We start from the raw sequence: 143,810 nt of genomic DNA, 5'->3' as shown, positions 1-143,810 counted from the left end.
TTAAGTATTTTATCAACCATGAGAGCAAATTAATTAATTCTCTTAATGACTTCAAAGTTCTTTTATGATAATAGGAGCATTGGGGCACAAATATCAAAATATACATTCATGCAATTTTTGATACATCTTAGAGCTCTTTTAAAGACTTTCTTTTATTTCTTTAAAAAATAAGCACAATTTGATACATAAAATAATGAATTTGCACAAAATTGAAGTTCCAAAAAGCAAGCCAATTAGAGCTCATTAGTGAAGTTTTTTTAAAAAAAAGATTTTCTAAGAGATACTCAAGAAAATTTAACACATTATTCTCCTCCTTTTTCATTAAATTAGAGGCTCTTAAGATTTGCAATTTGGTTCAAGAGTGATGCATGAGATATACTAACCAAATAACACGCCTCAAGGTGTATCATAAAGATTTTCAGATTTAAATTTCAGATGATACATATTGGAGAGTATTAGAATCACTTTTCATTTAGTATTCTTTCTCTCTCCTTTAGTTATAGATTTATGCGATTAAGTTCCATAAGACCTCTCCTTCTGAAATTTTCTTTCTCCCCCTCAATTGATCATTCCATTTAAGAGTTTAGAATCCTAAGATAATGTTCAATAAAATTGTCAATCTCAAAAATATATTTTCTATAAGTTTCAGCTTATTTTCATAAGACTCAAGGTTTGAGATAAGACAACCTTTAGGATAAGATACTGAATATCTAAAGCTCCCCCTCAAAAGATGCATACTTCTTTAATCATTCTTTTCTTTTGTTGAATTTCAGATTTTAATGACAAACGTGAATAGAACTGAAATTCTATGATATCGAGAATGGAGAGTGATCAAGAATTATTCAAAATTTATAGCAATCACCCTTTTTAATCTATCAAGAACAAGTTATGCTTCCTCTTAATCTTTGAGAAAATGTACTGAAATATTAATCAGAAAATGATTCATTTGACGCTCAGTTTCTTTCAACAGCATTTACATTTTCTTTCTTTTAGAGTCATTTGAGTGAGGTGAAATATTTCTAGCTTTTAGATCATTTACTCTATATATATTCTGATGGAAATCTTTAAGAATGTAGGCGAGAAAAAACATATAGATGATCATTGAGGTATATATATTTTTAGAACTCAATTTCTTAATCATAGTTTTTCAGCGATGTATACATGAAGCTCAATAAATTTTTAAATATTAAAATAAAGTCATATATTTTAAAAATATTTACTTGCAATCAAGATCATCGTAAGACACACCATTTGAATCAAAATTAGTATACTTTGAAGATAAGAAATGATGTGTTTCGGATGCGTATCGGAGCAATCAAAATAAATTCTGTTTATCTTACATTAACATTTTATTTAGTAATCATATGGAGTTTAAGCTTTTATACAAAATCAAATTCTGAATTTCATAAAGATTTTCAATAGAGCCCTTTTAAGTCATAATTTGAGATATGTATCTTTCACATTGTGGCTCATCTTAAATTATTACAATTGAAAAATACATATTTCAATAACATTAAAGCACTTTCAGAATCTTTGTGTTTAATTTTGAGTTTTGATACAAAATAAAGGATATTTTAACAAGTATTAGGACATTATGTATTAAAGTTAGGCGAGTAGAAAGATAGATCAAAATCAATTTATTTTTCCTAAATAGAGATATATTCTTCTCTTCTCCTTTCTACAATGATTGTGAATGAATCTATTTTATTTAGCTTTCAGATTTTAACAATGATTGTGAATGACAAATCTGAAATTTCTTTTCAATAGGATCAAACAAAAGATGTTATGTAGCAATTCAAACATTCAATCAAATTGTCCAAGTATGAAGCATTACAAAATATTGAGAACCCATAAATCAAGACATCATACCATATGCAAAACATCTCATGTGTTAAATCATGCATTAAAATATTAAGAACAAGCATGTCAAGGATCCAAGTCAATACTTTTCAAATAAACTCCCCCTATTTAAATATAATCTTGCAATGATTTCATCCTTAAAGTGTGTTTTCAAGTGATTAAGAAATTTGACTTAATTCTACTTTCATTTTCTTTGTTTTTCATTTATAATTTTCTTATGCTCTATACTCTATTTGCTCCCTATCCGGTGGAGTTGGGAAGGGGCACGAGGTACTACCACTAGCCTCCCTCTTGTGCCGTCCCTAATATGCCCTACACCGAATAGTTGGGTCAAATAGTGCCGGGTACTACCACTAGCCTCCCCATTGGCACCATCCCTATGATGAGCAATATAGAAAGGTTAAAATGTTCACTTCAAACTCTCCCTGTTTAAGTGTAATTAATTATGAATTTTATCACTTCCAAATATGCCGAATATATTATGCTTGTTTTGCTTTTTCTTAAGATTAGAGTGCTTGCTTTTGCTTAGATTTTTCATCTCTTGAGTAATATCCATTTTCTTTTCTTTATCTCTCTCTCTCTCTCTCTTCATTATTCTCAAGTAATTTACATGAAAGAGCAGAATAATGAAATAATCTTATGTATCATATAGATGTATATCATGCAAACAATATTTTCATTGTGCTCAAGGATTCATAACTTCTCACAAGTTATTTTAAATCAAAATTTTATGCATAAACTTGTGTATTTCATGATTATGACATAGGCAAAGATATATTATAGTTTGGGCAAACCATGAAACAATTTCTAAAAGTATAAGTCAATCAATATATGTATATATAGACATGATATCAAAAATTAATAATTAAAGACCTTAATCATGCCATAATAAGATTTAAGTTATTGACTTTGCTCAATGAATTTATGAGAGAAGTATCTAGAATTACCAATTCATTCTGCATTCTTCAGTCAAATACCTACTAGATTTCTTATGTATGAACTTTTGGCTGAAGAATGTCCTCTCTCTTATTTGCATGTGAATGTTTATTGTATCTTACATGGAGATATCCTTCAAGTTGAGATCTCTCATTTTCTTGTTAAAGGATCCTGCATTATTAACAAACTCCTTTTCTTTCTTGAAGGAAAGTCATTAGTTTCTTCAAGATACAAAACATTCATCCAACATATTTATTTTTTTTTTAAACTAGATGACTCAATATAAGATATGACAATAGTTGAATATTGAGTCATTTTACTCAAGAGATTGCCTAAATATAAGCAAGCACATATCACTTGAACTAAAGAGATAGTTTCATTAACCAAGATGGTTCAAGAACAAGCATGTGAGGCAATAGGAAGATTTATCAAGGTCAAATCAATTTCTCAAAAATGATTTAGTTTAGATTTTATTTGCTTAAGATAATTATCAATAAGATGTGTTAACTAAGTTTTAATCAACTTATCTTAAACGTTTGCTTCTATCAAAATTCAGATTATGACGTATTTGTTATCAATAAAATATGATTAATTAAAGTTAGATTGAAGTCTTGCCCAAGGTCACATAATGAGCATACAGTCTGGTCTACTAGCTGTATGATAAAATAATTATTCTATCATGCTTCAATACAGCTTTAAACAATAGATCTACTTTGCTCATCCTTTACAAATTCTACAAGATGGGGTCATAGACATACCTTCTTCATGCCAATCTTCTATCAGAGTTTTCTTGTGGACTAATGTTGGTCAATGAAGATTCCCTTTCTTGTTTATCTTAATTTAGAGTTTGAGAGAAGATGTTCATCATACATATTTCAAACTCACCTTACATGAGCTAAGTAAAATCTTCATATAAATCTCCATTAGTAGAGCCAAGAATGATGTCATTAATGTATACTTTGAGCAAGTAAGATATCACACATTTTTGATGCAAAGAATTATCACTATTACTTTATATCAAAAAGGTTGCTTAAGCTTTTATATCATGCTTTTGATGCTTGTTTCAAATCATATATTGCTTTATCATATTTGTAATGAGTGTTTTCAAATATGGTGGTTATTTAACATATATCTTCTTTAATAAAATAAGCATATAGGAGTCCATTCTACACACTCATTTGATAGAATATAAAGCTCATAAAGCAAGCAAATGATAATGATGATCTTTACTTCTAATCATGCAAGAATCAAGATCTATTTCATCTTCTAAGCAAACAATTTTTCTTCATTAAGTGCATTTCTGAAAAACTCAATTTGGTTATAATTATTAACATGTTTTCAGATTGTTATATATAAAAGATTAGCCATATACATATATAATTTAATTTTAGTATCTTGATAATAAATCATTAATCTCATAAGGAACAAAATGAATTAATATTTCTACAACTCGAATCTTTTCATTGAATGTTCTATATGCATTGCTTGATAAATGATATCCAAGAATAGAAATATCTTTATCAGATTTGGCATTATTTTCATAAGACCATATCAAGCATAGTATGTACGACTGAAAAATATGAGAAATATGCAATTGTTCATTTTCTATTTTTCAGAAGATCAAAAGAAGTTTTCATCAAAAATAGATCTAATAGAAGTCATATGTATGACAAGCAGTGATGATAGCCTAAAAAAAAATCATTTAAGTAGATGACTATCATACACAATTGTCTTTTTCATTTCTTCAAGAATTCTATTAATCCTATTTTACTTAAGGTGTCCTTGGTGCTGAAATAATTAATTTCTGTATAAACTTTATCAGGATTTTGGTTTTCAACACTGTGCCATGATACTCTTTATCTTCACAGTTTGAAAACCTTTATCATTTGAAACACTTTTACATGATTTAGCAAATACAGAAAGTATTTTAATTTTATTTGCCAAGAACAAATCCAATGTAAGCTTTTGAAAACTTAGTGATGGAAACAACATCTTTAGATTTGGAAATGATTTTTGTTTGTTTCCTTAGTTAGTATGCATAGCAAAACTTTTACCTTTCAGAAGATGATCTAAGTAAGCCAATGGCAAGGTCTTTTGAGATTAAGTACATACTAGCATGAGTTGATTTTATATGCCAAAGATGGTTTCTTTAATCTTGGTATTCATAGTGCATATACACATTATCATATCTATGATCAATAAATAATAATGCCATGGATAAAAACTCTCAATCAAGCATATAGAGAATTCATAGAGTTATTCTTAATAAATTGATTAATCTTTTAGCAACTTATCCAATAGTGAGTAAAGTATACTATAAAATGAAGTGATTTGATTATATTTTCAAAAGTATTTTCTATATCACAAAATTGGTCAATACTTGCAATTCATATTTCAATCAAATACTAAAGCAAAAATAATGATGAAATGCAAGGTTTACTGATTTCATTATTATTATTATATTTTTTTTATTATTATTTAAAATTACTTTTCATAAGTATGTTTTAAGTTTCATTTTTTTGATATGTGTCTAGAACACCCATTTGTATGAAAGTTCTATTTGTTCCATGGGTATCTTGGCACACCTATGTCTACATCCTCATATTTTTATTTTGGGTACCCAAGCTTGCTTGGGTCCTTGAGAGTTAGGACATATGGTTCCTTTTGAAATCCAAATCTGTTTAACAGTAATAACTTTACCATTTGATTTAATTGTACTAGAACTATAGGTAAGGTTGTTATGCCCATTCTTTTCGTTTTTGAAATAAGTTATCTTATTTAATGGTTTGTTTGGTGAATTAATAACCTTTTTCTCTAGAGATTTATTGTTAAGTAAAGAAGTCAAGCCAAGTTTTGATTTATCATAAGTAACATATTGGCTTTCAAACATCATTTTTAATCGTTCTGAACTTACGGTGAATTTGTTAATAAAAGATTTTAATTGATTAATTTCTTTACTTAAGTTTTGATTTTCTTTAATTAAGCTATGATTTTTCTGAATCAATTCTTCTGAAAATGACCTTAAGCTTTCATTTTCAGAATTTAGTTTCTTAAGATTTTTATTCTTTACAGTTAATTTTCTACATTCACTATACAACTCATGAAAAGCATTTAATAATTCATCATAAGAGAATTCTTCTTGAAAATCATTTGAGGTAAGAGTAGATTCAGATTTTACCTTGTCTTCTTGTGCCATAAAGCACAAGTCAGTTACCTCTTGTAGTTTCTTGGAGCTAATATCATCATTGTTGCTCCTAACCTTTATTTTTTGGCTTGACTCTTTCTTGGTCAAGGCTTTCTTCCTTTTTATCTCTTTCTTTCTTTCTTCTTGCTTCCTCTTTTTTCTTGTCTTTAGGAAGCTGATTTGCCTCGGAGTCGACTCGGACCTTATTGGAGTCGACTCGGCTAGCTTGGGAGTCGACTCGGAACTACTTGGAGTCGACTCGTTCACAGGGTCTTCAAGACTGTGTCTCTGCCTTTCAGACTGTTCTTCTCTAGGAGTCGACTCGGACAAACTGGGAGTCGACTCGGCTACTGTGGAGGATTCTGCAATCTCATTGTTAGTACGCAATTGAAGCACATGTGAGCTAATCTGAGATTTATCATAAATAGTTTCTAAAGTATCCCAGATCTTCTTAGCAGATAAGCATGCAGAAATTTCATTAAACTTCGTTTCATGAATAGCACAATATAATATGTTCATAGCATTAGCATTCAATTGTGCTAAGTCCTTTTCATTAATAGTTTGAGAGAGTGTATGAAGGTCATTTATTATGATTTTCCATAAATAATAGTTTTGTGATTGAATAAAAATGCGCATGCGTGCTTTCCAATATGTGTAGTCTATGCCATTAAACAGTGGAGGCCTATCAATTAACTGTCCCTCTCCTAGAAAACTATCTATTTGAGTTGTCATGATCTTTGGCTCTTGATCGTGAGATCAATAATTAATCTTGAGCACCTGCTCTGATACCACTTGTTGCCCAAGGTGACAACCCAAGAGGGGGGGGTGAATTGGGTCTTTTAAAAACTTTTAAACGACTTCTAATCTTTTAGATTAATTATGCTAAGTTGTATGGATGCTTAGTGAAGCTTAACCTTAGCAAGAGTATGATTCTAATCTAATCAACTATTAAGCAGTGGGTTCAATAAAAGATTAGTCTAATTTTGCCCTAGTATGCTATTCAATTTAATGATTGAGTAAATTGATTATGCTTGCAACTAAAGGATGCACGAAGAAGAGTTAAGCAAGCTTAATATCTAAGTAAGTGAGTGAGGAGGTCAGTCAACAAAGAGCATCACAAACACAACAAAAATATAGTGGTTCGGTGCATCCCAGCACCTACATCCACTCCCCAAGACCTCTTGGGAATTTCACTATAATCCTATAGATTACAGCCGGTTGTTTTACAAGCTCACAACCGAACTTGTTGTTTTACGAGGTCACAACGAACTCGGTCGGTTTTCCCAGGCTCACCGACTAGAACCAACCCCGATTGTTTTCTCGGGCTCACAATCAAACCCTTACACGTTGGTTTTACCCTCGGCTCACCAACAAACCTAAACCCCGTTGGTTTTCCCTTTGGCTCACCAACAAACCTTACACCGTTGGTTTTCCCTTTGGCTCACCAACAAACCTTTAACTCCTTGATTCAATCCCTTGATTGAATCAAGTTACAAGATATTAAAACAAAGAATAAAAACAAATCAAAGCTTCTTAAACAAGCAAATATAACAATATAAACAAATAGAGTAAAGAGAAGCCCTCAAACGAGTTTTGAAGATGGAGGAGCTCGACTTCTTCTTTACTTGACCCTCTTCTGATTTGGCATGAAGTAGAGGATCACCGCGGCAGCACACGGATGGAGAGGAAGCTTTGGGATACACTTGGAAGCTCTTCTTCTCTCTATTTCACTTTGAATGGCCCTTATTGTGCTTATGGGAGATTTCCCTTGGAATCTCTTTCCTAAATGTTTTCTCCCACTTCCATGAGTTCTCCCCTAGCTCTCTTCTTGTTTTTATAGCTTTAGATGGCGTGGAAACAAGAATATAGCCGTTAGAGACAAGAAAAAGAGCCGTTGGACACAGTCTGCATTTCCTGACAATGTTACCGTTGGGATCGGAGTCGACTCGCGCGATCAGGAGTCGGCTCGCCTGTTGCAGGAGTCGGCTCGTGCTTTACTGGAGACGACTCGGCCACTGTTCCAAATTTGAATTAAAGTGCATGCCTTGACTGGGAGTCGACTCGTCTTAACCCGGAGTCGACTCGCCAACTTCTGGAGCTGACTTGGCAATTTCGGAGTCGGCTCATCCACTGAAGTCCGTGGATCCAATTTTGAATTTTGTCCTCTCGAGTCGACTCGACTGTCCTGGGAGTCGACTCGAATCTCAGAGCCCGAACTCCCGATCCTCTGTCTTTTGGCTCATCCAGTCTTGGAGTCGACTCGAACTTCCTTGGAGTCGACTCGGCTCTCAGTTTCCGAAAGTTGGTCTTCTGCCTTTTGACGTGAAGCTTGTCTTGGAGTCGACTCGAGCTGTCTGGGAGTCGACTCGAATCTCAGAGGCAGTAACATGGTTTTCTGTCTGTCGATGGTCGCGGAGTCTCGGAGTCGACTCGTGCAATGCGGGAGTCGACTCGTATCTCAGAGTCCCAAAAATGCTCTCTGACTTTTTCTTTGTGTTCCGCTGAGAGTCGACTCTTGCTTTCTTTGGAGTCGACCTACCAACCATCGGAGTCGACTCGCGTTCCACTGGAGTCGACTCGAATCTCAGACCCGAAAAACTGCTCTCTGACTTTTCTGCCTGTGACTCCTAGGAGTCGACTCAAACTTCTCCGGAGTCGACTCGGTAAACATTGGAGTCGACTCGAAATCCTCAGGAGTCGACTCGAAGACTATTCTTTTGAATTTTTCCTTTGATTTTACTCCTCCAATTTGAATCCTTTGAACTTTAAGCTTGGGCCAATAAATTGTAGCTTTCTTCCAACTTGAGAGTTTTGGAGGCCTTCTTGTGTTCTCCCAACTTGCTATGTTCCTTGCAAAATAAATATCTTTCTCCTTGCAACATAAACATTAGTATCTATACTTCAAGGTTTTGTGATCATCAAAATCAATCTATGAATCAATCTTTGGGTCATCACAACCCCATCGTGCCACACGATGACCAATCCTCAAAAAAACCCCCCAGCCTGATATATATGCGGCTGGGGGGGAAGGGGAGGGAAAGAAAGATTTTCCAGAGTATCATCTTACCTGCTACCTCTCCTTCTCCTTCTCCTTCGATCTCCCCTGACTTGATCGTCGGAGGGCCCCCACTACCCTGGAGGTGGTGCGAGGCTTGCTTGCAGGTTTCCCGGCGGAGGGCGGAGCGCAACCAAAGCAATTCAAAGGGAACCCCGTTCACACCGCTGTGCCAATCGTTCTCGGTTTGGACCCCCAGCAACACATACATACATACATATATACATATATATGTATATATGTTTGTATATATATGTATGTGTATATATGTAGGTATGTATATGGGCATTTGATGATAGGAAAAGGAAAAAAATATATACCACATGAACAATTGAACAGGAAGCATGGAAATTCACAAATAGAAAATCAGCAAAGGCAACTTGTGATGGGAAAAGGAAAACATTATTCTCAAGCAACCCTACATCCACAAATAGAACAATTGCCAAAGGTACAACGAAACATGTAACAATCATCTCCAGACTTATACCACATGAACAATTGAACAGGAAGCATGGAAATTCACAAATAGAAAATCAGCAAAGGCAACTTGTGATGGGAAAAGGAAAACATTATTCTCAAGCAACCCTACATCCACAAATAGAACAATTGCCAAAGGTACAACGAAACATGTAACAATCATCTCCAGACTTGCAATCTGATAGTGCTCAGACGGGTTCGTATTGGGTGGCCCCTCGGCCTTGGCCTTCTTTTGTGTTACGCAGCACGCATACAGCTTTCTGTGCTTATGGGAAAAAGGGGAAAAAAAATCAAAGTAGTTGAGCTTCTTGAGTTCAGTTCAGGTGGCATGACACTCTCATGTATCGCAGCATAATAAATATATTGTTTCCAAAAACTAAACAAAATAAAAATGAAAATATATTCTTACCATGTTGTTGTTGTTGCTCCTACTGGAATGAAGGGTGTACTCAGTCATGACCCAAGTTGTTGAGACCTCTTCTCCAGAAGCTTTCAGTCGACGAAATCTGAAATCCTGCTTGTACCCCACAATCTCGCTACTCTGATGGATGGTCTTTTGACCATCAGTAGATTTCCAGATACCTCTCCCGTCGACGGTGCGCCGATCTCGAGTTGGTCGACCCGACGCCTCTCTGTAGAAGCAATCTATGTAGTAGTACAGTCTCCCCAAACTGCCGGGCATGCGGACGTCTACAGGAGCCACATCGACCAAGAGTTGGGCGTTTGCGAATCAAATGAATACTGGGGTGAATGCTAGCTCTGTATGGAATTTACCTGGGGGTTGCTCCACCTGAAAATATCTGAGGTCCTCTTCCACAATGAATCCACAGTGAAGAGGTTGGCCAACGTCGACATAAAAGCGGAGGTAGGACAGTATCTCTTGATCAGTAGGCAGGAAGCGAAAACCAAGGGGAAGGACCTCCATCTTTGCTTACCTGCAGGAGCTTCCAGGACTATAAATAATGAGGGGTAGAACCCGGTCGCCACCACTTTTCCTCTTCCCAGGGAGGGTGACAGAGAACAACACTTGTGTCCCTCGTCTTTGTCTATGGATTGGGGTCGGCTCTCTGGCTAGCGGGCGCGCCCCCTCTAACACCACCCTTTCCTCTCCTCAAGGACCCGGGTGTCATCTCTTGCCGCCCCCAACCCCTTCCCCTCCCGACCCCCACCCCAACTCCCAACCTCCAAAGGAGGAGGCAAGACCCTTAAGTACCTCAAAAAATACGATGGTGGTCACATTGGGCCATCGTAGGGAGCGATTGATCCAGTTCGCAATCCTTACCATTGCCGGCCCGATCTACTACATGGTAATCTTCTTGACTGCATCGATACTCTGGTTCTGCTGCCCCGCAATCTTCTTCACTAGCTTTTCTTGTAGGTGGGAGCACGCGTGGCTGCTCATCAGGTGTATCTTATCACTATGTTGAGTGCGCCAAGAACCTCAAGACCGAGGGGGGGCACGCCGCCAATGGTAGTGGTTACTGGCAGCGCTTCGGCAGAGAAATAGCAGATAAAAATAAGGTGACAAATTACACATGAATTGCTATCTTATTACTATCTTATGACTATCTTATTACAGCCTTATTACTGTCTTATTACTATCTTATTACTATCTTGTTCAAGTTTTTTTCCACGAGGAAATGACCCCTGGACGTGGGTCATGACAAAGTACACCCTTTATCCCAATAAGAACGATAAAAATAAGGTGAGAGGAGGAGTTCATGCATGACTTTTATAAATAGAACGTTGCCACTTGAATTAGTTTATGATGTACATTATAACAGCTCTTTTAATGGTTGATGCTGCCTTTTTCGTTTGGTTCCAATTGAGTGCAGAAGGGCCTCTGCGCAAACCAAGAGGAGGGAAGCTCAAGGCAGAAGACCGGTCTGACCACATTGCTAGTTATACAGATTTCTATCGATGTCTTGCCGTGGATGTCCTCCATTTATGTCACTTATATTGTTCTGATAATTAAGGTTAGAAAGCTTGATTGAAGTGGACATATAAATTATATTAACAAGATAATTAACTCCATATAAGGAAATCTATCTAAAAACAACAAGAATTACAGAAAATAGCACGCTAGTAGACATAGGACACTTTCAATTCAGATCACATTACCCGATATTCTACGTGCAACTGCATCTCAAGTAAAGTATAATGACCGGTCGATCCAACCGGACCGGATAAGGTTTGATCAGCTAAGAGGGGAGGGCTGGCCCTCCTCCAACATCGAATCAGGGGCACTTGATCCGTCCTAGAGTTATGTTCTAGGAGGCATGCAGTCATGTCAAAAGTTCGGCTCGAAAGATTGGTTTGGAATGCGACAGAAATGATAACAGTCCGAGTTTCAGTTTACATTAAATTAAATTATTTCCTACTAGTTCCACAGGGGAAGAAGGTTGATCCAATCTCTTGTAAATCTTCATCTTAATGACAAAAAGTGATATCAAGTAATTAGGTCACGTGGACGGAGTATCTCCCATCTTAGAACCGGACTAGGGACAAGTTTAGATCCAGGTGCTGCCCATCCAAGGATTTTGTCGTGTCCAGATACTAGCAGCCAAGATTTCAGTGCCTGTTGAACCTACAAGTTGTTCTCAAGCGTAATTGAACTCGTACTCCATGCAGCAGTCACCTTGTTTGAATCATGCGCTTAGGCTCAAGTCCTGTATAGGTAGCAATATTCAACAAGTTCCATTCCCTTTATACTTCGAAAACAATTCACAAATAATATATAACCAAAACAGATTCAATTCAACCAGAACATTGACACTGCCAAAAAGCAGCATGTTCTAGATGCACCACTTCCATTTGTTGTATTTTTCTTCTTCTTTTTCTTCTTCTTTTTCTCCTACTTTTTTTCAATTCAAATTTTAAATTTTAATAACTGCTGTAATTTTTTTTTTTATTTTGCTCGTCTAATTATTTTTGTACATATTATAAAGAAACTCCACCCAATCAAATGGGATTTTAGCTATTGTATTATATCCCTTCGAGCAGATACGGATCCCATGCTTTAGCTTTGGATCAAGTCGTGACATCATATTTTGTATCTATATTGTATTATTCTAAAAAAAAACATATTGATGTCTCAAATGCTGCACCCGTACTATTACTGTTGCACCTCTTTCTACGGAAAAAAAAAGTCAACACACAAAAAAAAGCACATTAAAAGCCGCGTGGGTCCAAGCTCATTTATGCGGAAGAGTCTTCTCTAAAGGTGACGTCATTTTTTCGCTCAATATCCCATACCTATCATCCCGTGGAGTACGAATAGCCATCGCCCGATTGACCCCTCCTCTCTCAAGGGGAAAAAGGCAGGAAAAGACAAATTAGTATAATTACAAACCGTGGAGACGTGCTCTAAAAAACTTAGGAAGAGGAGAAAATTATTTATCACAAGAACAATTGAACAGGAAGCATGGAAATCCATAGGAAATCAGCAAAGGCTACTTGCGATGGGAAAACGTAAAAAATATTCTCGAGTAATTGCTGCAGGAAATCCAAGCCGGGAGCAGCAACTACACATATTTATCATAGCAAAAGGAACAAGCGCACACCATGCTAAGGAGCTTGATAGATGCAGCCCATATGCTTATCTAGACACGTAGAAGGACAAAAAGAAGGAAAGGCAAAAAGTACATAAATTGTTCCAAAGATACAACGAAAGATATAACAATCGCCTCCAGGCTTGTAATCTGATAGAGCTCAAACAACTTCGTAATGGGTGGTCCCTCGGCCTTAGCCTTCTCTTGTGTTACGCAGCACGCATACAGCAATCTGTGCTTATGGGAAGAAGGGAAAAAAAATCAGCACTAACCTGCGGCATAAGTAGTTGAGCTTCTTGAGTTCAGTTCAAGCGGTATGACACTGTCTCATGTATCGCAGCATAATAAATACATTGTTCCCAAAAACTAAACAAAATAAAAATGAAAATATAGAACATAGAAAAATAAAAATGGAACCAGAGCAGTTACCATGTTGTTGTTGTTGCTCTTGTTGGAACGAAGGGTGTACTCAGTCATGACCCAAGTTGTTGAGACCTCTTCTCCAGGAGCTTCCAGTCGGCGAAATCTGAAATCCTGCTTGTACCCCACAATCTCGCTACTCTCGTAGATGGTCTTTTGTCCATCAGTAGATTTCCAGCGGCCCCTCCCGTCGACGGTGCGCCGATCTCGAGTCGGTCGACCACGCACCAGCCTGTAGAAGCACTGTGTGTAGTAGTACAGTCTCCCCAAACTGCGAACGTCTACAGGAGCCAAATCGACCAAGAGTTAGGCGTTTGCGAATCAAATGAATATTGGGGTGAATGCTGGCACTGAATGGAATTTACCTGGGGGTTGCTCCACCTAAAAATATCTGAGGTCCCCGTTCATAATGAATCCACCGTCAAGAGGCTGGCAAAACACGGCATGATAGCAGAGGTAGAACAGTATCTCTTGATCACTAGGCTGGAAGAGAGCACCAAGGGGAAGGCCCTCCATCTTTGCTTTCCTGCAGGAGCTTCCGGTTCTTTTTATGGATGGAAGGGGAGGAGGGGGAGCGTAGGCTTTATAAGAGCTTATTTGTAGTAGCAAGGGCTTTCCCCTTCCTTGGTGACGGACTCGCCATCTTTGCATCAAAAACATATATGACAAAACAAGGGCCTCCCCGTTCCTTGTTGAAGGGTAGCGAGGAGGAGTAGGCATTCCAATCTCCTCAAGGAAAGCGATCGAATGAGGATGACTAGATTGGATGAGGGGTTGTCATTTGAAATCTCCTTCCCACGTTCATCCAGAGCACCAAACTGCAGCCCTTCTCCTTGGGGAAGAGGGGACTTGGCCTCAACTGTGACGAAAGGATCAAAGAGGTGAGAACTCACTGAGGAGTGGGGAAGGCAAGGTCGGATATTCTGGGATGACATACTTCATCGATGATTTGTTTTTTCTTTTCTTTTTTTTTGCTACAGATCAATGATTTGTTTAACGGGGCCAGCCCAAGTCGAAGTATAGCCCATTGACCTGGTTGAGTTGGTGAGGAATGCATCTCAAGTTCCCTACCCGATGCCCATCCCCCATATATAATAACCATATCTTGAAACGAGGAGAGCTCCACGTATGTTGAACCCGGTCATCACCCCTTCCCCTCATCCCAGAGAGGGAGAGCGACTGGGAACAACGCTCGTTTCCCTCTTCTCATACAAAATCCATCCTCTTTGTCTAAGGAATGGGGTCGTCTCTCTGGCTAGCGAGCGCGCCCCCTCTAACACCACGCTTCCTCCTCCTCAAGGACCCGGGTGTCACCTCTTGCCGCCCCCAACCCCTCCCCCTCCCCACCCCCAACCCAACTCCCCAACTCCAAAGGAGGAGGCAAGACCCTTAATCCAAGTCATCACTGATGACCACTTCTAGCTACTGCTCTCCTCCTCGATAAACAGAGACTGTCAAAGGAAATACCTGCCCTGTCTCTAGCGACCCTCATTCCATCTCCCGGGGAGAGCAAAGCTCCTTCCTCACCGGATTTCCCTCTCCCCAGGGAGAGACAATCCCATAGGCTTCTATTAATATGGATCAAACCCAAGCCATGTCCATCACGATCCGTCCGTCAAGCATTGCAGGGATAGGCAAAGAAGCAGAGGATGTCCTTCGACGATCAAGAGCTTCTAAAGTACCTCAAAGAATACGATGGTGGTCACATTAGGCCGTCGTGGGGAGCAATTGATCCAGTTCGCAATCCTTACCATTTCAGCCCCGATCTACTACATGGTAATCTTCTTGACTACATCGATACTCTGTTTCTGCTGCCCCGCAATCTTCTTCACTAGCTTTTCTTGTAGCTGGGAGCACGCGTCGCAGCTCAGGTGTATCTTATTACTACGTTGAGTGCGCCGAGAACCCCAGGACCGACGAGCGAAAAGTCGAAGATCATAGTGGCTGCTGGCGGCGCGTCGGCGTAGAAACACCGTATAGACATGGGAGTAATGCTGTTATGTACAAGCAGATGTTCAAATTTATTCCACGAGATAAAGGCCCCAGGACTTGGGTCATGATTGAGTACACCCTTCATCCCAATAAGAGTGGCAAAAATAAGGTAGTAGAACGTTACCACATGAATTAGTTTATGATGCACATCCTAACAGCTCTTTTAATGGTTGATGCTGCCTTGTCGTCTGGTTCCAATTGAGTGCAGAAGGCCATCTGCGCAATCCAAGAAGAGGGAAGCTCCAGGCAGTAGACTGGTCTGACCACACTGCCAGTTATAAAGCTTTCTATCGATATCTTGCCGTGGATGTCCTCCATTTATGTTACTTACGTTGTTCTTCTTTAACATGTCATGCAAAACTTTGGGGTTCGATCGTTGGATCCGGTCCAAGATGTGGTTTAAGTTTATCCTTTTTCTTTTGTCTATGGTTGTGTATGCCCTTGGACTTCGTAATAATTAATATGTTTGCGGTTCTATCTTCTTTCATGCGGCAGCTATTGTGGTTGTATACTTAATTACAACGATTTTTGTCTATTTACCAGGCGTATCAGTTTGGGCTGGGTCGAGTAAGGCCCAAATCAAGCAGAGTTATAATAATAAATTGGTATTGACACGGAGCACGTTAGTCCAATAAAAAGTTCTACGAATTGAAGGGGAGGAGGAATACTAGAGCTAGAACTGTGTCTGGAGCAAAGGGGCGGCAAGACTCTCCCAAGTCCTAGTTGGTGGGGAGAGAGACATGAGGACCTCGCTTGCTCCTCCTAGTGGTCAGGGAATCATGGGGTGCAGGGAACACGACCACCTCTTTAGAATAAGGGAGATCAAGGAAAACACCAAAGATACAGTCCTCCTCCTTGGGAAAAGATGTGGTTTAGTCTGTTAGCTTAATTCCTCCCACAAGAGATCTTTGAATTTGAGATGCGGGTAACTGAATCCAAGACATAAGGAGAATGGATTTCGTATTAGATCATGGATGCCAGTGTTTTTATCCCTAATGAGAACGGGAGTCGGGATGGCAACAGGTCGGGTCGGGTAAACTAGATGGTGCGCGTCGGATTTGCTATGTTATATAACTCAAAGTATTGGACAATAGCGAAGTACATAAAAATAAATTAAATATGGTAGAAACAAGCATGTTAAGATGGATATGTAGTAAAATTGGAAATAATAAAATAAAAACGAATATTAGTTGAGTTGTATGAGTTGCACAATGAAGGATAATGTGACGGTAAAGTGACTGAGATGGTATTGCCATAAATAACAAACATTTGAGGAGGCTTTAAATGAGAATATTTGGCAAAAAGGATCTATACAACTAACCCAAAATAATTGGAAAAAGGCTACATAGTTTTGGCTATGGTTCAAGTTCAGGTGGATTTCTCCAAACACTAATGATTACAATTCTTAAAAACTTATTCTAAAGAAACGAAGTCCATGTTTGCATGGGTACTGGCACTGAGATTAATTCTAACTTAAGAGAAAAACTGTTACCTTGGTAAAGATGTTGGGTTTGAGCTTTGATACAATTACTTAAACAAAATATAAAATAATTACTACAAGAAAACCTTATAGTGTCTGTTTAGGATAGCAATTTTTGACCCAACTAGTTCATCTGAATTGATCCGATCTGGATCCGACTTGCCCATGATGTACGAGTTAGGTAGGGCTAGCCAATCTCATTCAAGTCAAGCCTCCTCCTTAGATATTTGATAGTTATGTCTATATGAATCATTTGACTTCATTTGACCTAGAACTAAAAGCAGAGATAAGCTACCATATACATAGTCTAAAAATTAGATAAAAAAATGTTGGTTAGTGATGTTGTTTCAGGCATTCCATACTTGCTGGTGGGTCAATAGGATCTAGCTTGGGTCATGCTCTATACCCTTTGATATGCAAGGTCAACCCTAACCATACTTGATTTGACATGCTGATTACCACTTTTATCTCTATAAGGTAGATTTGAGCTAGTTTGGTGTTTGAAATGCTAGCTCAAGATCAGTATATATTTAACTCTTCATCGAATGTAAATTTTTCATACAAAACGTGGCTCGCTTCTCGTTAGAATATTTATTCTAGAAAATTAAATACTAAGTATATAATAACTAAAAAAATAATTTTTACATATTTAATTAACCAAAAGGTGACACATTTTAGGATAATTTATATTTTATTGATCATTTATATTTACAAAAAAATTATATAAAATACCTATTATATTTTTAATAAAAAAATTATTTTATCTCATTCTATCTCAAAACTCATGGATATTTTTTTTTAAAAAAAACTCAACTATCTGTAGAGCTGCAAATGGGTCGGGTCGACCCGCGTAAGACCCGACCCGACCTGCGTAAGATCCGACCCGATGCGAATTTTAGGACCCGTGGGGCTGGGTCGGGTCCTAAATTTGGACCCGTTCTATTTTTCGGGTCGGGTTAGGTCCGCTCAATTTTGACTTGGATCCGGACCCAACTTGATCCATTTTTTTTTGGGTTACCCTAGTTTGCATATTTTTCTTGACATCTAATCATGATCAAAATTGTAGGCATGGATCTGACCCAACCCGACCCGAATGATCCGTCAGGTCAAAATTTGTAGGTATGGACCTAATCCGACCTGACTCGATTTTCAACCGTGTCGGGTCTGAGTCCAAAATTAGGACCCGAACAAGAAATCAGATTTAATCGGAGTCACTCAAGACACGATCCGACCCGACCCATTTACAGCCCTAACTATCTATCTGTCCATCAAAAAATAACCTTTCATATTTTATATAATTTTTTATATAACTATAAATTTTTTATTTTTTTAAAAAAAATTATTTTACTAGTTTTTATTATATTATATTATTTTATTTTTTTCCAAAGAAACCTTCCTCCTCTTTCCCGCGAACGAGTCCCAGAAAATGCACCTCGCACCGACGTAAGCCCATCAGACAAAACTGGCGTTGTATTTAACAAGTAACATAAAAAAATACTCTCACATGGGAAGTACTTGGGCCCAGGCCTGGATCATTAAATAAATGTAGTTCTAAGTGGGTTAGACGGGCCAACACGCTACCCGTTGGCTCTACCTCTTGGCGACCGAGCCCCCCGCATGCTCGCCTCCTCCGCCGTCGCGTCCCTTCCGCCCCTCGTCTCCGAAGAGAGTCCGTCCTCCTCCCGACCCTAGTGGAATTTACCGGTAATTCTCGGAAGTTGATCGAGGGATCGGAGATGGGTTCTCCCGAGAACACCAACTGGGTCTTCGATTGCCCTCTGATCGACGACATGTCCGTCGCCAGCGGCGATTTCCCGGCGCCCGGGACCGGATTCTACTGGAATTCCCAGGGAATCAACAGTTCCTCCAATTCCAGGTATGCCAGATTGCGTTCTTGATGGCTTCTTGATGCCGCCGATTAGATTCCTCTTCTTTTAGGGATTCTTGGATCGAGCTCTGGTCTTCTTTATAAACCAAAAATTCAACATTTTTCGTTGGTGATTATCCTTTATTTCATGGGATCTGGGGTTTTTTAATCCCAAATTGTTGTTTTCGATGCATAACGTTTACCGTATTACTTTCTACTAGCGGCCGGAGATTCTTTATAATTAGGGTTTTTTGTAATTGTAGATGTGACTCCAAGTTCTTGTGCTATCTTTGGTTCTCATGATTCTTGGAAAATGATATATCCAGTAACATTGGGTTTCTTGAGCATAAACGAATGTATGTATCACAATGAGATCTTCTCTAGTTTAAATTGATACAGGATCATGAGAGGATTGTTCCAAGTGGCTGTGTTTGAAGTTCAGATTGGCAATTCATTAACGGTTTTTCAGTTATTGTTGTCTGCGTTGCTTATGTAATTTGCCATACTTTATATGTTCTAATTATGCTGTTATAGCCGCTTTGCATTCTATCAATGGGCCATCCTGCATATAATTTATCTTGGTATTTCAACCTGGTAGAGAGCATAGTCCCATGAAACAATATCAATATACTGATGATACCTTGGACTTTTGTGGGTAGCGATGAATGTCCTTTTGCATTATTTTTTAAATGAATTATTGGTCAAGCTTAATTTAGAAGATTTCATAATTGGTGTCATGATGGATGATTTTTATGTTTTAATAGAAAGACGACATGGAACATGTCCTTTTGGTTTTCCTTTAGGTATTGCCAAGCTGACCTCTGATTGGATCACTTTGGTGTATGGATTAACTGGAGGTTGGCTAAGTATTAGAGAAATTTTCTTTCCTTTTCTTCTTTTTTTTAAATTATTTTCTTTCCCTTTTTTGGCTGTGGCTAGTATTCTTACGAAGTTTGCCGTGTATAGTTGCCTAATATGTATATCCATGTTCGATATTGTTTTGTTAGTAGCTAAGAAGCAGGCAAGGATTTATGTTGAATTTGCACAGGTGGGGGGATCTTGAAATAAAAGTGGGTATTGTTGACAGACTTGTGTAGGGATAAGAGGTCATATTGCTTCATATTAGGATGTTAAGACACTCGAGCTTGCTCTTTCAGAAAACTGCAGGTCGTTCATAACCTTTTTTGTTTGACGAGGTTTACAGATGATGGAGGGATGTGATATTACAATTTGCAAATGGAGCTTGGGTAGTCAACTTATTTAATTTATATCCAGCATTTAAAGATTTGAGCTGGAGATGAGACTTATAGTAACTAATGACTTTTGTGTTAGGGTTTGAGGGTACCATCTAGTGTTGAAAGTTAAGATGGATCTGGAAAACTTTTGCTTAAGTTTCTCTCTTTTCCTTGTTAGTTGTTACATACTTTTTCCCATTTTCTAATAAAAAGAGGCCTTGATTTGAGAATCTGAATCAAGAGGTGATAGTAGAGTTTTGAATTATGTCTTGCGATAACATGTTTGAGTTGGTAGATTGGTGTCCTTGGTCTATTTGGTTGCTACAAGTTGGAGGCAGTGCTTATGGTTGGATGGTTTCTGCAGCTTAACATAGTTTGCTTGTACAACCCTTTTAAAGCGTAGAGATCGAACATAGACTGAAGAGTGGGTATTAGGATCTGAATTAGGATTTGGAGAATAGCATAGGTGCTAGATTGATGTGTGCTGTGGGAAGTACCATCATTGAGTGCATTGTCCCTGATACCTTTGCTGTTATCCTAGCTGAAAGTCTTCCTTGATCTAACAATCTGCTAGCTCAAAAAAATAAATTGAATATTTTCCCTTGGAAAGTATCCTAAAGTCAATATCAGTTCTTGCATCTGTTGGTCTTTGAGACTAGAGACTCTGGGTAACTAATTTCTGAATTCCTGCGTGTTTTTTATTGCATAGTAACTTGGGCTATTTGACAATATTGCAATGGACATATACGTAAGCAAAAAAAGTTGGATTAGAACCCTAGGGTCTCTTGGAATACCCTAGTAAGATTTTCTATAGGGAAAATGTTGGATATCATAAAATATTCATAAATCCTTGTATTAACAGTAGCTCTTCTGTTATGAGTTCATCTATGTTGTCATTGTCGCTCATTTTGCTATGATCACATTTTCGTATTATCCGAGCTTCAAGTGTTACATGTTTTTCTCCTTATCAAATAAAACTGCACTTTTCATTTTGGAAATATTGTGTCTTATTTGAAGATATTGTTTTTCCTATGCTGAATTTCATACATTTAGTATGTTTTTCTTTGTTACCATATTTTCATTTTAGTGTTCTTAGGATCATCATATTTCTGTGACATGTGACTTTTTTTGGTTGGTCAGTGTGGAAATTAGTGGCTCCTTTGTAGATTCTGCTGGCATCAAAGAGTCAGACTCCAAGAAACGGTTTGATTTATGCACTATGAGCTCATAATGTCGACTTCAAATGTTTTTAAGCTATTTGTTTGTTTGGTCTGAAGCTGCTAAGCATTTCTGAGTTACAGTGTTAGGTCAGAATCTTCCTGTCAACCTGGCTCCAAAGCCTGCAGGGAAAAAATGAGACGAGATAAGTTGAATAATAAGTATATATTCTGCCCTATACATATCTTATGATGTGTTTTGGATGTTTGATTTTTTCTTCAAAATTCGTTTTATTGCGAGCTTTCTTAACTTCGGCTTGATGTTAAGGTTCTTGGAGTTGGGATCCATTTTGGAGCCAGGAAAACCACCGAAGATGGACAAAGCGGCTATCTTAAGCGATGCTGTCCGCATGGTGACTCAATTACGCAGTGAAGCACAAAAGCTGAAAGATTCAAATGAGGATCTCCAGGAGAAGATCAAAGAATTGAAGGTCCATTTTAATTTATCTTTCATCTACTTCTGTATATCTATGATCAATGTGTTTGAACTATAATTTTTTTGAGAAAACTAGTCGGATATTTTTTTTTGTGTTACAAATATATTCACGTCCATTATACTGCATGAACCTAAAGTCTTTGATTGTATTATATAGTCTTTTACTCTGCATGCATTTCATACCATGATATTTGGCTCCTGCATGTGATTTCTTTATTATTATATGTAGCTAGATAGGCTGTGACGAGATAGTACATGCTTAAGATTGATGGTATCTGAGCTTGGGATTTAAATTGTGTCATGCACTTTGAATACCTGTCTCTGAGATTGGTTTATCCTTTTTCAATGTCTGCATTTATTTGAATGATCATGTAATTCATTATTCTTTATTATTTTGCCATTGACAAGGATAATATTATTGACCGACTGTTGAATTTTGTGATCAAGGTGAAGTGATTTTGTTGAAGCGTTTTGACATTAGATGGTATTGCAAGAGTTTATATGTTGTCTTGAAGGCTATTTAATGTCCTGTGCTGCACTTGCCCTCATCTTTAAGACTAGACATGATCAATTTTTCTCATTTTAACTAGTTTTAGTGATCAAAGGATGATTTTTTTTACTACTGTTCATAATCAGATGACATAGGAGTTAAATTGGGGCACCTTTGTTTTGGTTGAATCTCACGTTCATATCTGTTCAGTTTTTGATCTCAATATCAAGATAGATGGAATGTAATTAATTGTTTGTATTGACTGTGCTCTTTGTGACAATCTGTTTCGTTATCATTGCCCAGATTTTTACTTACTTAGTTCCCCCTTATATTTTTAATGAAGTTTTTCAACATTTAAGTGTTAGTTTTAATTCTACAACAAAAGTGTGAGTTTAAGCCTATGGAGTTGTTGGAGAGTAAACGAGATCTAGAACTTAACGTAGATTTCTTTGTGCAAAACTAGTAAGGATTGACATTAAAAAAGTTTTAGAACAAGGAAGTTTTGGTTTGAAAATGCTGTAGATTGGACCAAAAGGATAAAGTATTGGAGAACTGATTAAAATCTTGCAGGCGCAAACAAAATTTAAGAGGATCCCAATTACTCGAGAGACTTGTTGCATGGGTTATGAAAGAAGAGAGGAATACCTGAGATAAATTCGATAGATGTTATGAAAAAGGATTTGATAAAGCTTGTATTAGCGTTTGAGATGATATGGGGATTTGCAGCAAAGATTCAGGGGAGGCCATGTTAACTTGTAGGACTTGGATTTTTAGTGGAGGTTGTTTAAGAGGAAATAGGAAAAGACCCCAGAGAAACTTGATCAGATTTTGTGGATGGAAGAAGCTTGTATTTGACAGAGGTTGTATGACATGATAATAATGAATGATAATCAGATTATATAGGCATTCAAAACAGATGTTGAAGGCTTGTTTATTGTTGTGCCCAGTCTTTTGTAGTATATTTCAGCCAGCAAGCCTTATCTATCAATAAGTTTGTACTTGTGTATGTCTGTATTCATGTATGCATATCACTTAATTTTGGGTCTAGCAGAGTCATACTATTGATTGGAGAGTCAAATTGGTGCCCTTAAATGAAGCAGTTAGAATTTTAGCTAAAAACTATCATTGGATACCAAGGTATAGTTTTGATGACTTTTGGTATCTTATTTTTCAGTGAGATTATTTTAAACGTCCAAACGGTAGTACATTTGTAATGTTGTCTTGCCGTTATACTTGTTGTCCCTAAACCCGATGTAATTTTCCATAGGGTTTTGAATAGGATGGTCACGTGTCTAGCAGGCAATGGAACCAAAAGAATTTTGGCTTGGGATCTTCAGCTTCAGTAGTTTTAGAATTGATGAAGGGTGCCATGGATATAGTGGAACTGCCAGCAAGAGGTGAATGTTCACTATGAGGATTGTAACAACTCAGAACGTCATCCAAAAAGGCTAACCGGAAGGTACTTTTTGGATTCCTTGGGCCAAAAAAAGATGCTGCTGCGAACATCTGCATGGAGTGCAACCACGCTTGCATGCGGTCTACTGACTGTCAGCACGTTATGCGATCAAGATCAGATGGTTGATAGTAAGGAAAGTCTGTCAATTACAATAGACACATGGAGGACCAGGAAAAAGTTTCAGGAAAATGTTTGAATGGTTGCACAGGTTCACTTATTAGGCTTATAAGAGCTGCCGGTGGAAGGTGTTGGAGAGGGGGGGAGAGAGAGAGAGAGAGAGAGGTGGCCCTTCAAAAAAAGAATAATGAAGCCAAGACTAACTTTAGACTCGCAATGAACCCGATAAATGTGAAGAATAATGAAGACCAAAGATATTTAAGAAGAGTGAACCAAATGTATCAAGAATATAAAAATAAAATAATTCTGATTAAAGGAAAAGGGGAACCTGATACTAACTTGAGATTCACAAAATTTGAAGAATCAGATATAACAACTCAATTAAAAGACCTAAAATACCATGACTAAACCCAGATTAAATACATTGAATTGTCAAAAATAAGCAAGTAATTTAAGACGGGATTGAATGCAAACATGAAGACAGCATGCCCTGAAACTAAACCATGTAAAATAATGTAAAGAAAATGGAGTGATAAAAGTGGGAACCCAAGTATAAATTAAAATTCAGAGAATCTAACCCATATAATGAAGTAGTCAGCAAATGAACTTAACAACAATCAAATATTTGGAGAAAAATAAAATTAAAAATAAAAGAAACGAGAAAAGGAAAGAATATTGAAAGCAACACATACAAAGCTTCATGCATCTAGAACAATAAATCTGGCCCTGAGGAAACCCACAGATGCAATATATAGAGATAGAGACAGTTCAAACCATGGAAGGGATACACTTATGCGCATCTAGGCTTCATCGATTCATCCCGAACTGCCTGATTTGAGGCATATCGAATTGAATCCTGGTTCGGGGTTTTCAAATTGGTCCCAGGGTAAAAACTGCGACGAACCGCCTGGTTTTTGAGCAATTTTGGTTAGTCATGGGGATGAACTGAGCCGAACCAGTTCCTATCATTTATAATTTCTCTTGCAACCGTACCGCCCTTTGTTGCCTCATTTAGTCACGCCTGATGCTGCGCCAACCCGTGCTCCACTTGGTAGTACCCCCATCCCCACCTCCTGTCCCCCCACCTGCTACATTTTCGATTGAGCTTGTGGAGCTCCCATGATGCCTCCAACATTGCCGCCGGCATCCCTTTGTTTCCGCAAGTGACACTGCCAAACATGGCTAGGAAAGGCCAGGGGGTCAGCATAGACGTAATGGCAGTATTGATGCCTGACCGACATGGTGTCATTGCATGCTGTGTTTCAGTATGGTATGTACTAGTCGTGTACTGACCTGGTACTTGATTAGCATGAGACATGGTGCCGGTTCTGCGACCGTCGTGTGCAGCAATGGCTTTGCAAAAGATTAAGATATCATCTTGTGTCCTTTGGAAAATAATAACTTTAGATTATAAAATCTGAGACTAATTTATAGCATACTTGACCATTGGGTGTAAAATTGGGTGCTCTCTTTGTTTTGCTGGGTATGAATTTGGTTTACATGAGATGATCATGGAAATAAAGATTTTTGCAATTGACTTAATTTTTTGAATTTGTTTTGGTTGAAATTGATGACTGTATTTAGTAGTTCTGTTATTATGTTATAAACTTATAAATTATGGAACATGGCTTTAGGTTTTGAAAGGTTACGGTTGGTTAATTTATTGCTATCTGATTGCTTCCATGCTTAGTTGTGGTATAATTGTATTTGGGAGGTTTATCAAGAAATCCCCTTATCCATGCTTTGTTGTTAGTCACCAATTCAACAAGAGTGTAGATAATAATTTAATGATCAATATCATTACCTCCGATAACTGATAGCATCATTAGTTTGCAATCCATGAGTGTGCATCCGTGCAATGTTAACAATAAATTGTAGAATGTGTGAATGATCGAATAATTAATGATTATTTTGATTGCTGGAGAATAATCCAGAATTTGTTTTTGGCCAATGAAGAAATCCTGGATAATATTGAGACGAACAAAATAATTTAGACATATTTGTTGCTGTAGCTTAAAGCTAAGGCTAAACTGGTATTTAATCTTATTATACTGCAGGCTGAGAAGAATGAGCTTCGTGATGAGAAACAGAGGCTGAAGGCAGAGAAAGAGAACCTAGAGCAGCAAATAAAGATCCTAAATGCTCGAGCAAGCTATGTAGCACACCCTCCTGTAATTCCAGCAGCTTTTGCTGCACAAGGGCAAACAGCAGCGCACAAACTGATGATGCCTGTCATTGGCTACCCTGGATTCCCTATGTGGCAATTCATGCCGCCTGCGGATGTTGATACCTCACAGGATGCTGAATCATGTCCCCCAGTTGCTTAAGATCATTGATTACTACTTTGATCAACTAATTTCTCCATCAACTGCTTTACTTTGGCTTGTGTAAGACGGTGTTGTTTCATTTCCATTTTAGGCTTAGCTTCTCAGTAGTATAACCATGAATTGATGTTTTAAGTAAATTGGGACTGTCCAGTGGAATAACTGTAAATTATAATAAAAAAATCTAGCTTCCCATTAGTATCAAATGGAACCATGCAGATTCTCACACCTACGGCAAGATGTGTGAATATTGGAGAATATGGACTGGTTTTGATTCAGTACAGAAAATTATCTCCTATTTTTTTATGAGTATCATCAATCGGACCAGTGTTCTTAGTGTATCTATATAAATGAAATATGCCTCAAAAGGAATGATTCAGCAATGTGGCGTTGAAATTGTTCATCAATTTTCAATTGGCTTGAAAGCCTGAAATCAGTTCTGCTCGTTGCACCTGCCTGTACGGTTGATCAGTGATGATCAAGGTAAAAATACTGCTGCAAGTTATCAAGTGCTCTGTAAACTCAAATGAGAATGTGTCACAAATTGGTGATAAAACATCAGAGCAGCTGCTTAACTACAACTCTAATTAAAATAAGGATAAAAAATGATTATTCAATGTTCATGGGAGCACGTATGGGAGAGTATATTTGAAGTCTAAAGTATGAGCAGTATATTGCTACGCTTCAATATTGAAGATTTTTATATCTTATTTTTTGATTGAAGCTTTCCTAAAGAATTTTATGCCAATTCATGACTCTGCCTGAAATGACAATATTACTATTGGTCAAGCAACGTGTGTTATTTGGGGAATGTATACTTCTTTTCTTCCATTCAGCTTTCACTTCATAAATTTGGCTTTCCCGCATTGGTTTCATTTTGCACCATATAAAAGCATCAAGGAGGTTTTCACAAACTGGCATCTATATCCATATCCATATCCATCCAATTTAGTCATACCCATCCAGTTCCAGTTATTAATTTTACGCAAGGATTGGCATTACACAACCCATATTAAATCAATGGATTGGTAAGTGATCCGTTGCTATTAAGCATGTGAATTTCAATTGATCCTTGTGCAGAATTGGTTGCTCTTTAGCTGAGTAGAATGTGCATGCGCTGTTTTATTGTTTTTCTTTTACATAACACGTTCATGGTTATACTTCATGATACGCAATTATATGACACCCTTAAAAAAAGGTAAAAGAATATATGGCACCGAAGAGGTTCTAGAAACTCATCCATTCACGATACAATGTGAAAAATAATATTAAAAGTTCCCAAGATTTGCGCATTATGGTGCTGTACTTCGAAATGAAGTTCTTTATATTATAAGTTTTCGCTTGAGCTCCTGTGAGAAATTTACTTTATACATGACGCGTCGTAGGGATAATGTCGAGCTTGATCACGCTTTAATTTCATAAGATTTGGCTTTCTTGTATTAAATTATATTTCATCTTATGCATTCATTATACACAAGCGAGATTCCCACAAACAGGCCTTTTACAACCATTGGATTTAGTTAAATTAATCCATCTCCATTCTTCATAGTTTTATATCCATAAATAAATCTTCAGCGAAGAGCGGCGTCCGGCCGTTCTCGAACTGGTGGTCTTCTCGCGAGTAGCTGTGGACTGAAAACCCTCCCTCGCTGGGCTAGACCCAGCTCACACAGTTGTAATCTGAATGTCTTTCCGCTTGGGCCAAGATGTAAAACGATGCCCATTCGTTCTCTTTTTTCCTTCTTGTCCAAATGGTCGATAACCGTGTGGGACTAGGTGACGAACAGCAAGCTAGTATCTGTTGGCACTTAAACGATCAACAACAACTGATTTAATATTTATACAGGAACATCTTTCGGAAGTCTAAACATTAACGTACACAAGTCATTATAACAACAACAGCTAATACTGAAGCATCTTTCCAACCACCACGATCGAGCACCTTTCCAACAACCACATCCGAGCTACTAGAGCTCACTAACAAAAGTCATAAGAACAGCTAAGAACAGCTGCAACTAATATAAAGCATATTTCTGCCACAAGATAACACCCGCATCGATCTGAGCCACGATGTCTCACGTAAACAACCGGGGCAATAGAAATTGCTGCAGAAAAGGAACTACTACAATCGGAACCCACTGGAAAGAGGAAACTACTACAATTAGAACCTACTGCATGCAGAGAGGAAATTAACTAAGAAATCCCATATGGCCAGTGGTGATTTGAGAGCTCAAGATGATCTCCATCATTAATCTGATCCTTTGGAAGCGGATAACCAACCCCTGTACGTGAAGTACCAACTGTAGACCGGCTCCTCTAGTCACTCGGCCATACAGGGTATGAAGTGTATCACCTCTCGGTCCTCTCTTGACGTGATGACCAGATTCAAGGTCATGGGGGATGACTTCAAATAAAGACACCAACAGGTCCACCCTAGGGTTGATCGATCGATCTCGACCACCTCAACTTCCTTCTGTGGACTGATTGCATAGTCTATCAATCGATCGCTATCCTCCACAATCTCAAGCGACCTTTATAACCTAAGCCTTTTCTTTTAAACTTTATAATTATAGATGGAGGTTATGCCATTAATGGCTTGTTTGATGACACTTGCTAGGGACCGAAATCAGAACCAACTACTACTTGACCCGACACAGTGTGGGTGGGGTAAAGAACGGGACCACTAGACCTGATTGACCTTATGAGTTCTCTCTTATTTGGACTGGAACCTGAACCAGTTATTAAAAGTAAAGTCCTAATCAAAATTTATACTCAAATCCCTCCTAAAGTCAAGAGTCTGCATGCGGAGGTAGTGGATCCAACTCAACGTGCATGATTTCACCTCTCGACTTCATAACTTCTTTACAAAATAACATTAATTTATAATAATAGCTATTCTTTACTTTTCCGAGCAATTTATTTTATTTAAAATGCTAATCCGTTGAAAAGCTGACAGCTGTTCTCTTTTATCTGGATTGAGTAATTTGCATCCAAGAATTTATAAAGGACGTATTTTTGAGAGAGAAGATCGAGAGATTAATGTTGGGGACAAGAAAGTTAATTCTGCGAAGGGCTGTTTCAGAGGACCTGACCCACTATTTACTTTCTCAGGTAACAATTAATAAATTTTGATGTTTATTATTGAAGAATAGAGATCCAAGGAGAAACAGTAGCAAATATCTATGTCAGAAAAATAAATGGAAAAATACAGAGCAAGTGGCTCAAGAAAATAACACTCGGTTCAAATACAAACTCCTCTCTAGCTTGTGCTCAGACAGCCCAAACCAAGAGCATCCCCAACCCGAACCCCATTGCGACCTTTGCATGACGACCAAGGCCATTAGCTGCGGACCCGGGTGGTGGTGCCGGTGAAGTGGTCACAGGTAAATCTGAAGCTGATGGCTCGGACGACGGAGAGATGGTCGCCGGCGAGCTTGCAGGAGCTTCGGATGGTGCAGCCTTGGAAGGCTTAGAAGATGTTGGGGCTTCAGGCTTTGACATTGGTGGGGAAGACTTGGCGAGGGGTGGAGAAGCAGCGGCCGTTGGTGGGAAAGACTTGGAGAGGGGTGGAGAAGCAGCGGCCTTTGGTGGGAAAGACTTGGAGAGGGGTGGAGAAGCCGCGGCCTTTGGTGGGAAAGACTTGGCGAGGGGTGGAGAAGCAGCGGCCGTTGGTGGAGTTGCCGTCACGGCAGCAACCACGTCGATCTCGACCTTCATTCCTTGGCTGCAGTGCCCTGGTATCCCGCAGATGAAGTATCTCTTCCCCGGCGATGAAAGCTTGACGACGGTGCTCCCGCCTGTGTAGCTGTTCGTTGGTTTGCTTGTCGCGCATGCATCGTAGTCTGCCTTCGACACCTCAAGCACGTCATGAGCTGATGCATAGTTGAAAGCTGCATACCCAAAGAACAAGAAGAAATTGACGACGGTGGATGTGAGTGGGAAGCATGAAGTTGTAGTTATTCGCTAAGTAGCAATTCTCTTATAATTTCTACGTGCCAGTTGAGTGACCAGAAGTCAGTCAGCACTTTGGTTTGGACCCAGCAAACTGGCTACAATCCAGATGTTTTACCCTTCCACATGGTGTTAGGTTTTGAGTGGGTTTGAATCTTGGACGAATCTTGGGTTTGAATCCAAAAGACTTCCGAAACAAAGAATGTATGTGTGTGCGTGTGCATATATATATATATATATTCACTTGTATACATGTATGTACTAGAGCCGATCATGAACTGAACCTCAGGCTTAAACTCTATTTATTTTAAGTTAGATTTTCCCATTGAGTCTATTTAAAATTTGACATTTTGTGTCTAATCTTGGCTATGATCACCTCTAGTGTTTACATATATAATGGATATCATGAATTGGTATTGAGTGGGTTGTTGTATAGGACCAGTGCTTGCAAGAGAGATCTGCTTTGAGCCCTAAAAGACTAGTGGATGCCAGATAAGCTCAGGGCAACTAGGAGCAATCTATAAACTGGCAACTGAATTTCAAAAAAGAGTGTACCAATGCAGTCTTGAATGAAAAGGCTTGTGTTTATTTGTGACATGAAAATGACAAGCCAACGAGCCAATTTGAATGATTACATTTTGTCTCTCAAAAAGAAAAAGAAAAAGGAGAAGAAGAATGATGACAATCCATTGCAGAAACTATGGATTATGCAAATGAAAAATTTGGATGTAGGTGTAACTTACTCAGGGTGTCCCCAACGTTGAACTTCTGGGCAGCAGCCCATGCTGCCAAGTTGGTGCTCAGATCCCACCCACCATTTTGGCCTCCGACTGTGAAGCTTCCACCAATTGCCACCTGAACAAGAGCTGCTATTGTCGCAACACCTATAAATGTTCTCAATGTCACCATCTTTGCCTAAGAGGATACAGAACGAAATGAAAGGAAAGTATGTATGATTTGGAGTTCTCTCGCAGCCAGTTGAGAACATATATAGAGTCTGCAAGCAGAGACCTCGCACAAGGTTTAGCCGTAAAAATATAATGGAAAACGCGTCGTGACAAGTGGATTTCGCCAAGAGTTGTTGAGTTGAATTTGGTAGGCCTCTAAATCCAATTTGCGCGAGGCTGCGTCGTTGGTAAACTTGAAAGCTGTGAAGCCATGTGGTTGGTGCGAGCTTTTGGGTAGGGGACAACTCCTTTCTGATTGGAAGTTGCGAAAAAGTCTTTGCACAGCTGGTAACTTGGTCCATGTTTTTGAGAAATGATTATGTCGATGTGCCAAATACTTTATGAGCGTTCGATGAACAGCATTGATTGAAAACAAATTTCTATTCATGCATCCAATGCGAAGTAGAGATTAATTAGTGTTGTCAATCACATAGGCATCACATTGTATATTGCTGCGACCAATATTTCTTCTAATTTTGTATATATTTTATTTTATGACTCCCAAAGATGCATTTTTATACGATTGGTGTCATAAATTCTTCTTACGAAAAAAATAGAAATTAGTTTGTTTTAATTAATGATGTTTCCCAGGATTCACACTGCCCTAAATATTCTACTACTAGTATTGGGATTCCATAAGTGGTATTAATATTTGTACGGTATAAGGTTGTACTTAAACTAATATAGAGTTCTAATTTCATGGAGAGCATCACTTCTTATAAAACTATATTTAACATGCCAAAGAAGCTGATGTAAAATTTCCATGAAACTTCAGACCTTAAAGATGTGAAGACGGTTGACCCTGGGCTTCAAATGGCTTGTAATTCATTTATACATGGAAAGGTTTTAGTGGAATCCATATAGATCAATAAGAACACAAGAGAGAGGCAGCGAGCATTAACAAACAAGGATCGTTCTCACTCATATCAACTGCCTTGAGAAAAAAGATTCCATTCAATAGTCTCCAATAGGAATTTCAAGTTTATTACCTCCTCTGAAGGTTGAAAACCTATCTGAAGTTCTGAACATGGACCCAATAATTCTACCGTAGACAAAAATTGATTAGGTGATATCCAGTCTTGGTCCCTACCAAACTTAAATAGAGTGGGTGCAGGTTCACATGCTACCCTTCAGGACCTCAGAAAGCGTGGTCCCTCTCAACCAATCCACAATGTCTGCCCGGTGGAACATAACTACATCTATAATAATTGGAGACTAACTTCCATCAATTTTTTTTTTCTCGCAATCTTATTGGGAAGATGTAGTCTTGCAATTATTATAGCCATCTAGGCCTGCTGCATGAATCCAATCCCTGAATCCAAAATTTATTTGGTGTTCTATTCATGTGTAGGTGTCTTTCTGCCTGCAAACTATTATCATAAGACCTCTGACCTTTTGTGTATCAAATTTGATTCGATGATATGAGGAAAGAAGCATTAGCTCGTTAAGAAGTCATTTATCATGCTATACCACGCATTACTATGACCGATATCCTGGTCACACCAGAATAGTGCATGAGTAGGTTGATTAAAAATCCTGTTAATGATGGTGGAGTGAGTCTATTTTGGAGGAGATTAGTTAATTCTGCTTGTTATGCTAGATACGGATTTGATCCTCTTCTGCTTGTTAATTCTGCTTGTTATTCTAGATACAGATTAGTTATTCTAGTTTGGAAGCATAATGCCTTAATTGCTTCCTTTTGGTGGAGTAGAGAGCAATCATGGAGAGAGTTAAATGTTTTTGGTCCTCTTACTGCCCCAGAGACAGATCAGATGGATTAATTGCTTGCTGGATTTACTCTGCTCTGTTTATCCGACCAACTTTGTCGATGTGCCGGTGTAGGGAGACCTTGCAGTGATGGGCTGTACAGTGTAGACTTTGTCTATAAGTTCATCAATGGTGGGGGTGTTCGTTGCCGATTATATTAGACAATTTGGAAGGCTGCAGTACTCGAGAAGGTTAAAGTATTCTTGTGGCTGGCCCTTAAGAACCAGCTTCATACAAGTGAAATACTGGCACAGAAAGGATGCAAAAAGAAACATTCATAAGCGATCGCGATGAAGGATAAAAAAATAATTTCAAAATTTTATTTTATTTTTAATTAAAATAAATATAGTTTTTTAATGGTGTTAGAAGAACTGTTATATCAGGAGTATTTGTGCAAAATTAGTATTTTATGAGGGTATAGAAATAAATTTAAATTTGTAGAAGGTATTTATATAAATTTGAATTATTAGAAGGGTATTTATGTAAAAAAACACAATCAAGATACTGTAATTTTTTTTTGATCCATTAAGGTAGAAGGTGATCATAAATTCGAGAAACCTCCATGGCCACTAGATTGCCCTTTAAGCCAACCGGCTGAAATTCTTCCCATGAGTGTTTTACTTTTGAAAAACAAAGGGTGGTCCTTGTAAAATAATCCAAACCATGCAAGACAAGTCGAAAGGAACCATGTAACATTATGAACATTGGGACCATTAAGGTGGTCCTTGAAAGAGGTTGGTCTTTTGTTGTATGTCGCAATTGTAAAACAGAACAAAAGGAGGGTAACATCATTTCAGAATCAGTACCTAACAAAGAATCCAGCTCATATACACTGCCTCTTAAGAAGGAAAAATGATGAAAATAAACCTGTGAAAAATGGGACCATCACTTCGTTTTCAAAACAAGATGGTTGTTGGATTCAAAATGACAATGGGAATAACAATGTTCTCTCTATATTCTTTCTGAGCATAATGGATGCAACTACTTGCCTCAACTCAGTTTGTCGCCATCCCCACTGCAACATCATATATATGTAACATCATAAGTTCAGATGTTCCTAGCTTATATTTGGCCATTGAAAAAAATATCATATAGCATAATCATAAGCTCTTAGAATTTTCAGAACTTTGTCATTGAAACTGAACAATATTTGTTGGTAAACCTGAGGAGGCATAAGAGATATAATAAGGGTTTTAGCTTCTCATGTCGACCTGTGCTTGGGCTACCTGTGGTTCGCCAAACCAAAAAAAAAAAAAAAAAATTCATTTCTATATATGATTTTATATTCAATTTTATTTTATTTTTATAAAAATAAATATGTAATTCTTTTTGGTTAGAAATTCTGAAAAAAGTGGAATAGTTGCAGATATTGTTTCATAGGATAACTGAAATGCATGAAATCAGCTGGTCAATCACACTTTATTGGTAGATTTGGGTTGAGACGAGGATCTTCCAAATGTTTCTAAAGAAGAAATCCTCGGTCAACCCAGTTCTTCACAAATACTCCATACCTTCAGCCGAGGAAGAATCTGTACTCTGACAAAACACTGCTAGCCATTGCTTATGAATTATTTAGCCCCAGCGATGCATTTTAGCTCCAATTGAGGATTATTATTGTAACAACCCAGGACCTCATCCAAAATGTTTAACCGAAAGTTATTATTTGGGTTCTTTGATCCTGTATAAGTACCCAAGATTTATCTAACAAATAACCGATGTGGAACTAAACACACGCTCACACGGGTCCTCACATATTCCCTTTGTTCAAGTCCTGACGTCCTCGTCAGGCTAAGGATTCAAATCCATTCAAATCCAATCACAAACACCATGATCTGCTCGTAGTTAGCCTCAATGGATCCGTGTTGCAGTGTCCTCTAGTCCACATAGATTATGAGCCAGATTCTCTCTGATACCATTCGTAACAACTTAGGACCTCACCCAAAATGGCTAGCCAGAAGTTATTATTTGGGTTCCTTGATCCTGTATAAGTACCCAACATCTACCTAGCAAATAATCGATGGAGGACTAAATACACACCTGCACGGGTCCTTACAAATATGCTCTAATCTCTAAATCGATCTTCTCGTTTGTGCACTTTGTATCTATGGATTGTAAAATTTTTTTTTCATTCTTCAGTAAAGCTAGGGGAAGCGACTTAGTTCCCCCATCATTATTCAGGAAAAAAGATAGGACAAATAAATAAATGAAGAAATATAATCTTTTGGTAGTTTCAGATGAATATAAACTCTCTCAATAGTTGAATAAAGTTAACCCTTCTCGCTGAGTAGATTTATGCAGGTTAAGGTGGTTATGTATCTAGTACCAAAATGAAATCATGTTGGTTAACGATGAATATAGTTTTGGTATTTGGTCCAAGCTAAGATTTTATAGACATCAAACAGATGTTTGCTTGAGCATAATTTTACTAGAGTTTTTTTTTTTTTTTTGCTAAGATAGGTAATTCATACAATACATGTACGAATACACTCTAAAAAATCAGAAAACAGAATATTGCGGAGCTTCCGAGGCAGCTCCTCATCCCCAGCCCACAAGGTTGTGGGATACATGCGCCTCAAACCATAGCACTTAGGGCGTCCCCTATACTGCAAGAGGCGTTGGACCTTGATTGATTTGTGAAGGAGAACAAGAACTAAGCAAAATTTGGCTCTTCTTCAACAATGGCGATGTGCCCTAGAATTCTTAGGGATGATGGCATGAGAGAAAGAGAGAAACGAGATTAGGATTTCATGGAGAAAGAGTTTCCAATGATTTCATTCCACTCGTACACAAGTTACAAGAGTATATATATATGGGGTCAAACATGACCCAAATCCAAAAACTCCCCTAGGCTAAACCACATAAGAAAGCGCTCAACCCAAGCCCATGTACACCCATGACTTGCATGCTCTCTCTCCCTTGAGCCTAAACCTAGCCCAAATAATATTTAGCCACCTTAAGACTCAAAAAACCTAAGCCTTAAGCAAGTAGGAGACCAATTTCCGTCCCTACTTAAATCTGTCATAGGCCTAGAGTTGACTCTGGCACAGCTTGAGTCGACTCTCACTCTCTCTGTATCATCGGCCCCGACCTAGGGTCGACTCCTGCAATCCATGAGTCGACCCCTTAACAGCACGAGTCGACTCCTCCTCACCTGGAGTCGACTCTCTTAGGCTTTCCAGAGAGCTGTTTTTCTGCCTGATTTCAGGGGTCGACCCCAGATTAGCATGAGTCAACCCCTCTGCTGTTTTTACTGCAGTTTCTTACATTTTCCTGCTTTGGATGCGCCACACTTGTGCCAACAAAGGTGCTACCGGCATCGTTGACCACATAGGCGGACATCCAATCTGCAGCCTCGTTGGTTTTTCTACATACATGCTTAGCCTGGATGGCCCCTCCATCCCTCATCATCATGCAGATGTCTTGAAGCAATGGATGACCGCAGTCGGCAGCCCTTGGACCCCCTGGATCCAGCTGATGACCGTGACCGAGTCACCCTACAAGATGACTAAACTAGTTAGTAGCATTCATCGAACATATCGAAGGCCCACCCAGGCAGCCCTCAGCTCCGTACCGGGGACCAGAGTTCAAAGACAAATTCCGTGAGAAAAGGCGTGCGCACACGCACGCAGAGAGAGAGAGAGAGAGAGAGAGAGAGAGAGAGAGAGGTAGGTTAATATCTTTCTTTCTTTCTTTCTTGGTAATATTTTCCTCTTTTTCCAGAGAGGATGGAACGTTCATACTGCTTTGTTTCAAAGAGATTAAAATTAAGCAAGCGGCTCTCTCCAGATAAGGGACAGATGAGGCACAAAGGCCCAAATTCAGAGGACTAATATCAGATTACAAGTCCATCTTCCTCTTCTACATTAGAGACAAATGGGCTCTATTATACGCTTGTGGAGCTCTCTCTTCTTAAGAAGCCGAACACCATTTGCTTATAACATGCAGAGGCTTATAGAAAGCTTAACAAGGTGGTTTGAAGCCCATGTAGCTCCCGGTAGTGTATTGTCTCCAAACATCAATTGCTCCAAAGCAAGTGATCGAAACCGTGCTTAGAGCCATCACCATGCTAACCATAAACACAATGAGAGACACCCTACCTGACTTTTCTATGGCTTTCTCTATGATAGCCAACCCAATAGCCGAAGCCACAAAAGAAACCGCCGCATAAATTGAAGCTTGAGGGATCCCCTTCATGCCCAGGATGACATACTGAACCATGGACATCGAAGCTGAGAACAGAACAATGAAAGTGGTTGTTGCTGCCGTAATCTGCAAATCAAGAGTTAAAGCAAACGTATTAATAACGCAAGATACACTATAGATGGAAGTCAAATGCAACAAGACTTTGCTATAATAGAGTCAAATTTAATCGCTCAGGAAGTTGAAAGTGTTATAAATATATGTAAAAGCTCGATAAGTTGATACGATGAGCAGTCCATGATTCTGAGAGTTATAAAGTAGCCTAATATTCTAAATTCATAGCAACTCTGGCCTGCTGTTGAGGCTAAATGTTTTGTTCTTTTAAACATAATTTATGCTAAAGCTCCATGGTATTTGTAGCTGATTATGAATCAAGCGATGAAAGAAGAAAAATATCATTTAAGTTGTAGCCGACTGTTTTTGCTTGTAGAGATCACAAAAGGATTATTGGACTTGAAATATGTTCGATAGCGAGTATAAGAGCAAACCAAGCTTGGGATTGGATAATTATATATCCTCTGGCCAATTATTAGGTTAAATCATGACTAGGAGAAGAATAGATTTACAAGCAGTAAAACAAATAAGAAGTTTCATCTTGTTTTCCCAAAATGTATGAGAAGGCTTTTTCTTAAAAAATCCAGGTTATGAATTTGAGTAACATAAGGGAAAAGAGAATTACCTGGGGAGGTATTCCGATCTGAAGAAGCACAGGGTTTATGAGCAATCCTCCACCAATGCCAAAAAGGCCACCTAAAACCCCTGTGAAGAGGGCAGCTGATGGAAAAACAAACATGGGCAAGGCTTCAATCTTGGTTTCCACTGCAATGTCCTATATAACAAAGTCGTTTCATGCCACATCAAATCTGACAGACAGAGAAGCACCACAGCTAATATGTATCTATTAACCAACCTTGCCATCTATTTCTTGTTGACTTTGAGGTTGTAACCTTTTCTTTTTCTTGTCATACAGAATATATGCTGTAAAACCAACGGCAAAAGGAACTTGGGATGATGTGATGAGCCAATATGCAACTCCACATGGTTTTATGTTCGTAACACCCTGACGAGAAAATATGATCAAATGAAGTTAGTGGTTGCTCGTTACAAAGATGTAAATGACTGAGATAATTGAAGAATCAATCAACTCATTGGCAGTCTCTTCTTGCTTCAAATCCATTTACAGGGGGAAGTTTGAGAATCCAGTATGATTGTCGCTTTTGGCAACCAACAATGCAACAACTGAGAGTGAGTGACATCCACAAGCACTTGGTAGTTCCTTCAAGTGGTCGTACATGGATGCATGAACCTTATAATTTTACATGTCTACGGTCATTTTTAAGTGTTTTTTCTTCAAATGTTTCTAGCATAAAATGATTTTCGGATCACAAGGATAGGATTGGTATTATGTACCCCATGGTTTGACATCTGAGGTAGGTTGGTTATTAACAGTCACTGGAAGCACATCATCAGGTGCACGATGAAGGCAGATGGTTTGGTTGTTCTACTATATTTCTTCATGTATTGATGTTAATTTGCAGAGCATACTAATTCACCTAGATGTCAGCACAGCATGCGAGGTAAACAGGAATATTGAGTCGTGGATTTGGAAATGAAGCTCTAATCAAAGATCCAGATAACTGGAAAAGATGTTGCAAAAAGTCTGGTCCTTGTGACAGAAAAGTAGTGATTGTTCCCTTCAGGAAAAAAGAAGAAGCAAAAGTAGTGGTTGTTGTGGAAAGGAGAAATAAGAGTAACCAGAATTGGTTTGAAGGAGAAGCAGCCTACAGCCTCACCTTCAGTTACAGAAACCATCACATGATAAGTACATAATCTTTACGACAGCAACAACAACAAAGTGGAAAGCAAGGCACAAACATATTTACTTGAACAATTTTAGACAATGATGAGATTTGTCCCTAAGAAGATCCAAAGTTTAATGGATTTTAACGGGGATATGGTTATTTCTATACATTGCTAAGGTAGGAGATATATCATTAATGAATACTAATAGTATAATTGATCTGATTAAAGAGAAAGAAAAAAATTTTCAATCCGTTCGACTCGAATCTCTCCCAAAAAAAAATTAGAAAAAGATACAAAAAATTTGCAAAAGTAGGGTTTACGTCTCTTTTTCTTTCATTAATGATGATAAAAGCAAGTACATAGCGTCTACTTATAATAGTAAGGCTCGTCCTTACACAACTTGGGTCGAATTTTTTTTTAGTTTTAGTAGGACTTATTTTTCTAAGATAGATATGACCACTCAAGATAAACTCAAGTAAGCTAAAATTCTACGTAAGGTAAATCTTGACTTCTATATCAACTTTGTTCTCTATCACTTCATTTCATTCTTTTTGAATTGAAAGATGTGCTTGGTCAAAATCTTTTCTGAAAAGAAAATTTTCAATTTGATGAGCCTATTTCAAAATCCAAATGTTAGATCGTTTGGATTTGATCGCTAGATGTGCGCTGCAACCTTTAAGATGAGTGATGCATCGTAAATCTTAAAAAACTATCATCTTTTTTTTTTATATAGAAAAAAGATCATTTTAATCCAAGTTATGACTTCTGAAAATTTGGCTTACAATTCAGCTTCATAATGTAGTAGATCTCGCTCTTAAATCCTATCCAGTTTTATACACGATAGCCAAAGTGATTCACATCGAGTCTAATGATCCTTCTAGATCAATAATATTTTCTAATAACTCAACAATCCTTCCATTTTCTTATCTTGTTGTTCGAGTAAAGTTTTCAAGGACAATTCAAGCCAAAAGAAATAATAAATACATAATTGTTTAACAGTATCTTTTAATGTTTAAAGCCTGTGGACTTTAATATCTACCCAGCCAGCAACAAAAGTGAAAAAAATCCAAGCCGACAGAAACTCATCACATGCGAGCGCACTTAAACCGAACCATCTTTGTCATGGCCTGGACGAGCTCTGTTACTGGATGAACTTGATTGGGCCAGTGTCCATGTCCTATGAGGTCATGTCGGCTATATTATTAGACCCACTTGCCGTGATCACACTAACCCCATCTTTACCCACATATTCCCCACCGGACTAAAATATATAGATTAGATTTGTAAAGAATTACACATGGTAGACATTCGAAGGCATTATATTCAACAAAATAGCTGCTATTTTGTAACAACGAGCAAAATAACAAGACGAGCCACCAGAGCTAGATTTACGTCATTATCTGAATCAAAGAACAAGACCTCCTTTTAGTTCAGCAAGCACAAAGCTATGCCTTAATCTCCCGTGCTGATGCCACGAGCCTCAAGTGCTAAATGCAGTAGCAGGATCACTGTTGTAGTTAGCTTATAGTCGCCTGCTTAGGCTAAAGAATAGAGGGGGGGGGGGGGGGGGGGGGGGAGCAATCGACTCTTTGAATGTTCTATATGGGTTCAAGTTTTTTTTTTTTTTGATGGAAAGGAGTTCAAGGAGCTATGAGCTCCATAAGACATCCAATTGATTGATAGAAAAGTATGTGCATCAGTGATTAAGAAAAAGAGAGACAGAGAGTTTAGAAAAAAAGAAAGTACATGATCTGTGCATGAAAAAAACAGTAAACTGCAGCAGTGAAAATAGAAATCCCTGAACTAAAGTGGGAAGTCATTTGGCGTAAAGAGTGCATTGTTCCGGGAAAAAAAAGAGAGAATATGTGAAGTCGATTGGTGGTTTAAGCGGTGGATTGAAAACCTCAGTGGCATGATAATTTGTAGCAGAACCACCTAGGTAATTTCTCCTTCACATGGAAACAAACGGAGTGCAAACAAAGAGGAGAATAAAGGAATCTTACCTTCCCGTCCTCATCTCCTAGGAGGACATGTAGCACAAAGAAACAGAACCAGACCATGAGCAAGACCACCAGATCCTTCCAAGGAACTCTCAGCCCACCCACTTCTCCCCCACCCAAGAGAGGCACCTCCATCCCCTTGTCATCCACTTCATTCCCACCCCTCTCAATCCTAAAAGCCTCACCTCTCCTCACCTCCTCTGTCTCTAATTTCCAGCACTTGAACCCAGCACTGCAGGTCTTATATGTGGAGCTTGCAAGGAAGGCGGCAAAAAGGGCAGTGATTAGCCACTCTGGGAACATAAGGTTGCAAACCACCCCAATACTCACCCCTAAGAGCATGCATGGCTCCGAGAGCAGACAAATCTCATAGTTGATCAAGGACTTGCCTCCAGAACCTGGGCTTGTGAAGAAGATATTATACATCACATTGGATAATGACCCTGCCGTGACCATGAAGGCTGAGTAGCTGGTGGATGACTTGAGGTCTAGGCCAGCCACAAGGTTCAGGATGGGGAGGTAGAGGGAGCCACCACCAACCCCTCCTGCACTCGAAACAGAGGCAGCTATGAAGCAGAGGATCCATGCAATAATTGCACGGAACTCTGCCCTTGACTCTTCCTTTTGGAGATCCAATTGCTGCTTCCCCCGGCGAGATAACTGGGGGAGGAGGTGCTCTAGGCCATGGGGCTGTGACAGGGGTTGGGTCCCTTGGCTGGCGGAGAGGTGAGCTATGGCGAGGATGGTGAGTGGGAGGAGCATCCGTTTGAGAAAATCCAGGAAATTCCTCATTGCCTCGGGGAGTTTTTGGTGGTCTAAGTCAAAGGGAAGGACATTTCTCCGGATTGTGGCCTTTATCTCCACATTTTTTCTGGCGGAGGATTTCGCTAATTGTTTTTTTTTTTTCTCTCCTTCGCGCGCGGGCTTGTTACTCCGCCCCCAAAAAGAATATTCGATGCGGATAGAAATGACTGTGTGTTGGACATCCTATCCGATTTTACTCATATCCTTTCCATCCGTAGGCCTGGCTCGGTTACCTCTATAGGCTCCGGCACGAATTTTCCGTGTGAATACGTCACACTTAGCACCGCCGAGGCTACTTGTCACGCCCCGAACCCAGCACCCGGGTCCGGTACGCGACCGGCCGCATGAGCCCTAGAGCAGTGCCCTAAAGATCATGCAAGGCCTATGATTAACAAATATTCCAATAAATCCACAACTAATTTAATAATTCAAATAGACAAATCCGACATGTCCAAATAAACAAATTGGTTCAATTACAAAGTCTTCAAATGTTCATCGACATAAAAGAAGGATAAACAAACTAACTAACTAATAACTCGGGTACTCGCACTCGGCGCCCATCCCATCCAAATCTATGCATCCTGCAACTCTGGTAAAGAAAAAGAAGAAAAAGGGGTGAGCTTTACAGCCCAGTAAGAATCCCTACACTTCCAAACCAACACAATAATAATATGAATTTGAAAGCCACGATAAATCGATGCACATTTCATGAAATCATAAACCGACTATCAAAAGGCTCAAATAATCAATATAAGTATGCACGTCAAATATCAATGAAAGTCCAACCACGCAAGAATAATATAGCATACGATAGCTCATAAATCTTCATTAATGTTTTCAATGCTTTTTCTTTCCATTCTATATTAACTTGATCCGGATCAATTATCTTTCCGACTTTGGGCCAAATCCCGGTCACGTTTCCAGCCCGTGACAGGGCAAACCAATAGTGTCACACTTAGAGCCTGTGACGGGCAAACCCATAATAACGAGACGGCCCAAAGTCAATGTTCATTTAATCAATTTCACATCCACACATCCATTCCAAACCGACCGGTATTAGTGAAGGCGCAACTCTATTTCCTTAAACCCCACCAAAGACAGCGCCACGAGTCGACTCCGACCAAGGCCTCGCCCAACCCCGGACTCTGACCTGGCCTCGCCATGGGTTCAGGGACCCTCGGTATGACCCACCTACTAACCAGGCCATCGCCGTTGGCAGGCGGCAGGACATGCTGACAGTGACCCTCCCTGTGCTGCTCAGGGACCCCGCGGGTATGGCCCGCACAGCGGCCGAGTATGTCCAACATTCCCCCCCCCCCAACGCGATGCCTGGGTTTCGAACTCGAGACCTCTGGCTCTGATACCAATTGTCAGGATCAAGCGCTACCATTACACCAAAACCGACCGGTGTTAGTCCATACCACCACATCCATAAATTCAATTATGCAGGTATAAGTTATACACATACAAGCATCCATCACACTACCAACCACAAGCCAACACGATCAAAATATAATTAAATATAAAACTATTTTGCTTTGTCTGGATCATAGCATATCAAACATATATAGTGCAAAAATATGTATATCATGTAGGATTGGCGTACAAGGATTCTTACAGAAATTTATGGACCGACTCAAATACGGATCCGAATCACAACCTGCGCGCTGGGATGCTGTCCCCTGATCAAAATCTCCTGGCACCACCGACTCTTCCTCTACAACATCAATTATAAATCACAACTAAATTATTTAATATTTAAATATTCTAAACCATAATTCACATCTACTATGGGGTCCATCACCAGGTCTCCAAACATCTCAATCCCTCCAAATCTAGGGCAGTCGGAGTGGCCCGACTCCCACCCTTGTACCACCGGCCTATGTCGTCGCCGGCCGTGGCCGCTGCCACGCCGGCGATGATGGCCGGTCCCGGTGAAGAAACCAAAAGAAAGGGATGATCCCTCTCTTTTCAGGGTTGGGAATACATCTCCCTTCCTCAAATCTTTTTGATTCAAGGGCAACAATCGCCACCTGCCCAACCCTCAGCCACCACTGGTCGGACCGTCGCCGGCCGCTACTGTTGCTGTCACCGGCGATGGTGGCCGACCAAGAGAGGAAGAGAAGAAAAGTTCTTCTCCTTCTTCTTCTTCTTCCCCCAAAACCGACACTGTCCCCTCCCCCTTCCTCCATTTCTTCCATGGAAAGGCCACCGTGATGGTGGCTCGGCTTCCCCCCCACCCGACGGCAGCCACGGTGGCCCACGCCGCCGCCGCCGTCGTCGTCGCCGGTGGCCATCCGACGAGGGGAAGAGGAGGAGAGGATGGGATCCCGAGGAAGAGGACCTCGGATCCACCCTCCCTCATCACATACCCATCCTAGAAAACCTTCTCCGACCTTCATATGAACCCGACCAGCCCCACCGCCATGCATCTCGGCCATCCCGGCGGCCGGCGGCGGCCAAAAACTGGAAAGAAGAGGCCGAAACAGGGGTACCCTGTTTCGGCTCTTCTCCGACGATTCACCGGCCAAAAACCCCTCCAACGCCACCCAAAAAGAAGCATAAGGAAGGGAGCCCCACTTACCTCGGTCTGACGGCGTGCTCCGGCAACCTTTCCGGCGAGAAATCGGAGGAAGAAATCCGTGAGCAAACACGCACGGGTCCAAGATCTCTTCACCGATTTGTGGGGATCTTCTTGAAGGGAAGTGGCCTTCCTCCGCGGCCGGCCGGCTCTTGGTCGCCTCTCCCCGACGCTCACATCCCTCCGGCGAACCCTCTCCGACGCCGCCGCCCTCTCTCCCGTGCCCCTCTCTGTCACGATCGTGCCCTAGGCACGATCGTTTTTTTTTTTTTAAGGGGGATGGGCCCGGTCTTTTCGGGCCAGCCCATCCGCCCTCTTTTTTTTTTTTTTTTTTTTTTTGCTTTTCTGGGGTATTACATACTCTCCCCCTTAAAAAAAAATTTCGTCCTCGAAATTAACTTACTTGAAGCCTCAAGCTTTTAAAAAAAATATACATCCATCATATCATTCCTGAGATCTCAAATAGTCTCCCTCTTGGAGTACCACTCTTAAGATTTTGACATACAAAAATCACAACGTCTCAAAACTTGATCCTTTCTATTTACCGCACGTAGTAAGTTCTTTTGATCTCCTTCAAAAGAATTCCAAACTTCCAACCTTAGATTGAAATGCCATAATGATATCCCAAGAAATTAATTTCTCTTGATTCTACACAGAGATCATAATTGGCTTGACAGAAATAGGAGAAATCTTTAGTATCAAATGCTCTTAATATTCTGTAATCATTTTTCTTTTCTTTCTCCCACATCATTCCAACAAATAAGAGATCCATCGAATCAACAACATTCTCCTGAAACTAACTCAAGTATTTCATCATAATGCCTTTTACATCAAATATTAATGTCCTTAACCAATTTCAAAATAAATCAAACCACCACACTTCCGCTGCACACTCTGATTTAATTCATTAAATACTCTAAAGCCTTTAAATGATTTATGACCGATATACCGCTTTGCACTAGGAGTAAGAAAATCCAAATTTCAAAACTTTAGTTGAGTAGAACCTCCAGATCTCTCTGTCCTCAATTTATGTAGAGTATACTAACCATAACTAACCCCCAATCCTTTAGTCAAGTTTAAGGTCACTACGTGATCTCCACAACCTTTTTAGAATCCAAAAATATCTAGGTTTAATTTAAAGGGGTAATTCTTGTATTCCCTTAGCAATTTAATCAGAAAATCTACATTGATTTTCCTTCCAACAGAATTTACTTCAAATTCAATGGGTTAGAACTGTTGAGCCAATATCACTATGAGTAGGAATTAACACTATCAACCTCCAAATTCTTTTTCACCAAAATTCTTAATGTCTATGATCAATGCTACACATAATAACTCACATAAGCATCTCAAAATCGAAATTTCTACTTAATTTTGTATTTTACAATGACAAAGATTTCAAGTTAACACACCCAATAATCTCCAACAATTATAAGAAAAATTCAGTAGCCCAATCCAAATATGAGAATTCAAATAATTAGAATTCCTCCATCAATATGCATACTCTATGGCCTCAAAATAATCAAATACATCAATAGGAAATAGACCTATTTGCAATATCCAACATGCCAATATCAGATATAATCCACATGCATTTTCAACTTCGAAGAACGTTCCTTTCAATATTATGAAATCTTTTTAGCTCACTCCAATACTATGGAAGATCTACGTACAAATCTCACTCTAATAATTAGCAGCAAAACCAAATGTATGATCACATCAAAACCCACATCAAATTTGAACTTTCAAATCATTTAAATAATATCTGAACATGGTATACTTGATATGCCATTGTTGATCTACACTTATCTTAGGTCAAACCTCTCTTATCATAATCAAAGACAATTTATACTTCCTTCCGTATGCATCGAAAACCAAACCGATGCATACATTTTATCACAATGCCAAGTGATCTTACAGCTTAAGCACTGAATTTAATTGTCATGTCCAAAGTGATCATAACATTAAGCTATGATATATTTCTGTCACGATCCCTAGTGATCTTAAACATATGCTCAAATTCCAATTTTGTCACTATCCCCAATGGTCTTAAACGTCAAACTCTAATGCCATTAAGGCCACAGTCCCTAGTGGTCTTAAATCTTAGATTACAATATCATTTCTGTTACAATCTCATATGATTATAAACCAAGACTCTGATAGTTTTTCTATCATAATTCTCCACTGATACTCACCTGAACATAAACCCTAGGATACCTTAACCTTAAGCTCTGATACCACTCTGTCACGCCCCGAACCCAGCACCCGGGTCCGGTACGCGACCGGCCGCATGAGCCCTAGAGCAGTGCCCTAAAGATCATGCAAGGCCTATGATTAACAAATATTCCAATAAATCCACAACTAATTTAATAATTCAAATAGACAAATCCGACATGTCCAAATAAACAAATTGGTTCAATTACAAAGTCTTCAAATGTTCATCGACATAAAAGAAGGATAAACAAACTAACTAACTAATAACTCGGGTACTCGCACTCGGCGCCCATCCCATCCAAATCTATGCATCCTGCAACTCTGGTAAAGAAAAAGAAGAAAAAGGGGGTGAGCTTTACAGCCCAGTAAGAATCCCTACACTTCCGAACCAACACAATAATAATATGAATTTGAAAGCCACGATAAATCGATGCACATTTCATGAAATCATAAACCGACTATCAAAAGGCTCAAATAATCAATATAAGTATGCACGTCAAATATCAATGAAAGTCCAACCACGCAAGAATGATATAGCATACGATAGCTCATAAATCTTCATTAATGTTTTCAATGCTTTTTCTTTCCATTCTATATTAACTTGATCCGGATCAATTATCTTTTCGACTTTGGGCCAAATCCCGGTCACGTTTCCAGCCCGTGACAGGGCAAACCAATAGTGTCACACTTAGAGCCTGTGACGGGCAAACATTGTCACACTTAGAGCCTGTGACGGGCAAACCCATAATAACGAGACGGCCCAAAGTCAATGTTCATTTAATCAATTTCACATCCACACATCCATTCCAAACCGACTGGTATTAGTGAAGGCGCAACTCTATTTCCTTAAACCCCACCAAAGACAGCGCCACGAGTCGACTCCGACCAAGGCCTCGCCCAACCCCGGACTCTGACCTGGCCTCGCCATGGGTTCAGGGACCCTCGGTATGACCCACCTACTAACCAGGCCATCGCCGTTGGCAGGCGGCAGGACATGCTGACAGTGACCCTCCCTGTGCTGCTCAGGGACCCCGCGGGTATGGCCCGCACAGCGGCCGAGTATGTCCAACATTCCCCCCCCCAACGCGATGCCTGGGTTTCGAACTCGAGACCTCTGGCTCTGATACCAATTGTCAGGATCAAGCGCTACCATTACACCAAAACCGACCGGTGTTAGTCCATACCACCACATCCATAAATTCAATTATGCAGGTATAAGTTATACACATACAAGCATCCATCACACTACCAACCACAAGCCAACACGATCAAAATATAATTAAATATAAAACTATTTTGCTTTGTCTGGATCATAGCATATCAAAAATATATAGTGCAAAAATATGTATATCATGTAGGATTGGCGTACAAGGATTCTTACAGAAATTTATGGACCGACTCAAATACGGATCCGAATCACAACCTGCGCGCTGGGATGCTGTCCCCTGATCAAAATCTCCTGGCACCACCGACTCTTCCTCTACAACATCAATTATAAATCACAACTAAATTATTTAATATTTAAATATTCTAAACCATAATTCACATCTACTATGGGGTCCATCACCAGGTCTCCAAACATCTCAATCCCTCCAAATCTAGGGCAGTCGGAGTGGCCCGACTCCCACCCTTGTACCACCGGCCTATGTCGTCGCCGGCCGTGGCCGCTGCCACGCCGGCGATGATGGCCGGTCCCGGTGAAGAAACCAAAAGAAAGGGATGATCCCTCTCTTTTCAGGGTTGGGAATACATCTCCCTTCCTCAAATCTTTTTGATTCAAGGGCAACAATCGCCACCTGCCCAACCCTCAGCCACCACTGGTCGGACCGTCGCCGGCCGCTACTGTTGCTGTCACCGGCGATGGTGGCCGACCAAGAGAGGAAGAGAAGAAAAGTTCTTCTCCTTCTTCTTCTTCTTCCCCCAAAACCGACACTGTCCCCTCCCCCTTCCTCCATTTCTTCCATGGAAAGGCCACCGTGATGGTGGCTCGGCTTCCCCCCCACCCGACGGCAGCCACGGTGGCCCACGCCGCCGCCGCCGTCGTCGTCGCCGGTGGCCATCCGACGAGGGGAAGAGGAGGAGAGGATGGGATCCCGAGGAAGAGGACCTCGGATCCACCCTCCCTCATCACATATCCATCCTAGAAAACCTTCTCCGACCTTCATATGAACCCGACCAGCCCCACCGCCATGCATCTCGGCCATCCCGGCGGCCGGCGGCGGCCAAAAACTGGAAAGAAGAGGCCGAAACAGGGGTACCCTGTTTCGGCTCTTCTCCGACGATTCACCGGCCAAAAACCCCTCCAACGCCACCCAAAAAGAAGCATAAGGAAGGGAGCCCCACTTACCTCGGTCTGACGGCGTGCTCCGGCAACCTTTCCGGCGAGAAATCGGAGGAAGAAATCCGTGAGCAAACACGCACGGGTCCAAGATCTCTTCACCGATTTGTGGGGATCTTCTTGAAGGGAAGTGGCCTTCCTCCGCGGCCGGCCGGCTCTTGGTCGCCTCTCCCCGACGCTCACATCCCTCCGGCGAACCCTCTCCGACGCCGCCGCCCTCTCTCCCGTGCCCCTCTCTGTCACGATCGTGCCCTAGGCACGATCGTTTTTTTTTTTTTTAAGGGGGATGGGCCCGGTCTTTTCGGGCCAGCCCATCCGCCCTCTTTTTTTTTTTTTTTTTTTTGCTTTTCTGGGGTATTACACTACTAATGGACCAATAAACCCTCACAATCCATATGTCCGAGCAGAAAGTATCCGGTCAGCATAATTTAATCGACGTCTGCGTGTTTCGAACTCGGAACCATGGAATTGGAAGTAAGGTCTAGTTTCACTAAGCTACCACCTCAGTGGCTAATTGTTTTAAATTCCAACATACAAATAAGGGTGGAAGTTCCCATTTATAATGTGCAAGCACATAACGTTATCTCTGTTTTAGTAGTTCTAATCTATTACCTTTTTTTTTTATTCTCTCTTAATAATCCAAAAGATGTATTTTAATTTTTTTATGATAACCATAGCCTGAAAGGCTGGGTTGGTACATGAATCCAACCTTGCAATACAAGTAGCAATTATAAATATCAATTTTTTATTACATATTTTTATTTATAATTGTTGATAATTAGAAATGCAATAGCAAATGGTCAATGCCGCTTTGATGGGAAAGTTTGTTTTAAGTCTTCGTGGGCACCACACTAGAAGTATTAATGTCAAGCTGCGCGGCTTATGCTGCAAAGAAGCAACCAAAAAAAAAAAGAGAAAGAAGCCATAGCATACGACATGAAGAGGACTGTTTTGAATATTTTCCGGACAAGAAAAGGAGAGAAGTTTGAAAGCAACAGATGCTTAGGATCATAAGAAAGCATTATCTTTTTATCCTTCTCTAGTTAGGAGAGAAGTCTTTTTTCTAGATGTTCATCTTTTAGTTGATGTTATCGATATAAAGCATTGGAAGTTTTCCTTTATACCGATGCGGCCAAACTTAATAAACTTTTTTTTCCTAACTTCTCTCCTTTTTTTGTAGTTTGCTCTGTATGGGCTCGTTTGGTTCGCAGGAAAATGAGGGGGGAAAGTGTGGTCAACGGAAAAGTAATGAAATGCCTCTTGTTTGGTTGGAGTTTTCAAAGGAGAGAGATGGAAAAGTGGTATTCCCATGGGAATATGATTCCCACATTTCATGGGAAAGTCTTTCCCATGAGAAACATGGGAAAGTTACTTTCCCATGAGGTGGGAATCACTCCTTTTTTATTTTTTTCCAAAAAGACCCTTCAGCATTAAAGAAGCATTAAAGAGGCATTAAAGACTTAATTTTTATTAAGGGCATAATAGGAATTATACATAACTTTCCTAGAAAAGTGGATGGTCAACCAAACATAAGCACTTTGGAAATTAGTCACTTTCCCATGGTTAACCAAACATGTCAAAAGTACTTTCCTAGGTATCCTCTTCCTAGGAATCTGATTCCCAGGAATTATATTCCTAGGAGGGAAAATACTTTCCGCGAACCAAACGAGCCCTATGTGTTCGTGAGTTTACCCCAATACTGGTCCACCTTGTAGCCTACCAAATTAAAATATCCTTCAACAGAGCGATCTTCTTTGTAGCGTTAACAGAGGAGGTGTCAATCCAAACAAGAATTATTGAGGAGCCACCGCCCTCAATCCAGGCCTGCTGTGTGGGACTGTATTTTGCTGTCAACTTTCGTGATGCACCAGCATACATCAATTTCCCATTACCATCTTTAAAGTAGCTTTAATTCTTCTAACTGCACCATCTAAATTAATCTTTAATGCTCCAAATGGAGGGAGTAGGCAAGAGACTATGACAGTATGATTCAGCTAATGGCCCAGCACCTTGACCTAGTATTAAAGGAATAAGACAATCGTGAGGCCCCATGGTGATGAACCAATTCTATTGTAGTATTAATATGGAAGCAAGTTCTTTGTTTTAGGTTCCATGGTTAGCCCCCACACATATTTGACATTGTAAAACATTAAGTCAAGAAGTTCTTAGAAATGCTAAGCAATATCTGCAACTTGTCGAATTGGCTCAAAGACTACCAAATTCTGCTCCCTTGGCTTAATCTGGTACGCTCTCTCAAAACATTCACCAACCTTGACATACTTAAAGGTCGAGTTGGATTCGAGTTAGGCCCTTGATTTTGATAGGGGAGAGCGGATCTCCACTCGTCACAAAACTAAGTGCGAGAGCTAACTCATCGCTTGGTTTGCGATTTGATGAGTAGATCCATGAAAATGGCCATAAATGAAGGATTTAGCCCTGATTGTTCTCGGTCACTGAAAAAAACAATCTTATAAACAATGCACGCAGAGATGGTAGTGTGGTACTTGCAGAACAAGCATTTGATGAGACATAAGGTGAATTAATTTTCTGGCATTCAATGGTATCGAGAACCGAACGTACGCATGAAGTGCTGATGACTTTCTAGATTTTCTGTTAAAAAATAAAACGCAGCATAGCAGCATCTTTTCTCATTAATTTATGAAAGATAGTGGTACAAGTAATTTCTCAGTGCCAGGCGAACTACGGATTTTGTAATCGAGTAACACGTGGCTTCGAATTGAATGTAGGAATGCATTGTTTGGTGCGCTAATTAAGTTCCTCTGAAAGGTTCAAAATTTATGTAGCATTGCATTGTTAGGTGCTCTAATTAAGTTACTCTGGAAGGCTCAATCAAAAAAATACTGTACATCTCTAAATGGCCATCATCAGAAGGTGACGGATGGCGATGGCTGTCAAGCAACGGCCGCTACATATGCCCCCATAGACTGCTTTATTTGATGACTGTTAGATTTTTATTAAATAATGATTAAAAGTTTTCATACTTAAAATATATTATATATATATATATATATATGTTAATAAGGGAGTTTGGCTTGGTGGTTGGTGTGTTGTTTGGGTGGGGATGAGATAACAGGTTGGATTCCCATTCCCTCCTTTTTATTTCTATTACGTAAAGCTTGGTTTTCTTGTGCTCGTTGGGATGTTTCCTCCTTGTCCGAGCCGAGCTCGGTTCTCTTGTGCTCGTTGGGCCTGTGCTTGTCCGAGCCGAGGTTCTCTGCAGCCGAGCTGGGCATGTGCTTGTCCGAGCCGAGGTTCTCTGCAGCCGAGCTTGTCCGAGCCGAGGTTCTCTGCAGCCGAGCTGTGCCTGTGCTTGTCCGAGCGAAGGTTCTTTGCGCATGTGCTTGTGCTCGCTGGGCCCTGCCCCTGCTCGTCCGAGGTTCTGTGTGCCTGTGCTCGTCCGACCCACCTCAACTGAAGCGCGAAGAGCCGAGGCCGAGGTCGGACCACAGGTGTGATGAGCCCAGAGGAGCCGAGGTCGGACAACGGGTACGATGAGCCAAGAGGTGCGTGGGCCGTGCCTCGCACCCATAGCACGAGGAGCCACGTCGCTTCCTCGTTAGCACCTCTTCGCAACCAACCTCGCATCCGCTGGCCATACTCCCAGTGTTTTTTCAAACTTTCTTACCGGTTTTGACCGTTGGATCGGTTTTGGGTCGCGTCTGTCTTGAAGAAGTCTATAAATAGACCTCTTCGGATTAGACAGGATATATATAAAATTGAAAACAGAGAACTTCTATTCTCCCGGTTTTGCTGTTTTTCTTTCAATCAACGGGCTTGCTGCATACTGATTCTGGGTTCGAAGGCTTCTTTGATCCGTGCAAATCATTGAGGCAGAAGGAACAGTGCGAGAGGCTGTTGTATCTCAGGAGTAGAACGCCATCTAAGCCTAGTGCACTGTAAGGCGGCGAAATCTACTTCAAGGAAAGTGACCAACATACCACGCCTCAGCATCTCGGGTTCCATTTTTCCACTTTCTCTATTTATTTTCTGTAAGCCTATTTTTGCCTATTATTTGTTGAAGTAGAGTATTATAGATTTAAAATTTTCTGGGACAGTATTTTTTCCAACATTCTTGAAGTATATTTCTTCATACATATAATAGGCTAGTACTTAGAGTTACTCCAATGGCCAATGCAAGTGACCCGGTTCCTCCTGAAAAATTTAATGGAAATAACTTTAAACGTTGGAGACAGAAGATGGAAATCTTCTTAACCACACTTGGGTTATTTTCCATAATCTTTGACTCTCCTCCAAATGAGGAAGAGAATGAACCAGCTAGAACTTGTAATTTGGAGGAATTTAAGAAGAAAGACTACCTGTGTAGGGGAAGGATTCTGTCCTATCTTACTGATCCCCTTTTTGATGTCTACTGCACTTTTAAAACCTCCAAGGAGATTTGGGATGATCTTAATAAGAAATATGGTATCCAAGATGCCGGAATGGACAAGTATGCTGCTAGTCAATTCCTGTCTTATAAGATGGTTGACACCAAGCCTGTAGTTGATCAAGCCCATGAGTTAACAGTGATTTATCATGAATTAGGCTTAAGGAGAATGGGTATAACTGAGAGCCTTCAAGTTGCTTGTACCATTGACAAGCTCCCACCTTCTTGGAAAGACTTTGGGTTATCCCTGAAACATAAAACCGAGGATATGACAATGAAAACTCTATTGTCTGCCATTAGGATCCAAGAACAACACCTTGAGAAAGATAATGAGCAACTCATGAATCCTGAGCTTCTAACCAAGGTGAACTTTGTAGAAGGCCAAAATAAGACCCATAAGTTCAAGAACTCCAAATTTGAAAAAGGGTGGACCTAGAAACAAAAGAAAACCTATGAAGCCAAAACATCATATCAATAAGAATGATCGGAAGCCGATTTGCTACAATTGTGGGAAACTCGGTCATACGGCTCGAGTATGCCGGATGAAGAAGAAGAAGTATCAGAACTATGAACATGCGCCTTCTCAACCTGCAAATCCACAAACCAACATGGTGCTATCCAGTACTGATCCTACTAGTACTGATGATCGGTATGTAACTTTAAGTCCAGAATTAAATTTGGCAATTTGCTCTTCCGATTGGTTAGTGGATACAGGTGCGAATGTTCATATGTGTACTGATCATACCCTTTTTACTACTTATCAGGTCTGGAGCGGCCTAACAGTAACTGTTGCTGGAAATTGGACCCGGGGGCCGCCGCGAAGCCGGGGAAGGAGGAGCTCCGCTGCTACAGGGGGCGGACGGCGGTGCGCCGGCCGGCTGCGTCCTCCACCGTGGGGCGTGGGAGCATCCGAAGAGGGGTGGTGCGTCCAGTCCTGTCCTGTCCTGCCAAAAAAGCCGGTGGCCGGGCTCCCCGGCGCCGGCCCTCCGATGCCTAAGTCAGAGGGGGCCAGTATGTGGAGAGAGCAGGAAAGAGAGTATGTGGAGAAGACAAAGAGAATATTGTGTTCAATTGTGTCTGTGCTGTTTTCTTCCTTTTTCCCCCGGTCTAGGAGGGTTCTCTCCAGCTCCGGATTTTTCCTCTTGTTTTTGGTCCCCCCTCCCTTTTCCCCCCAGGTTTCCTTTTATAGGAGAATTTTTGTTACCTGGGAGGTGACAGGAGGTTTGTCCTGTTTTGTAATAATTGGGCACGATTTGGCCCATTAATGGCGTAATGGAGAACGGGACCGGATCAGACCGGAATCAGGAAGTTGTCACGGTCGATCGGACCTGTTGGAGTGGTTGAACCGCCGGCTGTGGTGGGCCTGGGGTCCGTGGATGGTAAGTGCATTTATTACCGAATGAACCGGCGGTCAGGGAGAGCCATACGTTCTGATGGTTCAGTGATCCGAAGATCGTCTTGGGCCGTGTTCATTAAATGACTGAGTGCATCAGAGACTTGAGAGAGTCTCGTGCATTAATGGCAGGTCGTGCCGAATACCTGCGAAGATCTTATGCCTTGATGGCTTGGAGATAGTGGCAGGTTATAGTGGAGTTGTCAGGTCCCTTAGAGGGTTAGGTGGAAATTGGATATTTGGCTAAGGCATGGGCTCGGCCTGCTGTGCTCGGCCTTCTGGTCTCGGCCTTCTGGTCTCGGCTCTCTGGTCTCGGCCTTTTGGTCTCGGCTCTCTGGTCTCGGCTCTCTAGTCTATGAGCTCGAGAGCGGAAGAGCCCGATCACTTAGGATGAGCTCGAGAGCGGAAGAGCTCGATCACTTAGGATGAGCTCGAGAGCGGAAGAGCTCGATCACTTAGGATGAGCTCGAGCTTGCTGATGGATTTGGGTGCTATAATTACATTTGTGGGGTGGTCCATTTTTCCACCAACACTACCCCCCGACTTCCGAGTCCGAGCTGCTTTTTGGCTCGGGCAAAGGAAGTAGTTCAGTCATCGATCGTCCTGGTGCTGTGAGCGTTCTTACACCAAGGCGACTGAAGACGCTTTCTCTGCTCGGAGTCCGTTCTTTGGGGACGTCGGCAGAGAAGAATCCAAGTAAAGATAAATGAGAATGTAAAGACATTAAATGAATGGGTACCTTGTACCGTGTGCGTCCTTGCGCCGAGGCGACTGAAGACGCTTCTCTGCTCGGACTCCGTTCTTTGGGGACGTCGGCAGAGAAATCCAAGAATAGGATAGACAATGTAGAGACATTAATGTAGAAACATTAAGTAAATGGGTACCTCTCATGCAGTTGGAGTTAAAGTGCTTCAGGTCGACTCAGCGGCCTTCTTTGGGTTGTGGTCGACTCAGCAGGGTGCCCCCACTCAGATCGGGGCGTGTTGTCGTAGGAGGCGTCGAATGGCGTTGAAAGGCGTCGAATGGCGTCGAAGTGTCGTCGAATGGCGTCGAATGGCGTCGAAGTGTCGTCGAATGGCGTCGAATGGCGTCGAAGTGGCGTCGAATGGCGTCGAATGGCGTTGGATGTCGTCGAAGTGTCGTCGAATGGCGTCGAATGGCGTCGAAGTGTCGTCGAATGGCGTCGAATGGCGTCGAATGGCGTTGGATGTCGTCGAAGTGTCGTCGAATGGCGTCGAATGGCGTCGAAGTGTCGTCGAATGGCGTCGAATGGCGTTGGATGTCGTCGAAGTGTCGTCGAATGGCGTCGAATGGCGTCGAATGGCGTCGAATGGCGTCGAAGTGGCGTCGAGTGGCGTCGAATGGCGTCGAAGTGTCGTCGAATGGCGTCGAAGTGTCGTCGAATGGCGTCGAATCGGCGTCCCGAGCTTAGCCAGAGCATCATTGGAGACGCATACAGGAGACGGACTTCGTCCGTTTAGCGATCGTGCGCCCTATTCGGGGCGACGTTTGGTCGTTTTTTGGATTCTCCGACCTGGAAATAGATAAAATATTGAAATTATTTGAAGCCAAAGTGGCGTCCTGTACCTTTTGGAGATATTTTGATTGATGACCCAAAGATTGATTCATAAATTGATTTTGATGATCACAAAACCTTGAAGTATAGATACTAATGCTTATGTTGCAAGGAGAAAGATATTTATTTTGCAAGGAACATAGCAAGTTGGGAGAACACAAGAAGGCCTCCAAAGCTCTCAAGTTGGAAGAAAGCTACAATTTATTGGCCCAAAGTTTAAAGTTCAAAGGATTCAAATTGGAGGAGTAAAATCAAAAGAAAAATTCAAAAGAACAGTCTTCGAGTCGACTCCAGTGGAATTCGAGTCGACTCCGGAGAAGTATGAGTCGACTCCGGAGAAGTATGAGTCGACTCCTAGGAGTCACAGGCAGAAAAGTCAGAGAGCAGTTTTCGGGTCTGAGATTCGAGTCGACTCCAGTGGAACGCGAGTCGACTCCGATGGTTGGTAGGTCGACTCCAAAGAAAGCAAGAGTCGACTCTCAGCGGAACACAAGGAAAAAGTCAGAGAGCATTTTTGGGACTCTGAGATTCGAGTCGACTCCCGCATTGCACGAGTCGACTCCGAGACTCCGCGACCATCAACAGACAGAAAACCAAGTTACTGCCTCTGAGATTCGAGTCGACTCCCAGACAGCTCGAGTCGACTCCAAGGCAGCGCTACACCAAGATGACAGAAGGCTGTGTTTCGCAAACTGAGAGCCGAGTCGACTCCAAGGAAGTTCGAGTCGACTCCAAGACTGGACAAGCCAAAAGACAAAGGATCGGGAGTTCGGGCTCTGAGATTCGAGTCGACTCCCAGGACAGTCGAGTCGACTCGAGAGGACAAAATTCAAAATTGGATCCACGGACTTCAGTGGATGAGCCGACTCCGAAATTGCCAAGTCAGCTCCAGAAGTTGGCGAGTCGACTCCAGGTTAAGACGAGTCGACTCCCAGTCGAGGCAAGCACATTAATTCAAATTTGGAACAGTGGCCGAGTCGTCTCCCGTAAAACACGAGCCGACTCCTGCAACAGGCGAGCCGACTCCTGATCGCGCGAGTCGACTCCGATCCCAACGGTAACATTGTCAGGAAATGCAGACTGTGTCCAACGGCTCTTTTTCTTGTCTCTAACGGCTATATTCTTGTTTCCACGCCATCTAAAGCTATAAAAACAAGAAGAGAGCTAGGGGAGAACTCATGGAAGTGGGAGAGAACTTTTAGGGAAGAGATTCCAAACAGATTACAAGGGAAATCTCCCAAAAGCACAAAAGGGCCATTCAAAGTGAAATAGAGGGAAGAAGAGCATCCAAGTGAATCCCAAAGCTTCCTCTCCATCCGTGTGCTGCCTCAGTGATCCTCCACTTCGTGCCAAATCAGAAGAGGGTCAAGTAAAGAAGAAGTCGAGCTCCTTCATCTTCCAAACTCGTTTGAGGACTTCACTTTACTCTATTTGCTTATAGTGTTATATTTGCTTGTTTAAGAAGCTTTGATTTATCTTAAACTTTGTTATAATATCTTGTAACTTGATTCAATCACGGGATTGAATCAAGGGGTAAAGGTTTGTTGGTGAGCCAAAGGGAAAACCAACGGTGTAAGGTTTGTTGGTGAGCCAAAGGGAAAACCAACGGGGTTTAGGTTTGTTGGTGAGCCGAGGGTAAAACCAACGTGTAAGGGTTTGATTGTGAGCCCGGGAAAACAATCGGAGTGGTTCTAGTCGGTGAGCCTGGGAAAACCGACCGAGTTCGTTGTGCGCTCGTAAAACAACAAGTTGGGTTGTGAGCTTGTAAAACAACCGGCTGTAATCGGTAGGATTATAGTGAAATTCCCAAGAGGTCTTGGGGAGTGGATGTAGGTGCTGGGGTGCACCGAACCACTATATTTTTGTTGTGTTTGTGATGCTCTTTGTTGACTGACCTCCTCACTCACTTACTTAGATATTAAGCTTGCTTAACTCTTCTTCGTGCATCCTTTAGTTGCAAGCATAATCAATTTACTCAATCATTAAATTGAATAGCATACTAGGGCAAAATTAGACTAATCTTTTATTGAACCCACTGCTTAATAGTTGATTAGATTAGAATCATACTCTTGCTAAGGTTAAGCTTCACTAAGCATCCATACAACTTAGCATAATTAATCTAAAAGATTAGAAGTAGTTTAAAAGGTTTTAAAAGACCCAATTCACCCCCCCCTCTTGGGTTGTCACCTTGGGCAACAAGTGGTATCAGAGCAGGTGCTCAAATATTATTTGTAGTCTTAACCGACTAGAGCCAAAGATCATGACAACTCAAATAGATAGTTTTCTAGGAGAAGGACAATCAATTGATACACCACCACTATTTAATGGCATAAACTATACACATTGGAAAATACGCATGCGCATCTTTATTCAATCACAAAACTATTATTTATGGAAAATCATAATAAATGATCTTCACACACTCTCTCAAACTTTTAATGAAAAGGATTTAGCACAATTGAATGCTGATGCCATGAACCTTTTATATTGTGCATTAGATAGGAATGAGTTTAATTGCATATCTTCTTGCATGACTGCTAAAGAAATATGGAATATGCTTGAAGACAAATATGAATGCACTAACAAATCTGAAATATCATGTGTAGAAGGAGAGCAGTATCATATTGAAAATCTATGCTTGGTGGCACAAGAGGTACATGCTGAAACTGAAAGCAATTTTACATTTGATGAACTCCATGATGCCTTTTCTGATTTGTATTTAGAATATAAGAAACTTATTTGTAAGAACAAAAACTTGAAGATTGAAAATCAAATTCTAATAGATGAAAAACTGAAACTAACCAGTAAAACTGAAATCTTAATTAAAGAAAATCAAGAACTAAATCAAAGAGATCAACTTCTCACTGAAAGTCATGATAAACTTAAGAAAAACAATGAGTTACTTTCAGAAGATAACAGAAGATTAACTAAAGAAGTTGACAGATTAAAACCTGTTGTTGAAAGATTTACCCTCAGCTCTGAAAAATTGAACCTAATGATAAATGATCAAGGAGCTGAATTTGATAAAGTTACATTAGGATATCAACCTTGGTACACCCAAAAACCTTTTAAGAATATGTTTGTTAAAACAGTTTTTAATTACTCTAAAACAGATTCTCATAAACAAAAGCTAAGTAAAATCTCTTCTGTTGTCCCTAAATCTATACATTACAAATTTAATGAACCAAAAAGGGAGAAACAGAAAATTAAAAGTTTTCCTACTACTCATGTTCGATCTAAGTTTGTTAAATTCAACAAGAGGATACAGAAATACATCCCTTGTAATCCTAAAATCTGTAAATTCATGGACAAAATAGCTATTAAGAGAATATGGGTTCCAAAAGGAACAATTATAGCTAACCTACAAGGACCCAAAAGAGCTTGGGTTCCTAAGTTGAAAATATGATTATTCTTTCAGCAAGCATGTCTAGCTATCCAAGGTTCTAATGAAAGATGTTATCTAAACAATGGGTGCTCTAGACATGTGTTAAAGAATTGAATTTAAAATGTAATTAAAAAGAATGATTTAAATGAAAGAAAGGATGAAATAAGTAATTCTTACATCTTCTCGTATTGAAATTGTTTTATTAGTTGATTAAAACACATCTTGCAAGTATTAATCATTCTTTTCTTGTGATATAAGTGATATTTCTGATATGAAAAGAAAATATATCCAAATCACTCCATCTTTCTAGATTATGCTTTACTTATAGATGGATAATTTGGTAAATCAATTCTCCTAAGAATAACTCAATGAATTCTCTATATGCTTGACTGAGAGTTTTTATCCATGGCATTATTGTTCCTTGATCATAGATATGAAAATGTGTACTTGGTATATCTTTGAATATATGCATTATAAATACTATGATCAAAGAATTCTTTTTGGCATATAAAATTAACTTATGCTAGTATGGACCTAATCTCAAAAGATCTTGTCATTGGTTTACTTAGAATATCTTCTGCAAGGTCAAAGTTTACTATGCATGTTAACTAAGGAAACAAACAAGAATCAATTTCTAAATCTAAAGATGTTGTTTCCATCACTAAGTTTTCACAAGCTTACATTGGATTTGTTTTTGGCAAGTAAAATTAAAGTATTTTCTGCATTTGCTAAATCTTGTGAAAGGGATCAAATGAAAAAGGTTTGCAAACTATGAAAGTAAAAGAAGTATCATGGCATAGTGTTGAAAACCAATTTTGTATTAAGTTGTGCACAGAAAATAATATTGAATACAATTATTTCTGCACCAAAGAACACCATAAGTAAAATAGGGTTAATAGAATCCTTGAAGAAATGAAAAAGGCAATGTTGTACGATAGTCATTTAAAAGCTATCATCATTGCTTGTCATATATATGGTTTCTATTAGGTCTATATTTGATGAAAACTCCATTTGATCTTCTGAAAAATAGAAAATGAACTACTGCATATCTTTCATATTTTTTAGTCGTACACGTTATACCTGATATATTCTTATGAAAATAATGCCAAATCTGATAAAGATATTTCTATCCTTGGATATCATTCATCAAGCAATGCATATAGAATATTCAATAAAAAGATTCTAGTTAAAGAAATATCAATTCAGTTTATTCTTTATGAGACTAATGATTCATTATCAAGATACTAAAATCAAATTATATATGGATATGTTTAATCTTTTACATATGACAATCTGAAAACTTGTTAATAATTAGAACCAAATTGAGTTTTCAAAAATACACTTAATGAAGAAAAATTGGTGACTACTAAAAGATTCAATCAAGAAAAGATGAATTAGATCTTGATGAAATTCTTGCATGATTAGAAGTAAAGATCACCATTATCATTTGCTTGCTTTATGAGCTTTATATTCTGTCAAATGAATGTGTAGAATATACGTCTATGTGGTTATTTCATTTAAAAAAAAATCTATATAAAATAACCACGTTATTTGAAAACACTCATTACTAATATGATAAAGCAATATGTGATTTGGAACAAGCATCAAAAGCATGATAGAATAATTATTTCATCAAACACCTAATAGACCAGATTGTGTGATCATTATGTGCCCTTATGCAAGACTTCAATCTAACTCTAATGAATCATAATTTATTGATAACAAATGAATCATAATCTGAATTTTGATAGAAACAATTGTTTAAGGCAATTTGATCAAAACTTAGCTAGCATGCCTTATTGATAATTATCTTAAGCAAATAGAATCTAAGCTAAATTGATGTTGAAAATAAGAAATTAATTTGACCTTGATAAATCTACCTATTGCCTCACATGCTTGTCCTTGAACCATCTGATTTAATGAAACTATCTCTTTAGTTCAAGTGATATGTGCTTGCTTATATTTAGGGAATCTCTTGAGTAAAGTGACTCAACATGCAACTATTGTCATATCTTATATTGAGTCATCTAGTTAAAAAAAAATATATATGTTGGATGAATGCTTTGTATCTTAAAGAAACTAATGACCTTCCTTCAAGAAAGAAAAATGAGAAATTTCAACTTGAAGGATATCTTCATGTAAGATACACTAAACATTCACATGCAAACAAGAGAGAGGATCTTCTTCAGCCAAAAGTTCACACATAAGAAATCGAGTTTGGCTTGAAGAACATATAATGAATAGGTAATTTTAGATACCTTTCTCACAAATTAATTGAGCAAAGTCAATAACTTAAATCTTATTATGGCATGATTAAGGTCTTTAATTATTAATTTTTGATATCATGTCTATATATACATATATTGATTGACTTATACTTTTAGAAATTGTTTCATGGTTTGCCAAAACTATAATATATCTTTGCCTATGTCATAATCATGAAATACACAAGTTTATGCATAAAATTTTGATTTAAAATAACTTGTGAGAAGTTATGAATCCTTGAGCACAATGAAAATATTGTTTGCATGATATACATCTATATGATACATAAGATTATTTCATTATTCTGTTCTTTCATGTAAATTACTTGAGAATAATGAAGAGAGAGAGATAAATAAAAGAAAATGGATATTATTCAAGAGAAGTAAAATCCAAGTAGAGGCAAATACCCCAATCTTAAGGAAAAGCAAAACAAGCATAATATATTCGGCACATTTGGAAGGGATAAAATTCGTAATTAATTACACTTAAACAGGAATAGTTTGAAGTGAACTTTATAAATTTTCTATATTGCTCATCATAGGGATGGTGCCAATGGGGAGGCTAGTGGTAGTACCCGGCACTATTTGACCCAACTATTCGGTGTAGGGCATATTAGGGACGGCACAAGAGGGAGGCTAGTGGTAGTACCTCGTGCCCCTTCCAACTCCACCGGATAGGGAGCAAATAGAGTATAGAGCATAAGAAAGTTATAAATGAAAGACAAAGTTAATGAAAGTAGAATTAAGTCAATTTTTTTTTAATCACTTGAAAACACACTTTAAGGATAAAATCATTGCAAGATTATATTTAAATAGGGGGAGTTTATTTGAAAAATATTGATTTGGATCCTTGACATGCTTGTTCTTAATATTTTAATGCATGATTTAACACATGATTTATTTTGCATATGGTATGATGTCTTGATTTATTGGTTCTCAATGTTTTGTAATGCTTCATCCTTGGACAATTTGTTTGAATGTTTGAATTGCTACATAACATCTTTTGTTTGGTTCTATTGAAAAGAAATTTCAGATTTGTCATTCACAATCATTATTAAAATCTGAAAGCTAAATAAAATAGATTCATTCACAATCATTGTAGAAAGGAGAAGAGAAGAATATCTCTATTTAGGAAAAATAAATTGATTTTGATCTATCTTTCTACTCGCCTAACCTTGATACATAATGTCCTAATACTTGTTAAAATATCCTTTATTTTGTATCAAAACTCAAAATTAAACACAAAGATTCTGAAAGTGCTTTAATGTTATTGAAATATGTATTTTTCAATCATAATAATTTAAGATGAGCCACAATGTGAAAGATACATATCTCAAATTATGACTTAAAAGGGCTCTATTGAAAATCTTTATGAAATTCAGAATTTGATTTTGTATAAAAGCTTAAACTCCATATGATTACTAAATAAAATGTTAATGTAAGAAAAACAGAATTTATTTTGATTGCTCCAATACGCATCCGAAACATATCATTTCTTATCTTCAAAGTATACTAATTTTGATCCAAATGATGTGTTTTTCGATGATCTTGATTGCAAACAAAAATTTCTAAATATATGATTTTATTTTGATATTAAAAGGATTTATTGTGTCTCATGTATACATTGCTGAAAAAATATGATTAAGAAATTGAGTTCTATAAATATATATACCTCAATGATCATCTATATGTTTTTCTCCCCTACATTATTAAAAAACTTCCATCAATAGAGTGAATGATCTTAAAACTAGAAATATTTCAGCTCACTCAAATGATTCTAAAAGAAAGAAAATGTAAATGCGGTTGAAAGAAACTAAGCTTCTAATGAATCATTTTCTGATTGATATTTCTATACATTTTCACTAAGATTAAGAGAAAGCATAACTTGTTCGTAAAGGATTAGAAAGAGTAATTACTACAAATTTTGGAATAATACTAGATTACTCTACATTCTCGATATTACAGGATTTCAGTGTTATTCATGTTTATCACTATAATCTGAAATTCAACAATTTAAAATGATTAAAGAAGAATGCATCTTTTGAGGGGGAGCTTTAGATATTCAGTATCCTATCCCAAAGACACTTTATTTTGATGCATGCTTTGAATTTTATGGATTGATTTTGATGAACCTCCTTATATTGCAAGACATGCTTTAATTACCTTAAGATGAGTTCTATAAAGGTTGTCTTATCTCAAACCTTGAGTCTTATGAAAATAAGCTGAAACTTATAGAAAATATATTTTTGAGATTGACAATTTTGTTGAACATTATCTTAGGATTCTAAACTCTTAAATGGAATGATCAATTGAGGGGGAGAAAGAAAATTTCAGAAGGAGAGGTCTTATGGAACTTAATTACATGAATCTATAGGAGAGGGAAAGAATACTAAATGAAAAGTGATCCTAATACTCTCCAATATGTATCATCTGAAATTTAAATCTGAAAATCTTTATGATACACCTTGAGGCGTGTTATTTGGTTAGTATATCTTATGCATCACTCATGAACCAAATTACAAATCTTAAGAGCCTCTAATTTAATAAAACAGGGGGAGAACAATGTATTAAATTTTCTTGAGTATCTCTTAGAAAATCTATTTTGAACCTCACTAATGAGTTTTAATTGGCTTGCTCTTTAGAACTTCTATTTTGTGCCAATTCATTATTTTATGTATCAAATTGTGCTTATTTTCTAAAGGAATAAAAGAAAGTCTTTAAAAGAGCTCAAAGATGTATCAAAAATTGCATAAACTCATATTTTAGTATTTGTGCCCCCAATGCTCTTATTATCATAAAAGAACTTTGAAGTCATTAAGAATTAATGATCCAACATGATGATATGTTTTTCCAAATATATAAGTTTTGATCTTTTACTCTGAAAATTAATTAAATTGCTCTCATGTTGATAAAATACTTAATAGATTGGGCAAAAGGTCTTAAATGAACAAGCTTTCATACTTAGTGAAGAGAGGTTAGATTTCCACTCATATTTTTCCTTGACTATCATTTGTGGTACTTCTTGAATTAACCTAAGGAAGATTCCACCTACACTTGATTAGAAAACTATCTGTGGTATCAAATTAAAAAACCTCTTGAATTCACACTCGATGTGTTCTGCTCTGATCTGTGTACTTAATGTTTCACTATCTTTTTGATGTTGTCAAAAAGGGGGAGAAATATCTAAGTATATGCTATATACTCAGAATGCTTTATTACTTTGAATTGAATACAAATCAGCTTAAAATTTAAATATGTTGATTGTGTTAAGCTGATTAAATCTAAAGCATTATCATGAAGTATGTTTTTAAATATATATGTTTCCTACTTCATGCAACTTAGCTATGTATTACTTCTAGAAATCAATATCTTTTATATTGCATATACTCCAAGTTTTGTCATCATCAAAAAGGGGGAGATTGATGACCCAAAGATTGATTCATAAATTGATTTTGATGATCACAAAACCTTGAAGTATAGATACTAATGCTTATGTTGCAAGGAGAAAGATATTTATTTTGCAAGGAACATAGCAAGTTGGGAGAACACAAGAAGGCCTCCAAAGCTCTCAAGTTGGAAGAAAGCTACAATTTATTGGCCCAAAGTTTAAAGTTCAAAGGATTCAAATTGGAGGAGTAAAATCAAAAGAAAAATTCAAAAGAACAGTCTTCGAGTCGACTCCAGTGGAATTCGAGTCGACTCCGGAGAAGTATGAGTCGACTCCGGAGAAGTATGAGTCGACTCCTAGGAGTCACAGGCAGAAAAGTCAGAGAGCAGTTTTCGGGTCTGAGATTCGAGTCGACTCCAGTGGAACGCGAGTCGACTCCGATGGTTGGTAGGTCGACTCCAAAGAAAGCAAGAGTCGACTCTCAGCGGAACACAAGGAAAAAGTCAGAGAGCATTTTTGGGACTCTGAGATTCGAGTCGACTCCCGCATTGCACGAGTCGACTCCGAGACTCCGCGACCATCAACAGACAGAAAACCAAGTTACTGCCTCTGAGATTCGAGTCGACTCCCAGACAGCTCGAGTCGACTCCAAGGCAGCGCTACACCAAGATGACAGAAGGCTGTGTTTCGCAAACTGAGAGCCGAGTCGACTCCAAGGAAGTTCGAGTCGACTCCAAGACTGGACAAGCCAAAAGACAAAGGATCGGGAGTTCGGGCTCTGAGATTCGAGTCGACTCCCAGGACAGTCGAGTCGACTCGAGAGGACAAAATTCAAAATTGGATCCACGGACTTCAGTGGATGAGCCGACTCCGAAATTGCCAAGTCAGCTCCAGAAGTTGGCGAGTCGACTCCAGGTTAAGACGAGTCGACTCCCAGTCGAGGCAAGCACATTAATTCAAATTTGGAACAGTGGCCGAGTCGTCTCCCGTAAAACACGAGCCGACTCCTGCAACAGGCGAGCCGACTCCTGATCGCGCGAGTCGACTCCGATCCCAACGGTAACATTGTCAGGAAATGCAGACTGTGTCCAACGGCTCTTTTTCTTGTCTCTAACGGCTATATTCTTGTTTCCACGCCATCTAAAGCTATAAAAACAAGAAGAGAGCTAGGGGAGAACTCATGGAAGTGGGAGAGAACTTTTAGGGAAGAGATTCCAAACAGATTACAAGGGAAATCTCCCAAAAGCACAAAAGGGCCATTCAAAGTGAAATAGAGGGAAGAAGAGCATCCAAGTGAATCCCAAAGCTTCCTCTCCATCCGTGTGCTGCCTCAGTGATCCTCCACTTCGTGCCAAATCAGAAGAGGGTCAAGTAAAGAAGAAGTCGAGCTCCTTCATCTTCCAAACTCGTTTGAGGACTTCACTTTACTCTATTTGCTTATAGTGTTATATTTGCTTGTTTAAGAAGCTTTGATTTATCTTAAACTTTGTTATAATATCTTGTAACTTGATTCAATCACGGGATTGAATCAAGGGGTAAAGGTTTGTTGGTGAGCCAAAGGGAAAACCAACGGTGTAAGGTTTGTTGGTGAGCCAAAGGGAAAACCAACGGGGTTTAGGTTTGTTGGTGAGCCGAGGGTAAAACCAACGTGTAAGGGTTTGATTGTGAGCCCGGGAAAACAATCGGAGTGGTTCTAGTCGGTGAGCCTGGGAAAACCGACCGAGTTCGTTGTGCGCTCGTAAAACAACAAGTTGGGTTGTGAGCTTGTAAAACAACCGGCTGTAATCGGTAGGATTATAGTGAAATTCCCAAGAGGTCTTGGGGAGTGGATGTAGGTGCTGGGGTGCACCGAACCACTATATTTTTGTTGTGTTTGTGATGCTCTTTGTTGACTGACCTCCTCACTCACTTACTTAGATATTAAGCTTGCTTAACTCTTCTTCGTGCATCCTTTAGTTGCAAGCATAATCAATTTACTCAATCATTAAATTGAATAGCATACTAGGGCAAAATTAGACTAATCTTTTATTGAACCCACTGCTTAATAGTTGATTAGATTAGAATCATACTCTTGCTAAGGTTAAGCTTCACTAAGCATCCATACAACTTAGCATAATTAATCTAAAAGATTAGAAGTAGTTTAAAAGGTTTTAAAAGACCCAATTCACCCCCCCCTCTTGGGTTGTCACCTTGGGCAACATTGATGGCTTCCGAGCTTCGAAGTCCCTTAGGACTTAGCTTGGCACTAGCTTTCTTTGGCTCGATTTTCTGGGGGAGGTGTTCTGCATTCGGGCTTCTGAGCTCGGGCTTCGGAGCTTGGCAGCCTTCTGAGCTCGGCGGCCTTTGGTGCTCGGCTTTCTGAGCTCGGCGGCCTTCGGAGCTCGGCAGCCTTCTGGACCATGAAAGGATTTAGCTTCATAGTACTTTCTTGGGGTAGAATCTCCTATGAATCTAGCCAGAGGAGCGCTCATCCTTTGGAAGGCATACAAAATAAGGCATCAGCCGAGCTTTCATTATGTACTAAAATCCTTTTTTTTAAAGCCTTGCAATGATGAGGGAAATAGCTACAGCGTCGTCATAAAGAGGGCTCAACACCCTTTTGGTCTTCATCAGAAAAGGAGATGTGACTTTTACAGTGCACGGATGCTTTGAGGAAGCTCTTTTTTCCGAGCTCGGAGCTTCTGGTGCCTCTAGTTGCCCGCCCTCTGATGGTATTGATGATGCCCGTGAGAGGTCAGTTGTCATTCTGCTCCTTATGCGGCACTGAATTTTGTTTCTCGGGCTCTCTCCTGTAGGCATGATCACGGACAAAATAACTCAACCGACCTCGGCAGACAAGTGCCTCGATCTCATCACGAAGCTCGTAGCAATCCTCCGTATCATGGCCGCGATCTCGGTGGAAGCGGCAGTACTTTTTCGAGTGCTTCCGCGACTCTGTCGGACGCATTCTCAATGGAGGTCGGAGGTAGCCCCGACCCTCAATCTCCATGAGGATTTCTGCTCGGGTGGATGTGAGAGGAGTGTACGTCTGAAATTTTTGGAGGGGAGACCCCGGGCGAGCTAGGCTCTTGGGCCAAGGAGGCTCTTTCTCATGCCAGGGGAATCTGCTACTTGGTTGGGAGTGCTCCTGGTGCTTCTTCTGCATCTTGGCAGGTTGTTCGGCTTCCTCCCGCCGAGAGGCCATGGCTTCCTCAGTCTTGGCGTACTTGCGAGCTCGAGCCAACATTTCGGTGAGGTCCGCAGGGAAGTTCTTCTCGATAGAGAAGAGGAACCTGTAAGACCGGGCTCCAGTCTTTAGTGCCGACATGGCGATTGACTGGTCCAGCTCCCGGACTTCCCATGTTGCGGCAGTAAACCGATCCAAGTACTCCTTGAAGGACTCTCCCTCCTTTTGTTTGATGTCAAGGAGGGAGTCCGACGTCCGCCACTGGGGCTGGCTAGCGGCAAAATTACTGGCAAACTGCCTGCCGAGCTGCTCAAAGGAGGAGACAGTACTCGGCTTCAGCCCGGTGAACCAAAGCCGGGCCGGTCCTCGGAGCGTTGCTGGAAAGGCTTTGCACATCATGGCCTCCGAGGCTCCTTGTAGGGCCATTAAGACCCGATAACTCTCCAGGTGGTCGAGGGGGTCGGCCCTGCCGTTGTAAGGCTCCACCTGGGGCATCTTGAACCGCGGCGGGACTGGTTCGTCATCAATTTGCTGGGAGAAGGGGGACTTCGTATTGAACTCGAAGTCGCCGTTATGTCCTGATTTCCTTCCGTGGAGTGCCTGGATTTGGCGCTCCAGCTTCTCGACCTTTCAGTCGAGTTCATCGTTCTGGAGGATCGCTGCAGCGGTTCGTTCGAGCGCAGGTTGTCCTGGAACCGATTCAGCTTCCGAAGGCTGTGGCCAGCCTCCGTGGCCTCCGGCTGGGTGCTCTCTCCAAAGGGAGGCCTGGACTTGGGAGTCCTGACCTCGAAGGTGAAGTCCGCTTGTGGGAGGCTCCGGTTGAACTGGAGCCGGAGGAGGCGGTGCCGTTGGGATGCCCCTAGGTTACAGGCTTTTGACAGCGGTAGCCAGGGCCTGCACCTGTTGTACCAGGGCATCGAACTGCTCCGGCCGAACTTGATGAACTGACTCGGTCGGAGGTGATGGGTTTCGGACGGAACGCTCCGGGCTAGGTGGAGGACGTCGAGAGGCATTGGAAGCCCCTTTGCTTCTTAGCTTCATGGCAGCGAACTCGGGCCCTTCCTCTAGCGCCAACTGTTGCTGGAAATTGGACCCGGGGGCCGCCGCGAAGCCGGGGAAGGAGGAGCTCCGCTGCTACAGGGGGCGGACGGCGGTGCGCCGGCCGGCTGCGTCCTCCACCGTGGGGCGTGGGAGCATCCGAAGAGGGGTGGTGCGTCCAGTCCTGTCCTGTCCTGCCAAAAAAGCCGGTGGCCGGGCTCCCCGGCGCCGGCCCTCCGATGCCTAAGTCAGAGGGGGCCAGTATGTGGAGAGAGCAGGGAAGAGAGTATGTGGAGAAGACAAAGAGAATATTGTGTTCAATTGTATCTGTGCTGTTTTCTTCCTTTTTCCCCCGGTCTAGGAGGGTTCTCTCCAGCTCCGAGTTTTTCCTCTTGTTTTTGGTCCCCCCTCCCTTTTCCCCCCAGGTTTCCTTTTATAGGAGGATTTTTGTTACCTGGGAGGTGACAGGAGGTTTGTCCTATTTTGTAATAATTGGGCACGATTTGGCCCATTAATGGCGTAATGGAGAACGGGACCGGATCAGACCGGAATCAGGAAGTTGTCACGGTCGATCGGACCTGTTGGAGTGGTTGAACCGCCGGCTGTGGTGGGCCTGGGGTCCGTGGATGGTAAGTGCATTTATTACCGAATGAACCGGCGGTCAGGGAGAGCCATACGTTCTGATGGTTCAGTGATCCGGAGATCGTCTTGGGCCGTGTTCATTAAATGACTGAGTGCATCGGAGACTTGAGAGAGTCTCGTGCATTAATGGCAGGTCGTGCCGAATACCTGCAAAGATCTTATGCCTTGATGGCTTGGAGATAGTGGCAGGTTATAGTGGAGTTGTCAGGTCCCTTAGAGGGTTAGGTGGAAATTGGATATTTGGCTAAGGCATGGGCTCGGCCTGCTGTGCTCGGCCTTCTGGTCTCGGCCTTCTGGTCTCGGCTCTCTGGTCTCGGCTCTCTGGTCTCGGCCTTCTGGTCTCGGCTCTCTGGTCTCGGCTCTCTGGTCTATGAGCTCGAGAGCGGAAGAGCCCGATCACTTAGGATGAGCTCGAGAGCGGAAGAGCTCGATCACTTAGGATGAGCTCGAGAGCGGAAGAGCCCGATCACTTAGGATGAGCTCGAGAGCGGAAGAGCTCGATCACTTAGGATGAGCTCGAGCTTGCTGATGGATTTGGGTGCTATAATTACATTTGTGGGGTGGTCCATTTTTTACCAACAGTAACTATGGGGAACTCCACCTCGGCACGAGTGCTTGGAACTGGAAAAGTACTTCTAAGGCTTACGTTTGGAAATGTGCTTACACTATTTAATGTGTACCATGTGCCCGATGGAAGGAGGAATCTGATCAGTGGATCTCTTCTAAATAGGAGTGGTTATTCTTTGTTATTTCAATCTAAGAAAGTGATTATAACAAAGAATGGAACATTTGTAGGCAAAGGCTATGAGTGTGATGGCTTGTATGTAATAAATAATGTATCTTTGGATTTTCCTTCTGATAACAATAATAAAATTGTGCTTTCAATATGTTCTTCATCTCTTTGGCATGCTAGATTAGGACATGTGAATAATAATACTATTAAAAGAATGATTAGCTCTGGTTTATTACCTAATGTTTCATTAAATGAAAAGGAAAGGTGCCAAATTTGTGTTCAATCTAAACAACCTAGAAAACCATTTAAAATAGTAAATAGAAATTCAACTTTATTAGAATTAATACATTCAGATGTATGTGATCTAAATGGAACTTTGACTAAAGGGGGTAGAAGGTATTTCATTACCTTCATAGATGATTATTCTAAGTATTGTCAAGTTTATTTAATGAAATCTAAAGATGAAGCATTTGAGATGTTCAAGACTTACAAATCTTTAGTAGAAAATCTACTTGACAAGAGAATAAAGATTCTCAGGTCAGATAGAGGAGGAGAATACACCTCTAATGACTTGAATGAATTCTGTAGAGTTAATGGAATTCTACATGAAGTTACACCTCCCTATTCACCTCAGTCTAATGGAGTGGCTGAAAGGAAAAATAGGACTCTGCAAGATATGGTAAGATCTTTGCTTGCCAACTCAGGTTTACCTGAGGTTTGGTGGGGGGAAGCAATGCTTACTGCATGTTTTCTGCTTAATAGGGTACTATTTAAAGGTTCTAATAAATCTCCTTATGAACTTTGGAAAGGAAGAAAACCTAACCTAAATTTTGTAAAAGTTTGGGGTTGTTTGGCTAAGGTTAATATTCCTTTAATCAAGAAAAGAAAATTAGGACCTAATACTTTTGATGCTGTGTTTCTTGGTTATTCTCTTAATAGTGTTACTTATAGGTTCTTAGTCATTAATTCTGATATTAATGGCATAGATAAGAATACTATAATTGAATCTAAAGATGCTTCTTTCTTTGAAGACATTTTTTCATTTAAGGATAAAATAGAAAAGCATGTAATAGATAGATCTAATGATGCATCTTGTAGTTCGCCATCTAATTCTCTAATTATTCCTAATAATGAAAATGAAAATGAACTTAATGATATTAATGAACTTGGTAAAGGAAAAAGAATTAGGAAAAAGAAAGATTTTGGATCTGATTTCTATACTTTTATGGTTGAAGATGATCCTAAAACTTATAAAGATGCTATGAACTCATTAGATTCTATGTTTTGGAAGGAAGCTATTAATAGTGAAATGAATTCACTTATGACTAATAAAACATGGTTTTTAACTGACTTACCACCTGGTAGTAAGGCTATAGGTTGTAAATGGATATTTAAGAAGAAATTAAGACCTGATGGTTCTATTGAAAAATATAAAGCAAGATTAGTTGCTAAGGGCTTTTCTCAGAAAGAGGGTATTGACTACTTTGATACATATTCTCCTGTAACTAGGATAACCACAATTCGTACTTTAATTGCACTGGCTTCAATCCATAATTTGATAATTCATCAAATGGATGTCAAGACTGCCTTCCTTCATGGTGATTTAGAGGAAGAGATCTATATGGATCAGCCAGAGGGATATGTGGCTCAAGGACAGGAAAGAAAAGTTTGTAGGTTAGTCAAATCCCTCTATGGTTTAAAACAAGCTCCTAAGCAATGGCATAGGAAATTTGATAAAATAATTGTTTCTTATGGCTTTAAAGCAAATGAATCAGATAAGTGCTTATATTCAAAGTTAGAAAATGATTCATGTATTATCTTGTGTTTATATGTTGATGATATTTTAATTTTTGGTACTGATATGAATATGGTGACTGATATCAAAACTTTCTTATCTAATAATTTTGATATGAAAGATTTAGGTCAGGCAGAGGTAATTCTTGGTAACAGGATTACCAGAATACCTGATGGTATAATCTTTGATCAATCACAATATATTGAGAAAATATTGAAGAAATTTGATAAGTACAACTATAAACCAGTGAGTACACCTTATGAGCATGGTTTGAACTTGAAGTGCAATAAAGGTGATCCAGTGGCCCAAGAGAAATTTGCTCAAATTATTGGGACACTGATGTATGTTGCAAATACATGTAGACCTGACATTTCTTATGTTATAGGAAAGCTCAGTAGGTTTAATAGTTGCCCTAGTCTTAGTCACTGGGAAGCACTGGATAGAGTACTTAGATACTTGAGAGGTACAATGTATTATGGTTTACATTACTCAAGATTTCCCACTATACTTGAAGGATACAGTGATGCTAGTTGGATCACTGATTCAGTGAATCAAAAAGGAACTAGTGGATACATATTCATGTTGGATGGTGCAGCTGTTGCTTGGAGATCATCCAAACAAACTGTGATCACAAGATCCACTATGGAGGCTGAGATTGTAGCCTTAGATTCTGCAAGTCAAGAAGCAGAATGGTTTAAGAATCTTATGTCTGAAATACCTATTATGGAAAAGCCTATACCTGCTATCTCTTTGTTATGTGATAATGAAGCTGCAATTAATACTTGTAGAAATACTGAGTATAACAAGAGAAATAGAAGACACATTAGTGTGAGACATAAGACTATTAGATACCTAATTAAAAATGGTATCATAACTTTGGAATTTGTTGGATCTAAAGATAACCTAGCAGATCCTTTAACTAAAGGACTGGCTAGAAGCAAAGTCATAGAAACATCAAAGGGGATGGGACTGAAACCCATAAGGAATCATTGACAATAGCAACCCAACCTATTCTGACTGGAGATCCCAAGATGAAAGGTTCAACGGGAAAAACAAGTTGTTTAATGATTAGTTAGCACTATAATAAAATGACTTTATGTCATTTGGTCTCTCCCTGTGATGTGAGTGCTAAATACAGCAGAGGTATATGGAAGAGTTTAAAACTCTGAATGAGTCCGAGTTTATGGCAAGGTGCTGTGCTGCGAGCACCCTTGGAGGACTCACCTATGTGAGTGTGACTGTGTGGCCGCAGTCTATGGGGATAAGGGTTTAACCCCTAGAGCACTCATGAAACTGAGATATTGGTGCATAAGGCCAGAAAAAGCACCACCTATAATGAACCCAGTATTTGCATTTGTCATGGGTGAAGTATATAGAAATCTGAACCAAAGGATTTGGTTCAAAGCTTTTTAGCTACCACTATACCTTTCAGATGAAAATATACTTTCACTAGGTAAAGGTTCAAAGCCGCAAGCTACCTTTATTGAAGTCGTGACATAAACAAGCCCGATTTGACTATTTTTTATTTTTGAAAACATTTTAATCAGGTGGGGGAATGTTAGATTTTTATTAAATAATGATTAAAAGTTTTCATACTTAAAATATATATATTATATATATATGTTAATAAGGGAGTTTGGCTTGGTGGTTGGTGTGTTGTTTGGGTGGGGATGAGATAACAGGTTGGTTTCCCATTCCCTCCTTTTTATTTCTATTACGTAAAGCTTGGTTTTCTTGTGCTCGTTGGGATGTTCCCTCCTTGTCCGAGCCGAGCTCGGTTCTCTTGTGCTCGTTGGGCCTGTGCTTGTCCGAGCCGAGGTTCTCTGCAGCCGAGCTGGGCATGTGCTTGTCCGAGCCAAGGTTCTCTGCAGCCGAGCTTGTTCGAGCCGAGGTTCTCTGCAGCCGAGCTGTGCCTGTGCTTGTCCGAGCGAAGGTTCTTTGCGCATGTGCTTGTGCTCGCTGGGCCCTGCCCCTGCTCGTCCGAGGTTCTGTGTGCCTGTGCTCGTCCGACCCACCTTAACTGAAGCGCGAAGAGCCGAGGCCGAGGTCGGACCACAGGTGTGATGAGCCCAGAGGAGCCGAGGTCGGACAACGGGTACGATGAGCCAAGAGGTGCGTGGGCCGTGCCTCGCACCCATAGCACGAGGAGCCACGTCGCTTCCTCGTTAGCACCTCTTCGCAACCAACCTCGCATCCGCTGGCCATACTCCCAGTGTTTTTTCAAACTTTCTTACCGGTTTTGACCGTTGGATCGGTTTTGGGTCGCGTCTGTCCTAAAGAAGTCTATAAATAGACCTCTTCGGATTAGACAGGATATATATAAAATTGAAAACAGAGAACTTCTATTCTCCCGGTTTTGCTGTTTTTCTTTCAATCAACGGGCTTGCTGCATACTGATTCTGGGTTCGAAGGCTTCTTTGATCCGTGCAAATCATTGAGGCAGAAGGAACAGTGCGAGAGGCTGTTGTATCTCAGGAGTAGAACGCCATCTAAGCCTAGTGCACTGTAAGGCGGCGAAATCTACTTCAAGGAAAGTGACCAACATACCACGCCTCAGCATCTCGGGTTCCATTTTTCCACTTTCTCTATTTATTTTCTGTAAGCCTATTTCTGCCTATTATTTATTGAAGTAGAGTATTATAGATTTAAAATTTTCTGGGACAGTATATTCCCAACAATGACAGTCTATTTTCTGGTGGCCATCTACATTTAAAGGTTAGAGTAGATTGGACCATCTTCTGCCACGCTCGTTGGCCTACCACTTATGTTAAAATTGTTAACAAAAATCAAAATTCCTATGAAGATAGGCACATATACTTGTTGTCGAAAGTTCTAAGCCAAAGCCAAACCAGAGCTGATCAAAACCCGGGCCGGGCTCTACAGCAAAAATTAGGCCCGATGGCTATGTTCAGACCCGGCCTGGCCCGACTGTCGGGCTTAAATTTTTGTCCAGGCCCGACCCAACCTTATAAATCTGGTCCCAGGCCCGACCCGACAGGCCCGACACGACAGACCCGACCCGACAGGCCCGACCCGATAGGCCTGACCCGACAGGCCCGACCCGACAGGCCCGTTTTTTTTTTTTTTGGAAGCTAGAAATGGGCCAAAATGGCCCAACAGCTTAATGGACTCTCTAAAACTGGATGTATTTTCTATCTTTATTTTGTTTCTCCAATGGTTAATTAATGTTAAGGATATAACTAGCCTATTTCAAATAGATAGTGTTGGTGGTGGTTTCAAACTTTGGAATTTGGATATATCTACAAACATTAAAAAAGAAAAAATTTGCAGCTTCAAGCCAATAGAAAGAAAATAAAATGTATGAAATACTGTTGTCCAGCTAAAAATTACAACCCAACAATAAAAACTACAAACTTAGACAATCACATATTTAGACAAAATACAAATTACATTGTCTCATTAACATTATAACAAACATGCATCTTTGTGCATTCAAAAGTAAATGTAATCATAATTCTTAAAGCCACTTCCATAATAGAAAACTGTAGAAGAACATCCTTGCATCTTCTAACTCTCAAAACCTACAAATACAAAATTGAAATATTAGCAATTGTTAATGATTGAACATGAATAATTATTAGAATTATTAATAGAATATGTAAATGAATGAAGTCACCGAACCATCCAATCGGAAAAAAAAAAAAATCAGAAGCTCATCTCAGCCTCTCAGGGGAGAAGAAACCGAGAGGCGAGAGGAGAAAATCAATCTTTCTTCCTGATGGCCCAGCTGGAATCGGAGCAATGTGAGGGAAGGAAAACGAAGACCAAACCAAAATCAAGCCAAGCAAATCCCTCCTCCTTCTTTCTCTCCGGTCTCCACCCAAAACAAAACTATTGTCCCCAACTTCCCAAAATCGAGCTCTCTCGCTCCCCCCCCCCCACCTCTCTCTCTCTCTCTCTTTCTCTCTCTCTTCCATCCGGGATCGAGCTCGAAGAGGAGGAGGAGAAAAATTTTATCGGTGATTGTGAGTCGGTGACCGGAGCCGCGGAGGTTGCCGTCCGGGGGAGAAGGACGCGAAGAGCCGCCGGTCGGTCGTTGAAAGAGGCGGCGACCCCGAGAGGCGGCGGCGGCTACAGGGAAACTGGCGTACAGGGAGCGGCTATCAGGCTCTCAGCGAGGAAGGAGGGGGGGCGGCGGCTCTCAGCGAGGGAGGAAGGGGGGGCGGCGGCTCTCAGCGAGGGAAGGGGGGGGGTGGGCGCGGCTCTCAGTCTCAGCGAGGGAAGGGGGGTTAGGGTTTCTCAAAATTTTTTAACGTATTATATCAATGTTGTATAGCCGGGCCGGGCCGAACCGGGCCATGTTTAACAGTTTCCAAGCCCGGCCCGAGTTTTTTGGTCGGGCCGCTTTTCCTGCCCAGGCCCGACCAATGGGCCCTTTTTCAATGCCCAAGCCCGAAAAATTTCGGGCCAGGCTGGGCGGGTTGGGCGGGCCAGAAGGCCCGTGATCACCTCTAAGCCAAACCAAGGCGGACGCAGAGATATGAGAGAGAGATTGTAAAGACAACATGCTTGAGGCAGTCGTGGACTAGCGTTGGTCGTGCATCAACTATTTATTCAGGAAAAAAAAAAGAAAAAAAAAAATCTGATGCATGGATCAGTAGGGTTTGTATAATCTCTCTGTTTTTTAGTTTTCCTTTCTTATTTTTAAAGGATAACTGTTCATATAAACATAAGACGACGAACTGGGATAACTTTTGACGGAAGGAATTCTATCGCGTCTAATTCATTTACCGCCTCTATACCACCACAAGATCCTACAAAATGAGTACGCTTTTCATGAGTTTTATTGAGTCCCACACTGGAAATGCATCGTTAGTATATTATCTTTATAAATAAATAGCCCCAGTTAAATAACTGCTGAGTTCAGTGACATGGGCTTACCCGAGCTTGGGGGCTATTTGATGGCCGGATAATTGTGTATGATTGGGAACATATCCATACAATTACCTGAATAACCAGCATTTTTGAACATATATTTACTCTAGAAGTCTTGTTATTATTTTGTTAATTAATGACTTGTCTGCAGGTATAAGCTTCCAAGTTCCAACCTTAGGGCAGGTGCTACAGCAAGATAACTTGATGTTACCCTATTTGTTCATGTTATACATGGAAGTTTTTTCTCATACAATTGTAAGAATTCCTGTTACTGTTGCACTCCAAGTTTTCGTTCAAATATTCGAAAAAAATGAAATCAATGACTCAATTGAGCGGCTATCCATGTTCTTCTTAATTTATATTATAATATCTTTTACCTAATCTTTCTCATTGGTTGACATTTCCTACTTGCTTCACAAGTATGGTAGTATTTTATAGATGTTTTCGTTTTATTGATGTTCTAGTTTAATATCTTTGATCATATATATTTTCTTGTGTTAATCCTTGGTGATCATAGCTTTCATAGGTTGTATGTGCTATATGTATCAGCAATATAGAAAACTTAATTTCTAAATATGGATATATGATTGGATGGAACATCGCATCAACATAGACATACAACTAAATTAATAACAAGAATTGTCAAATTACTTGTCTTTGGCTGCGCGTAAGTTAGCCTAAATTAAATAGGTTAATTTACTCTTAACCCAATTTACTCTAGAATAAAACTACTTCCACCTTACATGGTAAAACAGTCTACTCTGAGTTACATGAAGAAAAGTGGCTCTACCTATCTTTTTATCATATCCCTTTCATCCTAATTTTTTACTTTTCCAACATTTACAATTAAAGTGGACTAAATAGAATAAGCTCATCTTTATTTCGTTCAATCCTCCTATAACCCGTTATCAAATGTACCCCATGTTTTTTGAGGCTTATTAGTGTCGTGTTAGTTAATCATGTGCTACAATATAACAGGTGTTACAACAAGATAATCTATTGTTACCTAGTGTCTATCTTTTATATGGAACTTTTTTTCTAGTATAAATATTAGAAGAACAATCCTTTACTTCCAAAAAAAAAAAGAAGAAGAAGATTAGAAGAACAATCCTTGCTCGTGAATCATAGAGCTATTTTATGCTCAAAATAAAGTTGAACAATATTTCATCTTAACTTTCTACCAACCACATTTGTCATGGACTGGGTTAACTGGCACTTATTAGTTGGCTGATAGGGTTGTTTGGCTTATACAAGGAAACATCTTAGCCTTGAATTGTGATCTATAGCAGCTTAGAGGGTGTTAATCACAGGTTACTTAACTAAGACAGGTGGGATCAGTGGAGTTATTTCAATAGTCTTCCCCTCGAATTGCATCCGAATGCAGAGAAGCCATACTCTTCTAGATGCCTTCCATTTTTGTCATCCTTCCAACTATCCTTCATCTCTTGTATATACTCGTAAGTATAAAAGCTACATTCACTAATGGGTTAGAATTCCTTAACCCTAATCTCAAAATGCAGTCTTTCTACAAATAACATTGGTACTTTGTGAAGGCTAATATTTATGAAGCACTTGCAGTTGGGTCGATAATTAAAATGTTTGAGGAGATTACTAGACAATAAATCAAATTCAAGAAATTTCAAATTGCCCTTCGATCCACCTTAAAACATAATTCACTATGCAAGCTTTCCAATGCTTGCAGTTCACCTTGTGGTTAATCACTTCTCTTTTGAAAATATTTTATGCCTAAGTAAAGAAAATTTCATTTCCACCACAAGAACAATAGAGTATATTAGTGGCTTTGCAATTCATATATGAGCTTAAAAATGGCTAAGATAAGCTAACCATCTAAATCTTAGCATCATAAATGTAGAAAATGATGAGACATCTAAACCCTAGTTTGACAAAACTAGCAACTCATGAAATAATATGTTGGTTTATTAGACACTATTTTTTTATAAAAAGAAGGACAAAATTGTCAAGTTGGTCAACATCCATTCTTCTCAAACTTCATGCAATGATTCTTGCTCCAATCTCTACTCCATAATTACAGCAAATCAGCAGGAGGACATATATGAATTGGGTAAGCTATCATCCATACTCATCTTGTATCAGCCTCAAGATGGAAAGAGACAGGTAAACCTACAAAATCGTTATATTTTTGCATACAAATCAAATAAATAAAAATATAAAAATAAATTTTAATAGTCCATATAATATTAGATAAAATAAGGGTCGAAAATATAAAAAATAACAAATTAAATTTTCAATAATAATAGAATTAGTAAACAAAAATATTATTAAAAAATAAATATCTCGTAAACAAATTAAATAAAAAAAGATAAACAGCTAAACATATATCTTGTGATCTTTCGCATAATTAATTTTTTTATAATTAATTATAATATACTTTTCTCTATTATTATTATAATTATTTAGAATAATGTGAATATGTTGTGGTAGCGTAGATAAATCTAAAAAGTATAAAGAAAAATAAACTTCTTGAGTCCCTAACATATATAATATAATTCGGATCTGGACCGTAGGATAGGAAGGGCATCTCTGTTACCAATTCTCGTCCAGATTCTAAGTAGATCAGGGAAAATCCATTTCATTAGGTTCTGTCGGGTGGGGTATATGTGTAAACTGGCACCCTGACAACTTCGGCTGTATTTTCCTATATATGGTTCCGTAGATTCTTAGATTCCCCAATACGGTTCCCGTTCAAGTAAGGGGCCTTTTTATCCTCTCTCTGAACTTTGGACGGTCCGTCCAAAACCCTAAGCCTAGCCATCTCCGGCCCTCTCTCTCTCCCTTGCACGAGCCATGGGGTTGCTATCCTGGTGGAAGGGAAAGGGCGCGCCGTCGCCTGCACCGCCACCGGCGGCGAAGGGCGACGCGAGGGTCCCCGGCAGCAGGAAACCGGCGGCACCGGCGGAGGAGGCCCCCGGGATGAACGGGGCGGTGGAGGTGCGGCGTCCGTTGGACGTGACGGTGTTCGAGTTTGGTTCGGCGTCGGCCTCCGGCGACAACGTGACGCTGGCCGGGTACTGCCCGGTCTCCGACGAGCTCGAGCCCTGTCGGTGGGAGATCATCCCGGCCGCCGGGTCCGACGCCCCTCAGTTCCGGATAGTCTTCTGATTGTTGGTACATCTTGAAAAAGGACTCAGAATTCTCTCTCTTTTTTAATGGAAAAAAATGTGAAATTTTAAGATTACTGACGATGATTTGTGCATAAGGATACGTAGTTTGTGCGTCAAATTGTTAGGGTTTCCTTCTTTGGTGATGCGAAATTCGATTTTGGCTTGATTTTTATTAAATCTTTCTTAACTGATGGACCAATTTCTTGAAAATATGAAACTTTGCGTTGTTCGACTTAATTTTCCTGATATGTTGGAAATGTGAAGTACTCCACCCTATCCCCCCTTGGTACTGGGACTAATTTAACAGGAGAAAACTCATCAAGAAATAATATAATGTTTTATAGGGGAAAGTGTTGAAGCTGATATCATGATCATGTTCCAAACTTGTAGTCATGCTTTATGATGGAAACCCTGATCTTATAAATAACTGTTGTGCAAAATTTAATATGCCTGTATCTTGGAATTTTAAATGAGAAGTCGGCACTCTTGGTGTTGACACTAAGGGCGTTCGATTTATTTTTGGTTCTAGCACGTTTGGTTACCGGGTGGTGAAACCGTATGATAAATGTCTATTGATGTTGTATCAAGCTGGTGTTCCGAAACACAGCACTAAATGGTTGGGCTAGGTATGCACTTGAGGAACAGAATCTGGTTACACCATTGAAGTGCATTTTTGTTAGAGTAAGCGGTGCATTTACTTGAGCATTCTCAAACAGTTCTTTACTTATTTTGTAGGATTTGTTGGTGCAGGTTTGTTCACTTTTGCAACTGCATAGTCTTTTTTTGGTAAATAACTATGTTTGCTGATGATGAAAAGATTGATGGTTGTGCAGAATGATCAGATGTTATGATTGGTACTGATGGATGATTTTTCTTCTTTCCCCCTATTTTATAGGAAAAATTCCAGTTTTTCGTATTGACAAAATAAAGGTTGTATTTTCAATATTGGTTATTGTGATATTGCATATTGAATACCTACTTATAATTGTGTCATATGAATTTTAGGGTCAGCCCATAGTAGGAAGTTACAAATATTTTGTAATTTGACTGTAAATTCATGACTCTATATATAGAAGAGATGATATCTGTCCAAATGTTATTGCCCAGTTATCATTCCCTTAAGAAGACCATGGGAACTGCCCTTGTAGTTTGATTCATATTAGATTCACTTCTGTTTGCTTTGGAAATTTCTAGCCATCATCTCGTTGGTTTCCTTCCCTGTCCTTGGGCTAGTGTTCCTTTTTCTCTGTTAAGGCGTCATCACTTATTGGACCAAAGAAGCAGCTCTGCTGCCTGGGCACTTAGATGGTGTGTTTATTAGGGAGATGTTCTTGCTTCTATGTCATCATTTCCTTTTTGATTATGCTGATGCAGTGATGCATCATTTGCAAAGTGGTTGCAACCGTATTTGAGAAATTCAGCAGTCGGTGCTGTGAATTTCCTGGAGTCATGTCGATGATAATCTTAAAAGTTGATCATGGTTAAGCGATCGGCATGGGATTGCAGTTCCTAGATGAGACAAGAAACGAGACCTTGTTATTGACTCTGCCAAAGATATATATTAGATGAGTTGTATACAGTTCAGTAGTTCTAGGTGATTTATATTTGAGATTAAGGTGTATAAGGAATTAAAACATGCCGGTGTGGCCAAAAATTAAGCACCCAATGCTATAGAGATTGCCAACATGGATCAAACTTTTGCAAGCTATACAATCATCTGGTGTGATGTCTTAGAGATGCAGGGTGTATTGGAGAAAATGCTTCATCCGATAAGGAATGAGATTGAGATAATTTCCTAGTTTTTTCATGCATAGTAATATTCTCTAGAAGTTCATCTGGCTTGTATGCTTGACAAGCAAGAGCTCACTTTGTAGTGGCGTATCAATCAGAGGCCTTGAGCAGGATGATCAGAGCTAACTTTGTTGCCAGATGGCTCAGACTCGCACCTCTGCAACTTGATCAACACGTTTGCTTGCACTTATTGTTTGTTCTTGTTGTCTATGCACTTACTGTATGCTTAGATAATTTTGATCGCTGCACAAGGAAAATTAGAGAGGTTTGAATTTGTAGGTTATGATCATGTAGCTTTGGTCCATAGTTTAATTAGTAACATGTGATGGAGAACACCTCAATAATGCCAGGGTATTTGTTTTGTGTTGGTTGACAGAAGTAGGCACACATTGCAAACTTCATGGGGTGGACCGAAATTGAGGAGATTGGCGCACCCAATCATGTGTTAAAAAGGAATGTTAGGATTTGATCTTGAGAATTTCAATTGGTTCAGCAAAACCTAATCGGTATTGATTAAATCTGCACCATACTAGTATATGTCCAATTTCCTCAAGAGCTGCATTCTCCATCAGGTTTAACCCTAGGAGGAAGTTGCCAGACTGAAAAAATACTGTTGCTACCCCCATCCTGAGTACAACGCCTGTGAGTCTTGGCTTATGGAGTGATGCTGAGTATTGTGTGTCAGCAGAATTTGGTAGAAATTTGGTGGCAATACTGTTGCTACCCCCATCCTGAATGCAACTCCTGTGATGCTTGGTTTATGGAGTGATGCTGAGTATTGTATGTCACCAGAATTTGGTGGCAAAGTGTTAAGCTGGTGTTTTATATGAAAATTATTAGGCTCTTTGCCTAGTATTCTTGTTCCGGAAAAAAAAGGATCGTGACAGAAATCCGACTCGTAGTCAGAGGTCTGAGTTCCGAACATAATCTGGCAAAGGGGGGATATTTTTGGTAGAATGTTAAAGGGGGATTTGAAATGTTGTAAGCAATTGTGGTGAATCAATCGTATATAAGTGCAGAAGGAATTTGGATAATTTGAAAAGAATTGTAAATTGATCTATGCAAAAGTAATGAAATTTATATTAATTCTCTAGCTTTAACAGACTGTTGCTGCCCAACGCTATTTTAATATAAATTTGAATCATATCTTGATCCTAGATAAATTTAGATAGAATCTAAGCTTCCTGATTCATGTCATGTTCATCGCTTGGGATTAACAGCAGCATGTACAAGACATCACAGCAAGCGAGATAGCAGTTACCCTTATTGATACTGGACCATTTATGATGTAATGAGCTCCATCAAAAGGATGGTCAGGATGGCATCGTAGCCGCATATGGACGCCCGAGGCTGAAATGCAATATTAGCCATTGGGTTGTGGGCAATAATAGATGATATCTATCCGACCTCCAATTCCGGAAGAGAAGATCGACTCCGTTTTGCTTACCCTCGTTGCTAGTTTGTAATGTCGGCCTCCAATCTCCTGAAACTCCATACTTCTCAAACTACTCTCAGATCCCCACCTCCAATCCCAAGCTTCAAGACCCTTCTCTCTCCATCTCATTCCATTCCTCATACACAGCACCCTCACCTCCCTCTCTCACAGAAGCCTTTACGCAGACTGACTACCAGCTCTTTTCCCCCAGCCCAAGAGCTCTCTTCCTCCTCCTACTCCCCACCCTTCACCAAAGAAGAAGCCATCTCCCAGGCCAAGACCTGCCTCTCCACCACCTTGCAGAAGCCCCTCAGCAACCCGCTCCCCCTCCCAACCAGAAAGCTAAAGAAGCAGCGCCAGCCCAGGTACCGAGTCGAGATTCCGGTCCTCGATGAGTCGTCCGACTCAGTCACCCAACTCGCCTTCGACTTCTTCTCAGACTTTCCCGTCGTCACCAAAAAGGGCTGCAAACCAAAGATACTGATCCTCTGGTCCACTCCAAAGCTAGCCGAGTTCGCCCAACGGGCTTTCAACTCGGCCGACTCGGTCATCAACTCGGACTTGGGTTCTGTTACTTCTGAAGTCCTGAGTTCTGGCGACTTGGCGGTGTTTCTGGCGCCGGAGGCGTCCCAGGTGGAGGAAATAAAAACGGTCACTAACGGTCTGAATCCCAAACCCGTGGTGCTGTTCAACCCCAGGTGGGGGTTTGAGGAGGAGAAGGATTTCCATGGGGGGATGGGGAGCTTCCTCGGGTCATTCGACGTGGTGTATTCGTTCATGGGATTGGAGGTGAAAGGAGTTCTCAGCAAAAGGAGGGGTGTGGTGTTCAAGTGTGTGAGGGATGGGGTGTTGAGTGGGGAAGGGTGGGCGGTGATGGTGGAGGAGGAAGGGAAGAGGGGGGAGTTGAAGGTGGTTTCGAGGTTTAGGAGGCGGCCGTCCATCGGGGAGGTGGAGAGCGTTCTGTATAATCTCATGGCTGCCAATTCTCTTGTGACTAAGTCCGTCAAGTTTCTTAGAGATTTGGCATCAAATGTGACGGGAAAGAAGGCAAGGCAGTGAGTTTTTTTTTTTTCTTTGAAGTATCATGCAAGGTGTTTGGTTGTTTGCCAGAGTGACTGACATTTTGCACTCACGCATGGCCAATCTCGATATAGGATTTCTAATGCGTGTGGATTTATGATTGTTTTGTTTATGTATTCATATTTGTATGTTCTATTATGGGTTTCAGAGTAGGGAAACGATCGGATCCTGCTAAATTTGACTGCAATAGCATTGAGGCATGGCTTACTTATAATGTTATGATTCATAATCTTGTTGAGCCTCTAGGAAACTTATGTGCTCCTAAGCCTGTGAATGTAAATTGACATATGGCTTCACATTTTTTTGCGACTTTATAAATTATTGGCTTTGATAAATAAGCAGCAAAAATTCTCTACGGTCACTTAATGATCAGTGCTCTCCAATTGATAATTTTGTTTTTCCATATTATTCAAAATGACAATTTATTTCAAGAAGAACGTAGCATATGACAATTCTTTTGAATATTTTAATAAAGGGTAACAAAAATATATGATAACTAGGTGATATAGATGGTTTCTCATCATCTGAAATAAATTTAAGGAAAAACACAAATGTCACAAACTATAATAGAGAGTAACTTTATTATAAACATGGTAGGTCCTTTACCTGTAAGAATCTGCTAGTATGATGCCATCTTGCAAATCCACTATTAGGTACTGTTGCAAACGAGTGTTTGATTTGATTTGATTTGATTGAATGTACTGCATCATGAAAATAAAGGTTTTTCAGTAATTGAATTGGTGGTTTATTTTGGGTTCAAAGTTCACCCTATCAGGATCGAATTCTATATCGATACCAGGTTGTTACAATATAAGTATGTCAGGTATGGTACCTAATTTGGCATATCAAATGTTGGTATGGCTTTCATATCTTGTATTAGTTTGGTATTAATATGATATAGTATTGTATGGTCCGTATGTATCGATACCAGCTGATACATCAAACCTTGTTGGGTGGTGGTCGGTCGAACATTGGGTGTGTAAAGAAATGGAAGACTAGAACAGTTCATTTTAGGCAAATCCATGAGCAACACATGGATAGTTGTGATTGCAAGATTAGATCTCTTTTATTAAATCCCAAACCCGAGAGAATCTAAACTCCGTTTGGTATAGGTACAAGCCGGAGAGAATCTAAACTCTATTTGGTAAAAGGTATTAGACAATAAGGCATTATTTTAGAGGGGAGTCATGCATGTGAAGCAATTTATTGCTCATCGTGTAAAAAATTATAAATATATAAATAAATTTATCTTATTCTATTAGCTTAAGTTTTTGGAACAAGTAGTGATTTTGACATGATATCAAAGTAGAAGTCTTGATATGGGACCGCCTTCCGATGAGAGCAGTGCTGAGTAGGCGTGGCTTGGGGGTCCTCACTGAGTGCGGAACGTGCAGTGCTGATGAGACAGTGGACCACGTGCTATTTTATTGTATATAGGCGAGGTAGACATGGCAGTGGGCAGGAATTCCGCAGGAGGTATGGAGTCAGAGGTTGCAATTCCTACAGGTGATTCAACAGTAGCTAGGCAGTCCGCTGACACGTCAGGTCATTAAAGCGACTTGCACAGCGTATCAGATTTGGCTGGCAAAAAACGCTCGTACGGTTGGAGAGCGCAGGATGTCACTGAGGTTTGTAGCAGAGTATGCTCGAGTGCAGGCAGTGGAGATCAGTCCCACCCCCTCTTCAGATGGACCATTGATTGCTCGAGACACCTGGGATTCTCTCTCTGCTCAGGCAGCTCCTCAGATGGTGTTCTTCATCTGGGAGCCCCTACCTCCGAGCTTCCTCAAGGTCAATTTTGACGGATCGGTTCTGAATGGAGGTACGCGGGGAGGTGTGGGCTTTATTATACGGGACCTGCACTCCAGGGTGGTGGCAGCGGGCGACTGCCAGTTGTTCGACACGTCGGTTTCTAGGGCGGAGCTGCGGGCTACCTGGGAAGGTTTTTGACATGAGGCGAGTGCTGCAGGCCAGTTCGGTTATCGTGGAGGGCGATTTAGCCACGATAATCAAGTGGGTTCAAGGGGGGCCTGAGGGGCGAGAGCACGGACCATCTCTTGATCCGAGATATTGGGATGATGACTAGGGATGGGGTGGTCTTTCAGGCCAAGTATGTATTTAGAAAGGCCAACGGGGCGGCCGACTGGGTGGCTGCCTATGCGGCTCACCACTCTGGGAAACTCTATGGTCAGAAGAAGGGGAGCTGCTATGGGTACTCCGTGAGCTTGTGTTTTTTGATTTTATGGGATGTATTTGTACACGCACTGTATGATGAACCCACCAAAGTAAAAAAAAAAAAAAAAGGAGTCTTGAGTTTGAACTTTGTTTCTGCACCTTTTAACTCTATTATTAAAAAATTTCACATGTTCGGATAAGTGGTGATTTTAACACGAAGAAACCAATCCTATGCCTCTAGAGAGAGGGTGTCTAGGAAATCAAACTAAGGCCCTGTTTAGGGGAGCTTTTGGATGGCCAAAAAGCACTTTCTGGCCCTTGAAAAGTACTTTTAGATAAAAAATGGTGTTTGGTAAAATTTTCGGAAAACTGTTTCAGCTTTTGCGGGAAGCTGAATACAGCTTTTGGGGAGAAGCTCCAATTTGGAGCTTTCCAAAAACGTTGTTTTCAGCTTTATCGGAAGCTATTTTTTGGACCAAAATACCCCTATTTAAATCACATTTTTCCCCCCAAAATCCTCATCCCGCCTCTTCCTCTCTCACCCATCCTCTCCCTCCCCCTCTCCATCTTCTTCTTCCTCTCAACGCCACCGCCTCTGTTCCTTCTTCTTCGTCTTCTTCTTCTTTTTTCTCTTCTTTTTTATTTTGGAAGCTCGTGGTTGCCCACGGTGGCACCCACCATACCAGCCACTACCCATGGCCGGCGATCCCTTTATATTTCAATGAAATAAAATAATAAATAAGCAAATAAATAAATAAAATAAAAAATGAAAATAATGAGTGAGTGGCAAAAAATCTGATCTAAATAAATAAATAAAAATAAATATTAGTAATGAGTTAACCAATTTTATCACCTAGCTAGAAAATTTGTTAGAGAGATAAATGGTCATTAGAAGGATGAAAAATTAATTTACACTAATAATTATAATATTTTATATATTTATTATTGTATTATACTATAAATATAATATTATATTACATTATATCATAATATATTGATATGTTATGTTAAATATTTTAATATTATATTAAATTATTATTCTATAATACATAATGTTATAGTACTATATTATAATAATATTATATTATATTATATTAATATTATACTATATCATATATTTATGTATTAATACATATTATATTTTATTATGCTCTGTTGTATAATACTGGTAATGTTCTTTATGGTCATTTTGTCACACAAAAATACTTTCTCAGTTTGTTTACTAAATACATGTTAAAGTGCCACAGCACTTTAGAAATGTAGTTACCAAACAACAAACAGTTTTTTATAAACGTTCTGCTTCAGACAACTCTACTTTCAACAGTTCTACTTCCAAAAGCTCTACTATTAACAACTCCCTCAAACAGAGCCTAAAGTCTTCTTGTTCAATTTTTGGCCAATGAGATCTATGTACAGCTCCCCGTTAAGAGGAAACAAACAAAGTGAAAATAGAGAAGATCACATCAAGTGGCATCGTAACTGAGGCAATGCCTTTCTCAGTGCAACATTATGACTCGAACGGCTAGTTTGGTTCATGAAATTTTTTTTATTAAAATATTTTTTTATGAAGCTGATTTTAAAAAATATAATATCTAAAAAAAATAATTTTGACATATTTGGTAGACCATATAAAAATAGCCATTTTAGAGTGACTTATGTTTGGTTTAGCAAATATTATATCCTTAATAAAGAAAAAGATTTTATTCAAAAATTTTGATGGCTTCATGGTAGTTTTGAAAAAAAAAAAATTCAATTTCTGACCGGTAAGAAAATCGTTTTTTATGCTTCTCATGAATTTTTTTTCCATAAAATATAAAATCTTATTTTTCATGGAAATGTTACTTTTTCATTTATTTTTTTTAAAATTTCAACCAAACAAAAAGCCTTTCTTTGTTTTTTCATTGGCCACACTTTTTTTCTTCTTTTTTTGCAAACCAAACGAGTTCTAACTTATTTGCCGAAAATTTGGATGTAAATTTTCTTGCTATATTTAACCATAAGCTATTTAAGAATATGCGAAAGATCTTGGGATGTGGTGTGCAAGTAACTCAGTTTCTCTGTAGAGCTCCAATGAACCTACTAATATATTGCAGGCACTTCCTGTTCACGCGCGTGTTATTCCGAAGGCCATGCAGATTCCCAGTTGGGCTGGTAATCCGGACTTCACTAGAGCGCATGCAGCTGGCGGATAAATTGAAAGCGTACGTTTAAAAATCCACGAAACAAACAAAAGACCGCCCGTAACAAACGAAAACTGGATGAATTCATTGACCAAAAAAGAAGAAGGAACATCTAGATGAATTCTTTAATTTTATGTGTACCATGTCAAGTTCTAAGTATCATATCTTCTGTAGAGCTTAGCCAATGACATGTTACAAAATCAGCCACATGAATATCTTATCCAAGAACAAAACAGAGGAGAGATTTTTTTTTTTTTGGGTAAGTGACGGAAAATCCACCCCGCATTTGATTAAAATAATGAAATGAGAACAAAAGAGTGGTAGAGACAAACACTACACCTGCTATACAAGCAGAACAAATCCCCAAAAATAAATAATTAGCATTCTAAATGGGAAATAATTAAAAAATCAAATTATATGGATTATACTAAGACAACAAATAATGTTCAAGTTCATTATTTTTATTATATTGCTTTCAATCACGATCACAATTTTTAAATAAAAATAAATGATTAACAAAATATGATTTTACAGATTCCTCGTCCATGCATGAGGCCTTAACCTTAAGTGGCAGGTCTATCCATTTTGTGAAACAAAAAAAGAAACGAAAGAAAAAAGAAAAGAAACACACCAAGTCTTTTAACACCAAAACAAGTATAGATCATGAATCAAGAAACATAATAATTCTACCCTAGTTAAATTTAGATTTTGCAAATTATAATTTGATCTGCATGTAAGCTTAGACAAAGTAAAACTACGTGCCCATACCAGGAATTTTTCCAACATAGCATTTGTTAATTAGGAGAAATGTGTGGATCACATATATGATATATTGCACATAACATAGCAGGAAGTTTAGCCCTATCAGTGTGGTCTGGACAAATCAACAAGAATACATGGTCTATATGCTATTAGCTGGATCCCATATATTTATAAGCCCGATTTTTCAAGCATAAAGAGCAGGGGCTTCTTTATCCAAATAGAATCCAAATAATGTTAGGTTGCCCATCAAACTGTATAATGCTTGTAAGACATTACTCCCATCGCAGTGGATAACAAATCAAGTTCCAAGCTGTGATCTCTATAAAGTTCCCATAGATTTCCAATATCATGCCATCCTCCGGTCCTCCGGATGATATCCAGAATAGACCATATATATCATACAACACAAGTGACAGAGAAAAAATATTAACGTCAACTAATGCCCAAAGATGCAATTATATCTATCAACTACACACCTCTATCGTGGTTCCATCTCCGTGATTGTGGCTTCATTCACTGAGGCTGGACTTGATTTTCCTGTCCTCCTTGATTTTCTTGTTGTGCTTCCACTGGAGCTCTCCCTTCCTGATAAACCAGTCCTCACATCCCTGTCGAGCACCTCTGTCTCACCGCTTGTATCACTTCTTATAAAGGAGGCAGGTGCTGATGGAGCTTGAAGAGTGATAAAGTAACTTCTGAGCATAAGAATGACTGTTGCTATCTCGGGTCTCTCTGCTGGCTCTTCCAGGACGCAGAGTAGCCCGATGTGAATGCACCTCAGTACTTCTGGTAGTTGATACTGATCATCTAGACTCTGGTCGATCACTTGTGATGCTGTTCCTTCATTCCAGTGTCGCCAGACCTGTTCAAAGAATAGGTTTAGAGGATTTCAAATGCTAACAAGATGGGAGGCTACTGAGAGCAGTAGATCAACCTATGTTTTTTTTTTCCTTTTCCTTTTTCTTTGGCAGGCATGGGCAAGTCAGATAGCTAAGAAGATCTGAAGAATGCTTACATAGCTAAGAAGGTCTGAAGAATTCTCAGATCCCTGGAATCCACTATTCCTCCGCCCAGTCACAATCTCCAAAACTAGTACGCCATAACTGAAAACATCTGATTTGGTGGAGAAGAGCCCATGCAAGGCATATTCTGGTGCCATATACCCACTACCATAACGAAATTAAGAAGGCATTAGATTTTTCTCCACGAGGACATACTTATAATTCAAGACAGATATCAGAATAGTTCTGGATTGGACATCTTTCCACTAATTATTCAGAAACGAAAAATTAAAAAAGTCAACACTTACTATGTCCCAGCAATTTGACTAGTGCTTCCTTGGATCTCATCGCAGAAAAGCTTTGCAAGACCAAAGTCTGAAATTTTAGGGTTCATGTCCCCATCCAGCAAGATATTACCTGCTTTTAGATCCCGATGAATGATCTTTAATCGAGAATCTTCATGAAGATAGAGAAGCCCACGGCCAATCCCTTCAATAATTTTGTACCGCCTTCCCCAGTCTAGTTGTTGTCGTCTAATAGGGTCTATTTCATCCAAGTAAGATTGATAAATTAAATTAATATCATAAAGACTAACAAGTACAGCTAGGCCATGCGATCAACAAGATGTTAGTAACACTAAGCAGTTTTATCACGGGTGGGCTAGCCACCTCGAAATCGAAAGAACAAAAATCAGATATATCATAAACATTTACCCAAAAATAGCATGGAAGACAATTAAAACTTAGTAGCATGCAAAAATGATGCCATCATTGATAGTCATCTTAATAAATGGAGTCCAGATACAAGAAATCAAGCTATGCAAAACGATGGCATTCGCATCGAACCATAATGCAAGAATCATAGCATGGAAAGCCAGATAACAGCTGAAACAGAAAATCCCGAGTACCAAAGTATGTTCAAGGTAATGCAAACTTAAATTAGACTGAATAAAGAGTATAAAGTAAACCTAAAGAGGAAAAACATGTTGGGTTTTGACCCACATGACCACGACGTGGTCAGTTACGAGGATTACCGTAACTGTCTCCTTGAGAAGTGGAAGCATTATCCTTGATGGTAGGATAACATAACGGGGTCTCACCCTCTGCCTTGAAGGGGAACACAGAAAATTGGACTCCATCTCCTGGGTGTTCGAACAGGGGCCAAGAGGGAGATACGAACTAAGGACTTGATCATTCAGAAATCAATGGATCCAGGTATGCTTCCCTTTTTTCATGGTTGGTTCATGATCCTATTTACAGATGGTATAACATGTGGTATCAGAGCCTGGTTCATCCTAGAACCAGATCACTGTAAAGGGTAGAACTAGATCACGGTAAAAGGCCCATTTTTGACAGTCCATGGATAGTCCTCCACGGCCGCAGGGACTTGGCAATGGGATGGTCCGACCCTGTGATGGCCGGCAAAACAACCCCAATGCCGAGAGTCGACCATTGCGTTGTCCCTGGATGGGTTTTTGATGATTCCAAGCAACCCCAATGCCGGATCCATGGATTTGAGAAACAACCCTTCAATGCCGGATCCATGGATTTGAGAAACAACCCCACCCGGGGTTTGACCTTGCTGACGCCGGATCTGGCCGGCATATGGCGCCGCGAGCCATCAAAGGATCCGGCGTAGCCGCCGGCCATGGTCTGCCTCCCACCCTTTAAAAAAAAAAAAAAAAAGGAGGAAAACTTACCGGATGATCGCCGTCGGGCGGCGTATTCCTGCGGGTGACGCCGTCGGGCGGCGTTTCGTCTGGCGTCGGGCCCATCCCGGTGATGCCGTCGGGCGGCACTTCGTCCAGCGGCATGATCGCCGCCCGCCGCTCCTAAGGGCCGACGGGCTGGGTTCGGCGGAACCCCAGCCCGCCGGCGTTGCCCCTGCTGGCGTGCGACCGCCGGTGGGCTCGCCATCGGGCGGCGACTCCACCGGAGGGAGGCGGCGCGCTCGCCGCCCGGCGATCGGAGGCAGGCGGGCTGGGTTTGGCGGAACCCTAGCCCGCCGCTAAAAGAGGAGGAAGACGGGTCGGGCCGACCCGTCTTCAGTTCTTTTAAAAAAAATATATATATATTAATTTATTCATAACGGGTCCGGGTTTTGAGTTTCGACCCGAACCCGTAATCGTTAACCCGCTATGAAACAGGCATAACAGGCATAACGAGTTCGGGTTTTTGGGTTTCGATCCGAAACCCGAATTCGTTTAGCCAATAGAAGAGAAATTTTAGTTAAGCCCTTATGAAAAACATTTTATTTTTTCATACAGCCCTCCCGGGGATGTTAAAAGAATGAAATGTTTCTGTTTAAGTCCCTGTGAAACATTCTATTTATACTGAAGTCTTAGAGGGCTGTTACAAGATGAAAATGTTTCTATTAAGTCCCTGTAAAATATTTTATTTATACTGAAATCCTTAGAGGCCTGTTAAAAGATGAAATTGTTTCTGCTAAGCCCCTGTGAAATATTTTATTTATGCTGACATCCTTCCAGGGCTGTAAGAAACAAAATATGTTAATTTAGTCCCTGTAAAGCATATCATTTATGCAGAGGTCCTCAAAATATGTTAATTTAGTCCCTGTAAAGCATATCATTTATGCAGAGGTCCTCAAAATATGTTAATTTAGTCCCTGTAAAACATATTATTTATGCAGAGGTCCTTGTAGGGTAATGTGATTAAAAAAAAAAATTTTGTCATTTATTTTACATTTTAATATACTTGATAGCATGATATGACACATGTACTGATTGTGTAGATTAGTAAAATATTAAATACATGTTTTATTTTAATTTGTCATATTATGAATTGTCAATTATGTGCAATGTCATTATTTTAATTTGATGTCTATATTATGAAATAGTTTGGTAGTTGCCAAAGTAACCCAACTAGAATGTTTAATAGACATCAAGTCATCAAATACTCTAATCCCAGGTATTAAGATAATGACTTTGCAAATTATGACTTATAGTTTTTCAATCATGAGATATTATGGATTGGCCCAAAGGTGCACCACTTTCAAATGATTGATTTGCTGAGTTAGGATAATTAATGAGTATCCTTGATTTAATAGGTTTTGGATGCTCAAAGGCAACATACCTATTTGAATTTTGGACCTATATCATTAATTATTCCTAGGTGAATTGGGAATCACCATAATAGTAATTTAGTATTTCATGATTACTACCCAAAGGTGTATTATGGTAATACTGTTTATGTTATTCATCATTATTGCTAACTCAAAGTGTTAATGTTGTAAGAATTTTCTTATTGTTAATTTTTTTATTGCAGTATCTATTCCTGTTTCGCTTCATTCGCAAGCTTCATCTGTTACGATTTTTAATGGAACTAATTTCTCAGAGTGGAATGAACAAGTCCAGTTTCACCTAGGTGTTCTGGATCTTGATTTAGCACTCCGATCTGAGAAACCGGCTGACATTACTGATTTGAGCAGCTCGGAAGAAAGATCTTTTTATAAGACTTGGGAAAGATCGAACAAATTGAGCATTATGTTTGTGCGGATGAGTATAGCGAACAATATCAAGTCAACGCTTCCTGAATGTGACAGTGCTCAAGCATTATTGAAAATTGTGGAAGAACGTTTCCGATCTGCTGATAAGTCTCTGGCTGGGACATTAATGGCTAAACTTACCACCATGAAATTTGATGGTACTTGTGGGATGCATGAGCATATCCTTGAAATGACAAATATAGCTGCTAAGCTGAAGGCTCTTGGGATGGATGTGAATGAATCCTTTTTAGTTCAATTTATTTTGAACTCCTTGCCTCCTCAATTTGGATCATTTCAAATTCACTATAACACTATTAAGGATAAGTGGAATGTGAATGAATTGACCAGTATGCTTGTACAAGAGGAGACAAGACTTAAGCAACAAGGACATCATTCTGTCAATCTTGTAAGTCATGGAGCCAAGAAGAAATGGAAGAAGCCAAGAAAGGGCATGAAGAGTGGACCATCCAAGGGTAAAGAGCCTCATCATGATACCGAGGTTCATAAGAAGAAGCAAAACAAAGATAGATGCCATTTTTGCAAGAAATTGGAACACTATCAGAAGGACTGCCATAAACGCAAGGCATGGTTTGAAAAGAAAGGTAAGCCTTTGGCTTATGTATGTTTTGAATCAAACCTTACTGAAGTTCCTTCTAATACTTGGTGGTTTGACTCAGGTTCTAATGTTCATGTTTCAAATACGATGCAGGGATTCCTTACAACCCAGATGCAAGATCCAAATGAGAGTTTTATCGTTTTGGGGAATGGGGTTAGAGTTCCTGTAACAGCTGTTGGAACCTATCGTTTGTTTTTAAATACTGGTTGTCATTTAGATTTGCTTCAGACTCTTTATGTTCCTTCTATTTCTAGAAATTTGATTTCTGTTTCTAAACTTGATGTTGAAGGATATTTCTTTAAAATTGGGAATGGTAGTTTGCGTCTTTTCAAAGACAATCTCTTCATTGGTTCTGGTGTCTTGTGTGATGGTTTATATAAAGTAAATCTTGATAATCATTTTGCTGAAACTCTTATGACCTTGCATCGTAATGTTGGAATTAAACGAAACCTGATAAATGAAAAATCTTCTAACTTGTGGCATAAAAGATTGGGTCATATATCCAAAGAAAGATTAGAGAGATTAGTAAAGGATGGAATTTTGTCAAACTTAGACTTTACTGATCTCGGTATGTGTGTAGACTGCATTAAGGGAAAGCAAACCAAACACACAAAGAAAGTTGCCACAAGAAGTGAAGAACTTCTTGAAATTATCTATACAGACATTTGTGTGCCTTTTGACTCCCCATCATTTGGTGGAGAGAAGTATTTTATCACCTTTATTGATGATTTTTCACGTTATGGTTATGTCTATTTGTTGCATGAAAAATCTCAGGCAGTGGATGTCCTAGAGGTATACATTACTGAGGTTGAAAGACAATTAGATAGAAAGGTGAAAATTGTCAGGTCTGATAGAGGTGGTGAATATTATGGTAGGTATGATGAAACAGGACAACACCCTGGCCCATTTGCTAAACTCTTAGAAAAGCATGGCATACGTGCTCAATACACTATGCCGGGAACGCCACAGCAGAATGGAGTAGCTGAAAGGCGTAATCGTACACTTATGGATATGGTTAGGAGTATGCTAAGTAATTTTTCGTTACCCATATCGTTGTGGATGGAAGCCCTTAAGACTGCTGTATACATATTAAACCGGGTTCCTAGTAAGGCAGTTCCAAAAACTCCTTTTGAGTTATGGACAGGAAGGAAACCGAGTTTAAGACACCTGCATGTTTGGGGTTGTCCAGCGGAGGCCAGAATTTATAATCCACATGAAAAGAAATTGAATTTTAGAACGATTAGTGGATACTTTATAGGTTATCCCGAAAAATCCAAAGGGTATAGGATTTACTGTCCTAACCATAGTACGAGAATTATAGAGACCGGTAATGTCAAATTCATTGAGAATGGTGAAACCAGTGGGAGTGATAAACCACAAAATGTGAAAATTCAAGAAGTTAGGGTGCAAGTCCCTTTACCCATGACTTCTAAGAAAATTGTTGTTCCTACAGTTGTCACACAGTTTAATAACAATGAACAATAAATTAATGATCAAACACTCCATAATGAAGTTATCACCACTGAACAAGTTGTAGAAGAACCACAAGGGATGACATTAAGGAGATCTCAAAGAGAAAGAAGATCTGCCATTCCAAATGATTATATGGTTTATCTACAAGAACTTGATTTTGATATAGGGACAAGAAAAGATCCGGTTTCTTTTAAACAAGCCATAGAAAGTATTGATTCTACTAAATGGATTGATGCCATGAAAGATGAGTTAAAATCAATGGATCAGAATGAAGTCTGGGATGTCGTTGATTTGCCCGAAGGTTGTAAGACAGTTGGGTGTAAGTGGGTCTTTAAGACCAAGCTCGACTCAAAGGGTAATGTTGAACGACATAAAGCCAGACTGGTGGCCAAGGGTTTCACTCAGAAAGGAGACATTGATTATAAAGAGACCTTTTCTCCTGTATCTAAAAAGGACTCATTTAGAATCATTATGGCTTTGGTTGCACATTATGATTTAGAGTTGCACCAAATGGATGTAAAAACTGCTTTTCTGAATGGGAGTTTAGATGAAGAAGTCTATATGGACCAGCCCGAAGGTTTTCCATTAAAGAGAAAAGAACACATGGTTTGCAAATTAAAGAAGTCAATATATGGTCTTAAACAAGCTTCCCGACAATGGTATCGCAAGTTTAATGATACCATCATTTCCTTCGGTTTTAAGGAAAACACTGTTGATCGGTGTATATACCTGAAGGTCAGTGGGAGCAAGTTTATCTTTTTGGTCCTATATGTTGATGACATATTGCTTGCCAGTAGTGATCTTGGCTTATTGTTTGAAACTAAGGTTTTTCTCTCAAAGAACTTTGAAATGAAAGATATGAATGAGGCAACCTATGTGATAGGCATTGAAATATTTCGTGATCGATCACGTGGATTGTTAGGGTTGTCTCAAAAGGCATATATAGACAGAGTTCTAGAGAGATTTGGTATGGAGAACTGTTCAGCCAGTGTTGTTCCAATTCAGAAAGGGGATAAATTTAGTCTCATGCAATGCCCACAGAATGAATTGGAACGTAAGCAGATGGAAAATATACCTTATGCTTCTGCAGTTGGTAGCTTGATGTACGCTCAGACCTGTACCAGACCGGACATCAGTTTTGCAGTTGAAATGCTAGGAAGATACCAAAGTAATCCAGGGATGGATCACTGGAAAGCTGCAAAGAAGGTGATGAGATACTTGCAAGGAACAAAGAATTACATGCTTACATATAGAAAGTCAGATAGCCTTGAGGTGATTGGCTATTTGGATTCAGACTTTGCTGGATGTGTGGATAGTAGAAAGTCAACGTTTGGCTATTTGTTCCTATTAGCTGGAGGAGCAATCTCATGGAAAAGTGCCAAACAGACAAGCACTGCTTCGTCCACCATGGAAGCAGAATTTGTGGCATGCTTTGAGGCCACAGTTCATAGTTTGTGGCTGCGTAACTTCATCTCGGGACTTGGGATTGTCGACTCTATTGCCAGGCCGCTGAGAATCTTTTGTGACAATACTGCAGCCGTCCATTTCTCCAAAAACGACAAATATTCTAATGGTGCCAAGCACATTGAACTTAAATATTTTGTTGTCAAGGAGGAAGTTCAGAAACAAAATGTGTCTATAGAAAATATGAGGACAGAGCTCATGATTGCCGATCCTTTGACAAAAGGTTTACAACCGAAGACTTTTAAAGAGCATGTTGAAAGAATGGGTCTTAGTTGTAATCCATGATATTAATTGAGGATTGTATTATGTTTATTTCTTTGACACTTAGATATAATTGATTATGTTTCTGTTTTTCCTGTTCTTCAAATATATGTACATGTATGGGGTTTGAATGTATGATTACAGGAATTGTCTCTGACAAAGACATAATGTTTGACCATTAAAGATACTTCTCATTTATGGACTGTGGTTAAATAATTTGCTAGTGTTGTAGTACTTGGAAGGAACTATGTCATTATGTTGATGTGGAACCACCTTGACTCGCATTAGTAAGTTATTTAATTATGGTATTATGATGACCCAACTGACTGTGGATTAGAATGATGCGCGCCTAATGTTTATATCATTCTAACCAAAGTATGGTCATATGGGCCAAGTGGGAGAATGTTGGGTTTTGACCCACATGACCACGACGTGGTCAGTTACGAGGATTACCGTAACTGTCTCCTTGAGAAGTGGAAGCATTATCCTTGATGGTAGGATAACATAACGGGGTCTCACCCTTTGCCTTGAAGGGGAACACAGAAAATTGGACTCCATCTCCTGGGTGTTCGAACAGGGGCCAAGAGGGAGATACAAACTAAGGACTTGATCATTCAGAAATCAATGGATCCAGGTATGCTTCCCTTTTTTCATGGTTGGTTCATGATCCTATTTACAGATGGTATAACAAAACATGTATCAAGTGTTGTAATAGGCTAGTAAGAAATATATACAGCTTAGCTCAGTGGACGACTCATCACAACAGGGTTATATAAGTAACAACCTAATGATGTTCCAAGTTGCTTAAAACCAAGGAAGTACTATGGAAATGGTTATGAAAAATATGAATGTAGAAAATGGAGCATACCAAATAAAAATTTGTCAAGGCTTGTATTTGGAAGGTACTCATAGACAAGCAACCCTCTTGTTCCTCGAGGCAACAACCCAACAACTTAACAAGGTTTCTATGTTGAAGCTTGGCAACCAGAACAACCTCATTTCTTAACTCTACTAGTCCTTGCCCTGAACTTCCTGAGAGCCTTTTCACAGCTATTTCTTGTCCATCCCGCAGGGTCCCCTGGATAAGATTCAAAAGGCATAAAAAAGCAATTACCGTTTGTCAAATCAATAACAATGTTCACAACTCTATGAGTGACCTTGAAGACCTCAGTCTAGATAATTACCTTGTAAACCGGTCCGAAACCACCTTCTCCCAGCTTATTTGCATTGGAGAAGTTATCTGTGGCATCTCTAAGGTCGCCCAAATCAAATAATAATGGTTTGGAACTTCTGAACGCCTCATCTCCATCAACTACTCCCGAAACAAGCTTAACTACATAAGAAACCAGTCCATTTGTCTTGAAATGGATTTCTTAGAACAATGATGCAGCAAGAAAGACTTACTGTGTGCTCTCCTAAATATTTTCCTTCTACGTAAGTAGATACAGATGGCAAAAAGGACCACCAGTGCAGCAACGACGGAGATGGAAACAATTAGAACTATTTTTGGAGTGTTATTACTTTTCCCTGCATCAAAAGAAAATTTAGCAATGAGACAATATCATTTAGGAATGATGATGTAGGAGGATCACTAAACTTAATGTGGATTATTTTGATCACTATGAATGGAGCTACATAGGATCCAGGAAAAAGATTCACCATATCGGAAAGCCGAACTTTTGAAGACCATAACTTGATCATAGGTTGCTCGATTGAGATTTTTTTTTTTGAAATCGGATAACTTTTCGAGATGTATGATATGACAGTTCTCTCTAAATGGGGCAGTGCCCTTAGCAATCAGGTCTAAATTCCATCATTTGAATCTTGAAGTGGAACGGTTAAACTAAAAGTTTTCTTTTAAAAAAAGACTTTAATCAGGTCTATCTCACAATCTGAGAAAAATTCGGTGGAGCAACAAAAGGCAAAGTTGATATATAAGTCGAAATATATCTTTTGTAAGATTTTAACCTTTTCATGTTCATTCCTACTAGTCAATGTATTTTTGACAAGTTAGTCCCAATCAAATTAGAAAAGTAATCCAATCTGAATTGTGTAAGGATAGACCTCTACGGATATAAGAAAGAAAGGTTATGTACCTGAGGTCTGATTCATCCATTAATCATTAATGAACAAAGGGAATTTAAACCCTACTTTCGCCAATTTTTCATATTTTCTCAATTTTTTTTGAGATTTCGAGTTGAACAGGTTGAGAAAATTATTCCTTCTCTCCGATCAGATCGAACAAAGGTATAACCAAGACCAAATTAAACCGCAAATCGCTGCCATACATACTAAAGACCAAAAACTTTAATTACTAATTGCTTAGACAATCTATTTTCCTTCTAAGAAATCAAAACTAGCAATAAATAAGTTTGTTTTTGAAGTTGATAAACTAAGATGGGCTCTTAGAACCTTGAAGGGAAGTTTCATAGCATACTCCCTCCATCAAACTATTGATGCAGCATTGATCTACCAATATGCAGGAAGGTTGCCTGTGATTAGCACATTAGACAGTGATATTCAGACATGGAAGTGGAAGGCATTTATTGTGCTGCCATCTTTGTATCATATATCTATTCATTCCTTAATACCAGTCATTCGAAAAATTAAAGCAAATATCATTTCATGCGTTGCCAAGCATGTCTTCGGAGGAACAAATAGGACGACAGACTGGATGGCTTCATATGTGGCTAATTATGGTGGCTAAGTGCTTTAGAAAGCTTCTTCAATTTTACCTACCTATTTGTCGTACATCGTATTAGCTAATATGAGTGGCTGTTTTACTCTAGGCTTTGTAAAGTTGTCGGTCCAACATAAAAAAAAGAAATGGCTTTCTATGCCTGTAAGGTCATGTTTTATCGTAGCTCAAGTAATGGGACTAATCTATTAATAATATTATCAATACGATTCTTTTTTTTGAATAAGAAGTAGGATTTTTATTTAGAGCGATTCTTTATTTTGGATTGTATATTAAATGTTATTAATAAGATTCTTTGTTTTGAGTAATAAAAAGAACTCTTATTTAATATAGTTATTATTTTGGATAGTCTATTATATAAATCTAAAATGACTATAGCCTTCATCAAACTCTCTATTTTTGGGGAGGACTCATCATATTCATCATTTTTTTTTGTTTTAATAATTTTATAAAATCCTAATATCTTCCTTCTTGATGAGTAAATATCTTCTTCTTGATGAATGAAAGAGATGGGTAAGAGAGAATGGGATTTACTGCCACTTCAATCTCGCCAGCGTTTTCCTAAGCCATGGATTTGGCACTGAAGTCCAAAAGTAGCAAAGAGAGTCACACCTAGCCAAATCCTGTTAAAGATTTATTTTTAATATAAGTCCCTATATCATGTAGGAAAAAGAAATGATATCTGGTGAACAGTGATTTATGAAAATTTCTCTCACAAAATGATTTAAGAAAATAATTTATTGTTATTTTGTTCTTTAATTTGTACTATAATGGTTCTTTAATAACTTCAGTCATTTTCAAAAATTTATAGATCTTAGCAGTTTCACATATACTATTTCCAGTATCACAGCAAATAGTGACAACAAAGGAGGTTCATTTAAAACATCAGTGTTACCGAAGCTATATATTAGAATAGTTTTAAGTAAATTGGCATCATTGGGTATTCTGTTAGTGTCTGGTTCGGCGGTGGGGTGTCCATAGTAACTTTCCAGTTCCTGGTTGTTGATTCCAATAGTCTGCTACTAAAGCTTCTTCCATGAATGCTAGAGTTACTAAAGGATGTCTGTACCTGTCCTATTAGTGAACTTCAGACTGATCCGGAATGGATTCAGAATTTGCAAATGTTTCTCCAGATGACCGATGCTTTCGTCATTTTGTCTTCCTCCTGGTGCAGCTAAAGCTGCATCTTTTGTAATAAGCTGATTTGATTTGATTTATCCTTAACTGTTCTCCATCAGTCAACAGCCTCCATGCCCATTTAGTGAGAAGCGCCCGTTGAATCATGCTCAATTCAGGATGCCCAGTCCCCCCTTCCAGTTGACCAGGTTAGACGTCGGTAAAGAACTAGGCTTGCCACACCATAGAAAGCTTCTTCTCAACTTATCTAATTTAGGCCCTGTTTGGTGGAGCTGTTGGAAGTAGAGCTGTCTGAAGTAGAGCTGTTATAAAAAGCTGTTTGTTGTTTGGTAACTATATTTTTAAAATGCTGTGGCACTTTAACATATATTTGGTAAACAAACTGAGAAAGTACTTTTATATGATAAAATTACCATAAAGAACATTGCATAGTATTATACAATAGAGCATGATAAAACATAACATATATTAGTACATAATATACGATATAGTATAATATTACTGTAATATAAAATATTATTATTATAATGTAGTAATATGATATTGCATAGCATAGCATAATGTAATATAATTATTAGAGTAAATTAATTTTCTATAATATAACATAATATTAAATTATTTAACATAACATATTAATGTATTATGATATAATATAATATATATTATATTTATAGTATAATACAATAATAAAGGTATAAAATATTATAATTATTAGTATTAATTAATTTCTCATAATATGACATAATATTAAATTATTTAAAATAACATATTAATGTATTATGATATAAGGTAATATAATATAATATGTATAGTATAATACAATAATAAAGGTATAAAATAATATATTATTAGTATAAATTAATTTTTCATAATATAACATAATATTAAATTATTTAACATTACATATTAATGTATTATGATATAATGTAATATAACAATATACTTATAGTATAATACAACAATAAATAACCATTTATCTGTTTAATAGATTATCTCTTTACTTAACTATTTGCAATGGCGACAAATTCACTGTACTTATCAATATCATAAGGATCAGATTATTTGCCACTCACTCATTATTTTTCTTTATATTTATTTATTTATACGTTCATTCGTATATATATTTTTATTTATGTATTTATTTATTTATTATTTTATCCATTGAAATATATTTATTTATTATCTTATTTATTTATTCATTCATTCATTCATTTATATAAATATTTATTTATGCATTTATTTATTTATTTATTTATTCTTTTCTTTTCTTTTCTTTTCTTTTATTTCCTTTTCTTCTTTTTTTGTTCTTTTCTTTTTTTTCTTCTCTTCTTCTCCTTCCTTCCTCTGCGCCCTTCTCCGTAGCACCGGAAGGGGGCCAGGCCGTGGCGGCCGCCGGAGGGGGCCGGGCCGTGGCCGGCGGCAGTCTCGGTGGCCGACGGCGCCGGAGGGGGTGCGGCACTACGGCGGCGGGGGAGAGGGACGGGGTGCAGCGGCGGGGGAGAGGGACGGGGTGCGGCGGCGGGGGAGAGGGAGGCACTGCAGCAGCAGCGGGGGAGGGGGAGGCACTGCAGCGGCGGCGGGGGAGAGGGAGGCACTGCAGCGGCGGCGGGGGAGAGGGAGGCACAGCAGCGGCAGCGGCGGCGGCGGTGCGAGGGGAGGGGTGGGGGTGCTGGTGGGTTGGGAGGTGGGTTGGGAGAGGAACAGGGCGGGGGGAGGGGGGGTGGGGGCGGGTCGGTTGGGAGAGGAACAGGCGGTACGACAAGGTTTTGGGAGAGGAATTTTTTTTTACATGGGGGTATTTTGGTCAAAAATACAGCTTTCCGAAAAAGCTGAAAACAGCATTTTCGGAAAGCTCCAAATTAGAGCTTCCCCCCAAAAGCTGTTTTCAGCTTCTCGCAGCTTTTCAAAAAATTTACCAAACACCATTTTTTAGCTAAAAGTACTTTTGGAGGGCCAGAAAGTGCTTTTTGGCCCTCCAAAAGCTCCCAAACAGGACCTTAGTCAGTAACCAAGTTGGAAGGAGAAACAGAGACATGGTAGAGAGACAGGGCTGAGAGCACCAAATTTATCAATGTGAGCCTGCCACCCGCTGACAACTGTCATCTTCTGGCCTGCGAACTTTTGTTCGAATTTCTTCAGCTATGGCTGCCAGTCGATTTCTGTAAGAGCTTAACGAGTCGAGAAGACCGAAGGTGGTTGCAGTGCACCCTAGGTAAACCTGAAAACATCTCGGAGTTGATATCCATGGCACCAGTATAAGATCCAGGTGAGTGATCCGAGTGGTATGTGCTTCACAAAAAAGAATGGATGCCGAGGATCCCGTCATTCCTGCGATCAGGGACAAGACCTTTGATATAATCCGAGACACTAGCTCTGTGCAAAACTCTTACAAGTGTCCGAGGTTGGAACAGATAGGGTGACAAATAATATACCTGGGCTTAGGGTTTTTTCTTTTTCTTTTTCCTTTTTTTTCCTTTATTTCTTGGTAGGATAGGGTAATCCCCGAATTACAAAATGATACAATCGGTTTAACAGAAAGCAATATGCTAAGACATTCTTTTGCTTATCGGTGACAAAAATTGTCTGCTCTTACATCCATCAATCTCACAGCACTAGCGTGGCTCCATTTCAGTGATAGAAAGACCATTAATAGAGTTTGGTATCAATCTCGCTGTGCTTCCGTTAGAGTCCTCACTCCCTGAGAAACCAGTTCCCATATTCCTAACTTTCACCTCTGACTCGCTTGTTGTTCCACCTCTTACAAAGAAGGCAGGCATTGAAGGAGCTGGGAGACTAACAGAGGAACTAGTAAGCATGAGCACGATTGATGCCATGTCAGGTCTTTCTTGTGGATCTTCCTGGATGCATAGCAGCCCGGTGTGAATGCATCTCAGTACTTCTTGCGATGTATACCGATCACCTAGACTTCGGTCGATCATCTGTAACGCCATTCCTTCATTCCAGTGTTGCAAAACCTATTTAACAAATATGTTTTGAGGAACTTGGAGTTATTGCAGAGATTTTAATAAATGCAATAGATGTTGGTGAAAGAAGATCCACTTAAGGCCAGATGAATGAATACTTACATAGCTTAGAAGGTCTGCAGCTTGCCCGGATCCTTGGAAACCATTAGTCCTCCGACCAGTCAAGATCTCTAAAACTAGCACCCCATAACTAAAAACATCTGATTTAGTGGAGAAGTGCCCGTGCCTAGCGCATTCAGGAGCCATGTATCCACTGCCATAAAGAATTTGATCATATCAGATTTTCTCTGTGAGGAGATACTGATGATTTAGGTTGGAGATCAGAATAGCAATTGGTTGGATTTTTATTTTTCAGTTAAGATAAGGCATTGCTGCGGTTGCACTTACTGTGTCCCTGCAATTCGACTACTGTTTCCTTGGGGCTCACTCGTGCTGAAAAGCTCTGCGAGTTCGAAGACTGATATCTTAGGTTCATGTCCCGATCTAGCAGGATATTACTTGCTTTTAGATTTTGATGAATGATACTCAGCGGAGAATCCTCATGAAGATAAAGAAGCCCCCTGCCAATTCCTTCAATGATCTTGTACCTCCTTCCCAAGTCTAGTTGTTTTCGTCCAATAGGATCTACTTCATCCAAGTAAATTTTGGTAAATTAAATTGATATCTTAGAGCTCCAACTAACAATAACAATGAAGATGTGATAAATAAGGTGTTAGAAACATTTAGAAGGTAAATATTTACGAATTTTTTGCATAAATACTGATACCGGAAGCGTGGGAAAACAATCTCCTGCTGTTCTGCTGCTGATTTCAAACAACCAAAACAGAGAAACAGGGTATGTTCTTGGGCTCAAAACAGAGCTTCTGCATTTTTTTTTTTTTCATTCACAGAAAAGACAATGGAAGGAAGAAGAACGGCGGCCCCTTTACATCCCTTTTTATAGGGCCACGGACTCACTCTAAATCCCTAACAAAAGGACTCAATGCGTAATCAAATCCTAATAAAAAAAGACTCCTAATTAAATCTGAATTCAGAACTAAAACAGGACTACAAACAAACTCAATTCAGAAATTTTAAACAGACTAGGACTCGATTTAGCCAACATTCAGAAACTTGTAAACTGTGGGATTGATCTCTGGGAACGTGAGATCAATCCCAATTTCCCCACAGCCTGGGGGAACCTTGCATCTTCTTTGCTTGGGCTCGCTCATCCAAGTTTCTTTGCTCCCGCACCAGCAGAATTTCAGCAGCTGGTTCCTCTGGTTCGGCAGATGGATTAGCAATTCCTAGGACAGCAAGAATGTTAGCAGCATGTCCTACATCAATCCCCTCCGCGTGGAAAGAACTCGACCTCGAGTTTCTCTCTGGATACAGTTTCTCCCTTGGATCATGGTAATATAGATTAGCAACATTGAAAGTTTTTGAGATCCCCATGTCGTCCGGCAGATCAATCACATATGCATTACTGTTTATCTTTTTTAAGACCTTGTACGGCCCATACTTTCATGACTTCCACTTGCTATATGTTCTTACTTAACCATTACCACATTCCCTTCTCTGAACTCCTTATGTCTCCTATGCTCATCCGCCTTGGCCTTGTACCGAGCATTCATCTCCTCGAGGTGCTTCTTCACGTCTAACTGTGTAGTTTTAACCTTTTCTGCTAAATTTTTTGGTACCACACTTTTCCTAGAAAAATTTTGTGAGATACATGCACCTCAAACCACGGCACCTAGGGTGTCCCCTATACTACAAGAGGCGTTGGACCTTGATTGAATGGTGAAGGAGGACAAGAGCCAAGCGGAATTTGGCTCTTCTTCAACATTGGCTGCGTGCCCGATTTTTCAAGCATAAAGTGGAGGGGCTTCTTTATCCAAATAGAGTCCAGATAACGTTAGGTTGCCCATCAAACTGTATAATGCTTGTAAGACATTACTCCCATCGCAGTGGATAACAATTCAAGTTTCAAGCTGTGATCTCTATAAAGTTCTCATAGATTTCCAATATCATGCCATCCTCCGGATGATATCCAGAATAGACCATATATGTCATACAACACAAGTGACAGAGAACAATTATTAACGTCAACTAATGCCCAAAGATGCAATTATATCTGTCAACCACACACCTCTATCGTGGTTCCATCTCAGTGATTGTGACATCATTCACTGAGGCTGGACTTGATTTTCCTATCCTCCTTAACTTTCTTGTTGTGCTTCCACTGGAGCTCTCCCTTCCTGATAAACTAGTCCTTACATCCCTGTCGAACACCTCTGTCTCACCGCTTGTATCACTTCTTATAAAGGAGGCAGGTGCTGATGGAGCTGGAAGAGTGATAAAGTGACTTCTGAGCATGAGAATGACTGTTGCTATCTCGGGTCTCTCTGCTGGCTCTTCCTGGACGCAGAGTAGTCCGATGTGAATGCACCTCAGTACTTCTGGTAGTTGATACTGATCATCTAGACTCTGGTCGATCACTTGTGATGCTGTTCCTTCATTCCAGTGTCGCCAGACCTGTTCAAAGAATAGGTTTAGAGGATAGCAAAATGCTAACATGATGGGAGGCTACTGAGAGCAGTAGATCAACCTATGTTTTGTTTTTTCCTTTTCCTTTTTCTTTGGCAGGGATGGGCAAGTCAGATAGCTAAGAAGATCTGAAGAATGCTTACATAGCTAAGAAGGTCTGAAGAATTCTCAGATCCCTGGAATCCGCTATTCCTCCGCCCAATCACAATCTCCAAAACTAGTACGCCATAACTGAAAACATCGGATTTGGTGGAGAAGAGCCCACGCAAGGCATATTCTGGTGCCATATACCCACTACCATAAAGAAATTGAAAAGATATTAGAATTTTCTCCACAAGGACATACTTATGATTCAAGTGGGATATCAAAACAGTAATGGACTAGATATCTTTCCACTGATTACTCGGAAAAGAAAGATTAAAAAATTAAGCACTTACTATGTCCCAGCAATTCGACTCGTGCTTCCTGGGATCTCATCTATGCCGAAAAGCTTTGCAAGACCAAAGTCTGAAATTTTAGGATTCATGTTTCCATCCAGCAAGATATTACTTACTTTTAGATCTTGATGAATGATCCTTAATCGAGAATCTTCATGAAGATAGAGAAGCCCACGGCCAATCCCTTCAATAATCTTGTACCGCCTTCCCCAATCAAGTTGTTGTCGTCCAATAGGGTCTATTTCATCCAAGTAAACTTTATAAATTAAACTGATATCATAAATTAAACTTTAGTAGGCAAAGCGAGATAACAGCTGAAACAGAAAATTCAGAGTACCAAGTATGCTAAAGGTAACGCAAAGTTAAATTAGACTGAATAAAGACTATAACCTTAAAGAGGAATGACATGTATCGAGTGTTGTAATAGGCTAGTAGGAAATATGAACAGCTTAGTTCAGTGAATGACTCGTCACAACAGGGTTATATAATTAAAAAACCTGATGATGTTCCTGTTTGCTTAATACCAAGGAAGTATCATGGCAATGATTATGAAAAATATGAATGTAGAAAATGGAGCATACCGAATAAAAATTTGTCAAGGCTTGTATTTGGAAGGTACTCATAGACAAGCAGGCTCTCTTGTTCCTCGAGGCAACAACCCAACAACTTAACAAGGTTTCTATGTTGAAGCTTGGCAACCAAAACAGACTCATTTCTTAGCTCTACTAGTCCTTGCCCTGAGCTTCTTGAGAGCCTTTTCACAGCTATTTCTTGTCCATCCCGCAGAGTCCCCTGGATAAGATTCAAAAGGCGTAAGAAAGCAATTACCGTTCGTCAAATCAATAACAATGTTCACAACTCTATGAGTGACCTTGAAGACCTAAGTCTAGATAATTACCTTGTAAACCGGTCCGAAGCCACCTTCTCCCAGCCTATTTGTATTGGAGAAGTTATCTGTGGCAGCTCTAAGGGCGCCCAAATCAAATAATAATGGTTTGGAACTTCTGAACACCTCATCTCCATCAACTACTCACCAAACAAGCTTAACTACATAAAAAACCGGCCCATTTGTCTTGAATTGGATTTCCTAGAACAATGATGTAGCAAGAAAGACTTACCGTGTGCTCTCCTAAATATTTTCCTTCTACGTAAGTAGACATTGATGGCAAAAAGGACCACTAGTGCAGCAACGATGGAGATGGAAACAATTAAAACTATTTTTGGAGTGTTATTACTTTTCCCTGCATCAGAAGAAAATTTAGTAATGAGACGATATCATTTAGGCATGATGATCCAGGAGGATCACCAAACTTAATGTACATTATTTTGATCGGTACGAATGAAGCTACATAGGATCCAAAAGAAAGATTTACCATATTGAGAAGCCGAACTTTCGGAGGCCATAATTTAATCATAAGATAACTTTCGGATAACTTTTCTAGATGTATAATATGACACTTATCTACTTCTCTCTAAAAGGGGCAGTGCCCTTAGCAATCAGGTATAAATTCCATCATTTAGATCTTTAAATGGATCGATCAAACTAAAAATTTTCTTTTAAAAAAGTTTATCTCACAATATAAGAAAAATTAGATGGAGCGACTGAAAGCAAAGTTGATATATGAGCCGATATTTACTTTTTATAAAATTTTAGCTTTTTTAATGTTTATTTCTACTAATTATGTGTATTTTTGAAAATTCGAATTAGAAAATGAATCTAATCTAAATTGAGCAAGGTAGACCTCACTACTGCTATCAGAAAGAGAGAATATGTACCTCAGGTTTGATTCATCAATTAAGAGCTCGTTTGGTTCGCGGGAAGCATTTTCCTTCCTAGGAATATGATTCCTGGGAAACAAATTTCTAGGAAGAGGATGCCTAGGAAAGTACTTTTGGCATATTTGGTTGACCATGGGAAAGTGACAAATTTCCAAGGTGCTTATGTTTGGTTGGCCATCTACTTTCCTAGGAAAGTTATATATAATTCCTATTATGCCCTTAATAAAAATTAAGTTTTTAATGCCTCTTTAATGCTTCTTTAATGCTGAAGGGACTTTTTGGGAAAAAGTAAAAATGGAGTGATTCCCGCCATGTTTCTCATGGGAAAGACTTCTCCCATGAAATGTGGGAATCACATTCCCATGGGAATACTACTTTCCCTTCTCTCTTCTTTGAAAACTCCAACCAAACAAGAGGCATCTTATTACTTTCCCGTTGACCACACTTTCCCCCCTTCTTTTCCCGCGAACCAAACGAGCCCTAAATCATCAATTAAACATTAATGAATAAAGGGACCGGAAGATTTCGAGTTGCACATCCTTCTCCCCGGTCGGATCGAACAAACATATAACTAAGACCAAAGTAAACCACAAATCGCTGCCGTACATACTAAAGACCAAAAACTTTAATTACTAATTGCTTAGACACAATCTAATTTCCTTTTGGGAAATCAAAACTAGCAATAAATAAGTTTGTTTTCCTTTACTGCTTTACCCCTTGATCGGAGTTGCATCATTCCCGAGGCAGAACTCTGCTTACTCACCGGTCGTGTCAGTGCTATTGCCACCGTCCGGCGGAGAACTCGATCCCGGCGGCGGCGGGGGGACCCACAAGAGGGAGAAAAAGGGATAGAGCTCAAACCTCACGGCACAGCTCACCTTGAAGACCCGTGCCCCGATACTCCCATAGCAACAGGTAGGCAAAATCCTGACCGCCTGATGGAGACACGTGGAGCAATTCGTATCCGATAGATCACGGGTACACTGTGCCATCCCGTATATATACCCATAACCGGAGTAATTCGTGTACCCCACCACAAACTTAGAATCCATCGCCGCCGCCTCCGACGCGATCTCGTCCATCAGATCGATCGTATGCCGATTGAACGCCGTTGGATCCGAGGTTTTATTCGGATTGGGATCGACATATGTCGCGTTCCCTTCGTCTTCGAGCTGGCCGAAGAAGCGTTGGTCGGAGTAACGGAGCACGCAGAAGTCGAGGCGGATGGCGGCGGACTTGCGAAGGGGGCAGTGGCTGGCGGCGATGGAGGCGGAGCGGTTGAGGCAGGTGGAGCAGTCGGAGGCGGAGACGTCGGGTTTGCACTGCGCAAGGCCGTAGGCGGGGGCAGAGGAGGCGGCGCCGGCGGTGGTGTTGGAGAAGTAACCGTTGTCGCGGGGGGAAGTGTTGAGGTTCGAGAGGAGGAGGTCGAGGTTGGAGGAGAAGGTGCTGGGGACCGTGTAGTTGGTGTCGCCGGCGCAGTAGGCGAGGATGGGGTCATCCTGGGAATAAGTTTTGGTCGGAGCTAGAATCAGAGTATGGAGGATTACCAGAGGGAATAGAGACAAGATGGAAGCCATGATGGGGTATTCTGGGAAGAGCAGGGATAGAGTGGGAATGGAGACGTTGCTTGCATGGTTTCTGATTCGGGACGTGGCTGGAGAGCATGGAGGAGAAGAAAACAGCGGATTTGACGGGAATTGAACGTACATTTGCTTGAAACCACTTTGAGTGCATCTGATTTGCCGATCGTGCCACTTCGAACATAGAAAGCCGGCCCTGAAGTGCTTGGAAGAGGAACGGATTAAAGAAGTAAAAATACACTGCTTGATTTGGCTGACTCCGCCTTTGGATTTGTCTTTCCTCCCTCGGTTATTTTGACGACTCAACCGGCCTGCAATCATAACGTATTCCATTTATTGACAAATTCCAAATTGATAAATAACCCACTATTCCGCTAGACATGGAATAGAGGAGACCGGAGCAGGGAAGGAACCATAAAAAGAAATCATAAAAGGATTTTTATATCAAAAATCAAATTTTATTAAACCGATTGTTATCGGATCATATGGAATATGTTATACAATATCAAATCAGTATATAGTCTCTTACTAAACTGATACTTAATATATCTTATCATTTTTTATTATATCATATACCGATACCGTAATAAAAAAACGATGATACGGAGTCCGATATCCCAACAATAAATCTTGAAAAAGACTCTTCTTGGCTTATGCTAGGGCCATTTACTTATGGCCTGCAGAGAGCAATTTATATAACAAAATTGGTTATACTAAGACAATTAATAATGTCCAAGTTTATTAAATTTATTATATTAGCATATCGGTTTCAATGACAATCACAGTTTTTAAATAAACAAACATAATTCTAAATGGAAGACTCTTCATATATGCCTTATGGTAGGGGCCGTCTCGTGGGCAAATTACGGAGAAAAAGTCCAATTGTATGGACTATACTAAAATAATAAATAATATTTAAGTTCATTAAATTTATTATATTAGTATATCAGTTTCAACTTTCAATCACAATCATAATTTTTAAATAAAAAATAAATAATTTTAAATGGAAGACTCTCTTTGTCTTATGCTATGGGCCGACTGATGACCAATATTGGCAGCAAGTGATTAAAAAATCTAATTATATGAATTATACTAAGACGACAAATAATGTTCGACTTCATTAAATTTATTATATTGGTATGTTGGTTTCAATCACAATCAAAATTTTTAAATATAAATAAATAAATAACAAAATATGAGCTGAGAGATTCATCATCCATGAGTTCTTTACCTTGAGTGGTAGGTCTATCCATTTTGTCAAACAAAAAAAGAAACGAAAGAAGAAAAGAAAAAAAACACACAAAATCTTCTGACACCAAACAAGTATAAATCATGAATCAAGCAACATAATAAATCTACCCTAGTTAAATTTAGATTTTGCAAATTATAATTCGATCTGCATGCAAGGTTAAACAAAGTAAAACTATGTGCGGGTTACGTAACATAGTAGGAAGTTTAGCTATGGCAATGGGGTCTAGACAAATCAACAAGAAAACATGGTCTATATGCTATTATCTAGATCCTATATATTTATAGGCCCAATTTTTCGAACATAATGAGCAGGTGTTTTATCCAAATATAGTCCAGATAACATTAAGTTGCTCATCAAACCGTACAATGATTGTAAGACATTACTCTCAATGGAGAAGGATGGTCCCCCATTTATTACATTACAGTGGATAACAAATTAAGTTCCAAGCTGCCATCTCTATAAAGTTCCCACAGACTTGCAATATCATGCCATCCTCTAGATCATATTCAGAACATACCATATTTATCATACGACATAGTGGATAGAGAAACTGGTATCCGTATTGTTCACAAAGATTATTAACAACTAATGTTCTAATATGCAGTTTTATCAACTAATCTCACACCTCTATCGTGGTTCCATCTCAGTGATTGTAACATCATTCACATCCCTGTCGAACGCCTCTGTCTCACCACTTGTACCACTTCTTACAAAGAAGGCAGGAGCTGATGGAGCTGGAAGAGGGACAGAGTAACTACTGAGCATGAGAATGACTGTTGCCATGCTGGGTCTCTCTGCCGGCTCTTTCTGGACGCAGAGTAACGCAATGTGAATGCACCTTAGTACTTCTCGTAGTTGATAATGATCATCTAGACTCCGATCGATCACCTGTGATGCCATTCCTTCATTCCAGTATTGCCATACCTATTCAAAATTAGGTTTAGAGGAGTTATCAATACAGTTTATGCGAAACAGTAGATCCACCTATGTTTGTTCGGGGGCATGGGGGTTGAACGCTTACATAACTAAGAAGGTCTAGAGCACTCCCAGATCCTTGGAATCCACTGTTCCTCTGGCCGGTCACAATCTCCAAAACTAGTACGCCATAACTAAAAACATCTGATTTGGTGGAGAAGAGGCCACGGAAGCTATATTCTGGTGCCATATAGCCACTACCACAAAGAAATTGAGAAGTTATTAGATTTTTCTGAGGACTTACTTATGATTCAAGTTAGATACCGGAAGAGTAATGGACTTGACATCTTTCCACTAATTACTCAGAAAAGAAAAATTTAAAAAGTAAGCACTTACTATGTCCCAGCAATTCGACTAGTGCGTCCTTGAGTCTCATCTAGGCCAAAAAGCTTTGCAAGACCGAAGTCTGAAATTTTAGGGTTCATGTCCCCATCCAGCAAGATATTGCCTGCTTTTAGATCCCGATGAATGATCCTTAATCGAGAATCTTCATGAAGATAGAGAAGCCCGCGGCCAATCCCTTCAATAATTTTGTACCGCCTTCCCCAGTCTAGTTGTTCTCGTCCAATAGGGTCTATTTCATCCAAGCAAACTTGATAGATTAAACTAATATCATAATGAATTACAAGTACATTTAGGCTTTGGGATCAACATGATGTTAGTAACATTAAGCAGCTATATCACGAGTGGCATAGCCTACCCTAAATCGCAAAAAAGCAGTTATATCATAAATATTTACCCAAAAATGACATGGAAGACAGTAAAAACCAGTAGCATGCAAAAATGATGCCATCATGCATAGAGTCATCTTAATAAATGGATGCAATATAAGAAATCAGGTTATGCAAAATGATGGCATTGGCATCTAACCATACATGGAAAGCCAGATAACAGCTGAAACAGAAATCCAGAGTACAGAAGTATGTTCAAGGTAATGCAAACCTAAATTGGAGTGAATAAAAGACTACAAGGTGACGACAAAGAGCAACAACATGTATCAACTATTGTAATAGGCTGAAGAAATATTTACAGCTTAGTTCGGTGAACGAGTCATCACAACAGGTTACGTAACAAAACTGATGATGTTCCTCTCTGCTTAAAACCAAGGAACTATTATGGCAATGCTTAGGATAAATATGAACGTAGAAAATGAAGCGTACCGAATAAAAATTTGTCAAGGCTAGTATTTGGAAGGTACTCATAGACAAGTAACCTCTCTTCTTCCTCAAGGCAACAACCCAACAACTTAACAAGGTTTCTATGTTGAAGCTTGGCAACCAAACCAACCTCATTTCTCAACTCTACTAGTCCTTGCCGTGAAGTTCCTGAGAGCCTCTTCACCGCTATTTCTTGTCCATCCTGTAGAGTCCCCTATATGATATTTAAAAGACACGAGAAAGCAATTACCGTTCGTCAAATCAATAACAATGTTCACAATTCTATTGGCGACATTGAAGACTTTAGTCTAGATAATTACCTTGTAAACTGGCCCAAACCCACCTTCTCCAAGCTTATTTGCATCTGAGAAATTATTTGTGGCAGATCTAAGGGTACCCAAATCAAATAATAATAATTCTGAACTTGTGAACTCTTGCTCATCTCCACCAACTGCTCACAAAACAAGCTTAACTACATAAAAAACCAGCCCATTTGTCTTGAAATGCATTTCTTAAAACAACAATGCAGCAAGGAAAACTTACGGAGTACTCTTCTCAACGCTTTTCTTCTTCGGAAGCACATACAGATGGCAAAGAGGACCACCAGTGCAGCAACGACAGGGATGGCAACAATTAGAGCTACTTTTGTAACGTTATTACTTCTCCCTGCACCAAAAGAAAATTTAGTAATTAGACACATCATTTAGGAATGAAGATGTAACCAAGGCCAAATTAAACTGCAAATTTCCTACCATACACATTAAAAACCAATAACTTAAATTGCTTATTGTTTAGATACTATATAATTTCCTTCTCAGAAATCAGCGTTCTGTTTAACTAAATCATTCTTGAGGGAGGCATTCTACATCAAGGGGAGAACTCTGCTTAACATCACCGGTTGTGTCAGTAACATTGCCACGGGCCGGCGGAGAACTCGATCCCGGCGGCGGCGGAGGGAGCAACGACTGGGAGAAAAAGGGATAGATCTCAAACCTCACGGCACAACTCACTTTCAAGGACTGTCCCCCCATACGCCCATAGCAACAGGCAGGCAGAAAACCGACCGCCTTATCGAGACAAGTGGAGCAATCCGCCTCCGATAGATCACGGGTACAATGTGCCATCCCGTATATATGCCCATAATCGGAGGAATTCGTGATCCCCACCGCGAACTTCGACTCCATCGCTGCCGCCTGCGACGCGAGCTCGACCATCAGATCCCTCATCTGCCGATAGAACACCGCTGGATCCGACGCGTTATTGGGATTGACAACTTTACTGCTCGCTTCGTCTTCGAGCTGGCCGAAGAAGCGATGGTCGGAGTAACGGAGGACGCAGAGATCCAAGCGTATGGCGGCGGTCTTATGGGGGCAGGAGGTGACGGTGATGGAGGCGGAGCGGTTGAGGCAGGCGGAACAGTCGGAGGCGGAGACGTCGGGTCGGCACTGGGCAAGGCCGTAGGCGGGGTCTGAGGAGGCGGCGCCGGCGGTGGTGTTGGAAAAGTAGCCGAAGTCGAGGGGGGAGGAGATGAGGTAGGAGAGGAGGAGGTCGAGGTTGGAGGAGAAGGTGCTGGGGACGGTGTAGTTGGTGTCGCCGACGCAGTAGTAAATGAGGGGGCCGCGCTGGGAATAAGTTCTGGTCGGAACTAGAAGCAGAATATGGAGGATTAGCAGAGGGAATAGAGACAAGATGGATGCCATGATGGGGGTGTTCTGGGAAGAGGAAGGATAGAGTGGGAATGGAGACGTTGTTTGCAAAATTTCTGGTTCGAGGCGCGGGTGGAGAGCACGGAGGAGAAGAAAACCACGGATTTTTGGGAGTAGGAGCGGTGACTGTTCTTGGCAGCATGTTGACTTTTGTAATTTCTTTTATTCAGGAAAGAGCCATGGGGATTACGTTGGTCATCGTACACAGGTTCATTTCGCGGCCGGCCAGGCCAACGGTCGTGGTAGAAGCCCCTGCAGCGAAGACTGGTGCTGAGTTTTTGTTTTTGTTTTCTATTTTTTTGTTTGCTTTGAAAAGAATTAATGGCTGTGGAACTGTGTCGTTCCCCAAATCCAACGTCTAAGCCGGCTACATGACACGAACATATGAATCTGATGTTTTAGCAAGCCCTATTAAATGAACAAAATTTTAATAATATTAAAAATATTTAATTAATTATAAAGTTTAGTTATAACAATCCAACTAAATGAAATTTACCATCATCAAATAATAAAATTATTCAATTGTAAAAATTTAAATATTTATTGGATATAAGAAAATTAATTAGCTAACTAATTACTCCGTCGCTCGCTCTTTTTACCTAACCTAATCGAGACTACGCATCTCCTAACTCTAAAAAATGATGTTACGGAGAGGGATATAAGCTATGTAGCCTAGTAAAAATCCTTATACATACCCACACCATCATAATAATATAAATTTAAAGATAACGAGCAAATCATTACCGAAATAAGCACGAATATCATGAAATCATGATCTGACTATCAACAATGTTGTAAATAAACGGTATGCATATATGCAATTAAATATCAATAATAAACATCCACTCGAAAGCAATACATCATACAATATATAATAAGTCTTCATCAGTTATTCAAGTAGCTTATCATTCAATTCTTTTAATCCAATTCGGATCCAATATCAATTATTTTTTAAATTTTGGACCAAATCTTAGTTACGTTTTTTGCCCGTGTTGGGACAATCTATAGGTGTTATATTTTTTGCCCATGACGGAGCAATTGATAATGTCACATTTCTAGCCTATAATAAGATAATCGATAATAACAAAATTAGCCCAGAGTCTATATTTGTTCAATCAAGTTCCCATATATATATCAATTTTTTTATTTCCGACTTTAGACTAACCACGATTATGTTTCAAACCCGTGATGAGGCAATCGATAAATATCACATTTCTTGCTCGGGCAATCTATGTAATGTAGTTTGTCCAAAACATCACATCGATTAGTCTATATATGTAAATGTCAATTATACCGATATATGCATCCAATATTTTATCAATCATAAGCATATTTGATCAAAATATAATTTAATATAGAAAACCACCATAGAAAATTTTTACATCTTACTTATCTTAATCATTAGTGTATCATATATATATATATATATATATATATATATATATATATATATATATATATATATATATATATATATATATATTATATGTGCACACAAAATATTTATAAGCATGCATGTGAGTGTACAAAGTTTATTACCTCTACGCTGACAACTCAGGCACAATAGACATCAGCCCACCTATGGTCTACGAATTGAGGTGTACAATTTAGTATCATCTTTCCAAACGATTGTTCTCCTATAGAAGCAAATTCAAACATACAAAATTACTAAATGATAATTGACAATCTAGAACTCTCTACTAGTCCACTACTCACTAAAGATCTAGGACAATCCACCAAGTCCCTTCCACTATTTTTTCTTAAATTAATTAGAGAGAAAGAGAAAGAGAAAGAGAAAGAGAAAGAGGGAGGAGATAGAGACGCACAAGAGAACCATGAAGGCTCTCTCTCTCTCCTCAAAATAAAGGAAGGGGCTATCTCAGGCAACTGTAGTGGCCATAGATGACGACCCATGGTGGTGTCTCAAGGCAAGGGACAGCGGCGAGCGGTGGTCGACGTTGGAGAATAATAAGAGAATGGAATCTAAACAGGGAAAACAAGGGAAAACCAAAACACGACTGTGATAGGCTATGACAACGCTTAGTGTCACGATGGTGTTGGCTAGGAAGCTGAACTCCAACAAAGATTGCGGCAGCAACAATGTCGACCATGGCCATTCATCACCAATCCGATGACTCACCGATTTAAATCAAAGGAGTGGCGACGACCCAAGAACCGGAGAAAGGAAGAGAGGGAGGTTTAGCAGCCATACCTCACCTCCGACGAACTCTCATGGCCGGATCGATAGAAAAAACCCCCAAGTAATCCCTCCATGGAAAGAGCTCAAAATCTAGGGACTTCAATGGCGAATGCTAGAGAGGAGGTGAGGGATCTCCTTTATAGACAAACTCAAAGTCCAGAAAAGAAAATACGGCGGTGAGAAGTCCTCCACTTGATGGAATTAGGGAAGATGACAGACTCCTACCAAGAGTCCTCTTCCTCCATCTCACGTGTGAGTCGTGTGTGTTTTCCCAACTCATGTTTGGCTTGCAGGCTCATTATGTATGCGAGCTGGTCCAACGGATCAAGCCCGTGTATTTTCTCCCCTTCAAATAATTTTGTCCTTGAAATTAATATATCTGAAGTTTCAAAAAGTTGAGGTGCTTAGCCTTTCTCTCTCTTCAAGCTTTTAAGTAGCCTCTTTTTTAGTATGATTGTTCCATTGTACTTTTATATAAGGAATAGTGTGATGCCACAACACTTGATCCTTCATATCCACAATCTATAATGGACACTTTCTTGTAGGTCAAATCCTCATGAAGATATAACGGCTCATATTCCACCACATGACTTGGATCTGAAGCATATTTTCTCAACATCGACATAAGGAATATGTCATGCATATTAGATAAGGCTGGTGGTAAAGCCATTCGATATGCCACCTCTCCTATTTTGTCCAAGATCTCAAACAGCCGAACATACCTATAACTCAGTTTGCCACGAATCTCGAATCTCATTACACTTTTAGTGGAAGATACTCTTAAGAAAATATGATCACTAACTTGAAATTCTAGCTCTCTCCATCTATTATCAGCACAACTCTTTTGTCTACTTTGAGTTGTGTGAAGCTGTTTCTAATCACTTGCACTTTATCCATCATTTGTTGCATTATCTCTAGACCTAATAATTTTCTCTCGCCTATATCATCCCAATAAATAGAAGGCATGCACTTTCGACCACAGAATGCCTCAAAAGGAGCAACTTAGTACTTACTTGATAACTATTGTTGAATGCAAACTCTATGAGTGACAAGTGGCTAGACCATGCACCTCCTAAATCCATGATGCAAGATCTTAATATATCTTCTAAAATTTGAATGGTCTTTTCCAACTGTCCATCAATTTGGGGGTGGAAGGTTGTACTAAAACTCAATTTGGTTCCAAGGGCTTTATGAAGGCCCTTCTAAAACTGTGATACAGACCTAATGCCTCTATCTAACACAATGGTAACTGAAACCACGTCCAGCCTCACGATCTATTCTATATATAGATCTACCAATTTCTCTAAGAAGAAACCAACTCTAAATGGTAAGAAATGTGCAAACTTAGTTGATCAAGAATCACCTACACTGTGTCATTACCTCATGAGATTTTTAGCAAGCCAGTCACAAAGTCCATGGTAATATGTTCCCATTTCTATTGAGGGATGAGGAGAGACTAAAGTGGTCTAGCAAGTTTCTGGTGCTCTACTTTTACTTGTTGATATACTAAACACTGTGTGGCATATTGAGCAATATCTTTCTTCATGCTAGTCCACCAAAAAAAATTTCTTAAATCTCTATACATAATAGTGCCTTCTGAGAATTGAATTGTGAGCCTCTTCTAGAATTTCTTTCTTCAATTTTGAAACTCAGGAACATACAACCTACCATTGATCCATTAAAGAACCATCCATACGAATATGAAGTTTCGATTGGGCAGTAGCCTTTACAGCTTCTCTAATCGTCCGCCATTTTGAATCTTCTTTCTAAGATGACTTAATCCTTTCAATTGTGGTAGGCTGTGCTTTGAGAGTGGTGTTGATGCCCAAATCCTGCCCGACCATGGTCTGCTCATTTGGAGGCATGGAGGACATAGATCAATCTGCTCAATCCACGATGGTGGAAGATAGAGCACTAATTTTCCATGGAGAGTCATGAATCTGAACATAAAGAGAATAGAGAGGCTCACCAGATGGCTCCAGTCGGGCCTCCTCCAATGCTTAAGTCAGGTAGGGCTTTGGAATAACAACAAGAAATAACAAGAGAATAAAAAGCATCATAGTAGAGTAATCTTCCGAGATCGTTAGGTCTTGAGTGCCTCACCTAAAGTGCTCGGCTTGGAGTGCTCAGCATGGGAGCTTGGCATGGAAGTTTGGCCTAGAGTGCTCGACATGGGAGCTTAGCCTGAAGTGCTCGATATGGGAGCTTGGCCTGAAGTGCTCGACTTGAGAGGTCCACCTGGAGTGCTTGACCTAAAGTGATCGGCTTGGGAGCTCGGCCTGAAGTGCTCGGTATGGGAGCTCGGCTTGGAGTAGTCAGCATGGAAGCTCAACCTAAAGTGCTCGTCATGGGAACTCTCCCTGGAGCGCTCTATGTGGGAGCTCAGCCTAAGATGCTCAGCAACACCACCATAGCTACAGTTATCACCGTAACAGTAACTATTTTGATTTGGTACTAGTATTTCCTAACTCAAAATGAGAGCAAACAAGTTAAAATTATGTTTCTAGATCCAAAAAAATAAATGAAGAGCCTTGCAAGGACCCGTACGGGCGCGTGTTTAATCCAACATCGGTTATTCATTAGGTAGATCTTGGATATTTATACCGAGTTAAGAAACCTAAATAATACCTCCCGGCTAGCCATTTTGGGTGAGGTCTTAGATTGTTATAAATGGTATCGGAGCAGACCCAGCCCATAACTAAGGTTGCTAATAGGTCGGGTCGAGTCGGGTCCTGAGTGACTCCGACCCGACCCGGTTTCTTGTTTGAATCTTAATTTTGGACCTAGATCCGACCCGGTTGAAGATCGAGTCGGGTCCGATCGGATCCACAGCAGACCTAACGGGTCATTTGGATCGGGTCGGGTCGGGTCGGGTCCATATATAACTCGTTCCCAATCCAAAAAATTTGGGTCTAGTTTGGATCCGCTTGTTCGGTTCCAATTCATCACTCAATCCTCAATCCCTTTTTTTTGCCACCCCAGTCAGCCCAGACTGCGCTTATCTCCCTGTTCACAACACACGAGACAAAAAACTCGTCCTTCAATCTAGCATTTCCTATCTGATCATCGTTCCAACTTCGGCAGGCGAGTGCGACGAACACCAAAAAAGACCACACCAAGAAAGTCCCTTCCGGATTCCTGTGGAATAACCTATTCTCCTGAGTAACAGGTGATAGGGTCACAGGGGTCAATTGTTCAGCGAGTCATTCATTTGCTCCAAAAACCGAAAACAAAACAAAAAAAAAATAACTAAAGTCACATTGTGTGTACTTCCCAACAGGGCAAATCACAGTTGGAAACTAATAAGAAACAAGAGAAAAATAGAAAAGAATAAGAAAAAAATGTAGCTGAGGCAGAGAAAGATAGGAGGGTACCCCTTAAAGCCATGAGCCATCTAGGACAGTAATAGACTTCTCTCATACACAAGCCAAAGGCCAATGGTCCAACAGAGCAAACCTTGGAGCAACAAGAGTCCAAGACAAACAAAACCATGCTCATGCAAGATGGCAGTGTCATGCATAAAGATATAAAGATATAAGATAGTATGTGCACTTTTAGGTGCTATAAGTAATCTTGTAATAAGAGCCAACCACTATTATTTCATTGCAGGTGGTTACCCTAAGCCTCTAATTCTTCCTCTTAAAATATTAAAATCTTTTGCTTAGGATTTTTTTGCGACAAAATCAATATACGGGTCACTCGGGTTAGGTCGGGTCTGAATGTAGTAAACCCAGACCCGATCTGAAAATAGAACGGGTCCAATTTTAGGATCCGACCCAGCCCCGCGGGTCCTCCAATTGAGGTCCGGGTTAGATCTAACCAGGTCGGGTCGAGTCAGGTCACGAGTCAACCCAACCCATTTGCAGCCTTACCCATAACTTATGTGAACTAGGAGATACTGCAGGGCGGATTCATTGGAGCTGACCATGGGCCGATCATGGTGCTTGTGATTAGATTTGAATAGATTTGAACTCTTAGCTTGACGAGGATGTTTGGGCTTAAACGGGGAAAGTATGTGAGGACCCATGCAGATATATGTTTAGTTCTACATCGGTTATTCACTGCGTAGATTTTAGGTATTTATACAGAATCAAGGAATCCAAATAATACTTTTCAGCTAGTCATTTTGGGTGAGATATTGAATTGTTACAAGCCTGAAGGATAAATCATCATACGTATCAATACACCGCTTGTAATGTTCAATTAGTCTATCCTGGCAGTTGTTGGCAAAAATTGGTAATTTTCTATATCTTATATTTCAATTCTCTGTCTATAGGGATTATTGAGGTGTATTTTTTTTCCCTTAACAAGGTACAATTTGGAAACAACTGGATCAGTCCTGCTAGATCTGTGAGAGTCAGAACAGCCCGGGCCATATTAACCTTTCCCTTAACAAGGTACGTTTCGGTTCGCACCTCCGCCGCCGCCATTAGCGTCCAAGCTTCCCTGTCTTTTAATCGGAATCATCCCTTCTGCGTTGCTGCCGCCCCGTCGCCCTCCACCGCCGCTGTCTCCGGTGCCGGTGCTGTTCAGCCTGCTAATAACCGGAAGGTGGAGAACTCGCCCGATGGGGAACTCGAAGAAGAGCGGCGCTGGAGATAAAATTGGGCGGCGAAAGCGCTAGCCCCAACCCTCCGCCGCCGGTGAAGGCGGATGCCGAGCCTGTCACTGCGGTGCGCCGCCACCCGCTAGCGTTTCCTCAATCTCCTACATCTTCTCCTTCAACGCCCACCCAAGCGTCCGTCTCGGAAATGCCGGTGTTCGGCAAAATGGTCGACTGGGACGTCTTCTCTCGGAACGTGATGGTCGGCGGGTATGGGGAAAATGGTTTCTTGGATGATGCCCTGGATTTGTACCAACGGATGCTGTGGGCCGGCAACGATATCAGGTTGGACATATATACTTTTCCGTGCGTCCTCAGGTCTTGCAGCGGTGTCCATATACTTTTCCGTGCGTCCTCAGGTCTTGCAGCGGTGTCCATATACTTTTCCGTGCGTCCTCAGGTCTTGCAGCGGTGTCCTGGATTTGATGAGGAAGAGAGAGATCCATGCTCATGTGATTAGATTAGGTTTCGGGTTGGAAACAGATGTTTGGAATTCTCCGGTCGCGATGTGTAGAAGGTGCGGTGAAGTTCACTGTGCTCGGAAAGTGTTTGACGAAATGCCAATGAAGGATTGCATCTTGTGGAATGGCATGATTTTTGGGTATCTTGAGAATGGGGAGCGTTTTGAAGAGTTGATATTGTTCTTAATAATGCATGATATTTCATTTGAGCCGGAGTTGATGACAACGAGAAGTGTTATCTGTGCTTTTGGGTCGGTGTGTGATAAGAGGTTAGCAAAGGAGATTCATGGTTGTGGTAAAGAAGAGGTTTTTTTGGGTCAAAGCAGCAAATTATATAGCTCTAAAATGAGTATATCCTGCCAGATTATGAGAAAGTAAAGAGTACAAAGTAGAAGGAATATTTCCTATAAATGTCCAAAGAAACTCTCCGGAGTGCCAGGCGACGAAGCAGACGACCTAGTCTGCTGTCCTATTCGCTTTTCGAAATACGTGTGCTGCCTGTAAGCCACCCAACTCCTGAGCCAGTCGTCGAGTCTCTCTAATGAGGGGATGGCCATCCCATATCTATCCATACCTCGGATCCAGTCAACCTCCACAGAGGAATCTCCTTCAAGAAGCACCCACTCGGCATTGAGGACTCTCCTCGCAAATGACAACCCTTCCCATGCAGCTCGAAGCTCTACCCCAAGAACTATAAGTCCCGTTGTGCGCTGACCCCCTGCTGCCACCAACTTGCCCAAGAGTCTCTGATTACAAATCCAATCCCTCCAGATACACCATCCCTCAACATGCTCCCGTTGAAATTCACTTTGAGATGACCAAGGGGAGGGGGCATCCAAGAAACGAGGGCAAACCTGGGCGCTGTGACAGCGGATAAAATGCCCCAGATGTCCCTAGCCATCTCAACAGTGAGTAACGCAGAGCCTGCAGTAACCTCTCCAGACTGTAATATAGCTCTATTAACCACCATTCTTGGTAACATCCTCCTACCCTCAAAAATGCCAGCATTCCTGTCCAACCAAATATGGTAAGCCAGGTATGCTCTGAAAATGCCCTCCTCCCAAGATCTAGGGCTTCGCATGGATACTCTCAATAAAAGAATCAGGTCCTGTGCCGGCTCCACTGGCTGGGGCAAGGGGACCGGTGATCTACTCCAAATCTCTCTCGTCCTCGGGCACTTCACAAGAACATGATCAATAGTCTCCTCTACCTCCGTACACACCACACAGCATTGCGTGATCCGCACTCCTCGCCGGACTAGTAAACTTCTGGTAGGTAGGCATCCCCATGCCACCTTCTAGATGAAGAGCGCCACATGCGGGTGAATCTGCATCCTCCAAATCCATCCTCTCTCTATCTGCCGTCCTGACTCCCTACTGAACATGGGAAGAAGATCCTTAGCTCGTACCCACATCCGTCCCGACGCCCTCCACACTAGCCTGTCCGACTCCTTCCGAAATGAAATCGGTAGTGCCAGAATCAACTCTGCCAACTACTCTCCGAATGCCTCCCGAATCAGCCCCTCCCTCCACTGACCCCTAACAGGGTCAAATAAATCATAGACTCTGTATCCATCCAACCTCGTCGAATCCACCAGGGACGGCAGACGACTAATCGACTGCTCAGTCACCCAACTATCCGCCAAAACATCGATCGACCGTCCGTCCCCAATAGACCATCTAATCTCCGGAAGCACCTACATGGCCCTGGCGCATATCTCTCACCAGACCGGCGAGTGGTGCCATCCTGCCCGTATTCCCGGAGCCAAGGCCCTATACTTGGCCCTCATCAATGAGGACCACATGCTCTAGCATTAATCTACCTACATGACGTGCTGCTAGAGCCTCCCGCCTCACCACCAAGGACTGCACTCCCAATCCTCCAACCCTGGTCAGCTGGCACACCACCTCCCATGCCACCAAGTGGATACCGCCTCTACCACTACTCCCCCCCGAGATGAAGTTCCTGAAGAGCTGCTCAATAGTTCTCAGAACCTCCACTGGGATAAGAGAGTTGGAGAGGAAGTAAATCGAAATCGACGATAGTACTGACCGGACCAAAGTGATCCTCCCCATCATCAATAGTGTGTGCCTCTGCCAGCCCTCCAGTCTATGTCTAATACTACACTCCAGAAAGGTACAGTCCCTACCGTGAAACCGCTGATCCGAGAGTGGAATCCCTAAGTATGTCAATGTGCCCACCTGCTCCCCCACCCCTAGAATCTCCAAAATAGAATTCTTCACTGGCAACCTCATCTTCGGACTAAAACATATCGCTGATTTGGACAAATTGACACATTGCTCCGACACCACACAGTAGTCCCGTAGAATCCTGCAGATGACCTGCGCGGCTTGTCGAGTCGATCGGGACAACAATAAACAATCATCAGCGAAAAGCATATGAGAGATCGGCACAACCCCCTCCATCGGCCTATAAGCCTCTAACTCCTATGTGGTCACAACATGTCTAAGAGATCTAGAGAGCGCATCTGCACAAATAATGAAGAGCAAAGGAGAGAGAGGGCTACCCTGGTGCAAACCTCCAGGAGACTCAAAGAAACGGGATGGAGTACCATTCACCAAGATGGCGAAAGAGAGACACCGCACACAATCCATCACCCAGCTAATCCATATCTCGAGAAATCCAAATCCCTGCAAGGACTGCTGCACAAAGTCCTATCTCATCCTATCATAGGCCCGCTCCATGTTAAGCTTGATCCCCATCAAGCTCCTCCTCATCAGAGCCCTATGAAAATCAAACATAAACTCCTGGGCAATAAGCACATTGTCTGTAATACTCCACCCTCCCAAGAAAGCTCCCTGCTCTGGACTGATCAACCTCGGGAGGATGTCCCTCAACCTGACGGCAAGTATCTTCGTCGTAGCCTTGTACAAAGTCGAGCATAGGCTAATTGGCCGGAAATGTCCCGGCTCAGTATCATCCTGCTGTTTCGGTATCAATGTGATAAATGTCTTCTGCCAGTCCCTCAACATCGTATATGTACTAAAAAATTGTTGTATAGCCTCCATCACCTCCTGTCCCACAATCGCCCAATACTTCTTGAAAAACACCGAAGGAAAACCATCCAGCTTCGGAGCCTTGTCCCCTTCAAGGGACCAAACTGTCTCTCTAATCTCCCTCTCCGATACCAGCCTGATCAGTGCTGCGGTCTCCTCCTCCGACACCCAAATCTGAGGCATCGGGATATCCACTGGGCTCCCACCCCCTGTCTGCTCTATCCATCTAGCTCTGAAGAAGCTCTCCACAATCCTCCGAATCATGTCCGGGTCTTCCGTCAACTGCCCATCCTCATCCCTGATAGCTATGATCCTGTTCTGATGCCTCCTAATTACTGTAGCTTGATGAAAGAATGTGGTGTTCCGATCCCCTTCCAGAATTTACTGAACCCTCGACTTCTGTCTCCAAAATATCTCTTGCTGTCTAAGGAGCGAATCATGTAGTGCCAAGTGTGATCTGAGCTCCCCCAACTCCACCTCCGATAAGCCTCCACTCTGGACCTCCTGAGACTATAATCTAGTAATGGCCTCCTCCAAACCCTCAATCCTCCTGAAAATATTCCCCACCTCCTCACGGTTCCACCTCCTCAACCGTCTAGAAGTCAATTCCAATCTCCGGGATACACGATACATGGCATCTCCCCTGACTAGCATACTCCAATCCTCCCTAATCATCTCCCAAGACTGCGGGTAACAAAGCCTGAGCTTCTCAAATCTAAAAGAGAGCGAACAGGAATAAGTGTCTCTGTACTCACCAGTAATGGATAATGGTCCGACGCAATCCTTGACAAGTATCTGACATGATAATCTGGAAAGCATTGAACCCATCCTGCCGTAGCATAAGCTCTATCCAGTCTCTCCCAAACTCGGGCCTGCCCCTACTAATTATTACACCAAGTGAACCTCGGGCCTGAGTAGCCCAAGTCAACCAATCCATTTGAATCAAGGAAATTCCGAAACTCCTGGAATTTCCTTTTAAAAGTAAAGGGATTACCACCCATCTTCTCCTGAGGATCGGTAATGCAATTGAAGTCCCCTGCTACTAACATCGGATGGCCCTGATTAATCAATTGAGATGCCTCCTCCCACAAAATTCTCCTCTTCATGTAGTCTGTACTAGCATACACCGCTGCGACGACCCATGGATTCTGGTTGCCTTCCGAGATAACCAAAATCACCTCTTGAGTGCAAACATTGAAAATATCAATTCTACAATCACTCTGAGCCCAAGTGACAATGAGACCTTCCGACAGTCCTTGAGATTCCACTGCGTAAAATCCCCATGATCTCGGCACCGCCCTCCTTGCCTTCTCTAAGGTACTCCCAGATAACCGAGTCTCCAATAAAATACATATATTCAGGTTGTGCTGAAGCACCAACCTACGAAAAACCGGGGCAAAGGAAGGTTTTCCTGCACCACGACAATTCCAAAGCAGCACCTTCATGAGTCACTTGATGGATTGGCACGGCCCAGCTCCCTGGGACCACACCTACAATATTCCTCCGAATTCACCTCACCTTCACTCACCCCACCATTGGCCTGTACTCCCTTTACTGAGGCCAGCAGTTGGAGCATAACTTGGTTGTGTACTTCACTATTGGTCTGTGCCAAATGGCACGCTGAGGCTACAGTTTCCTCCCCTGCAACCTTCGGTTCCCTCTACTGCACACCATCAGCCATGGCAATGTTGGAGTCCCCGGATAGCAGCACATCCCAAGCCCTCGCTGTAACACTGTGACCCTGTGCCAAATGGCACGGCACACCATTCAGCACCTGATTCAGTTCAGCCGGGAAAAGAGAGCTTTTACTGGCACCGATGCTCGTGACTACCCTAGCCGCTTCACTCTGCGCCACCACCGCTCCGCCGCTAGCTTCCGACATTGCCGCCGCAACCCCCAGCTCCGATAGGGAAGCCGCCGCCGATACCACCCGGGTCAGCCGTGCCTTACCATGATCCTTCACCCTCCCCCGGCAAGCGAGGATGGCCGACGCCTCAGCTCACCGACTCTACCCGAGGCGGTCTGCCACGCAACGCCGACAATGGTGGAGGGGAGCTCTTGCTCCTCCGGTGAACGCCACCCATCGACCTCCTCGGCATCCCCGATGAACTTGGTATGCTCCCCACCAAGTGAACCAATCCCACCTCCATCGGGCTCCAACCTAAAGGGCGCTTGGAAGGGCTCCTCGATCTCTTCCGTAGACTGAGGCCCGGTCCACCCGCGCGCCTCGCAATGATAGGCTTGGGCCCCCCATCGGCTCGACCAGAAATCGGTTTGAGCCCACCCGAGTCCGGCCTAGTGCTCGACTCGGCGCATAACTCGGTGCCAGCACCGGGTTGGCTGAGACCCCCCCCCCCAGTGTGTGCCCGATCCAGCCATCGCCACATCCTTCTCCGGTGTTTTCCTCCGAGCGGCCTTCGAGGGTTTCTTCCAGCCCCTAAGGTCAATCGGAGAGACACTGGTAGCTGACTTATCACCCTTTGAACTCGGATCTGTACGTGGGGGTGTTGGTGTCGGATCCTGGCTCACCACAGACTTGGACGTCACCTTCCTCCTTGCGGCCGGTTTGGCTGCCCGCTGATGCCAAATCCGACTCGTCACCATCCAAGGGCCGAATACTGCTTGCTCCTCCGGCGCTGCTCCCTCCACATCCTCTTGCATTGGGATCTTCGGAGCGTCTCCCTCAGCTGGCATTTTTTCTTTCCGACGCCGCTCCACTTCCTCCGCCTCCATCATCACTGGGATGGACATCCTACATTCCATCCCCAAATGGCCGATTCTCCCACACTTGGAATACGGAGCAGGCAGGTTCTCATAAACAAACCCCTGCCAGAATCTCGCCTCACTCCCATTCGATCGTCCCATCACAAAGGTCCCCGGCTTGAGAGGGGCTGAGCAATCCACCTCCACCTTCACCCTGGCATAGCTGAACCGCCGCCCCTGCTCTGTGATACCATCCACCGCCAGCGGGTTACCCGCCGCCGCCGCAATCCGAAGAATGGTGATCGACTTCCAATAATCCAGTGGTAGCCCCGACAACCGAAGCCAGACCACCACTCTCCCCACTCCACCCGCGCCCGGCACGAAGTTGGGCCACCACTGATCCACGGCGAGCAGCTGGCCTGCCACCATCTAGGGACCATTCAGCAATGCGGCCTCCCGATCTTGTTCATTGGCAAACTTCATCGCAATGTAGCCTTCCAGAAGAGGGAAACACTCCACATTATACTCCAGTTTCCCCACTCGTCGGAACTCCGTCACCACCCATTCCGCCGATACGCTCCTTCCCAAGCTTCGCACTAAGACTGTCGAGCTCCTCCATATTGCCCTGGTCCCCTCCAGCTCCTCCTCCGGGATCTCCACGACCTCAGTGAAACACCTCTGAAGCGTCGCCAGCTCACGGGCAGAGATCCGGTGATTGGTCTAAATAGGCTGTCTCGGCGTCCCCTTCGTCGCCTCCGCCCACGATGGAGTCTTCGTTGCACCACCGGGGAGAGGGTTACTTGAACCCACAGACTTCCCCGGCACTAGCGTCGTCGGTCTTCCTTCTCCGGGTGAGGCCATCTCTCACCCCCCCACCCGTTTGATGAAACTCCCCTGTGAGTCCCCGTAAAGAAGAGGTTTGATGTTGATGTTTCAGTGAGCAATTCGTTGATTCGGATGTATTCAAGCTTCAGTAGCTTGAATGAAGCCGAGAAAACTCTTCCGCGTATAGAGACCAAGGATGTGGTGTCATCGACAGCGATAATATCAAGATACGAGAAGAATGTTCGTGGATGCTTTGATCAGGAACATGAAAGTTGAAAATAAAGTGGGTTGTAAAATATTTTTCAGATTTTAGATGGACGATTTTCCGGTGCTGATGATGAAATCCTACGACATCCGATACATTTACCGCTGCTTATTAGCATCAAAGGTCGTCAATTTTTTTCCTTTCAAAACGTACATTAAATGGTTAGGAATTAGATCGGAAAATATGAACACCGGACAAGATAAGACTTTGAACTTGCCAAATTTGGTGGGGCTATTGATAACCTGATTCTGGTATTTTATAAAAATAACCAAGATTAAGACGTCCAACGGTCCAATATGGTGAACATCAATTTACACCGCCAGCATCATTTCTATGTTCATTAAATATCAGTAATGAAAGTTTCTAAAGGCTTTGGATCAATTTTATGTAAAAAAATATGCAAGTGCGTTAACCGACAACTTAAGTCGACCATGGACGACCATGGATACACTTTTCTTAATCAAAAAGATAAATGAAAGAGAGGTGCCGGCGGATGGATGCCGATTTGAACGATTCAACACTGGCGGGCTGAGTTCAAATATCCCTCCAACTTCTCAACAATAAAATATAAAAATATTAAAAAAATCTAAATTAGCAATAATTAAATATAACAACCTGTCATCCATGACTGTATCAAGAAACGTGGTTTGGGAAACACCGAATTTAGAAAAACAAAACTAGCGTTTAATTTATATGACGCAGGAGGTGCAGTTTCTTTTTCCGTTTTTCTAATTATTTTCAACATATATATATATATATACACACACAGAATGAATATAATGAAATAGATAAACAAAATATAATAAATTTAGAAAAGAAGAAAAAACGGCACCCGCGCATCGTGCAGGTTATAAGCTACTTGTGTGGATTATACTAAGACGACAAATGATGTTCAAATTCATTAAATTTATTATATTGGTATATTGGTTTCAATCATAGTCACAATTACTAAATAAAAATTTATAATTAACAAACTATGATTTAAGAGATTCGTCATCCATGAGGTATTTACATTGAGCACCTGTGCATCATGTAGGTTATAAGCTACTTGTGTGGATTATACTAAGACAACAAATGATGTTCAAATTCATTAAATTTATTATATTGGTATATTGGTTTCAATCATAGTCACAATTACTAAATAAAAATTTATAATGAACAAACTATGATCTAAGAGATTCGTCATCCATGAGGTATTTACATTGAGTAGCAGGTCGATCTGTTTTGTAAACTGGAAAAAAAAAAAAGAAAAAAAAAAGAAGAAAAGAAACACTCCAAGTCTTTCGGCACCAAAATAAGTATAAATCATGAATCAAGCAACATAATAATTCTACCCTAGTTAAATTTAGATTTTGCAAATTATAATTTGATCTGCATTCGAGCATTGGCAAAGTAAAACTATGTGCCTAAAATGCAAGCAGCCAGGAATTTTCCAACAGAGCATTTGTTAAGGAGAAATGTGCGGTTCGCATAGTAAGAAGTTTATCCCTGTCAATGTGGTCAAGATAAATCAACAAAAAAACATGGTCTGCTATTAGGTGGATCCCATACAATTTGTGCACCCAATATTTCAAACATAAAGAGCAAGGGCTTTATCCAAATATAGGCCAGAAAACATTAGATTGCCCACCAATCTGTATGATGCTTGTAAGGCATTACTCCCAACTTAGGACAATCACTTATTTGTTATATCGTAGTGGATAACAAAACAAGTTCCAAGCTGCCGTCTCTATAAAGTTGCCATAGACATCCAATATCATCCAGAGAAATATCATGCCATTCTATGGATGATATCCAGAATACGCCATATCTGTCATACAACACACTTGACAAAGAAATTGATCACAAAAATTATTATCATGGCAAGAAAATATAAAATATATAAATAAATCTACCTCATCCTATTAGTTTAAGTTTTTGAGACAAGTGGTGATTTCAACATGGTATCAAAGCAGAGATTTTGAGTTCGAACCCTTATTAAAAAATTTGACATATTGGGCTTACCCATTAAAAGATAATCCGGCCCACATGTAAGCTTTTGGGACAAGTGGTGATTTCAGCAGGCTGTCCGGCCCTCTGCGATGTAAAACCCGCATTAGATGATCCTGACTTGAAGAAAGACCTGTCGGCTTCTGAAAAATACTTTAGGGCCAAGCCTCTTGCCAGACCCATAAATTTGTATGACGGCCCTTTTGTCTTACCAAATTGGACCCAGCGCCTCACCTATTTTTTTAAAATCCTCATCTAAAATTTCATTGTTGCTCTCCCCACCCCTGTGAGATAAAAACCTTAATTTTTTAAGCTAAAATTAATTTATTTTTATGCCATTCATGAAATATCACAATATTTAGATGGTTCTAGCCCTCTAGGGACCATGCCCTCTCACTTGGCTCCTCTTTTATTGAAAATTCTGGATAAATTTTTATTGAGATTTTGGATTGTGCATAGGATCCCTTATGTTTCGTCTTAAAATACTTGCCTATTTGCATGCTGATGGAACAAATTTGGTTTAGGAGGGTGTTGGAAAATTAGACCAAGTTTAGTGGTAGCCTCATTTGAGTCATCGCACATAATATCCCACAAGGCATCTTATGTAGAATGGGAAAGAGCAAGTCAATAGTCTTAAGTATCGTGACAACAGTCATATGAATTGAGTCAATTAATAAAGTGAATGTTAATACATATCTCTTGAAGTTTTTAAATAGTCATGTCTTTTAAAGTTTCTGTAAGTATTTGTAGTTGCTTCTTAGATGTTCTAGTACATTTATGTAAGAGATATATAAATGGTCACTACATATCTATAAAAGGTTATGTGATAGGTCGTCATGTAAGTGGGCGAGTAGTAATTGAATGAAAGATAATTTTTGGTAGAGAATGGAATGAAAATATTAACGAGTGTTCACTATTTATCCTCTCCGACTCTCTACCTCCGTATCCAACCTCTTCGCTAGGGCTGCAAATGGGTCGGGTTGGGTCGGGTCCTAGGTGACCCCGATCCGACCCGGTTGCATGTTCGGGTCCTAATTTTGGACCCAGACCCGACCCGGTTGAAAAACGGATCGGGTCGGGTCGGGTCCATACCTACCCCGATGGGTCATTCGGGTCGGGTCGGGTCCGGATCTGGTCGGGTCCGGATCGGGTCTGGGTCGGATCCGGGTCGGATTTGCATTTTTAATTCAATATTTTGTCAACTCCAATACTCCATCACCAATTCACCATCAGGTGAAGCCTTTTGCAAGCTCAACAATTCCTCCTGGAAGGCTGGAAGCGTGAAAATAAAGGCTGCAAGCTCAACAATTCAATATCTGTTACATTCAAAACCGGTTCAGAATACGTTTCACCAAAAAAATTGAAGGCAAACTGATCAACCAGGTTTAGATCTAGCTTATTCAAAACACATTTATCCATCTGTTACATTCAAAATAGGTTCAGATCTAAAACAAAATCAACTTGTCCAACATTGAGACTGCAAGTACCTGCATCTAAAACATTTGAACAGGTGCAACTTTCCATCTAAAACATAAACATTTGAACAGTTGCAACTTGGAATTGCTATTCATAAAGAATCAAAGCTGGTTACAGTATTAGCATCACAGGATTTTTCAAAGCAATATTCAACCCCATATGACAAAGGACAATCCAAACAACAGCATTACAACCTGGGTCACAGTTTTAGGATCACAACATTACAATTTACTACATCACAGCAAAATTCTACCCCATATGACAATCCAAAAGGATGCATCACAAACTTCAACTTGAGAGTACAGATTTCAATTGAATAGTTACACACTTACACTAGCAGGAGCTAATTAATATACAGGCATACGGACAATCTAAACTTATTGTGAGCTAATTAATATACAGGAGCTAATTAATATACAGGCATACGGACATTAACCTATTTCATAGGCTTATAGCGTATTCATTCTCCACCATCCATGTTTTTTCATAATTTACAGCATGTAAAGCCAACTATAGAAATCCCTACTATATGGATTCTCCAGTCAAGACCCAAGGACCTAAACTTTGCTTAAGTCAATCAACATTAGAAAGGAGGAAAACTCTGATGAATGATAAAGGTAACAATCCAAATTTATCTATCATTTCATGAGAAAGTAGATCGAGGAAGACCACAGCACTGTTCAAAACCTCTTGCAGAATATCACAAGTTATGCAAAAAAAAAACAAAAACCACAGCACTGTTCAAAACCAGATTAAGGAAGACTTTAGCAGAGAGAATGTCGTGCATATAAAATCTTGAAAACTATGATTAAATCTCAAAAAAATTGTGCAAACTAGGTTAGATCTCACAGATTGGTAGAAAATAAAACAAGTAGGCCCAAATGATGCTCCCCAAGTGTGGCACGCCCCTCCTCCAAATCTTCCGACTATCCCCGACGACCCCCACCTCTCCCTCTCCCTCTCCCTCAAGTCCGGCGTCGTTGCCCTGTTACAAGATAAGCCCCCTTCGCCGGAACCATCTCCCGACCTATGCTAAAAAAAATACGGAGGACTGGAGGAGGGACATACCTTGGGACGCCGAAGAATGGGAAGAGGGAGATCCGCGGAATGGGGAGTCGGAAGTCGGGAGATCTAGGGCACCGAGCACGGAAGCGGGCTACTCTTCTCCAAATGATCCTCCGCCGCAGCTCAAGATCTAGGGCACAGCCGCACGGGAGATCTAGGGCACCGAGCACGGAAGCGGTCTACTCCTCGTCTCCTCCAGATGATCCTCCGCCGCAGCTCAAGAGTCAAGACCTAGGGCACAGCCGCTGCGCCGCACGGGAGAGAAAAAGGAAGGAAGGGGTCCAACAGGTGAAGCGAATGATTTATATATCATCCGTTGCGGGCTGCGGGCAAAGCACAGAGCACAGTAGTCACTAGTCAGTAGCACTGCGGGCCTGCGGCCCAATGGCCTGCATGTCTTAAAAAAATGATCCAAAAAAATTGGGTCGGGTCGGATCGGGGTGCGGGTCGAAATTGGGCGGACCCGACCCGACCCGAAAAATAGAACGGGTCCAAATTTAGGACCCGACCCGGCCCCGCGGGTCCTAAAATGCGGGTCGGGTCGGGTCTTAAGCGGGTTGGGTCGGGTCGGGTCACGGGTCGACCCAACCCATTTGCAGCCCTACTCTTCGCTTCCAATGCGCCCAAGTAATTGTACTTTCACTGCCGTGGACAAAGCAATACCAGAGCTAACAAACTCCCGCACCCCGACCCTTCATAATTGCAGTCCGGCAAATGCCTCATTGACTGTCTCAAGTAGTCAAGACAGCCACTGCTGGCAGCTCCTACAAGCATCGAGCCATCCTTGGAGTGAGTCATCTAAGGAGTCCGCCATGTCTACCAACATCATCTTATCCTCCTCCATCCTGACATAGTCAAATATGGTACTTGTGAGAATTGGCCTCAGACCGAGGTTGAAGTTGGCAATGCCCACCGGCTTCAACAAAAAAAAATTTCAAAAAAAGAAAATTAGAATAGAGGAACCGCATTCTTCTATCTGATCCATCAGCCGGCCATTAAGGGGATAAGACTGTGGAGTCGTGGCCAGTGATGACTCCGCAGGGCCGTTTGAATGGCTGCTGGCCATTGGATTGTGCTCAATTACTGCCAGAATCACAGGCGGGTGCAATGACATCAAGCTTATCCTCCCATTAGAAATTCTGCAATCCCCCTCATTTTTCGTGATTGATCCACCGACAAGCCTCTTCCTTTCTTCTTTACCTCCAGCAACCATCGTGTTGCCAAATCCGAGCTCTGCCACCTCAAAATCCTCTCCATTTCTCTCTAGTTCCCCAACGACCTTGTTTTTCCTCTTCTCTCTATTTCGAGCATTGTCGCCACAAGACCACCGGACCGACCTGTCTTCAGCCGAGATCCACCATCTCTGCCACATGCCGGTGAGCTTGCCTTCCCTCTTTCGTCTCTATTCTTTCTTAGGTTGAGCTAACTCCCCTATTTCAGGCCAAACCAAGAATATCCTCGACTACTCCCTTCTCGCTAGCCACGGCAGCCGCTGCTAGCCACCTGGCCATCAACCACCCAGGCTTGGCCGCCGCCACTCTTCTGTGGCCCTTTCTCTTCTCTTCCCTCTCTTCTCTTCTTTCTTTTTCCTCTCTTCCATTCCGTCTTCTTCCTTCTTAATTCTCATTTTTCTTCCCATTTTATTTTCCTTTATTCATTTATTTATTAATTCCTATATATATATATATATGTGTGTATGTGTGTGTGTGTGTGTGTGTGTATATATATATATATATATAATCATGTTCTTCTTTTCTAGTTATTGGTTTCTCTCTTTTAGCACATGGATATGATGCAGAGATGATTTATGCCACTATGACAGACCAAACCCAGACTGCTGTTTGAACATAGACTGAACTCTCTCTCCTTCTTCTTTCTCTCTCTAAGCCAACTCCAAGGATCCTGGTGTAAAATTCTGTCTTCTTTTGCTCGGATCCATGTTGACCTCTAGGGTGGATGCCCTGCACCACCTTGATACCTGAGCAGCATACCGAACCAGTACCCCCAGCCTTGTCAAGTGCCCCTAAATTTGGCTACCCTTGACCTTTATTGAGCCACGTAAATTTTAACTCATTTTGATCAGTTGAGTTTACCTTGCTTAGACCGATCAAGCAATCAAGCATTGCCACCTGATCGATCTAATTTGGAGGCATGAGGCCGTATCTCCAATAGTATTTAATTTTTTTTTGACTTTGCTTGATTTGTAAGATGACGATGAAATTAATTGGATTTTAATGATACTAAAACAAGTAAACCTAATCAGCTTACTTGAATTAAAATTTGAAGCAAAAAGAGGTAAGTAACCTAATGCTTCAAAGTGTATTTTTCAAATTTTGGTAAAATGATAATTAGTTTATTAAAAATGATTGCGATATCTATTTTATACTTAGTCAAATGGGTCAGGCATGTTATTGTGACAATAGTAAACCTTTTTAAAAATGTTATGTGTTATGTTATGAAATTTGAAAAATATGATTGGATAAATTATGAAATTTGTTTCATATGTATATATTTTAAGCACAGCTATGTCTGGCCCCACAAATAAGAATTATTTCTTTGCATTGTCGATTTGTAATATGAGAAACTGATTTCGACATCGAGCCACCGATAATTAGAATAGTGATATATGCATTCTGTATCCGATTCATGCCACTGGGTTACATAGCCATAGCCTGATATTGGGTGTATAGTACTAGTTTATGAAAATAATAATAAATTTCAAAAAAATTATATATATTATTCAAAAATTGATTTATTCTCAGTTAGTATCATGCTCTTTAACTATTTATTTATTTGACATGCTTAAACCCTACTTTGTAGTATTATGTTATTTACCGAGTTAGTGTGGCTCATTATTCTTTTTTTTTTTTCTATTTTTCAGATCCTGAATCGCGATTGTTCGGAACTTGGAGAAGTTCGTTAGATCTTCTGAAGATATTTGCAATTATTGGAGTTCTAGTTTAGACTATTTAGACTAGTTTAGTTAGAACATCTTATTTGATATAAATATTTTGGCTTCTGTCACTTTGGAGTAATTGATTATGAGAATGATTTATTTTAAATCATGATTAAATTAATTTTTAAAGAAACTAAGAATTATTATTGCTTTGAGATTATGATATGATCTATAGCCTTGCATGCTTGTATGATCCGCCATGAAGGTATGTGGCGTCTGTTATACTCTCGGTTCAGTGCGAGACACTACTTATGCGATCACCTATTCTCTTTTGGAACCCTGATTAGTGGTGTAATTATTCTCATCCAAAATGGAGAGCGGCTGCTTGAAGCAGGAGTTCGTTGCCGATGGCAGGCAATTGTGGTGGTGGTCGATGGTGAGATAGGAAGAGTTGAGGCAAGCAGTGCAATTGCCAGAGTTTCCTATTACATTTAGGCTCTCAGTTTCTTCCGATTGCTCAAATCGAGCCCTACCAAACATTTACCATTTATATAACCTGGATCTATCCGTGGCTGTAAAAAGCTGAGGTCTAGCCTGCTTTTTTTTTTTTTCCAGATCAGGTCTTCACCCAATCCATTGGCAGCCCTGTTGCTATTGGAATCTATACACCGGAAAAATATGAGAAGCTCACGTCGACCTTACTATTACAGAAACTGTGAACAAAGTTAGGGCCGGCCCAATAGGCAACTGAGGCGGTTGCCTAAGGCCCCGGCCTAACGAAAAAAACTCCCCCCGCGGTGTCAGCCGAGCAAGCTACGGTCGCCTGTCGCCGAACAAGCTACGGTCCATAGCAGCATGGCTGGTGTTCTCCTCCAGCTGATGCCTTCAACGGACAATGGGGCAAGACGTGGGAAAGTAGCCGTCCTGCCCGTCTCCATACCTGGTCTTCTCCACCAGCTCATACCGTCCCAATCCCAATTCCCATCGTTGCCAGAGCGGCAGAGCCAGAAACAGGGTCACATTGTTACAAGCGAACGGAGAAGTCAGATTAAACTTTTCTTCCTTCCTCCTTCGCCGTCCATGGTCCCAAATCCCAGTAGCCTGTAGCTCCCTTCGTCGTTCGCTCGTTCGGCCGTTCCCAAATCCCACTTCGGCAGTCCGGCCGCCGGCATCTTCTCGTCTGGGTCGCAGGAGCCAGGGGCCCAGGAGCCTTCCGCGGTTCCGGCGTTCCTTCAAACAGCCAAAATCACATCTCTTACCGGTAACCGCCTCTGTTCGCCTCTGTTCCCAAATCCCACATTCCCACCTCGGCTTCGGCAGCGGCCAGCGGGCCCGGCGTCTTCTCTTGCCGGATTTCAGATCTCGGAAGAGTGCTTAAAGAAACTTATTTGGAGCCTTCCTTCACTCCTGAACTAGACTCAACTGAGTGCGCCTATGATAGGCTCGGAAAGGTTTTTCTCCATCCTAGCTTTGGACAACTTCCCCAGTGGGCTGTTGTGGGTAAGCAACACCTTCCTGTCTCCGTTCTGTTTCTCAGTTGCATGCTTTCTCGCTTCTAATTACGCAGTGGCAGGTAAAATTTTTTTTTCCTACTTATTATCTTTTTTTTTTTTTTCTTTCTCCGAGAACAGGTGTTTTAGGATGAGAACAGGAGCATCATAGCAGTTTGACACCAGACAAAGGGCCGCTTCTTGTGCGTCACAGGTTGGAAAGCACGAGCAGTGAGCTTGCATTTTTATTCTAGCTGAACCCCATGACTCTGTTTAAATTTGGTTAACAGCAGGGGTGACATGTGAGCTGTGACAAGGTTTCCTTGGCCCATAGGCACCATTTTGGTTTTAAAGGAGTGTTGATACGTTTCCAAACCTCATGAAGCTAATCATAAAAATCCTGTAGATATGGGTGTAAATAAGGTTTTTAAATCTTAATATATCAATCATTTCAGTGGGCGGCGAGTTCACGATAAATCAAAATCTCGAAATCTTGACCAAAAACTTAGAATGAATTCCAATTGAGACACTGAAATCTTGGCCATGATAATTGATAAATCTGGATTAAAACTTTTTATTTTGATATTGAGTCAAAATTTATTAATTAGAAACTTTTATTTGAAGAAAATAAAAAAGTGATTAACACATATCAACTAAAATTTTGAATAAAAAAATAGATTATCCTATAGTATCTTATATTTATTATTTTTTTATTTTTTTTAAAATAAATATTTTTTAATGAGCCCGTCTTAGGCCTCCAAATGTTGAGAGTTACAAAATCACGAGGTTTAGAGAATAAAAATGTCGGCAGGCTGCTTCTGCTTTCCCACAGCAAGCACCCTCTGTTTGCCGTCTCTCTCTTGGCATGCTGGGTTTTGGCGGCGAAGCAGTGCCATGACAACCCAGCGCCCACAAAAGAACCGGAAGTGCCGAAAGAGAGCATATTTGTTGCCACAATATTGTTCTTTGCCGCCAGTGGGGTCCATCAGCGGACAAATAAATCCCACGCCCATCAGCGGACAAAATTATACGTGGAAACACGATATGGCCGTATAAGCGTTTGATAAATAAGATTTATAGAAGTGTACGGCTGTAATTGACGGCGCGTACGGTCATAAGGTGCGTGCCACGTCCCGGGCCATCTTAGCGTATGTTTTTTAAAAGAAAAAATTCGAGCGACATAGCTTTCGGCGGAAGGTTAGTCGCGGAAGGAAGCGTTCGGCGGGGCTTGAGCTCCCTGCGTTGAGGGCGGCGGACTGCTTGGCGGAAGGTGGGAGAGATATCTTTCTCCTTACGTTGAGGTGACGAGCTGGTACACATGGCGTAGGTATAACTTTCCCCTTGCAACAAGCAAGTACACATATTCCATGGGACACTACTTACATGCCCAAACATTAGTTTTTCTTTTTTCTTTTTTTGATAATGTAACGGTTCTTACTCAGATGAAAGGGTATTTACATAGCCGAATATGTTCCAGATGGGTGCATGCCCAGGCAAAAGATTTACAACAATTAACATATCAAGCAGGCAAGCAAAGAAGATCCATCTCCTCCCTCGCCAACGGCGACAACAGCACATCTCCGGCATCCCTGAATGCATCCTTTTCAACGGCCTTGCGGTAAAGCCTGGCTTCCAGGTTGCGGATGGCGTCGTTCAAGTGGCAGTCTTCTAAGGCTTGGACTCCGCCACCATCAGCTGATCCATTCTGGATTCAGTGTTTGCAGCGTTGGCCACGGACAATCTCGTCGCGATGACCATGGGGACAGTTGGTGGACTGCAAAGCAGACGTAGGCCAAGCACGGCTCGCTGAGGATTAACGCATTGTGCTCCTCAACTCTTCCAATGACAAGCAGCCAATTATGACACCCTCCTCGTCAATTCCTAAATAACAGGGCAGACCCTCCGATTAGAATTTCTAGCTCCTAGATTGAAAGTTTGTCCAAAATTATACAAGTCATATCAATTCCCTAACAGTAGCATCTCTCGAACATCTAAGCCCGAGCCTCATTTTGCTTAAATATTTTCCACGGTCAATGTGCTACATGTGATTATGTGAGACAGATGGTCAGTTACGACTTATGATGGAAAAGAAACCATAATTAGATTTCTAGACTGAAGACTCCTCTTGCCTCATGCTAGGGGCCGTTTACTGTGGTTTATCTTGACAGCAGATGATGCGAAAAAACCCAAATTACGTGGGTTATACCAAGACAACAAATAATGTTCAAGATCATTATATTTTTTATATCGGTATTTTGGTTTCAATCACAATCATAATTTTTAAATAAAAATAAACGATTAACACAGTATGGTTTAAGAGATTCTTCATCCATCCGCATCCATTTTGTAAAACGTAAAAAGAAATGAAAGAAAAAAGAAAAGAGAGACGGCGGGTCTTTCAACACCGAAACGAGTATAAATCATGAATCAAGCAATATAATAATTATGCATTTAGAATTCAAATATTATAATTTGATCTGCATGCAAATTTTGGCAAAGTAAAACTACGTACCCACAATATAACAAAACAGCAATTTTTTCAACATAGCATTTGTTAAGGAGAAATGTTTGGATCACATATATGATGTAGAATGCACATAGCACTGTAGGAAGTTTAGCCCTGCCAATGTGTGTTGGGTTTTGACCCACATGACCACAACGTGGTCAGTTACAGGATGATTACCGTAACTGTCTCCAAGAGAAGTGGAAGCATGATATCCTTGATGGTAGGATATTCGAAAGGGTCTCACCCTCTGCCCATAAGGTGAACACAAAAATCGGTCTCCATCACTGGATGTTTGAACAGGGGTCAAGAGGGAGAAAGAATCGAAGCATTGATCGTTCCCCTGGATCCAGGTATGCAACCCTTCATGGTTCTATTTATGATCCTATATACAGATAGTTTACATGTGGTATCAGAGCCTGGTTCATCCTAAAACCAGATCACAGTAAAAGGGTAGAACTAGATCATGGTAAAAGGCCTAATTTTGACAGTCCCATGGACAATCCTCTACGGTCGGCCAAGCAACCCCAATGCCGGATCCATGGTTTGAGAAACAAACCCCTTGGGTTTGACCCTGCCAATGTTGGATCTGGCCGGCATATGGCACCGAGAGCCGACACGGGATCCGGCGTCGACTCTCGGCCATGGCTTTCATCCCATCCCAATGTCGGATCTGGCCGGCATATGGCGCTGAGAGCCAACAAAGGACCCAGCGTAGCTGCCGGCCACGGGTTCACCCACCCGTTTAAAAAAAAAATGTACTTATCGGATAGTCGCCGTCGGGTGGCGTTGCATCCGGCGGCAGCCGGCATGAACGCCGATCGCCGCTCCTCGCCGCTACGAAGGGCCGATGAGCTGGGTTCGGCGGAACCCCAGCCCGCTGGCGTTGCCCCTGCTGGTGTGTGACCGCCGGTGGGCTCGCCATCGGGCGGCGAGTCCACCAAAGGCAGGCGGGCGCTCGCCGCCCGGAGATCGGAGGCAAGCGGGCTGGGTTCAGCGGAACCCTAGCCCGCCGCTAAAAGAGGAAGAAGACGGGTCGGGCCGACCCGTCTCCTCTTCCCATTTAAAAATATATATATATATATATATATTATGGCATAACGGGTCCGGGTTTTGGGTTTCGACCCGAACCCAGAATCGATAACCTGTCTGCATTTAAAAGGGGCATAACAGCATAACAGGTTCGGGTTTTTGAGTTTCGACCCGAAACCCGAATTCGTTTGGCCAATAAAAGGAAAATTTTTAGTTAAGCCCCTATGAAACATTTTATTTATGCATACAGTCCTTCCGGGATGTTAAAAGAATGAAAATGTTTCTGTCAAGTCCCTGTGAAACATTCTATTTATACTGAAATCCTTAGAGGGCTGTTAAAAGATGAAATTGTTTCTGTTAAACCCCTGTGAAACATTTTATTTATGCTGGCATCCTTCCAGGGCTATAAGAATCAAAATATTTTAATTTAGTCCCTGTAAAGCATATTATTTATGCAGAGGTCCTCAAAATATGTTAATTTAGTCCCTGTTAAACATATTATTTATGCAGTGGTCCTTGTAGGGTAATGTGATAAAAAAAATTTATCTTTTATTCTACATTTTAGTATACTTGATAGCATAATATGACACATGTACTGATTGTGTAGATTAGTAAAATATTAAATACAAGTTTTATTTTAATGTCATATTATGAATTGTCAATTATGTGCAATGCCATTATTTTAATTTGATGTCTATATTATGAAATAGTTTGGTAGTTGCCAAAGTAACCAAACTAGAATGTTTAATAGACATCAAGTCATCAAATACTCTAATCCCAGGTATT

At 40.6% G+C, this 143,810-nt stretch overlaps 7 protein-coding genes, 6 long non-coding RNA genes and 1 pseudogene across 16 annotated transcripts; 7 read left to right on the top strand and 7 right to left on the bottom strand.

Annotated features, from left to right (window-relative positions):
- The first annotated feature begins 18,463 nt into the window (after positions 1–18,463).
- Positions 18,464–26,303, top strand: LOC103709966 (transcription factor ILR3). The gene is made up of 5 exons (XM_008795517.5): positions 18,464–18,831; positions 21,198–21,260; positions 21,359–21,436; positions 21,543–21,705; positions 25,831–26,303. The coding sequence occupies exons 1-5, from the start codon at positions 18,692–18,694 to the stop codon at positions 26,098–26,100; spliced, it is 714 nt and encodes a 237-aa protein (XP_008793739.1). The 5' UTR covers positions 18,464–18,691; the 3' UTR covers positions 26,101–26,303.
- A 2,912-nt stretch (positions 26,304–29,215) lies between these two features.
- Positions 29,216–31,026, bottom strand: LOC103709965 (uncharacterized). The gene is made up of 2 exons (XM_008795516.5): positions 30,792–31,026; positions 29,216–29,987 (listed from the first exon to the last, which is right to left on the bottom strand). Exons 1-2 carry the CDS (start codon positions 30,955–30,957, stop codon positions 29,368–29,370), a joined length of 786 nt encoding a protein of 261 aa, XP_008793738.3. The 5' UTR covers positions 30,958–31,026; the 3' UTR covers positions 29,216–29,367.
- A 5,402-nt stretch (positions 31,027–36,428) lies between these two features.
- LOC103709964 (sulfite exporter TauE/SafE family protein 5-like) lies at positions 36,429–41,635 on the bottom strand. The gene is made up of 4 exons (XM_008795515.6): positions 40,769–41,635; positions 37,873–38,022; positions 37,642–37,791; positions 36,429–37,031 (listed from the first exon to the last, which is right to left on the bottom strand). The coding sequence occupies exons 1-4, from the start codon at positions 41,555–41,557 to the stop codon at positions 36,723–36,725; spliced, it is 1,398 nt and encodes a 465-aa protein (XP_008793737.4). The 5' UTR covers positions 41,558–41,635; the 3' UTR covers positions 36,429–36,722.
- A 1,445-nt stretch (positions 41,636–43,080) lies between these two features.
- On the bottom strand, positions 43,081–44,521 carry LOC149768635 (uncharacterized). The gene is made up of 2 exons (XR_016413338.1): positions 44,154–44,521; positions 43,081–43,286 (listed from the first exon to the last, which is right to left on the bottom strand). It is a non-coding gene; the product is annotated as an uncharacterized LOC149768635 (long non-coding RNA).
- A 1,519-nt stretch (positions 44,522–46,040) lies between these two features.
- LOC149768634 (uncharacterized) lies at positions 46,041–48,951 on the bottom strand. The gene is made up of 3 exons (XR_016413336.1): positions 48,712–48,951; positions 47,746–47,844; positions 46,041–46,685 (listed from the first exon to the last, which is right to left on the bottom strand). It is a non-coding gene; the product is annotated as an uncharacterized LOC149768634 (long non-coding RNA).
- Positions 48,952–51,745: 2,794 nt separating this feature from the next.
- On the top strand, positions 51,746–52,263 carry LOC149768633 (uncharacterized). The gene is made up of 2 exons (XR_016413335.1): positions 51,746–51,974; positions 52,006–52,263. It is a non-coding gene; the product is annotated as an uncharacterized LOC149768633 (long non-coding RNA).
- A 584-nt stretch (positions 52,264–52,847) lies between these two features.
- On the top strand, positions 52,848–53,543 carry LOC149768632 (uncharacterized). The gene has a single exon (XM_089923783.1). It carries the CDS (start codon positions 52,848–52,850, stop codon positions 53,541–53,543), a length of 696 nt encoding a protein of 231 aa, XP_089779909.1.
- A 20,575-nt stretch (positions 53,544–74,118) lies between these two features.
- LOC148702518 (uncharacterized) lies at positions 74,119–74,636 on the top strand. The gene is made up of 2 exons (XR_016413332.1): positions 74,119–74,305; positions 74,379–74,636. It is a non-coding gene; the product is annotated as an uncharacterized LOC148702518 (long non-coding RNA).
- A 1,153-nt stretch (positions 74,637–75,789) lies between these two features.
- On the bottom strand, positions 75,790–76,692 carry LOC148702923 (uncharacterized). The gene is made up of 2 exons (XR_016413333.1): positions 76,130–76,692; positions 75,790–76,029 (listed from the first exon to the last, which is right to left on the bottom strand). It is a non-coding gene; the product is annotated as an uncharacterized LOC148702923 (long non-coding RNA).
- A 3,517-nt stretch (positions 76,693–80,209) lies between these two features.
- LOC103697751 (allyl alcohol dehydrogenase-like protein) lies at positions 80,210–83,631 on the top strand. Its single transcript, XM_088724348.2, has 2 exons — positions 80,210–80,530; positions 82,694–83,631. The coding sequence occupies exon 1, from the start codon at positions 80,210–80,212 to the stop codon at positions 80,522–80,524; it is 315 nt and encodes a 104-aa protein (XP_088580474.1). The 3' UTR covers positions 80,525–80,530; positions 82,694–83,631.
- A 136-nt stretch (positions 83,632–83,767) lies between these two features.
- LOC103697752 (plant/protein (DUF1995)) lies at positions 83,768–85,046 on the top strand. Its single transcript, XM_008779676.6, has one exon. The coding sequence runs from the start codon at positions 83,783–83,785 to the stop codon at positions 84,809–84,811; it is 1,029 nt and encodes a 342-aa protein (XP_008777898.4). The 5' UTR covers positions 83,768–83,782; the 3' UTR covers positions 84,812–85,046.
- A 4,879-nt stretch (positions 85,047–89,925) lies between these two features.
- LOC103699204 (uncharacterized) lies at positions 89,926–111,538 on the bottom strand (annotated as a pseudogene). Its single transcript, XR_016395676.1, has 16 exons — positions 110,593–111,538; positions 109,169–109,291; positions 108,949–109,076; positions 108,632–108,842; positions 108,051–108,288; positions 107,757–107,907; positions 107,268–107,601; positions 106,621–106,747; positions 105,190–105,340; positions 104,836–105,078; positions 99,673–99,823; positions 99,453–99,580; positions 99,137–99,346; positions 91,259–91,493; positions 90,965–91,115; positions 89,926–90,811 (listed from the first exon to the last, which is right to left on the bottom strand). The product of XR_016395676.1 is annotated as an uncharacterized LOC103699204 (transcript).
- A 63-nt stretch (positions 111,539–111,601) lies between these two features.
- On the bottom strand, positions 111,602–118,846 carry LOC103697754 (cysteine-rich receptor-like protein kinase 10). Of its 3 annotated transcripts, XM_089930911.1 has the most exons (8): positions 115,689–116,720; positions 115,337–115,459; positions 115,114–115,244; positions 114,797–115,007; positions 113,973–114,210; positions 113,683–113,833; positions 113,287–113,585; positions 111,602–111,720 (listed from the first exon to the last, which is right to left on the bottom strand). In XM_089930911.1, exons 1-7 carry the CDS (start codon positions 116,491–116,493, stop codon positions 113,289–113,291), a joined length of 1,956 nt encoding a protein of 651 aa, XP_089787037.1. In that variant the 5' UTR covers positions 116,494–116,720; the 3' UTR covers positions 111,602–111,720; positions 113,287–113,288. The 3 variants fall into 3 exon arrangements, with proteins under 3 accessions (XP_089787037.1, XP_089787040.1, XP_089787036.1); XM_089930914.1 differs by lacking the exons at positions 111,602–111,720; positions 115,689–116,720 and adding an exon at positions 118,712–118,846 and having other exon boundaries at positions 112,952–113,585; XM_089930910.1 differs by lacking the exon at positions 111,602–111,720 and having other exon boundaries at positions 112,952–113,585.
- A 4,123-nt stretch (positions 118,847–122,969) lies between these two features.
- On the top strand, positions 122,970–124,163 carry LOC149768631 (uncharacterized). The gene is made up of 2 exons (XR_016413331.1): positions 122,970–123,620; positions 123,703–124,163. It is a non-coding gene; the product is annotated as an uncharacterized LOC149768631 (long non-coding RNA).
- Positions 124,164–143,810: the final 19,647 nt, after the last annotated feature.

The sequence above is a fragment of the Phoenix dactylifera genome, chromosome 1 (genome assembly GCF_051530095.1).
Source record: "Phoenix dactylifera cultivar Ajwa chromosome 1, Ajwa_hap1_PhDact_Kaust_v1.1, whole genome shotgun sequence".
In the NCBI taxonomy this organism is placed as follows: domain Eukaryota; kingdom Viridiplantae; phylum Streptophyta; class Magnoliopsida; order Arecales; family Arecaceae; genus Phoenix; species Phoenix dactylifera.
Note: the sequence above shows the minus strand (reverse complement) of the source record. Positions and strands in the feature narration are given on the sequence as shown.

What these genes read in the sequence shown, in the direction of transcription:
- LOC103709966 (XM_008795517.5), top strand. Translation starts at nt 18,692, where the DNA reads ATGGGTTCTCCCGAGAACACCAACTGGGTCTTCGATTGCCCTCTGATC. An exon ending in AACAGTTCCTCCAATTCCAG is followed by an intron (nt 18,832 to 21,197) that starts GTATGCCAGATT and finishes TTGGTTGGTCAG; the next exon opens with TGTGGAAATTAGTGGCTCCT. An exon ending in AGAAGATCAAAGAATTGAAG is followed by an intron (nt 21,706 to 25,830) that starts GTCCATTTTAAT and finishes ATTATACTGCAG; the next exon opens with GCTGAGAAGAATGAGCTTCG.
- LOC103709965 (XM_008795516.5), bottom strand. Translation starts at nt 30,957, where the DNA reads ATGGTGACATTGAGAACATTTATAGGTGTTGCGACAATAGCAGCTCTT. An exon ending in CAACGTTGGGGACACCCTGA is followed by an intron (nt 29,988 to 30,791) that starts GTAAGTTACACC and finishes TTGGGTATGCAG; the next exon opens with CTTTCAACTATGCATCAGCT.
- LOC103709964 (XM_008795515.6), bottom strand. Translation starts at nt 41,557, where the DNA reads ATGAGGAATTTCCTGGATTTTCTCAAACGGATGCTCCTCCCACTCACC. An exon ending in AACAAGAAATAGATGGCAAG is followed by an intron (nt 37,792 to 37,872) that starts GTTGGTTAATAG and finishes TTTGTTATATAG; the next exon opens with GACATTGCAGTGGAAACCAA. An exon ending in AGATCGGAATACCTCCCCAG is followed by an intron (nt 37,032 to 37,641) that starts GTAATTCTCTTT and finishes CTTGATTTGCAG; the next exon opens with ATTACGGCAGCAACAACCAC.
- LOC149768632 (XM_089923783.1), top strand. Translation starts at nt 52,848, where the DNA reads ATGGCCAATGCAAGTGACCCGGTTCCTCCTGAAAAATTTAATGGAAAT.
- LOC103697751 (XM_088724348.2), top strand. Translation starts at nt 80,210, where the DNA reads ATGGGGTTGCTATCCTGGTGGAAGGGAAAGGGCGCGCCGTCGCCTGCA.
- LOC103697752 (XM_008779676.6), top strand. Translation starts at nt 83,783, where the DNA reads ATGTCGGCCTCCAATCTCCTGAAACTCCATACTTCTCAAACTACTCTC.
- LOC103697754 (XM_089930911.1), bottom strand. Translation starts at nt 116,493, where the DNA reads ATGGCATCCATCTTGTCTCTATTCCCTCTGCTAATCCTCCATATTCTG. An exon ending in GGTTTGGGCCAGTTTACAAG is followed by an intron (nt 115,008 to 115,113) that starts GTAATTATCTAG and finishes AATATCATATAG; the next exon opens with GGGACTCTACAGGATGGACA. An exon ending in CTCTAGACCTTCTTAGTTAT is followed by an intron (nt 113,586 to 113,682) that starts GTAAGCGTTCAA and finishes AATTTTGAATAG; the next exon opens with GTATGGCAATACTGGAATGA.